At 28.7% G+C, this 123,136-nt stretch overlaps 9 protein-coding genes across 9 annotated transcripts; 3 read left to right on the top strand and 6 right to left on the bottom strand.

The window, feature by feature from the left end:
- Window positions 1-3,263: 3,263 nt before the first annotated feature.
- On the bottom strand, window positions 3,264-4,052 carry LOC132945669 (uncharacterized). Its single transcript, XM_061015434.1, has one exon. The coding sequence runs from the start codon at window positions 4,050-4,052 to the stop codon at window positions 3,264-3,266; it is 789 nt and encodes a 262-aa protein (XP_060871417.1).
- Window positions 4,053-22,220: 18,168 nt separating this feature from the next.
- LOC132945944 (uncharacterized) lies at window positions 22,221-25,867 on the top strand. The gene is made up of 4 exons (XM_061015781.1): window positions 22,221-22,226; window positions 24,494-24,667; window positions 24,875-25,229; window positions 25,319-25,867. The coding sequence occupies exons 2-4, from the start codon at window positions 24,541-24,543 to the stop codon at window positions 25,503-25,505; spliced, it is 669 nt and encodes a 222-aa protein (XP_060871764.1). The 5' UTR covers window positions 22,221-22,226; window positions 24,494-24,540; the 3' UTR covers window positions 25,506-25,867.
- Window positions 25,868-30,771: 4,904 nt separating this feature from the next.
- LOC132945821 (uncharacterized) lies at window positions 30,772-32,258 on the bottom strand. Its single transcript, XM_061015604.1, has one exon. The coding sequence runs from the start codon at window positions 32,030-32,032 to the stop codon at window positions 31,097-31,099; it is 936 nt and encodes a 311-aa protein (XP_060871587.1). The 5' UTR covers window positions 32,033-32,258; the 3' UTR covers window positions 30,772-31,096.
- A 1,352-nt stretch (window positions 32,259-33,610) lies between these two features.
- Window positions 33,611-51,019, bottom strand: LOC132945218 (uncharacterized). Its single transcript, XM_061014894.1, has 12 exons — window positions 50,634-51,019; window positions 49,083-49,248; window positions 48,251-48,388; window positions 47,902-48,157; window positions 47,096-47,251; window positions 39,824-39,951; window positions 39,635-39,750; window positions 39,186-39,558; window positions 39,046-39,102; window positions 38,776-38,968; window positions 36,352-36,522; window positions 33,611-34,942 (listed from the first exon to the last, which is right to left on the bottom strand). The coding sequence occupies exons 1-12, from the start codon at window positions 50,774-50,776 to the stop codon at window positions 34,875-34,877; spliced, it is 1,965 nt and encodes a 654-aa protein (XP_060870877.1). The 5' UTR covers window positions 50,777-51,019; the 3' UTR covers window positions 33,611-34,874.
- A 17,966-nt stretch (window positions 51,020-68,985) lies between these two features.
- On the top strand, window positions 68,986-80,655 carry LOC132945126 (uridine phosphorylase 2). Its single transcript, XM_061014777.1, has 7 exons — window positions 68,986-69,347; window positions 73,864-73,990; window positions 75,431-75,592; window positions 75,802-75,987; window positions 76,128-76,266; window positions 78,279-78,472; window positions 79,699-80,655. The coding sequence occupies exons 1-7, from the start codon at window positions 69,319-69,321 to the stop codon at window positions 79,879-79,881; spliced, it is 1,020 nt and encodes a 339-aa protein (XP_060870760.1). The 5' UTR covers window positions 68,986-69,318; the 3' UTR covers window positions 79,882-80,655.
- Window positions 80,656-84,993: 4,338 nt separating this feature from the next.
- LOC132944961 (general transcription factor IIE subunit 1-like) lies at window positions 84,994-89,144 on the top strand. Its single transcript, XM_061014534.1, has 7 exons — window positions 84,994-85,191; window positions 85,396-85,688; window positions 85,760-85,888; window positions 86,864-87,081; window positions 87,157-87,364; window positions 88,179-88,383; window positions 88,738-89,144. The coding sequence occupies exons 2-7, from the start codon at window positions 85,398-85,400 to the stop codon at window positions 88,923-88,925; spliced, it is 1,239 nt and encodes a 412-aa protein (XP_060870517.1). The 5' UTR covers window positions 84,994-85,191; window positions 85,396-85,397; the 3' UTR covers window positions 88,926-89,144.
- A 931-nt stretch (window positions 89,145-90,075) lies between these two features.
- Window positions 90,076-108,286, bottom strand: LOC132944960 (peroxidase-like). The gene is made up of 12 exons (XM_061014533.1): window positions 107,929-108,286; window positions 103,337-103,523; window positions 98,245-98,421; window positions 97,588-97,763; window positions 95,883-96,081; window positions 94,918-95,115; window positions 94,720-94,852; window positions 93,442-93,598; window positions 93,021-93,197; window positions 92,698-92,896; window positions 91,208-91,311; window positions 90,076-91,077 (listed from the first exon to the last, which is right to left on the bottom strand). The coding sequence occupies exons 1-12, from the start codon at window positions 107,998-108,000 to the stop codon at window positions 91,072-91,074; spliced, it is 1,785 nt and encodes a 594-aa protein (XP_060870516.1). The 5' UTR covers window positions 108,001-108,286; the 3' UTR covers window positions 90,076-91,071.
- On the bottom strand, window positions 98,790-102,015 carry LOC132944958 (uncharacterized). Its single transcript, XM_061014531.1, has 2 exons — window positions 99,830-102,015; window positions 98,790-99,760 (listed from the first exon to the last, which is right to left on the bottom strand). The coding sequence occupies exons 1-2, from the start codon at window positions 101,430-101,432 to the stop codon at window positions 98,922-98,924; spliced, it is 2,442 nt and encodes an 813-aa protein (XP_060870514.1). The 5' UTR covers window positions 101,433-102,015; the 3' UTR covers window positions 98,790-98,921.
- Window positions 108,287-108,661: 375 nt separating the features above from the next.
- LOC132944959 (peroxidase-like) lies at window positions 108,662-117,084 on the bottom strand. Its single transcript, XM_061014532.1, has 13 exons — window positions 116,928-117,084; window positions 116,534-116,687; window positions 114,479-114,683; window positions 112,667-112,849; window positions 112,363-112,529; window positions 111,525-111,705; window positions 111,247-111,444; window positions 110,980-111,112; window positions 110,735-110,891; window positions 110,472-110,642; window positions 110,043-110,241; window positions 109,842-109,944; window positions 108,662-109,319 (listed from the first exon to the last, which is right to left on the bottom strand). Exons 1-13 carry the CDS (start codon window positions 116,975-116,977, stop codon window positions 109,238-109,240), a joined length of 1,983 nt encoding a protein of 660 aa, XP_060870515.1. The 5' UTR covers window positions 116,978-117,084; the 3' UTR covers window positions 108,662-109,237.
- Between the last annotated feature and the right edge of the window lie 6,052 nt (window positions 117,085-123,136).

Raw genomic sequence — 123,136 nt, 5'->3', positions numbered from 1 at the left:
CGTTCACGTGCGAATCTTTTTCGACAAGGCTATAATTTTTTTTTATTACGCCTATTTAACCGCACGCACGTGACTTTTAACCGACGCACTCAAAATAAACACAACTATAATTACTATATTATACGGTTTCCGTCCGGTTCGAATGGACCATGTTTATTGTAGGACTAAGACCTTTAATAAAGGAAAACGTAGAATTTAAGTGGACTGTATGCTTTTATTTATAATATAATAATAATAATTGTGGAGCCGCTCGCTGTGCTCGGTACAAACTTCGATACGCGACTAACTCGACTAATGACAAAATAATATAAGATCAATAATGACAATCGCGACAGTGTACGATAAAGCGACTCGAGCGCTAACATATAGAATACAGAACTAAAAATATTTCATAATTCAAATGTATATAAATCACTGAAAAACAAGTCAAAATATTTTGAACATTATATAATGTATAGAAAATGATAGTTTAAACATTTGATAGACATTTTAAATACCGACGGTTAATAGTTGTTGAATAACAACAAAATAAGAAAATCGTTATACGAGAATCTTATACACATTATTGTAAAATCGAAACATTCATTGCTCCCGTAATATCTGTAAAGCTTAGGTCATAAGAATACTGTTGAACATTTTACTGCAGGCTACGTATTATTTCAGAAATGGTATTCGTCAGTTAAGATTTGTCAACTGGGAATAATATATCATAAGCAGACTGAAATGTGTGAATGTTGCAGTGTTTCGAAGACTAAGTTTCGCAGCAGATTTCGATTCGGACACGGGGTATGTATTTTCTTATTTTTCAGTAGGTTTCTTTGTATTATTGTCAATTGATCTGGGCAACTTTTCAATTATTTGTATTATAACTATACTATACTATCGATAAAGTCGTGATAAAAATTAGGAAATTGGTCAGGTATGATTTTTTTTGGTATGTATAGGTACTTCTTTTGAGTAGATAATTCGCATTTATATTTTAACAGATAATCAAGTACGATGACTTGTAGGTAACTCGAGACTGAGTGAATAGGAATTAGGAAGTGTATGATATGGTGAAGATAAGGAAAGAGGTCAACAGGATTTCAGAATGTTTGGCGTATGAAAGGGAAAGACGAAAGTGAAATGTAAGGTTAGGTTAGGTTAGCGAAGTGTGTGTAGCAGATATGAGAATGTTGAGTTGGGTGTGTAAGGGACATAATAAAGAAGATATAATAAAGAATTAAAAGTGGGTTAGTGTTGTGGAGTGGCATGTATTGTAGTGAAAATAAGAGAGATTAGATTGAGGTAGTTCGGTCACTGTATGAGAAGGGTATAGTGAGAGTGAATAAAGAAGTACATTTAGGGGGAAAGTGAGGGTTGAGGAGACTGAAGAAGAGATGGATAGTATTTTCAAAAGAGTCTAGTGGCCTTTACTTTTCCTACGTATTCTGCATTGTTTTCACTTCTTCTTCCCCCTTATCACACAATTATACTGGTTCAGCCATGAACCAGTAATGAGGGTCATTTCCTTCATCTATTCATTTTTGTTCTTCAGTCTTCTCACCTCTCATCTTCCCCCTACATTTACTTCCACTTTGCTTCTTTCACTACCTCCTATCATACAGTGACCGAACCATCTCAACTTAGTCTCTTTTGTTTATCTTTTTTTAAATTCTGAGCGGAGCAAAGAATGTATTGATTTACAATGATGTGTGTTTTTTTTTTTATTTTTATATTTTTTTTTTTTGTGTCTGTCACCTTTTAGAGCAGTAAAAATGATTCAATTTTCTTCAACAATACCTTTTCTGATAGGAAAGTTAATCTAGTTGGTACTTTGGGGGGTAAACCAAAAATTTCCTAATAGTTTTCACAAGCGACAAGATAAACAATAGAAAAATTAAGGAAAAACGGGAATTTTTACACAAAATTGATTTTTTACAAAATTGAATTTGGTTTTTGGTGTAACATTAAAACAAATGACCGTAGATACTTGACATTTTCACTGGTTGCTTATAATTGCATTTTCTATAGACTATAACATTTTCAATATATTTTTCTTTATTTTGAACTGTTTAGGGACATTTTCATTTTCCATTTTTTTTTAGTTTAAAAAAGTTAGTAGCTAAAAAAGCTTGAAAATTTAATAGAAGGCTCCTAGTATATTGTTTCAAAGGCAGATGAAAAATATTAAAAATCCTTAGTCAAAGTTTTTTTTTTCTAAGCATTCAAAGTTTATAAATTAACAAAATACGGAAAAATCACGAAAAATAGCAAATTATTTTGAGTTGAGAATTCATAAAAATTTTTCTTTTTAAATCTAAGATTTGAAAATGTAATATAAGATTACTCATAAGTTTGTCTACCTTTATCAAAAAAAAAAATGTCTATAAGAAAGTCAAATTAAATTTTTATGAGCGTTCAAATTTTTACAACATTGGATATTCACTCGTGAGAAATTGTAGCGATTTCCTTATTTTGTTGTAATTTAAAAACGAACGAATTTAGATACTTGAAAATTTCACTGAATGTTTATATTACCATTTTCTATACACCATAACATTTTGAAATTTTTTGACTCTTTTTGTACCTTTTACGGACTTTGTCATTTTTCAATTTTTTTAGTTTTTTTTTCTTTAAATATCAATAAAATTTCATTTGTTGGGTCAAAAGCGTGAAAATTTAATATAAGGCTCCTGATATATCGTTCTAATAGCAGTTGAAAAATATTAAAAATACATAAGCACATTTTTTTTTATAAGCATTCAAATTTATAATTTAATAATTATTTTGTAGTTAAAAATTTATAAAATGTTCAACTTTTATAGCTAAAGATTGTAAATTGAATACAAGGCTCTTAGGCTCCACGTTATATATAAATTACTTTATTAACAATAATATCATCAAATATACTTGGTAATATCATAGGCTGACTGACGGTTTTCGCTCAGAATCGTTTTTCTCATACAATGATATTATATCATTTATGTGACATACACTTACCCACCTTTTTTTTCTCTTTTGTTCCTTACACACTCGACTTAACATTCTCATATCTGTTTCTCTCACTCCACTTACCTACCATAACTTCTTTTTCGCCTTTCCCTTTCATATGCCAAACATTCTGAAACCCTTCTCTCACGGCTGATATATGAACGGTATTCTGCCTATCCAGTCGTATAAAGTATTCGAATACTATTTTAAATAGTTTTATTTAATGAATAAAAAAAAATACTTTTTACGATCCAGAAAAATAGTTGTAGAAGACATAAAAATTAACCTAACTACATAGCAACCGATATAACCATAGTAACCGTGATTACCATAGCAACCACCGTTTCCATAGCAACCGATGTAACCATAGCAACCGTGGTTACCATAGCAACCCTTGTTGCCATAGCAACCACCGTTTCCATAGCGACCGATGTTTCCATAGCAACCGATGTTACCATAGCAACCACCGTTTCCATAGCAACCGTGGTTACCATAGCAACCACCGTTTCCATAGCAACCACCGTTTCCATAGCAACCACCGTTTCCATAGCAACCGTGGTTACCATAGCAACCACCGTTTCCATAGCAACCGATGTTACTATAGCAACCACTGTTTCCATAGCAACCACCGTTTCCATAGCAACCGATGTTACTATAGCAACCACCGTTTCCATAGCAACCGATGTAACCATAGCAACCGTGGTTACCATAGCAACCGTGGTTACCATAGCAACCGTGGTTACCATAGCAACCACCGTTTCCATAGCAACCGATGTTACTATAGCAACCACCGTTTCCATAGCAACCACCGTTTCCATAGCAATCACTGTTACCATAGCAACCGTGGTTACCATAGCAACTACCGTTTCCATAGCAACCACTGTTTCCATAGCAACCACCGTTACCATAGCAACCGTGGTTACCATAGCAACCACTGTTTCCATAGCAACCGATGTAACCATAGCAACCATCGTTACCATAGAAACCACCGTTACCATGGCAACCACCGTTTCCATAGCAACCGATGTTACTATAGCAACCACCGTTTCCATAGCAACCACCGTCACCATAGCAACCATGGTTACCCTAGCAATCACTGTAACTATAGCAACAGATATAAAAACTTCCCACCCACGTTAACAAATACACATCAAAAGTATGCCAAAAAATAGCGAATAATAAGCAAGTAAAAGCAAGTCGGTATTCAAAATTAGCAAGTTACTTTCACATTTTATATAATAGCAAAATAAGTTTCAGGGGGCCAAGTTCACGCAGTCCCCCGCAATCAGTCTAATCTGTTCCGGACAAATTGTAAACAATGGTAAATAATTGTAAATTACAAATAATAACAAATTGTATTATCCATATTATTATATTTTAAGTCACAATTGTATGACGTTATTATGACTAGCACACTTACTACGCAGTAGTGTCCTAATATAATATAATAATGTAATATTGTAATGTATGTATATATATTTCAATATATTCTAATAAAGTGTTCTTAAATATAATTAACAGTCACATTTATTATAACATGGCGCAGTCGAGGTAGGATACAAGTGTTAAATTAAAGATTAAATAGATAAATTCAGATTAAAAAATATTGAAACTAGCAGCGATGGCATTGGAATTTAATAGACCCAATAGTCTGTGCCTCGAAGGTAACTTGTCTGAAAATTTTAAAATGTTTAAACAAAAAATCGAAATATATTTTAAAGTGACAGAAACGTATAAGTAAGACTCAGACGTACAAGTGGCTCGCTTATTAAATTTGATGGATCAGGATGGCTTAGAATTATATTATACAATCAAGAAGGTTGGAGAAGAATCAGTAGAAACAATATTAAAATCACTGGAAGAATACTGCATTCCTAAAACCAATGAAATTATAGAACATTTTAATTTCTTTAACCGAAAACAACACGATGGTGAACAGTTTGATGTATGGTACACGGATCTGAAAAAATTAATCAAAGGATGTAATTTTGGAGAAGCTGAGAACAAAATATTAAGAACGCAGATAGTGTTGGGAATATTTGATAAAGAAACCCAAACCAGATTGCTAAGAGATGATGTTGCGTTGAACAAAGTAGTGTCATATTGCCAATCAGTGGAACGTGCAGAGTCAAACAGAAGGAATGTTGATCACGGGAAATGAATCAGACAAGGCCATGCATGAAGTAGTAAACAAATATAGGACCAAGGAGCAGAATCAGAACAAATCGTGGAAAAAGGACGAGTCAAATCAAAATCAGTATAATAGCAGTCAACCAAATCAGTTAAAGGATCGTCAAATGAGTAAGAAAGGTAATAGTTTTAATAATATGATTAATTGTAATAGATGTGGGTCAAATCATGTATATAAAAACTGTCCAGCATATGGGAAATGTTGTAAAAATTGTATCATAATTTTGCTAAAATGTGTAAAAAGAAAAAACAGTGATAACAAGTATGAAATGAAAAAAAGCGCAAGAAATAAAGATTGAAAATAGAGAAGAGCATGACACGTTTATAGTAGAATCAGTTCATAAGTTGTGATCTATAAAAATGAATGGTGTAAAACATTTTAAATAAATGGTAAGAAAATTAATTTCAAGTTAGACAGAGGAGCTGAGATAAACACATTGTCAGAGGAAGATTGTAATTATTTAGGTATACAGAAGTTAATAAAAAATACAAAAGTAACATTAGAAGTGTATGGTGGATTTAAGATGAAACCAGTAGGAGAAATAAAAACTATATTGACATTAGATGATTTCAGTATAGAAACAGAGTTCATAGTGATAGATAAGGTTTACAAGAGTAGGTCGATTATAGGACTACCAATACTTGAAGAATTAAAATTAATAAAAAATGTAGATTTGATAGCAACATAACAATGAGTTGAACAAAAATAAATTTGTGGAAATGAACTTAGATGTGTTTGAAAGTGTAGGTTGTTTCCCTGATGTATGTAGTCTTAAATTGAAAGAAGGAATAGTACCAAAAGCTAGTATAGCTAGAAGAGTACCTATTAAAATTAAAGATAAATTAAAATTAAAATTAGAAGAACTTGTAAAAAAAAATATAATAACACCAATGGATGAACCAAGTGAGTGGGTAAATAATTTGGTAGTAGTACAAAAACCAGATTCATCGCTTAGAATTTGTCTAGATCCAAAAGAATTAAATAACTGCCTAGTAAGAGAACAATATCCAGTACCAACGTTAGAAGAAATTACTCCAAAATTAATAAATAAAAAATATTATAGTGTGCTTGACTTTAGAGATGGATATTATCATATCAAATTAGATGAAAAATCGAGTAAGTACTGCACATTTAGCACACCGTTTGGTATTTTAGGTTCTTAAGGTTAGCATTTGGATTGAGTGTAGCACTAGAACTGTTTATGAAACAAAATGAAAAATACTTTGGAGATATAGAGGGTGTAATTATCTAATTTGATGACATATTAATTGCCGCAGATTCAATAGAACAGCATGCACAAATAATGAATAAGGTAATAGATAGAGCGAGAAAATATAACATAAAGTTTAACATATCTAAGTTACAGTATAAGCAAATAGAAGTTAAATTTTTAGGATTAAAGTTTAATGAGAAAGGCATGAGTGAGAGAGTTGAAGTGATAAAAAAGTTAAAAAATCCCAGTAATAAAAAAGAGCTACAGCAAATTTTAGGTGTTGTAAATTATTTAAGACAATTTATACCAAATGTATCAGAAATAATTGGGCCAATGAGAAATTTGTTAAAAAAAGATTCAGTGTGGAACTGGATGGAAGGGCACAAAAAATATTAGATACAATTAAAAGTTTGATTAGTGAAAAGTCCTTACTAGTACATTTTAATGCTAATAAACCAGTTCATATACAATGTGATGCTTCTAAAAAAGCTATAGCATGTTGTTTGCTACAAGAGGGCAACCCTGTATGGTTTGCGTCGAGGTCGTTAACAGAAACTGAGCAGATGTATGCAATTATTGAAAAAGAGTTGTTAGCAATCACCTTTGCAGTAAAAAAGTTTCACTATTACATATATGGACACAATGATATGAAAATATATACTGACCACCAGCCATTAGTGTCAATAATAAAAAAAAGTATAGAAAAATTGAAAATAACAGGTTGAAAAGATTGAAATTAAAGCTGATGAATTATAACTTAATATTAGATTGTCTACCTGGAAAATATATGTATATTGCAGACCTGTTGACAAGAAATATTATTTATAAAGAAGAAAAAGATGATGAGTCGTTGAGAGATTTAATACACACAGTAAAAGTAGTAGAAATAAAATACAGTACAGAAAAACTAAGTGAGTTAAAATCAGAGACTAATAATGATACAATATTAAAAAGATTGATAGAATATTATGTGAATGGATGGCCAAATCAACTAAAAGAAGAGAATGAGATTAATCACTATTATAAAACAAAAGCGGAGTTGACAGTTGAGGATGGATTGGTATACTTTAATAATAGGGTAGTAATACCAAGAGTATTGAGAGGTGAAATTTTAAGGAGGATACATGAAAGTCATCAAGGAATCGAAAAATCAAAACAGTTAGCTAAACAGCATGTATATTGGCCTGGAATTATGCCAGATATAACTAATTTAGTGTTAACATGCCTAGTGTGTAACAAATATAATAGAAGTAATAAGAAAACAGAATTAATGAGTCATGAAATACCAAAAATACCATTTGATAAAGTAGGAGCAGATATAGCTCAATTGGGTGGAAAAGATTATTTAATTATTGTAGATTATTTTTCAAAATGGGTAGAAGTAAGCAAACTAAAATGGAAAACTGCAAAAGAGATAATAAAAAAGTGTAAAAAAATATTTGCAAGGTTTGGTATCCCTAGTATCTTAATAGCTAATAATATGCCAGTATAGTCAGAGATTGGAAAGGAAGAGAGTTAAGGAGAAATATTATATTTCATAGGAAATGGAAGACATTACGTTTAGAAATTGAGGAAATAGATGAAAAAGGTGATTGAAAAAGGGTGATGGAAAAGGTGATTGAAAAAAGGGTGATGGAAAAGATGAAAAAGGGTGATGGAAAAGGTGATTGAAAATAGGGTGATGAAAAGGTGATGAAAAATGGTGATTGGAAAAAGGGTAATGAAAAAGGGTGATGGAAAAGGTGATTGAAAAGAAGATTAAAAAAGGTGATGAAAAATGATAATTGGAAAAAGAGTGATGGAAAAGGATGATGGAAAAGGTGATTAAAAGATGATTAAAAAAGGTGATGAAAAAAGGGTGATGGAAAAAGATGATGAAAAATGATGATTGAAAAAAAGGTGATTGAAAAGATGATTCAAAAATGGTGATTGAAAAAAGGGTGATGGAAAAGATGAAAAAGGGTGATGGAAAAGGTGATTGAAAATAGGGTGATGGAAAAGGTGATGGAAAAGGTGATTGAAAATAGGGTGATGAAAAGGTGATGGAAAAGGTGATTGAAAATAGGGTGATGAAAAGGTGATGAAAAATGGTGATTGGAAAAAGGGTAATGAGAAAGGGTGATGGAAAAGATGATTGAAAAAAGGTGATGAAAATGGGTGATAGAAAAAAGGGTGATGGAAAAGATGATTGAAAAGAAGATTAAAAAAGGTGATGAAAAATGATGATTGGAAAAAGAGTGATGGAAAAGGATGATGGAGGAGGTGATTGAAAAGATGATTAAAAAAAGGTGATGAAAAAAGGTTGATGGAAAAAGATGATGAAAAATGGTGATTGAAAAAAAGGTGATTGAAAAGATGATTCAAAAATGGTGATTGAAAAAAGGGTGATGGAAAAGATGAAAAAGGGTGATGGAAAAGGTGAATAATAGCAACCTAAAATTGTCTTTCACATTTACCTTCTCCGTGAAATATTCTTTCATTAAAAAAAAAAAATCAAGAAGATCTGATAAACAAAAATTTCCATCGGAAATCTCAAAATTCCCGTTTTAGCCCCTTCCGGGGTTGATCCTCTCCCTTTTAAAATTAGCCTATCTTTTAAGTTCGGCCAAATTGTAAAAATGTCATCAATATCAGTCCAGTAGTTTCGGAGTTTATTCCGGACAAAGACGTGACCCGGGATTTTTATATATAAGATATTATTATATTTGTTCAAAGATTACAATATATTTAAATTTTAAATGTTCACTAATACTACATGTCATAATATAATAATCATGACTTCAGAATAAAACAAAATATTATAGTATTTAATTCTTAGATCTGTTACCCACTATAAATATTATGTATCTATTATTTATAGTAACATGCTAATGACCAAGTTGTCGAAGCAGAAATTTTATAGATTTCAAGACCAATAAAAAAAAAAAAAAAAAAAATATTATAGTTGCTATATTAAAAGATAGGAAGTCTCATTTTGGTTTATAAAATAGCCAAATAATTTTAATATAATTTAAAATTAATTCTTAATCTATGATACCTCTTATAAGTAACAATGGTTTATTTCTTAGTTACCTATAGATAATTATTGTAAAACGTAAAGCATCAAGAAACATAACATTTTGTTCAGTGACGTCATTTCAGTTTTCAATTGAGGTTTTGACCGGCCTGAATAGGTAAAAAAACCGGTCACTTCGCTCGCAACTACATATTATTATCTAATTACATTTTTTTAAGGTACCCTAAACTTAAGGTTACCCTTTTTAATAACTAGGTAATATCAATTTAAATATAAGGTACCAGATATTTTATAAAAACAATTATACAATACAGGTACTTATATCAATTAAAAATCTACAAACTATTATGGCAATATTTATTAACAATATTTATAGTAGCTTTATTGAGGGATATGTTCTTTTTTATTTGGGAAATATATAACTCCATCATCTATAAATCAATTTTACCTGGATTCATCACTTACATAGCCTATAAGCTAAAGGGACAAATGAGCATAGAATAAGATATTAATTAATTAAATGTAGTATAGGAGTGTCATATATATTTTAGTGAAAACAAGAGGGACTAGGTTGAGGTGCTTCGGTCACTGTATGATAAGAGGTAGTGAAAGAAGCAAAGTGGAAGTAAATGTAGGGGGAAGATGAGAGGTGAGAAGACTGAAGAACAAAAATGAATAGATGAAGGAAATGAGGGTGGCTGAACCAGTATAATTGTGTGATAAGGGGGAAGAAGAAGTGAAAACAATGCAGAATACGTAGGAAAAGTAAAGGCCACTAGACTCTTTTGAAAATACTATCCATCTCTTCTTCAGTCTCCTCAACCCTCACTTTCCCCCTAAATGTACTTCTTTATTCACTCTCACTATACCCTTCTCATACAGTGACCGAACTACCTCAATCTAATCTCTCTTATTTTCACTACAATACATGCCACTCCACAACACTAACCCACTTTTAATTCTTTATTATATCTTCTTTATTATGTCCCTTACACACCCAACTCAACATTCTCATATCTGCTACACACACTTCGCTAACCTAACCTAACCTTACATTTCACTTTCGTCTTTCCCTTTCATACGCCAAACATTCTGAAATCCTGTTGACCTCTTTCCTTATCTTCACCATATCATACACTTCCTAATTCCTATTCACTCAGTCTCGAGTTACCTACAAGTCATCGTACTTGATTATCTGTTAAAATATAAATGCGAATTATCTACTCAAAAGAAGTACCTATACATACCAAAAAAAATCATACCTGACCAATTTCCTAATTTTTATCACGACTTTATCGATAGTATAGTATAGTTATAATACAAATAATTGAAAAGTTGCCCAGATCAATTGACAATAATACAAAGAAACCTACTGAAAAATAAGAAAATACATACCCCGTGTCCGAATCGAAATCTGCTGCGAAACTTAGTCTTCGAAACACTGCAACATTCACACATTTCAGTCTGCTTATGATATATTATTCCCAGTTGACAAATCTTAACTGACGAATACCATTTCTGAAATAATACGTAGCCTGCAGTAAAATGTTCAACAGTATTCTTATGACCTAAGCTTTACAGATATTACGGGAGCAATGAATGTTTCGATTTTACAATAATGTGTATAAGATTCTCGTATAACGATTTTCTTATTTTGTTGTTATTCAACAACTATTAACCGTCGGTATTTAAAATGTCTATCAAATGTTTAAACTATCATTTTCTATACATTATATAATGTTCAAAATATTTTGACTTGTTTTTCAGTGATTTATATACATTTGAATTATGAAATATTTTTAGTTCTGTATTCTATAAATGTCAATAAAATTTTATTCATTAGGTCAAAAAGCTTAAAAATAATACAAAGTTCCTCGTAAGTTGATATAATTGCAGTTAAAAATATCAGAAATACATAGGCACATTTATTTGTATGGGCATTTAAAGTTCAAATGTCTACAAATTTCTACATTTCTGACAATTTGCAAAATATTTTGTAGTCAGATATTCATACAAAAATGTCTTTGTTTACCTATAATATGAAAATGTGGACTTCTAATTTAGTTATAATAGCAGTTGAGAAACAATTCACGATTTTTTTTATAAGTAATTAAAGTTCAATTTTTAATAAAATTTATCAAATTGATAATTTACAAATTACTATTTAGTAGTTAAAAATGTATAAATTGTTCAACTTTTATTGCTCAGGAATCTTGAAAATTTAAAACAAAATATCTCATAAATAGTTCATACTGTAACCAAAAAAATCTAAATAATCTATTAAAAACACAGTTCATTTTTACAGACATTATATAAGTTCAAATTTGGACTAAATTACTTATTAAAACAAAGAATAACGGTTTTAGTTATTTTGTTGTAATTTAAAAATAGCTATTCGTGGATTTATGATACTTTTAGAGTATAATATCATTATAATTTATGTACACGATGACACTTTCAAATGTATTTTTTTGGGCAAAAATGACTAAGCCTTTAGGTACTAATACCTAATAGTAAAATAAATTACTTTAATTACAATATTATTTATTAGTCATTACTGTCTTTGCTCAGAATCGTTTTTCGTTTATTCGTTTGTATTTTAATAATTTATACATGGGTTTATTATTATTATTTATTACTAATCATTATAGTAGGTGTGTATATTTTATTTCATTAATTTATTTAATACTATACCAATAAATTATTCTTGGTTCGAGAAAATAGAAATAAATGTGATTTTAATTAGAGTCTTGTAATGTACCGACCTATATGTAAAAAATAAATAAATATAATAATAACTGATGAATTTTTAGGCACATAATAGATAACGCATTCGTGTATGTATTACACTATTTATATAGGTACCTACACGAGTATATGAGTATATTATTCATAAGTGCGCACACGTCAGAATAGGCATTTGACCATTCCGTGAATATTACTTTTATATGTGTACATGGTTATATACGTCCCTAATCCCTATGATATAGATATTAAGTAAACAATAGAAGTTAAGTATGTTACACTAAATTAATAGTTACCTACAACTTATAAGTTTTAACGTTGTGTTTGGTTAAAAATTACCAGTTATAAATTAAAATTGTATCTATATAGGTATGCACCTATATAGATACACATGCGTATTTTATAAATTTCTAGTTCGGAACTAAAATATGCGCCTACAACACTTGGACGGCACATTTTTCGTGACATTAAATATTTATTTTAAGTCTTAAAAGTACATTTAAGCTCCAAAAGAATATGAAAACAAACTTACTTTAATTATCGACACTTTCGGCGGAATCACATTCGACGTGTGTGAACTGCGACGCCGATGAGGAAACGCTCCAGAATACAGAACTTAAAATTTTGTGATTTATGAAAAATAAAATTATACGGAACGCAGAAAGTTTTTTGCTCATATCTGCTTTGCTTATTGAAATTTATGAGTTTTTAATCGACTGTGTCTTCTGCAACGACTTTGAGATTTGCCATAGATACATATAAATAAATGATAGATATTATACTAAGTATGTCAATATGATGAATCCACGGATATAATATAATGCAACTTTTTATATCAAAGATGAGTTCCGTGTTAAGGAACATTTTGTTCATTGAAATTTGATATGACAATAAACCAAAATAGTTTATAATTTTTATAAATTTTTATAAATGCATATATTGTATTTTATGAATCATTAAATAAAAATGTGATTACTGGATTTTAGAGTTAACATAAAGGTATACAGTGAATGCATCAAACTCTAAAACAAATGACTGTAGGTACATGACATTTTGACAATTTGACTGAATGTTTATATAAGCATTTTCTATACACCATAACATTTTCCAAATATTTTGACTTATTTTGAGCTGTTTACGGACATTTTCAGTTTCCATTTTAGATTCTGAGCTAAGCGATGAATGTATTGATTTTACAATGATGTGTGTTTTTTTTTATTTTTTTAAAATTTTTTTTTTATTTTTAGATTCTGAGCGAAGTGATGAATGTATTGATTCTACAATGATGTGTGTTTTAGATTCTGAGCGAAGCGATGAATGTATTGATTCTACAATGATGTGTGTTTTTTTTTTTATTTTTGTGTCTGTCATCACCTTTTAGGACAGTAAAAGTGCTTGGATTTTCTTCAATAGTAACTTTTCTGATAGGAAAGTGAATCTAGTTGGTACTTTGGGGGGTCAAAAGTAAAAATTTCCCAGTAGTTTTCACAAGCGACGTGAAAAACAAAAGAAAAATTAAGGAAAAACGGGAATTTTTACGCAAAATCTGTTTTCGAGAAAATCGATTTTGGTTTTTGGTGTAACTCTAAAACAAATGACCGTAGGGACATGAAATTTTGACTGAATGTTTATATTAGCATTTTCTATACACCATACAATTTACAAAATATTTTGACTCTTTTTGAGCTGTTTACGGCCATTATCAGTTTTCAATTTTTTTAGTTTTTTTTTCTATAAATATCAATAAAATTTTATCTGTTGATTAAAAAAGCTTGAAAATTTAATAGAAGGCTCCTAGGTTATTGTCTCAAAGGCAGATGAAAAAAATTAAAAATCCTTAGTCACAGTTTTTAATTATAAGCATTTAAAGTTCAAATTTTGACAAAATACGGAAAAATCACGAAAAATAGCAAATTATTTTGAGTTGAGAATTCATAAAAATTTTTCTTTTTAAATCTAAGATTTGAAAATGTAATATAAGATTACTCATAAGTTTGTCTACCTTTATCAAAAAAAAAATGTCTAGAAGAAACTTAAATTAAATATTTATGAGCGTCTGAAATTTATATTTTTACAACATATGATATTTACTCGATTTCTCAATTTTCTTATTTTATTGTAATTAAAAAACGAATGACTGTAGATACTTGAAAATTTCACTGAATGTTCATATTAGCATTTTCTATACACCATAAAATGTTGAAAATATTTTGACTCTTTTTGAGCTGTTTACGAACATTGTCAGTTTTCAATTTTTTTAGTTTTTTTTTCTATAAATATCAATAAATTTTTATTTGTAGGGTAAAAAAGCGTGAAAATTTAATATAAGGCTCCTGATATATCGTTCTAATAGCAGTTGAAAAATATTAAAAATACATAGGCACAATTTTTTTTTATAAGCATTTAAAGTTCAAATTTCGACAACATTTATCTAATTTATAATTTATTAATTATTTTGTAGTTAAAAATTTATAAATTTTTAACTTTTATGGCTAAGGATTGAAAATTTAAAACAAGGCTCCACGTAAATAGGTTATACCTATATAAATTACTTTATTCACAATAATATCATCAAATATACTTGGTAAAATCATAGGCTGACTGACCGTTTTCGCTCAGAATCGTTTTTCTTATACAATGATATTATATCATTGAATTCAAATTTAACACCATCCATTACAGTGACCTACTTGTAACCTACTGTACAGCAGAGCGACATCCACTTATCCACCTTTTTATATTTGTGTCTGTCATCACCTTTTAGGACAGTAAAAGTGCTTGGATTTTCTTCAACAGTAACTTTTCTGATAGGAAAGTGAATCTAGTTGGTACTTTGGGGGGGGGTCAAAAGTAAAAATTTCCCAATAGTTTTCAAAAGCGACTTGAAAAACAAAAGAAAAATTAAGGAAAAACGGGAATTTTTACGCAAAATCTGTTTTCGAGAAAATCGATTTTGGTTTTTGGTGTAACTCTAAAACAAATAACCGTAAGGATTTCTCATGTAACAATATTCTTATTTTATTGTAATTAAAAAACAAATGACTGTAGATACTTGAAAATTTGACTGAATGTTTATATTAGCATTTAGCGATGAATGTATTGATTTTACAATTTACAATGATGTGTGTTTTTTTTTATTTTTTTTTGTGTCTGTCATCACCTTTTAGGACAGTAAAAGTGCTTGGATTTTCTTCAACAGTAACTTTTCTGATAGGAAAGTGAATAGAGTTGGTACTTTGGGGGGTCAAAAGTAAAAATTAGTTAAACAATAGTTTTCACAAGCGACAAGATAAACAAAAGAAAAATTAAGGAAAAACGGGAATTTTTACACAAAATTGATTTTTCACAAAATTGAATTTGGTTTTTGGTGTAACTTTAAAACAAATGACCGTAGATACTTGAAATTTTCAATGGTTGTTTATATAAGCATTTTCTATACACCATAAAATTTTGAAAATATTTTGACTTTTTTTGAACCTTTTGAGCGTCTGAAATTTATATTTTTACAACATTTGATATTCACTTGATTTCTCATGTAACAATTTTCTTATTTTATTGTAATTAAAAAACGAATGACTGTAGATACTTGACAATTTTACTGAATGTTTATATTAGCATTTTCTATACACCATAAAATTTTGAAAATATTTTGACTCTTTTTGAACCTTTTACGGACATTGTCAGTTTTCAATTTTTTTAGTTTTTTTTTCTATAAATATCAATAAAATTGTATTTGTTGGGTAAAAAAGCGTGAACATTTAATAAAAGGCTCCTGATATATCGTTCTAATAGCAGTTGAAAAATATTAAAAATACATAGGCACAATTTTTTTTTATAAGCATTTAAAGTTCAAATTTTGACAACATTTATCAAATTTATAATTTATTAATTATTTTGTAGTTAAAAATGTATAAAATGTTTATAATAATATCATCAAATATACTTGGTAATATCATAGGCTGACTAACCGTTTTCGCTCCGAATCGTTTTTTTTATACAATGATATTATATCATTGAATTCAAATTTAACACCATCCATTACAGTGACCCACTTGTAACCTACTGTACAGCAGAGCGACATCCACTTATCCACCTTTTTTTAAATTTTTTTTTAGGCTGCTCTAATATCAATTTATGAGAATCCTTGTATTAATTTGTTAGGATTATTTGATATGAAGGTACTTCCATATAGGTAAGTCGATCAGAAACTATTTACACTGAATATTAATAGTAATAAGCTAATACAATATCTATTATTTGTATTTATTTGTTAATAATATAATTAAGACTTAAATATTAGCAGTAATCTTGTTCCTTTCACAAAATGTTTTTATTAATTATTCTTAATTTACATTTATACGTTTGGTACTTATCCCAAAGTGATCTCTGAATAATCATTCAATGATGAATATAATAGGTACATTATTATTTATCGGTTACATTATTGGATTATAAATTAGAATAAGCTACTGTTTCCAGCTTCTACTACAACATCATTTTATATTTTATTGTTTAAAATGCAGTCTCTGCACCTTGTGCCAGTGATTTTACATCACGTAATATAATAAAATTGATACTAGTGATGGGTTCCCGATTGTTTAATTAAATTATTTAAACGGTTTCAATAAAAAAATATCTATGAAGTATAAACATCCGCATTTCTATTAAATATAAATTCTTAATTGTATGAGTTATACATATTACATATATTTTTTGAAAAAATTATTTAAAAAAACAAGAATAATTCCTATTTAATGTCACATAGGTTGATCTAGCAACTGACTGCTACGACAACTGTGCAATTTTTTTAAGCATTATCTGTTTTGAGAACGTCCAGAAAAGAGTTTGTTTTAAGACTGTTTGTCTTGATAACAACTAATTTAATTTAAAGTGTATTGTTATATTATATTATAATGAAAAATAATAACTATAGTAAAATATATAATTGCAAAACATTTAATACCTATTATATATCTAGCCATATATGATATAAACTACACCAAAAAAGGTGTAACTATGTTAATAAAATACATGAGGTGTATAATATATTTATGTATATAAAATATAAAGATTGATAACATTATATTGTTTTAAATACTTCGCGCAAACGGCAAATCTAAGGCGATACCCGGCGAATAGAATAATATGCAAAAAGGTACGTATTAAACTTGGCGTGGTGAAACGAAGACCAAACATCGCGTATTTTATACATTGCGCTTTTGGGATTAAACTTATAAATGCTTCTACGTCACCCAGTTAACAGATTGTCCGAGACAATAAATATTTAATTTAATCTAAAAAGTAAATGTAAAATATAGTAATAATCTGAAAACAAACTTACGCGTAAACATCGACTCTTCCGGTGAAACCTAGCTAGAGTGCTACCATCACTGAAGAAACAACTATCTTCATCCATCTTCATCTCACTCCGATGAGCTGAAACTTGGAAGTATCGAAACATTTTATAAAAATAACCTGATTATAACGAAATTTGCAAAACTTACATTATAATATATACTGTTTAACGAACTGTCCGTCTATATTGATGGCTGATGGCTTATTATATTTTTGTTCACTGAAATTATTAGAATTGTTAATCGTCGCCGACGAATGTCGACAATTGACGATTGCCATAGATATTATTATAAAATATATTACAATATATCATTTACTATGATAAATCCATAGAACTTATATATTATACTCAGTACCCATACGGTATATTGATAAATCGTACTATGCACTTTTACAGAAATCTTTGTGATCAGCAATTTACCTATTTTTGGTTTTCTATTTCAGTTATGCCAAATTTAACCATGCAAAACTGGTCCGCAAGTTTATAGACATTCTATTATTTGAAATTTGAATGCATTATCCCGCCAGTTCCTCTAGACACAGTGTTTGAGAAGCTATATTTTTTTAGTACCTAACTAAATTTAAATATGAATTTTTATAAGTTACCGCTATGTAGGTACTTGTCCAAAACTCAACTACCGGGATTTAAATAAAAAAAATGTAATTTAGGTAACCTATTGGCTATATTGATCTATTATAAAATAATAACACTAACCTATCAATATAATATCACTATATAAAATAATTAAATGTGATAATTTGAAGACAATTTCTTAAAACCCCTAAAATATTTTTTAAATTTAATGTTATAATCTAGTTTAGCGATCACGCAAATTCTTCAATTTTTATTTTCGGAAACATATGTGTCGCAAACAATTAAGAACTTTATGATGCAAAAATTAATTGCCGGAAATCGTTAGTTTTTATAGTATAGCCTTACAAAGTTCACGATTTTTGGTGTTTTACGCACTCGTACAACGCTTAAAGTTTACCGAGCTTAAGCATAACAAATTAAATTTTTTTTTATCCTAGGTAAATGAACGTTTTAAAAATGATGGTGCAAAAAATAATTCCGACACCCACCCATGGTGGTTTTACATAACAAGTCGAGGGATGTTTTTGATTTTAATTGTCTGTGCGAGTGACTACGCCGGGTATTAATGAAAATACCAAACATTTCAATTAGCTGTACAATAAGGTAACTTTAAAATTAGTCTGATCGCCAAATTCAGACGTCCCCGTCGTTTTCAATTAAAAACTTATAATTTCCGGCAATTCATTTTTGCAATATCGTTCTTAATTCGTCGTAACTTGAATTATACATAAGTTACTGAAAAAAAAAAAATTGAAAAATTCGCGTTAGATTTGTTCCCAATAAATTATTTTAATTTATAATTATATTGTAAGTACCTACTAATATTACGTTTGAACAGTGTTCGTGGAGGGGGGGAGGTGGTTGAACCTAAAAATTGGCTGCGGTTGTTGCGGCACTGATCGTAGTGTTATTTTATTTTTCTCATCTAGATAATGTTATTAGTTATTACTTATTACCTACTTATAATTATAAAATTGATAATTGTAGTATATTACCTACATATTAATACATAAGTTAAAAAATCATTTAAGATGTTAGTATAAACAGGAATACGATTAAATCGATTAATTTTAGTTTTAATTATTGAATTCTAAAGGTTAGTTCACACACTAAATCATTTCTTTAATGTTTTACAATTGTCTTAGATTCTGTGTGGAGTTTTAAATTTATTAGATTTACAATGTGTATTTTTTTTTTTTGTCCGCGGACTAAACGATTGTCATCACCATTTGGAGCTGTTAAAATGGTTTTCGTTTTTGACTTTAAATATTATAATACATTATTATTCCCAGATTATTAAAAATAATTGTGAAAAACAAAAAAAAATCTTGGTAAAACATGTCTTTTTTCCATGAATTCACTTTTCAAAAAATAAAAAACGTTGAAATATAGGTAAGTTAAAATTGATATATTCGTATGATAGTTAATTATACAAATGTCAGATTATTGCAGATGTCTCATTACGACCATCTTCTTTACCTTATAAGGAAATTTGTATTCAATTTTCAAACCTTAGCTATTCAAATTGAAAATTTTATATATTTTCAACAGTAAAATAATATTTAGTTTTAGTGATTTTGAAGAATTTCGTCAACAATTGAACTTCTATAATAATTTTAAAAAAAAACTGAACATAATATGTTCTGTAATTTTAAATGGCTTTAAGAACCACTTATATGGTGTATTGTATTCAATTTTCACTATTTTTCATTCATGAAACAAAAATTATACTATACATAATAAATTTTAAATTTCAAATCTCTATAAAAATGACGAACGTCTCTCCAGCACCACCCATTCAAAAATTTTACAATTTCTTTTTACAGGAAATTAGCATGTAATTAGCATGAATTTGCATGACAAAATATACAACTCTATGACAAAAAATGATGTGCGGTGCTGGAGAGACGTCTCACCAGCACCGCCCAACGTGAAAAATTAAAAATAATAACAAACTCGATATACCAAAATGTAGCACGTGATTAGCACGAATTTGCACGATATACCCCGAAATTCGCACGTGTCTGGTCCGCGAACAAACCACGTTCGAATATTTCGCGCGTCTCGCCAGCACCGCCCAAAATGGAAATTTTGCGAAAATCAAAAAACTGTTTATGCCAATATTTAGCACGTGATTAGCACGAATTTGCACGATATACCCCGAAATTCGCACGTGTCTGGTCCGCGAACAAACCACGTTCGACTATTTCGCGCGTCTCGCCAGCACCGCCCAAAATGGAAATTTTGCGAAAATCAAAAAAATGTTTATGCCAATATTTATTAAATTTTCATTTTCCATTATTTTTTAGTTTTATTTCTAGAAATGTTAATAAAATTTTATTTGTTGGTTAAAAAAGCTTGAAAATATAAAATAGAAAGCTCCTAGTATATTGTTTCAAAGGTAGATGAAAAATATTAAAAATATTTAGTCACAGTTTTTTTTTATAAGCATTTAAAGTTCAGAAATCACGAAAGTTAGCAAATTATTTTGAGTTGAGGATTCGTAAAAATGTTTCTTTTTAAATCTAAGATTTTAAAATGTAATACAAGATTCCTTATAAGATTATCTACCTTTATCAACAAAAAAAAATGTGTACGAGAAAGTCAAATTAAAGTTTTATGAGCGTTTGAAATTTAAATTTTTACAACATTTAATATTTACTCGATTTCTCATGTAGCGATTTCCTTATTTTGTTGTAATTCAAAATCGAATAAAACTGTAGATACATGAAAATTTCACTGAATGTTTATTATATTAGCATTTCCTACACACCATACAATTTTAAAAATATTTTGACTGTTGTGCCAAAAAGTGTAAAAATTGTATACAAGGCTCCTGATATATTGTTACAATAGCAGTTGTAAAATATGAAAAATACATTGGCACAGTTTTTTTTATAAGCATTTAAAGATCAAATCTTGACAAAATTTATCAAAATATCGAAAATTATCAATCATTGTAATTAATAAATTATAAAATGTTCAGTTTTTATAGCTAAGGATTCAAAATTTAAAACAAGATTCCATGTAAGTTTATTCTGTTACCAAAAAATCAAAATAATACACAAGCACAGTTTATTTTTATAGTAATTTTAAGTACAAATTTGGACAAAATTACATATTAAAAAACCTAGAATAACTATTTTAGTTATTTTGTTGTGATTGTATAATATTATTCGTGGTTACTTGAAACTTCTAAAGTGTACTATTATATATCTATGATATTATCACGGTTTGTTGTTGATGTATAACGCGTTATAAGTACCTAATGGATATTGTGATATGATTAATTTGGAATTTAGTATAGGTACCTATTATAAGTCAATTTTTTTTTTAATACCATAAATATGTATAATATGTCTTAAACCTAGACTGACATACCGTCTCCGCTCAGAATCGTTTTTCTTATACAATGATATATCATTAAATTAAAATTTAATACCATGCATTATACAGTGACCCGCTTGTAACCTTCAGTACAGCAGAGCACCTTTTTATTAATATTTTCACTGTAGATTGAATAATTGTTAAGTTGATAGAGCTAATTATTTAACAGTGGTAGACTTAAATATAATGCTCATGTTGGATCCCTTGTTTTTAATTTGGTTAGCTCGTAGGTAGTAAAATATTTGAATGTTTTGATTAAAATAGGATATATTATGTCTAAAATAGTTTAACTTGAATCATCTCTAAGGTTTAATACGATCATGTTATTGTTTGGGTGTGATTGTAATATGATTTGTACCGTGGTATGACGGGTGAGCTGGGGAATTCCAAACAGAAGTTCATCGATATCCCATCGTATTATTGTTATTGCTCATTGCCTATTGGCCAATAAAAATAAACTGCGCTACTAATATTGCTACTGTATTATCATTAACCATTTTTAGTATCCAGGATTTTTTTAATTCATTATTCCGATTTCACCGTTGTTGAAATAAACGTTGTTTCCACGCCGTTATGAGTTTGGTTATTTAGTTTGCACCTAATAGTTAGTTTATGTATAATTTTTCTCTATTAATTCATTACTACCTGAATAATGGCGGGTCGAAAAACAGTTATCCCGTCTCATCAAATTGTGGAAGCAGTTCTTAAGTTTAAAGACCGTATATAATAACTGAAGTCAATGGTGAAAAAAGTAAGTAGACCTAAATTTTTATAAAAACTTACAGTAATAATCAATTTAATACTAAATTAAATTAATTGACGTAGTAAATTATAACTTTATTGTGTGTATTCACTAATATGTAGGGCTCGGTAGTTATATAGATGTTAAAAAATTAAAAATATGCTTGAAAAAATGTGAAATATGAAAAACAAATTTAAGTATTTAATATAGAAATTTAAAATTATTCAAAATTCCAAAAATACCACTTTTTGTAATTAATTTTCACTAAAAGAAATAAAAGATTGATAAATAATTAGGTATATAATATTCAAATATTTGAATTTTTAAATTTTTTTGTGCTGAACAAATAGTTTTCATCGTCGTGGCGCGAGCTAACCTTAAGTAAAAAAAAATAAAGCGGCGGCACGACAGTGTATATTATTATCTCGAAGCAGGAGTTGCCCATTTCAACATTGTACATTTTGGTGTTTTTTTTAACCGGACCTAACTAATTATCTACTAAATCAATATATTTCTAATAAATTGGAAAAATTAGAAAAATCGTGCAGATGATCTTTTTGAATAAATCATCAAAATAGTACTGTTAGAAATTACGTTATTAAAGGAAATGTGCAAACTTTTTAATGAGAAATTATAATGAAATCTGGAATCACGGCGGCCGCATCTCGCATTGTCGTGCCGACTGATTCCCCCACTCAATTTCATGTACGCGACGCATTTCATTATTGCTCTTTCACGACTTCACGTATATTTTAACTTAGATTCTTGCCACTACCTATACGTAGCTATGGATTATTTATTTCAATTCGTTATAAACTATATAGCTTCATAGAATTACATTATAGCTTAAATTGTTTATATTTTATTTAATGTAGTTTGTTAAATTGTAATTAATACTATAGTATTACACAATTACCTAGTGTGTTATACTGTTGATAATTATTCCTATGTTCGTACCTATATTATGTTCGTACGATAATATATTGGTATTATTTAATTATAAATATGCCAAACAAAGTGTACAAAGAAAGAATAAAAAATAAAGAAAAGTACTTATTGAATAAAAAAAAGAATCTTAGTGATAAAATAAATTTCCCAAAAATACTGTTGTCTTGACAATTTTCTAAATTAATGGTTATATCACAACTCAGTGCAAAAAACGGAAGAGTAAAAAAAACAGATCTTTAAGTACTGTAACGATGTGATATCATAAATAAATTCTAAGTAAATTGAATAAAAAATATACTTATTTTGTTTCAATAATTTATTTACTCGGTGAGAAACTATATGACGTAAACTTTATACGACACAGCACACGAAATAACGTGAATAAAATAAACAAAATGCATTAGAAAATCAATGTAATTTAAAATATTATATTATAATGGACATTTCTGCTCAAAATAATTTCTCGCCAAGTAAATAAATTATTAAAACAAAATAAGTGTACTTTTTATTAAATTTACTTAGCATTGATTTATGATAGCCGATAGGTATCACATCCTTAAAGTGCTTAAAGATCTATTTTTTTTTACTTATCCGTTTTTTACACTGAGTTCGACGTAATGTATAATTTTATTGTATTCTCTTAACATTTTTTATTCAAATTACCTTTTTCCATATAGTTCGTTCTATAACCAAAAAATACAAATAATATTACCTATATAAACACAGTTATTGATTACACAAATTTTAAGTTAAATTTGGACGAAATTAGGTAAGTACATGAAAACCTAGAACACCGATTTTAGTTATTTTGTTGTAATTTAAAAATATTATTCGTTGGTAAATGGTAACTATATACTTGAAACTTTTAAAGTATATTATTATATTTCATACTGACATCAAATACAATTTTTTCAGAAAATTAATTTTAACCTACTCGTAAAATAAATTTCTGTTTGACCAATATTAATATACCATCCAATATGGTTAGTGTGATAAAATATTATGTTTCAAATTTTCAACCCTAATATTATTTTAATTTTGTATTTTGTAAATTGAGTTTTTTCCAAAGAATAATCAAATAAAATACATTATTATTAATATGAAATAAAAACAACAAGAATATTGTGATTATAATTATTGTATACAGAATTATCATTTATGCTAATTTATTCTTAAATAATAATAATACAAAATATATATTGTATATTATACTTCGTACCGTGAGTAGGCTATTATTATTGGAGGGTTGTGCAAAAATATAAGGATTTAAACAAAATTCATAATTTGACGTAACATTTTACAAATATTCTTTTCAGAAATTATTGTAGCTACTGACACTGTTTGGAGTGATATAAGCATTTATTTAAATAGTCTTATGAGTAAAAGTGCTATTCACACTTTTGTGTATAAGGGACGCCATGAGATAAAAGAAAAGCTCGGATTTTGTTCTAGTCCCAAGATTGATCCACCAGAAGCCATCTTTAATTCTTCCACAGAATATGGTCGGTATTACTTTTTACACGTATTATTCAAATATATTACTTATATAAGTACACTTTTATTTGATTATTTCATAATGATAAGGTATTATTGCACAATACATATCATCTAAATAAAGTTTTTTTTATTTAACTATATGCACTTACATCATTAAATTATCTGCGTTACAATTGACATATATTAATAACTGTTAACTTTTTTTTATACAGGTAGTTCGGATGAAAATTCCAGCAGTAATCTGGATTTTCCTAGAAGAAAATTTGTGGTAACTTTTTCTTCAGAAGAATGGAAAAAAATAAAACCTGATGATGTGCAATACAGACTGCATGATAAAAAACGACCATCACAAAGTTTTAAAACGTACTATGCATTAACCAAAAATCAATGGACACCTATTTTGGCTGAACATTTTTGGGTGCATACACAACTTCCATGCTGCTTATCATTCCGCAAAGCAAATGTTCATCCACATGGAACAAACTTTGTGACCGTATTTGGACGATGTAGTGTATGCAGCTCATGCTTTAAAGGGATTATTTCTGAAAAACCATTAGATAATGAAAAGTAATATTTTTATTAAATTTTAAGCAAATTTTTTTCCTAAATTTTGTTATTTCATACAAAGTTGTACATTTTAATTTTATTTTTTACAGGGTATTAATGCAATGCACGTATACGGGGAATTTTGACATGTTGCACGAGCCAAATAAAAAACGCCGTTTGTTGGGAACAGCAAAGGAAAAAGTAATAACAGCCATTGTTCAAAAAAATATGTCTAGCGCCACACATCGTGAAACAGAAGCTGTACGACTGATGAAAACAGGTGATTTTAGTCCGTAATAATAAGTATAAAAAAAAATCCTTTTCAGGAGGAGGGTGTTGGAGGGGGAGCGTTAAATTTGAAAAACTACAATTTTATTCACCTCAATCTTTTGTAACGTTAGGTTAGTAAAAAAAATTAAAATCGTTATTTTAGATTAGTAGTGAAGCGATTCATTTTACAATGATGTTTTTTTTACGTCTGTGAACAATTTTTAGAGCTGTTATGCTTGAGTCATCGACTTAGGACTTGTTCTGTTAGGAAAGTGAATGTTTGTTCTTTAAAAAGAACAGAAATGCATCCTAATACCCAAGGATGGGCAAGTTAACGATTTTTTTTAACTTGTTAAGTTAAGTTATTTTAAAACAATAAAGTTGAGTTAAGTTAAAAGTTACTCATATTTTTTTTTCGTTAACTCGTTAAGTTAAGAATTAACTTTGAAAAAAAAGTAACTTAACTTAGTTTAAATTTAAAATTTGCTAATTTACAAAAATAAAAAATTCCAGATACAAAATATAGATTATTAGATAGTTTTTCTTTACGCTCAAGAAAATTACTGGGGAAATTTAAAATGATACATCAAAGCAAAAACCCATTCAAAAATTTGCATTATTCTTCTGACAAAAATTAACTTAATATAGATACTTTTTTTCAAGATTAACGTGTTACCTGTTAATCTTGAAAAAAAGTAACTTATTAAGTTAAAAGTTAATTTGAAAAAAAAAGTAACGCGTTAATTAACTTAATTAAAATTCACTTAACGTTTTAACTTAATTTTAACTTTTAACTCGTTAATGCCCAGCCTTGCATTAATACCTACATATTCAAAATAATTGGGGGAAAAGTAAGGGTACAACAAACATTTTTACAAGAAAAAAAATGTTCAAACCATCAATCAAATATTTCATATTTTCAGGTTATTCTGAACCACCTATTATACCATCGGGGGGTGCATTACGTCAAATAAAATGGCGAAACTTGGCATCAAATAGAAGGCATGAAGACGTATTTACATCATTGGCAATCATGAAAAATGAAAATGAGTATAAAGACATTCTACATGATTTAAGTTGTGAACCATTTTATATTCATTACCATAGTTGCGAACAGATCCATCTCTACAGAAGTTACTGTCAAAGTACTTCTTATCCTAAGATCATAATTGATGCAACTGGATCATTAATTAAGAATTTTAAAAAATTTGGAATGAATAAAACTAAAACAATTTATCTATACGAAGCTTTGGTGTACGATGAATCAAAACTACACAGCTTTACGGTTTCAAACATGATAAGTGAGCGGCATACAACTCTTGCTATCTATAACTGGCTTGCAAACTGGTTAAATTTTAATGTGCCTTCACCTAGAGAAACTGTTTGCGACCAAGCCATGGCCTTGTTGTCCGCATGTGTGAAATGTTTTACCCAGTATTCTTCACTAAAACAGTATATCAGAGTTTGTGCTAAGTTAGCATTAGGTAAGGTATCGCCGGATCCAATTTGGTTGCCCAATTGTTTCATACGAACAGATGTTGCTCACTTTATAAGATTAGTGAGTAAATGGATTCCATTGAAGAATACTCAAGGTAGAGTTAGAGAAGTAATTCTACGCAGCATAGGAGTTATAATTAAAAACCAATCTATATCGGAAATATATTCAATTGTTTTATCCCTATTTGTCGTGTTAACAAATGAAACTGATGGAGTTGATGCAGTGAGAGGTAGAGACACTCCATGTGAGTATCATAAAAAACAATTAATTGATATAACATCCACGGGTTTTATAAATTACGAAGAATGGTATAATCAAGTGTTATCAACTATTGACTCTGAGGAAGACATTCATGATTCAATTGAGGAAGTGGATGAATCACAAAATTTTGATCTTGATAATGAAAAAAATCCATTTCAGAGTTGGGCTGAGGAAATATTTGAAAAGAGCAAAGAATATATTCAAGAGGGTAATGGCATTAATGCTATGTATTTGCCCACATTAGTGCCATTAATAATTAAATGCATGCAGTTTTTACCTTTGTGGTCAGGTTTAATGATACCTATTTTTAAATATGGAAAAATGACAGCCAGTTCTGCAGGAGTGGAATCAAGCTTTAAAAAACTAAAAGTAGTAACTTTCAAAGACATAGACCTTCCTACAAATATTGATTTGTTTTTAGAAAGACACATAATATCTCTACGAGGAAATTCTCTTTTGCGTTCTTCAAATTACACACATACCATTCAAAGTGACAACTTTAAAGAAGTTATACTGATTGATCAAACTAATGAAGATGACTTTATTGCTATTGACGAAAACAATATTAATGATATTATAATGGACACTGAAAATGAAATCACAATAAACAAATCAATAACAGTTAACTGTGATGAGAATACTGCTAAAGAAGGGTGGGATAGAAAATCTAAAAAACAACGTATAACAAATTCTTACTTAAACTCTAACACACATTTGCGTCATATAGACTTAAATAATTCACGCAGCATTACATCGTTACCTAATTTAAAAAATGGTTCAAAAGTAACTGATCTAAAAAGTAGGAATTTAAAAGGTTATGGTAAAGTTGCACTTAGTAATACTTGTGTTTTTGATGCACTGGCTTCAATATTCATGGTGTCTTATTGTACAAGTAAGCGATATTCCGAAGAAATAAATTGCCTGGAAAACCCAAATGAATTTCTTTCTTTTGTTTCGTCAATTGTTAAAAAAGGAATCAACCCAACAACTTACAAAGAAAGAGCTCAGATATTATTAACTTATCTCGAACCAGAAGCAACCAAAATTGACTATGACATTACATTAGTTTCTTGCCATGCAACAACAGCATTTGTCATACAAAACCTATTTCAAGATATACCTACGGCATTTGATTATATATTATGTTCAAACCCTAAATGTGACTACTCAACGGAAAAACAAAAACCAGTGACATACATCACATTCCACACAGAAAATAATCTAGATGGTTTACAAAATTTTTTATTAGAAAGATTATCGATAGACTATTTGACTTGTGGAAATATAAACCAATATCAAACAAACCCATGTAATGGTGATAAAACTATAAGGACCGAAGCATCTACAAAACTTTTAATTATAGAAATTCTAAAATGGGAAGGTACTTAGTACTTACAGTAAATACATTAACTAAAATATAACCTATAAACACTATATACATTTATTTATGTTATCATATTTTTTAATTGCAGGAGATATTACTAACTATAAATATCAATCAACAGAAGCTGCTCCACAGCTACAAATACCTCTAAAGGATATCCCACAAGTTCTAACACATTATAACACAGCATATGAATTGCGAGGTGTATGTGACTATCGGAAAGGGCTAAGTAGATTGCGCACATCTGTTGGTCACTATGTAGCGTACTGTAAAAGAGGGCCTAACAATTGGGAATTATTTGATGACACTACCAAAAAGTCAAAAGCAGTCAATCAAAATACAGTTGTATTGTGTGAGCTTCTCATTTATACAGTATAATAAAATAAATTATCAAAGCATTTGTATACCATAAAATGTACAAATAAAATATTTTGATTAACTGAATTCAAATTTTATAGGTACTACATTAAAATAACTTGACAATATATTGTTATCTATTAAAAAAAATTCCAACCTCTAAGTGTAACCAATTTTAAAAAATAAAATTTAATAAGATTGTTTACTAAATTTTTATTAAACGTTTGAAAAACTCTGTGTAAAGTTCTAATAAATACTTAAATATAATACTGCAGAAGTGTAATGAGTGGGGAATAAAATACTTCATACCTGTACTTATACAATAGGTGCCTATACCAATGGAGGTATTTTATGATTCAACCAGCTTCAGCTGCCTGAGAAGAGTCCGAAAACTTATTAAATTGGGATAATAAAGCAAAATTATATGTTAATTTTGATTCAACGTGGATGCGTCTGAGTAAAACTAAAGTTAAATTAATTAAAATATAAAATGGGGAACTTTATTTCAAAATTTTCTTAACCAGAAATTACGTTTCGAAAACCTTTAATTTAAAAATATAAACTTGGTGCAACTCAAATTTAACTTTGTACACAGTTTTGTATTATTACCAAAATAAAAATCTTAGATTTAAAAAGAAAAATTTTTACGAATTCTCAACTCAAAATAATTTGCTAACTTTCGTGATTTTTGAACTTTAAATGCTTATAAAAAAAACTGAGACTAAATATTTTTAATATTTTTCATCTACCTTTGAAACAATATACTAGGAGCCTTCTATTACATTTTCAAGCTTTTTTAACCAACAAATAAAATTTTATTGACATTTCTAGAAATAAAACTAAAAAATAATGGAAAATGAAAATTTAATAAATAAAAAAGTTTAGATGGTGGAATGAAGTGGTACGCGGGATTACCCCACAAAATGTTTGTCCACTACTCCGCTTGTCTATACTTATAACTAGGGCTGGGATTTCGATGCACTTAGCATTGTTTTTCAAAGCTTACTGTGCAATGCTCGTCTTGTCACAAATTTGTTTTATGTACATTTGAATAAGAATAAGAAAGTTTATTTTGCATTTTTTTGGGCATCTAACAGTAGATTATAAATTATAGAAAACTGAAAAAGTATTATAATTGAGGTAGTAACTAAAATATGAAATTTAATTTTAAAGTTAGATAAAATTGTGGAAATTGGTTAGGACAAAATTATATAGGTAGATAAAAACAAGTTAAAACATTTTATTTAAAAAAATATTTTATTATTCCGCAGAAAAAATGTTAAAATGTAAACCTTAAACATTGAATGAATTATACAGTTGTTTATCTTGGGTACCTATGTAAACTTAATAATTATTGGTATATGAATATTTAATATTATTATCTACATTTTCGTATACTTGTAAATTTGACGTTTTTTTTAAAAAAAATTAGTTATATTATTTACTGCATGGGCTTCCACGATAAAAAATTTTTTGTAAATCAAATTGTCTAAAAATATTGTTGTACTTTTATCTTCTTCTGTAATGCCGTTAGTTTTTTTTCTTCGTGTATTTCAATATTATTGTTATGATTACACGGCGTTATGGATAGGCAATTTAGCTATACCTCTGTCATGGTTCTATTTGTCCGGTACCGGTATCTCCCGTGTTAGGCCTTATTCAACAATAAAATACGACTTATAAATATAATAATCATAAAAATATAAAGTAATTAGTGTTAAAGACGAATGTACACATTAAATTATATTATTTGTTTTATTGTTATTACTTATGATTATGTACATTTTTTTTTATTTCTCACATTTTTATTTTTTATAACAATCAGAAAAAAATTTGACGGTATTCGAAGTAAAAATTTACATGTATAATTAATATTTACATATGTTATGCTTCATTGTTTATTTGATAATATGAGCAAATTAACAATCATTATAATATTAAAGTTTTTCAACAAAACGAAAATTAAACAAAATGAATTTTAATAAATTATAAACTTAAATTTTGGATTGATGACACCAGTCAACATCTCTTTTTGCATCCCTCTTGTCTTCTCAACTCGTTGTCATCTCACAGATGCAATCGAGCGCACCATATAGCGGTATCGGTGTACCTACCACACTATTTGCAACAGCAACAGCAGCATAACGTCCTCCCGAACTTGAGGAGCCGCCTCCCCACTGCCGATAAGAACGATCTACGACGACCTTGCCGGGGTTTTTCTGCTGCTGCTGACTTTGCTTGGACCGCAGTCGTCGCTGGCTCCAACCCATCGCCATCACTTTTGGCCACGGCTATAGGAACTATGGTCGTGCTTTTGGTTGCCTCGTCCGGAACAAAATCGTTAACATCAGCCAGTGCATCTAACAGCTGGATTCTAACCGGTGCCACGTAAGAATCAAGCTGTTCAGTCACCGCTGACTTTACTTGGGTCGTAGTCATCGCTGGCTCCAACCCGTCGCCATCACTTTTGGCCACGACTATAGGAACTATGGTCGTGCTTTTGGTTGCCTCGTCCGGAACAAAATCGTTAGCATCAGCCAGTGCATCTAACAGCTGGATTCTAACCGGTGCCACGTAAGAATCAAGCTGTTCAGTCACCGCTGACTTTACTTGGATCGTAGTTGTCGCTGGCTCCAACCCGTCGCCATCACTTTTGGCCACGACTATAGGAACTATGGTCGTGCTTTCGGCTGCCTCATCCGGAACAAAATCGCTATCGGCGGCCAGTGCATCTAACAGCTGGATTTTAACCGGTGTCACGTGAGAATCAAGCTCATCTTTCGTCGTGTATTTATTGTCGTCCACCATATATACGTTGTCTGTCGATGGATAATCGCACTCCTGCAAGATTCCAACAGGAGCTTCCAACAGTTCGTCATTTGGACACAGGGATAGTAGTGGTGCTAAATCTAACGTCCTCTGATCGGCCTCCACCTGCAATGTGGATGTCGTCGCCGACGGTTGTTGGTCACAGAGCTCAGTGATACAGACAATTTTCGGCCCCACGGTCAGCGTAGGGTCGTCTGCCGTATATGCTCCGTCGTCTGCCATCATGTGAGTGTTGTCTTTCGACGGATATCCGCTATGGGTGCGGAACTCGTAATTCTGCGAATTTCAAACAGCCGGGTTATTCTGCACTCGTCCTGACGTAGTGACGTTGTTTTGCAAAACTTTTTTTGATTTTTATAAGGTTGACTCCTCAGCGTTTTTTTTTTACCTCACGCAAGGTTATAGAAAAATTATTAAACAATAAGATATAAGTAATACATTCAAAAGTTGATTATTAAATTATATTTATGTTATAGAAAATAAAATAATTCGTTAAGCGGTTCGTTACGAAATATAAACTGATTCAAAATATGTAATCGGTCGTATGAATAAACATCCAAACGAATATTTCCATGACAACAAAATAATATAATATTGTTCAAAATTTAAAATATAATACACGGCCAATTTAATTCCAAAGACATTACATATGTAAATTTCAACATAATTAATATTAACATGAATACTTGTATTATACAAGTAATATAAGTGGAATACTTAAAAGCACCTTTATTGCACGTCACAATATTTTCAAAATATTTAGATTTATTTTATGCTATTCGCTACCACAAATCTATTAAAACCGTATGTTTGTATTGTATTTACTATTGACTAGGTAATAATAACATCCAGCAAGATCGTATAAAATAATATTATAATTTATAATATAGAAAATTAGTTTTTGTCAAGAGTTAGTTCAACCTGGTACTACTGATAGAAAAATAAATTACTTACAGAAATACCATATAGGTACCAATATACCTACCTATAGTAAAATATGTTTAGGCTGACAGATCGTTTTAAAACAATGATTTATATAACCCCGATGGTATAATAGGTGGTTCAGAATAACCTGAAAATATGAAATATTTGATCGCATAAACAGTTTTTTGATTTTCGCAAAATTTCCATTTTGGGCGGTGCTGGCGAGACGCGCGAAATATTCGAACGTGGTTTGTTCGCGGACCAGACACGTGCGAATTTCGGGGTATATCGTGCAAATTCGTGCTAATCACGTGCTACATTTTGGTATATCGAGTTTGTTATTATTTTTAATTTTTCACGTTGGGCGGTGCTGGTGAGACGTCTCTCCAGCACCGCACATCATTTTTTGTCATAGAGTTGTATATTTTGTCATGCAAATTCATGCTAATTACATGCTAATTTCCTGTAAAAAAAAATTGTAAAATTTTTGAATGGGTGGTGCTGGAGAGACGTTCGTATAAAAATGTATTTGTGAATTACAACAAAAAAAAAGAGTCTTCATTTCCATAGGTGTAAATAGGGAATTTCAATGGGGGGGGGGGGGGAGCTTCAGCCCTATTATTTTTTAACTAAAAATTATAAGTTGAGGCTTTGTCCCCATACCTTTAAATGATCAAAATAATCACTAAATTATTATTTTTAGTTATTATCACTAACGGCCGTAATGTTGCAAGATAAAAGTTTAATTCAATTTAAAAAATCACAATCATATAAAATAATAAATGTATACAATTTTATTTTAATTAATATTTACAAAATTAAATTAATTCTTCTTTGAGTTTTTGCAAAGTTATTTAAGACCGATTCCACATCAATATTTATATATTTTTTTTATACTAAGTAAGCCCTAACTACTAAAACGAAATTGATATCTATTGTCTACATTATCGTGCTAAACACAAACATAAAACTAAAACTATTAATATTATTCGCGATAATAGTAATAGGTTTATCGTTTATATGTAATTATGTATACACTGTATACAAAACATTTAAAATCTCTGAACAATTTTTATAAAATACGAGTATACCCTTGATTTTTTTTAAATTTATTTTTATGTATTATGCACCCACTACAGACGTAGGTCATATTTTAATTTTTTTCTTAACAAAAATTACATTAATACGATAATAAATTTGGTGGGGGGGGCTGAATTCACATGGGGGGGGGGGAGGGGGCTTATAGGAAGCTTGTAGGAAGTCTTCTTATTTAAGTTAAAAAATTGTTATCAAAATCCGACAATTCTACAAGGTCTGAGAATTATTCCGATGAAGTAATTTTTTTCTCAATATAATACACTTTATCAACCCCCCTAAATAGATACCAGGTAGTAGAATAGTGGAAAAGTATTATAATTATGGCAACTAAAACATAAAATTAAATTTTCAAATTTTATAGAATTGCAATCAATTTGAAAAACTGGAACTGGGCCTCTTAATCCAGGAATGACAACAATTTACAATAATTGAATGGGATTTTGCATAATATAAATAATATTCAAGGTGGCTTATTCAATGATGTTAATGTTAAATCAGTTGCTGGATACCAACTTTGGAATTAATTACCCTTTTGCACGTTAAGAGTGAATATAATATTTGTTAATTTAGAATTTGAGCTGTAAATAATAACCTTGGCAGCAGAGGTAAGTACTGGAAAGATAAAATATTACACATAGAATTTTTGTATTATTTGCGATTTATCAATAAGTCCAAATACATAATATTATTATCAATTATCCGGTACAGAGACATTATTTAGTTATTATTATTATATAAAATTGTACACATTTGTTAATAACATTAAATAGGGTATACTTTAATATACTATATTGTATTTCATTTTTAATTCTTAAAACGATTTGATAGGTATATTAATCAGACTTGTATAGTTTTCATTTGAAATTACATTTTGTTTTATTATTCATTTTAACATTTATTTAGTTTTTTTTTAATTCTCGGACATAACAAAAACGTAGTGACCGCAATAAAACATTCTTCATGTTACAAAAAAAGAGGAAGATGAATACATTTTCTTGTTATTATTTACTCAATTAGAGGAACACATCATTGATACAAGTTATAATCATAATAATGATGAGAACAAATTATTTTTTGTATGGCGATGAACACGTTCTAGTAGTGGTTGGAAACCTGAAATATAAAATATATATTTTATTAACTTAAACATACATTCAATAATGTTAAGAATAATAACATTTAAAACTATTAAATAACAAGAATTTTCTACAATTCATACAGGTATTAACATATATTATGTTGATTTAAAGTTACAATATTTATTAAGATACAATACTTTTCATAAGAATAATAGATTAATGATATAAATGATATAAAAAGAAAAGGTGGGTAAGTGAATGTTGCTCTGCTATACAGTAGGTTACAAGTGGGTCACTGTATAATGGATGGTATTAAATTTGAATTCAATGATATAATATTATCACTGTATACGAAAAACGATTCTGAGCGGTGACAATTTGTCAGTGTAGATATTTTATATTGTTATTACTTATTATCAATACGGTGGACGGTAAGTTGAATTAATATTATAAAATTACAAAAAATAAACTATAATCTTTATTCTTGGTTTATACTTAATTAATATATACTTATAAAAAAAAATTGTGCATATGTATTTTTAATAGTTTTCAAACTGCTATAGTAAAAATATACCAGAAGCCTTGTATTAAATTTTCACGCTTTGTGATTAAACAAATAAAATTATATTAATATTTATAGAAAAAAAAATTGAAATTTTATGGTGTATAGAAAATGAGAATATAAACATTCAATAAAATTTTCATGTATCTACAGTTATTTGTTTTTGAATTACAACAAAATAACAAAATCGCTACATGAGAAATCGAGTGATCATCCAATCTTGTAAAAATATGAACTTCAAACGCTCATAAAAATTTAATTCGATTTGCTTGTAGAATTTTTTTTTTTGATAAAGGTAGACAAACTTATGAGGAATCTTGTATAACATTTTGTTCATTTTTGTGAATTCTCAACTCAAAATAATTTGCTAATTTTTGTAATTTTTCCGTATTTTGTCAAGATTTGAACTTTAAATGCTTTTATAAAAAAAATGTCACTTAAGATTTTTAATATTTTTCAAACGCCATTGTAACAATATAGTAGGAGCCTTGTATTAAATTTTCAATCTTTTTAACCCAACAAATAAAATTTTATTGACATTCATAGAAAAAAAAACTAAAAAAATTGAAAACTGACAATGCCGTCAACAAAATTTTGCGTTATAATTCCCGTTTTTCCTTGTTTTTCCCGGCGCTTTTAAAAACTATTTGCAATTTTTAATTTTGACCTCCTAAATGCACCAATTAGATTCACTTTCCCATCAAACAAGATACTGATACTGAAGAAATTAAAAATTTATTTTAATTTAAATTTATTCTAAGGACAAAAATAAAAGTTTATGATCATGTTTGAAATGAAGTTGTATTAGTTGATAATAATTAATAGTAGAAACTATTTTTACAAAAACTACTAAAATAATAATTAGTAAATGTATATTTTACCTTCTTTAACTTTGTTGTCTAACATCTTTACAATAAGATTAAACCGATTAACTTTGGTCATGGCTGTTAAGTATTCTACAATAAGATCTAATTCGCTATTGGGATCAAACTTTTGGTTCAGGGTTTCCAAAAACTTGGACATGATTTCTTCATCCAAATTTGTACTTATAACTAAATAAAATACAGTTATTAGTTATTAATTATTTTAAAATAATAAGTATAAGTAAATAGTAATAAATACATATAAATGTCAGAGACTGGTGATCAGGGCATTATTAAAGGTCTGTATGGCAAGCACACTATCAGAGATTACTAAATGCTGGTAGACAAATATTTATGCTAATGTGTTGTATAATAGGGTTTTTTTATCAATAGGAAATTAATATAGAAAATGTGTCAACATTATAAAATACTCAATTGTAGATAAATGATAGAAGTAGATAGGTTATATTTTCTGAGTTCGCTAACACATTTTTATAAATATGTACAATGGGGTGAAATAAGTACTTAAAACAATAATAGAAATAAAAATAGAAATATATTACAAATCAATAGATTTTACACAAAATTAAATAACAAAATAATAGATTTCTTGATATACTAAAACATAATATAAAATATGTTTTAAATATATAGTGTTGTTAGAAGAAAGAACATGCAAATCTGATTAAAAGGATGCTACTTCCACTAGGAGGCTTTTATTGATATTTTAATTTTGAAGCAAGTTATGATTATTTTAAAATTTACTAAAAATTACTATTTTAAAATGTTCATAACCAGTTTTGTAATAAATTAAAATATCAATAAAAGCCTCATAAAAACCCTAAATATTAATCTTTTTTTTTTTTTTATAAGAAATATACCATCTGTACCCAGAGACACAATAAGAATATGGGCTAATTTACAAAGACGTGAATGAGTTGTTGGAAGAAGCCACCCAGTAGTGACACTTCCTATTGACTTATTTTTTAGTTAAGGAGATCTCTGCACCATTTTCTTTTTAGTCGTCTATGAGGATTACCAGGAATTTCGTTTGACGCTAATTCACGGATTAATGGATTTGTGTGGGATATGAGACGATCATGAAAACGCTTATAGAAGTGTTTTGCTTCTTCTTGGACAGTTTTTAGACGGAGATCAACGTGGAGGGTGAGATTTGATATGTAAGAGGGGGAGTTAGTAATTTTTCTAAGTGTAATATTTTGAAAAGTTTGAATGTTTTTAAGATTTGAGATTTTGGCATTGCCCCAAAGTTGTATGCCGTAGGTCCATATAGGTTTGAGAAGGGATTTGTACAATAGTAGCTTAGTGTTTAAGTTTGTGTATTTATTGTTAATGAGGAGTGTTTTAAGCATGCGTAGCCTGGAATTCAGCTGTGACCGTTTAGTTTTAATATGGTGTGCCCAAGTGAGACGGCGATCAAGTGTTAGTCCGAGATATTTAACCGTAGGGGTTGAGGGAATTTGGATGTCATAGAGAGTTACAGCCGGACATTGGGCTTGTTTAAGGGTGAAAGTTGTATGAACAGATTTTGTTTGATTGATTTTAAACCGCCATTTCCTGTACCAGTCCTCCATTTGGGAGAGATTATTTTGAAGATAAGTGGAAGATAAAACAGGGTCTGCGCTAGTTGATATTATAGCTTTGTCATCTGCGTAGTCCGCCACTAAGGTATTGGGCATAGTAGGTTGGTCTGAGATATAAATATTGAACAAAACTGGGGATAGAATTCCTCCTTGCGGAACTGATACCTGCTACACTAGAAAATGCAGATCCAAGACGAATTTGAAAGTAACGATCTTCAAGATAAGATTTAATGAGAATGTAATATGTTGGGGGTATACATTTCTTAAGTTTGGATAGCAGCCTTTCAAATATTAATCTTACATTTAAATTTTATAATAAATTAATTCACTCTAACTTTAAAAATAACTGAGTAAAATAGATTATTGTTAACGTAAAATTTAATATGTTATAACTTAAGTTTGTAAGATACAAACAATACAAGTGGGTATGAAATCCTCTTAACAATTTTAAGTGTTCAAGGAAATTATAATATTACTTATCTACAATACTTTTTATGTTTGCATTTAACAATTTGGTCAAATTTGTAACAATCATCTAAGGATTTCATATTCTAACATATAACATAGTCATTACTACACTTTTTCACCAAAACCGCACATATTTCTCGAGAGGTAACAAAAAATATTTGTTTAAATTTTAAATTTTAAAAATTGAGTTTATAAAATGTATATCTTCTAAATAGTGGGAGGATGGCACGGCTTCTTTCCCCCCCCCCCCCCCCCTCTATCCTACTGACGGCCTTGTAATTCACTATGATTTGCACGCTTGCCATCTTTATTCAGATTAGTACGACATTATGTGTCAATATGTCAAGATAACCATCATCATAGTACTTACCCCTAGGTAAATCTTGTGGTTTAATACTCCGCAATAGTTTATGATATAATTCATAATTATTTTTTTGACTGGCTATTTTCCAAGTTTGTAAAAATTCTTTAACATTAGACACTGGTTTCATACTTATTTCGTCGTTGTCACAATTTTTACAGGGAGATTTATCAATTCCATTGATTACATTACCATTCATTTTCTGAAATTCACATTATAATTATAACAATAAAGTAAACTTAAGTAATTATAAACTTAAATCAAAGAAATAAATTTTACCGTTGAATTATAATGGCCATTCATTTTAGCCGAGTTAATTTCATTATTGCAAATTTTCTGTAATGTACAAAAATATGAATATAATTACTATAATAAAGTGAATAAAATTATGACATAATGTCTAAAAACCAAATAAGAACCGTTGAATTATGATGACCATTTATTTTAGCAGAATTGATTTCAGTAACGTTCATTCTTTTTGGTTTTTGAATTTCCGGGGCTAAAGATTTAGACATCAATACAGGCACAATATCAGGTGTTAAAAATTGCCAACGTTTCCTGGTTCCTTCATTTTTAAACATTTTAGGACGACCCCATTTTTTTTTACGTTGTTGCCACTCGTGCCAAGGACACAATTGACAAACACATTCTGTTAAACAACCAAAAGAATCCGCTTCATACACATACTCAACATTGTCTTTGCTTAACTCTGAAAGTTCCATATAAGATACGTGGAATGGGTCTTCTATGTCCCATACAGTTTCATCATAGTGCCTAGTTATTTCCCGAACTCTAGAAAAAGAGAAAATTATATAATAAAAATAAAAAAATGATTTAATACATTTTGTTATTTGAATATAAATATTACCTAATTAATTTTTTTGGATGCATGTTTGTTATTATATTTTTTAATTCTTTTACAAAATTGAGGGCATTTGCATTGTTACAATCATATTTTAATGTGGATTCAAATGATCTTAATGCCTGTCATAAAAAAATACAATACTAAATATCTATAACTGATAAACAGTTTAATAAGATATTTCAGAATACTTACTAAGCAATACATAGATATAGCTTTAAAACATGACCCTCTTCGAAAATGTGCCTTTACATTTCTTGGGTCACTTTCAATCACTTCTCTTAAATCGTCCAATGCTTTTCCGTATGTTTTCAATTTTATGACTAAAATTGATAAATAAGAATTAACAAAAAAATCATAAATTAAATACAAATAAATAATAATAAAAATAAACATTTTTTTAAGCACAACACTATACTGGGTTATCTAATGTACTGAATTAGAAGGATCACTCTATATATATCTACAGTTGTAATATATAATACTATAGTCAACTAATTTAAGAAACTATTAATATAGTACCAATATTTAAATATGACAAAATATGCAATTTAATGTAAGCAATTTAATCATCAGTTAATAACTACCAACTATGTAGGTCATACCTTAAATAATTTTCATGTATTATAACATTTTTTTGGCCATAGACCAGTTAAGCTCCTCATTTACAGTCAGTATACCAAATGCGCTCAATATAATTTAATGGTGTTGACCGATTTTTTTTTACCTATAAGTTTTACCTTTTGGTATGAAAAATATATTTCTGTGCAATTCAAATGTTATCAAATTGTATCATCATACACTATATAAAAATATCATTTATGAAACGTCACTTTAACCAACATACACAAGTATGAACTTAAGTGATAACTATACACAGGGCCAGATTGGACAAATTCGGCCGACCGAGTTTTCCGTACTTTACCAGCCCACTTAAAAACTGGCAGCCCTTGGGAACGTTCTAAATCTGTGCATAGTTTTTTTTTATTTTATAATCTCCATTACTTCTTCAACTTTAAACACTTAACATATTTTCAGTCGGCGCGGCCTCTCATGAATTAAACGGCCCAAAATTGCCGCGGCCTACAAAGTTTAACTCGGTAACTCGCAGGGCCAATCCGGCCCTGACTATACAGTATACACAAAAAACCAATCAAGTTTTCATTTTTACCAGCTATTTATTGGCCTAAATGGTTTGTTGCATTGTACTTCATAATTATTATGGGGTAACGCAATGATAATAGTATTAGATATTTTTATATGTACAATTATTGTAATTTAATTTAATTATATTTATAATACCTACCTAATTTTATTTTGCATACTTTTGCAAATTTTGTTGTAATTGCATATTTGAGCATATTAGAAAAAATAAGAAAATACCTTGCCTGTTTTCGGTTTAATAAAGTCAGTTTGGACAAATAAGAAAATATTTAAAAAAATTGTTATCATAAAATGTTGGTCATTGACAAAGTAAGTGCATATTGTGTATTCATTTGGAAAATTGAATATTTAAAAATAGTACTATAGATACACTAATCGCTGCATATCGGTTGATTATCCAACCGATAACTCTGTAACAGGTAGTGCTAATTGGTAAATATTCAAGTTTTTATTAAGTAAATAATTAAACTATCTTTTTATATATTTGTTTTCATATTGTAAATTTTAAGGAACAAAAGACATATTATACATTTTTTTAGAGCATATTTTCAGTGCATATTTGTTGTCTGTTTAGTGCATAAGTGCATACATATTTTCAGGTTTATAAGTACTAGAAGTCCTCAGCCCTAATAATAAACATTAATATTACATAATATTTTTAATTTAAATAACTCATGATTATTATGTAGCGCAATTGGTATAACCTTATAAATAACAGATGCTCTTTTGGTGTATCAACCCTAAAATAATAGAGTACAAGGTAATTTTAAGTGCAATTGATAAACCAATAAAAAAAACCAGGGAAGTCCCTCTGCAGTATAGTAGGTGCCTAATGTACATTAGTTGTCAAGTATTATCCATAATATAAGCATTATGTACTGCAAGTCTTTAATAAAAAAAGTGAGTAAGTGGACGTACCTCTGTTGTACAGTAGATCACAAGTGGGTCACCGTAATGGATGTGTTAAATTTTAATTCAATAATATAAAATCATTGCATACGAAAAATGTTTATAGTAAAATAATAAAAATTGTTATTCTTTGTTTAAATATCTAATTTCAACAAAATTTGAATTTAAAATATCTAAAAAAAAACTGTTTTTTATGTATTTTCTATAAATATTTTGGTTACAGTATGAACTACTTATGAAAAACATTGTTTTAAATTTTCAATCCTTTAAAAGATATAAACATTGAACATTTTATAATTTTTAACTATAAAATAATTTTGAAGATTTTGTTGAAATTTGTCAAAATTTGAACTTTAAATGATTATAAAATAAAACTCTGATTATGTATTTTTAATATTTTTATACAACTATTGTATGAGAAACTTTGTATTAGGTTTTCAAGATTTTTGATTCAATGAAAAATTATGATGAAATAGAAAATCAAAGATTTTTTACTATCCCAAAAGACGACACACACACAAAACATACCATTGTAAAATATATACATTCATTGCTCCACTAAAAATCTAAAATATTTTATAATAATGTACTGTTAAATTGTGTAATAAATAATAGAACCCCCACACTATAATAAAATATTTTAAAAATTTCAAACCTAGAATCTCTAAAAATATGCAGAAACATTACATATATCAACTTTCTTTTTAAGTTAATAAATAACGAGATTGATGATTCATTTCTACTCAACCAGATAAATTTTAAAATGAATAAGCATAACTTTCGTATTAGTAATTTAATCCATATTCCACATTACTATCAAAGTTACATGTTAAATTTATTGAAATTTTTAATAACTTATTCATATAATCTTTGTATTAATATAGGTACCCAATTTGTTATTTTACCTTTTAGATTCTGAGCGAAGCGATGAATGTATTGATTCTACAATGATGTGTGTTTTTTTTTTTTATTTTTGTGTCTGTCATCATCTTTTAGGACAGTAAAAGTGCTTGGATTTTCTTCAATAGTAACTTTTCTGATAGGAAAGTGAATCTAATTGGTACTTTGGGGGGTCAAAAGTAAAAATTTCCCAGTAGTTTTCACAAGCGACGTGAAAAACAAAAGAAAAATTAAGGAAAAACGGGAATTTTTACGCAAAATCTGTTTTCGAGAAAATCGATTTTGGTTTTTGGTGTAACTCTAAAACAAATTACCGTAGGGACATGAAATGTTGACTGAATGTTTATATTAGCATTTTCTATACACCATAAAATTTACAAAATATTTTTACTCTTTTTGAGCTGTTTACGGCCATTGTCAGTTTTCAATTTTTTTAGTTTTTTTTTCTATAAATATCAATAAAATTTTATCTGTTGAGTAAAAAAGCTTGAAAATTTAATAGAAGGCTCCCAGGTGATTGTTTCAAAGGCAGATGAAAAAAATTAAGAATCCTTAGTCACAGTTTTTAATTATAAGCATTTAAAGTTCAAATTTTGACAAAATACGGAAAAATCACGAAAAATAGCAAATTATTTTGATGAGAATTCATAAAAATTTTTCTTTTTAAATCTAAGATTTGAAAATGTAATATAAGATTACTCATAAGTTTGTCTACCTTTATCAAAAAAAAAATGTCTAGAAGAAACTTAAATTAAATTTTTATGAGCGTCTGAAATTTATATTTTTACAACATTTGATATTTACTCGATTTCTCATGTAACAATTTTCTTATTTTATTGTAATTAAAAAACGAATGACTGTAGATACTTGAAAATTTCACTGAATGTTTATATTAGCATTTTCTATACACCATAAAATGTTGAAAATATTTTGACTCTTTTTGAGCTGTTTACGGACATTGTCAGTTTTCAATTTTTTTAGTTTTTTTTCTATAAATATCAATAAATTTTTATTTGTTGGGTAAAAAAGCGTGAAAATTTAATATAAGGCTCCTGATATATCGTTCTAATAGCAGTTGAAAAATATTAAAAATACATAGGCACAATTTTTTTTTATAAGCATTTAAAGCTCAAATTTTGACAACATTTATCAAATTTATAATTTATTTATTATTTTGTAGTTAAAAATTTATACATTTTTAACTTTTATGGCTAAGGATTGAAAATTTAAAACAAGGCTCCACGTAAATAGGTTATACCTATATAAATTACTTTATTCACAATAATATCATCAAATATACTTGGTAAAATCATAGGCTGACTGACCGTTTTCGCTCAGAATCGTTTTTCTTATACAATGATATTATATCATTGAATTCAAATTTAACACCATCCATTACAGTGACCCACTTGTAACCTACCGTACAGCAGAGCGACATCCACTTATCCACCTTTTTTTTATTATTATTTTGTATTTTATAATTTTTTATTTTACTCCTAGTTTTAGGTACATATCTATGTAATTAATAATTTATACTGTTGTTTTATTAAGTTAGTAGATATAATTAGAAAAATGTATTAATTATTAAGTATTGTTATATTATTACTGTTATCTTTATTACTAAATTGTAAATTAGACATTGTCTGTATGAATTATAAATAAATAAATACATTTTAACCTAGGTTTTGCATAATTGAATCTATATGGTTAAATAATATGATGTTAAAAGAAAATGGTTGTCTTAAACTATTTTTGTTAATACACAATTACCACAGAATAACTGTTATTCTGTGCAATTACCAAGCCATTCATTTAACACTCATTATTTAAAGCACTATTAACGTTATTGAAAATAATTTTTCTTACATAATTATATTTTACAATTTTAGATTCTGAGCGATAGATGAATATATTAAATTTACAATTATGTGTTTTTTTTTTTGCATCTGTCACCAGCAGTAAAAATGCTTCAATATCAATTTTAAAAATATTTAAATTAAATTTAAGCTATTCAACAAACCTATTCACGCTATCTACAAGAATACTGGTGTCTGGTGGTATTGACTTTAGACTTATAAGTTAGTAACAACTAGTAATATTACATGAAATAATATAATAATAATTACTATTTATTATATTATGCAATTTGGTTTTGGCAAAAGTTAATTCAACCTAGGTATGAATAATATAACAAAATATCTTAAGAAATAAAGAATTGACAGACCATCTCCGCTCAGGATCGTTTTTTAATTATATACAGTGATTTATCATTGAATTCAAATTTAACACATGCATTATGGTTACCTACTCAATGATAAAGGACATTTACTTTACTAGAGCGAGATTCCCAGGTTTTCATCTTTAATATCTAACCTTGAATTGTTTTAAATGACTACACGCATTTTTAATTTTATACTCCAAAGCAGAATATTATTTGGAGTATTTTGATGAATAAATATCAAATTTTAGTTAAATGTTAATTAGGTATAAGTAGGTATTTAAAGTATAAATGAGTGGAGTATGGCGGACCAACATTTTTTGGTGTGGAGGGGGGTACCCTCGTGACACTTTACTCTGCTTATCTAGAGTTATAACTAGAGACCGGATTCTCATGCAATTGCAACTTTTTTTCCTTTGCTTTAAAACATATAAAAACAAATTATAAATCCGAATCATGAGAAGTAGATTAATTTAGACGTAGTTTTATTTTGCACGAATTGCACGTTTTGCACTTTTTATTCTAAATTGCACGATTTTGATTTTCATTGCATGAAATTGCATATTCTGCATTTTTAAAATTAAACTAGATAGTATTTCAGTTTTCAACTATACAAAAGGAAAAAGTGAACTCAAGTTGATAATATATTCTTAGAATAACATCAATTTATTAGTGTTTCGTGGTAAAAATAAATGACAGCAAATACTAGTTAGATAATAATTTGGAATCCCCGGCCATTAGCACTTTAGTTCTGTCTGACTTAGTGTTTGATTGAGTGTTTCTTGAATCGGTTAGTGTAATTCACGTCGGTGTCGTGATTGTTTCATTACGAATAGTTTACGTAAAGAAGTATAAACAAATTTTTAAAATGCCAAAAATTGGGTCAAGTCTGTCATCAAAAATTAAAACCTGGATATCAAATTACCCAGAGTTGAAATTTGATGGGAAATCTGTCTTCTGCGCTTCTTGTGAAAAATCAGTCGGATGCGAAAGGAAATCTCAAATTGATGCTCATTGTAACACAGGTAAGAAACAATATTTTTATTTAACCTGTCAGTAGGCGCGTGTATATTTGTAACACAATTAAGCGCACTGCTTATTGCACATTAGTGACAATTTATGAGCGCAGTGCTCAGTCACTATAACACAAAATAATATTTTATTTATATTTATTTTAATTGAACCAGTGGTTGCTAAAATACAAATCGAGTGAGTGCCGCGCTCATACGCGCCTGCTGATGGGTTAAGAATTAGGCATCAATTTTTTATTATTATTTTTTCAATAGCTATTCACGAGAATCAATTAAAACTAAAAAAAAAACAAACCGATACAACAGCAAATTACAGATTCTTTTGAAACATCAAACAGCCAAAACCAATTTCATATTGATTTGTGCCAGGCTTTAGTAGGAGCAAATATACCATTTTTCAAACTGCAGTCCTTACCGTTTAGATCCTTTTTACAAAAATATACCAATAAAAGTATACCTGATGAGAGCACACTCAGAAAAAAGTATCTGCAAGTTTGTTTCGACTCGACTATGGTTAAAATTCGCCAAAAAATCAGAGAACATTATATATACATCATGGTCGATGAGACCACTGATGCTAGAAGACTTTATATATGTAACCTTTTGGTTGGAATTCTTCACCAAGAAATTGATCCCACACCATTTTTAATTGCCTGTGAGGTTCTCCCTAAAACAAATTATGACACTGTCTCTCGATTTATTAACGACAATCGGATGATTTTTTTTTTACAAAATTCAGAGTATCAGTATAAAGTGCTTTTCCTTGTAACAGATGCCGCACCTTATATGATAAAAACTGGACAAGCTTTGAAAACATTCTACCCAAACATGATCCAGTGTAACCCACGGGTTAGAGTATTAGAAAAAGTCCACGAAAAATTTTTCTCTAGTTATAACTAATAATTATTTAAAAATGTATAAACATGAACTAATCATCAATGTGTTTCCTATTTATAAAAGAACCTACTCCAAAAATATTCTGTTTATTTCTAATAAGGAATTACAAATGAATATTGCATTGAAAAAGTAAAAACTTAAAAAATGATAACTATTAAAATATAATTTTTTCAAAAACTTTAATAGTTTTTGAATAAGTTTCTTCAATAAAAGAATCAACCGGTATTGTTAATGCATAATAATTATAAAAAATAAACTTCAAATTCAAAACAAAAAAAGTACAGACATATTCAATATAAAATGAAAGAAAATACTTAAAAATACTCTATAATTCAATATTATACTTACATGACATAGCACGATTGTTTCTAGCTTCCGGCGTTGAATGGATGCTAATACTAGTATTGTAATGACAAATTGCCTCTTCGTAATCGTTTGATTTAAAACATTCATTTCCCAATTCCTTTTCCCTCATAGCCAAGTCTTGAGGTTTAAATGTACCACCTAAAACAATTTGGATGGTTATTTTTACAAAATAATTTAAATTTTTAAGAAAGCTGAATGGTTGCCAGATATTTATTTTAAATTATTTATCTAGCATGTTTAAATTTAAATTTAAATTAAATTAAATTTTTCATCTTCAAAAAGTGCCTCAAATCGAGCGCGCAAGATTTGATCACAGACAGACGTGAAACCAAACTTAAGAAAAGTGTTAAAAAAATCACTGGTCTCATAACTTGATTGCTAACACAAGTGTGTTTAATAAATAGTATACAGTTTATATCTATTTTTTATTTTGTTATAACTTATAAGACTTAAAGAATACAATTTCTTTGGCAAAATTAATGAGCAAAAAGTGAGTGGTGAACCCTGAATAATACGTATTTGACTTTAACAATAAAGTTAAGCCAAAATGCTAACATATTAATACAAATAATGAGATACATAAGGCAATAATTGTTTGTAAATATAATTATCTTATATGGAAAAAAAATAATATAGTTATAAACATTGAAAAATTCTTTGAATACAAATATGAAACTAATTTATTGGTAGTTTGATACTTTGATATACATTTTGTCCAGTGACTCTCAAAAATATGTTTTATGTTGTCAGAATGACATGAATGATAACAATTTGGGGTGTTCACTTACATTTAGACATAATGTCTACATAACTCTTCATAGATTTAACTCTATCATGATAACTTGCTGTATCATTCAATCCAACTGACAAACTTTTTGAATTCGTATTTTTTTTCTTATGCGCTTGTAACTTGTCAACCTTCTCTTTGATATCTAACTTCATTATCTCAACTTCAGGATCATATTTATTCCATTTAGAATATGAGGCTTCCAATGGTTCGTTTTGCACACTAGATATTTTGCGCATTGATAATTCCTGTTCAGGCTAAAAGAATACATTTTTTAATATTTTAAGTAGAAGATAAGTCAAAGGAATCAATAATTATTGTTCTCAATTAATTTTAACTTAAAATAATACCTTTTCACTATTAAACATCGATGTCAAATCAATGGATTTCCGAACTGGTGGTTCACTGTGACCATTCATGAGGCTTTTTGAGTATTGCCTTACAGATGATAAATCTTTTTCTTGTTGATTTGACTTTTTTATCCATTTCTAAACAATGGAATATTTAAATATCATAAATGTTTACATTAATTTTGAAATTAAAATATTAGATTGAATCGTTTAAATGTAGTGTAGTGTAATATGTTAATGACATTATACACTTAACTTAAATTAAAATTACCAACATTTTCAATAAGAAAAATTTGATACTTATTGACTTGTATCAATGACCGATACGTATCATAAATAAAAATGGCACTTTTCGGTTATCATGACTACCAACCATAGTACGTACTTATAGATCCAGACGCATCACTTGCTCACTGCGCTTGCTCAAACAATTCAATTCAAATACATCCATCGACTCAATATGAAAAACCACTTTTAGGTCTAAGAGTAACCTAACTTAACCTAACCTTACCTCAAGAACTACCCAAGGGGGTTTTACATAGTAAGTCTAGAGATGTTTTTAACTTAAATTATCCGAGAGAGAGCAGAAAATTATAAGTACAATACATTAAATATTAAACTCATTAAGTTTAAGAGCAATAGTTCTTCAATTTAGAAAATTTAAAATTAGTTATATCACTTATTTTAATAGAATTAATATTTCAAAGAAAACATAGTGTACCTATGCCAAATTAATTATTTTATATTGTTATCCAATTATATTGATGAAGTTTAATTTAAAAGTTTTTTTTGCTCAACAATTTGTATCTCATTATTAAGTTTATATACTTACAGCTATATCATTAAGTTCATCACCATAATCTTCATTTGCTGGTATTTCAGAAGACTTTTGTGCAAAGCAGAGCTTTCTATTCAATATTGAAGCATCGGGTTTAATTTCGCGTAAACGAGTTTCAGTTGCTATCAACAGAGCGGGATAAAGTCCTTCTTCTCCAGATCTGAAATAATACATATTTGTTATCGAGCACACTAATTGAATTTTTATTAATATTTTCTATGGTTTTAGTTTAGTCTAACAAATCTAATTGATTGTAACTTATTTATATTATAATATTGAGATAGCTATATAATATCACAATCTAATTGAAATGTTATAGGATATATTCATCTAATATCTAAATCATTTAAATACAGAATATATTTAAGATGTGTGTATTTATAGAGTTTGGAAATACAGTGTAAACTCTCTATAACAAATCTGAAGGGATCAAGAGATTTCTTTCATTAAAGAGTTTTCAAAGCTGGGTAGTAACTAGTTAAAAAGTTAAAAGTTACTTTTTTTGATAACTTTTAACTTAACTAATTTAAAAAAAAAAAATAGAATGTAGAAAATAACTTAGTCAGTAACTAAGTTATTTCTTTTTATAAATAATTGTAACTTAACTTAGTTATTTTGTTAAAATTAAGTTATTTACAAACATTTTCCTATTATGAATTATGAACTGTATATTATTTGCATTGACATTTCTGAGAACCGCCGGACAGAAGTATATCTAAGATTAAGATGTATTTTACATTGTTACTATACTCTGTCCCACGAGAGAACATGCCGGTTCTGCGCATCCCCCTGCTGTCGAAACTGGTTCCCCTGTGACAGGTATGAAGCGCGGGGGGACTAGTTTTGGTCGGTGCGCGGCATGATCTCTCGTGGGACAGAGTATAGTGTACTGTGCACATTGATAGGTAATAATACAATTTCCAGAACGGACATAATTAGTAATTTCTGATACGGTGATACTTATGCTGTGTTTTCTACAAACTACACTCTACATTCCTATAATATTATATTTGTATATACATAAAATAATATATAAGAATTAATTGTTGTCAATTTATAAGTCTCTATATTATATAATATCAGCTTATGTAGTAGTGTGTCAACTGGTGTGAGTGTGTGACTATGAGGGTTCCAAGTTCCAACAGTGAATTTAGTTATTCGTCAATGTAATCATTTGAGTGTTTGTTTTACTTTATACCAAAACTAGTTATTTTCCTACAATGAGATAAAAAAAAAACGTTTATGAGTAAGTTGAAGGTATTTAAAAAAAAAAAAGTAACTTAACTTTTAACTTAACTTAGTTATTATTTTCATGAAAATTTGTAACTTAACTTAGTTACTCAAATTCAGTAACTTTAACTTAGCTTAGTTATTTTTATTTTAGGATAACATAACTTTAACTAGTTAAAAAAAAATTGGTTAACTTGCCCAGCTTTGCATTTAAGGCATACGCTTCGGTACATAGTTACATAAATGTATCGTCTATAAGTGTACCTACATACATAATAATGGGGTGAATTAACCTAACAAAATTATTGAACTCACTCCAATATTTTAATGATGCGTTTCAATATTTTCGGGTCTTCGCACGTCTTCACATAGTCGAAGTCAACGTCATTCAAAGGGATGCCATACTTTTCTAACAGCGACCGGTTCGGTTTGACGGCCATTTGGTTCATCACGTTCATGTTTGGTAGTCGGAAACTCACGGTCGGACGGTCATTGTTCAGCGGCAAATAACGAGTCGTACCTAAAAACGAATATTGAAAACCGATGAATTACGGGAGGGAAATGTAAATGAGCCGCGACGAGTGGAAACGATTTTTTTATAATAACACTAAACACTTAAGTTATAAAAAAATATAAATGTTATTTTTGGTTTTGGAAACAAATTTAAAGAAAAACGTGAAGCGAGAGAAAGACATCAGAAAACATATGATTATCAACAAGGAAAAAAATCAAATTGATAAGACGCGCGAATTCGTGGATAAGAGAATAACGAACATGTAACGCCATCTCGATGACCTGAAAAACAGTTCTCGGACCGGGTTGGTGCATGTTATTATTCCGTGATGCTACCATACACCTTTAATAAGTAGAAAAGTCACATCATAATATCACAGAATAGATTAAATATTATTACACGGGACGGTGTCGGGTATTGACTATCTGACCATCTCTTTCTAGTTTCTAACAATCTAACAATGTTGGCACTAGGCAACCTCTAACGGGTAATTGGTGTGGGGGACTCGCAGTCCATGTATTAATATCATGCATATTATGTAGCTATGGTTGCTACAACATGCTACAACATAGTTGATAGTTTCATACGTCACCGTCGTTTTCGTGTTGTTGGTTTCCTTTCAAGGTTCAGTGGACCTAAAATTGTGTACGAGAAACATGTGTGGTGAGTGCGGGGATTCTTGATGGAAGCTATTCGAGTGTATCTCGATCGTACAATCAAAAATCAAATTTATTTTTGAAAAATTAACATTTAAAAAAATTAGTTTAGCACCAAACTAATCCATTTAAAAAACTTTTACTAGATGGGAATGGGAAATAATCTAAATATGCTTCTGCTTCGATCCGAAGGTTTAATAAGCATAGGATCAATATTGAAAGATTTAGGATTTTCGATCAATTTTTTGAAATTAAAACTATCAAACTAGAGTTTTTGCACTAAAATTGATAAAAATAAACGATGGAATTTTGAACGTTAAAAATAATGCAAATGTAGTACTGTGTACCACATTTTTATGTATGCAATCGTTTGCAAGGAAAATAGGCAATCGCGATAATATTTAATTTGCAGTAGGAGTGTAGGATTGCCTATACAAAACACCTAATTGAAATGTTTCTAGTTCTTAACATCACACGATTGAATATAGACTACAGTGCAACATCATGAAATACATTACTTAATACTTGTTCACTATTTAAAGTCTACTCACACTTCACAGTACAAAAAAACTATTAGTGTTGTTACTAGTTTGTTCCTAAAGATACGAAAAATAACAACAAAAGAACGACTTAGCTGCATTAAGTTTTTTAGTTACTGGTCGATCTTATGGTGGTAGGTATTAAATTCAGTACATGTAAGTACTGGCGTATTGCTACAAAAACTTTAGGTTATGTTATACAAGACTTAATTATTTATGAAGTATAAAATACTAAAAAAAAAAATTACCTTTAATTATTAAAAAACATGTTTTTAAAAGTCAACTTTATTTAATAATAATCTTTTTATTACACGATTCACTGTTAAATAATAATAAATACGGGGGACGGAGTGGCCGATCGGACTAAGGCGTCGGTTGCGACACGCATCGACGCCGGTTCAAAACCTCTGTAGCGGGCGGCATTTTTCTTCGGGCAAGTCACGGTGTCCGGAGAGAAGTGCCGCCATCCCCCTCCCGGACATGACAGATACATACGGGTGGGCGTCACCGTTTTCGGCCAAAACATACTGTTCCTTTTACAATCATAACAACTTAACAATTTTTATATTTAATTAAATATGATTGAATTCAAAGATGTGATTTTTTGATAAACATTCTTACCTATAATTGAGTGAAAAAATAATAAAATAAAACAATTGGCAATAAAATGGTTTAACATATTATTAACTGAGTCAAATAAACTAACAACTAATTTTTGTTTAAAAAATGTTTCTATTTTTATTACCTTTACTACTCAATGTAAGTTTAATTTCGAACATCGTTGGTTATATTTTACTATCATAATTATTATTATGCACCTATTCTTATTACCTATGTGTGTTAAATGATTATATTAATTTTTATTCGATTAATGTAAGTAATTGCATTGATTATAAATATATAATATTGTAATAATAATATGTTATAACAGTTAATTGCCAATTGTTTTATTTTTTATTATTTTCAATTTGTTTACAGTTGTAGGTAATAATGTTAAAACATCACTTTTTTGGATACAATCGTATTTAATTAAATATAAAAATTGCTAAGTTCAGTTGTTATAATAATTGTAAATTTTAAAGAAAACTGTAGGTGTTGGCCGAAAAGAAAAAGGTAAGTTTTGGCCGAAAAGTGACACTGGCCGAAAAGGGAAACGTACATTTTGGCCGAAAACTAAAAAAATCTGCCAATTTCCAAACTGTGTAAACATGTTTAACCAACAGTACCCTCCCACACAGTAATAAATAATTATTTTAAATAATCTGTTTCAAAATTGAATACTAATGAAAATAACATTATTTTTTAATTAGGTAAGTAATAGGTATATTGTTAACTTTTAAATCACATATTAAAAATATTTAGTAATAAAATAATAATTATATCTTTAGTTATCGGGCATTAGTGTTACACTATATCGTAGTAAACATAATTGACTTCAAATTAACTATAAAAATAATAGTACCTAAAAGTTATGTAATTATTTATTACTAACTTATTTTGTAACAGAAAAATTTAGATGGGCGGAGTGGAGTGGTATGGGGTTACCCCGCAAAATATTTATCCAATTCTCCGCTTGTCTAAACCTAACTACTATACCTACTTATAACTCATAAACTACTAGTCCTAAATTCGATTTTTATGTATCAAAATATTTAGAAAAATATTCTGCTTTGGAAAATGAAATTAAAACTCTATGTTGTCATTCAAAAAAGTAAAAAACTTAAAAAAATATAAGGATAAAATATATTTAAAAATATTATTTTTTAATAAAAACGTTGTTTTTTTAACAACTTGTAACTATGTAAAAAATATTTTCAAAAACATTAATTCTTTTTGAGATAATGAGTGTTTTACGCTTAATGAATCACCCTGTATACCTACAGCATCTGAGAATATATTATGAGATTCCGAGAAGAGGAGTTTTCTGTTCTAAATTCGTATATTAATAATTGAACATTCAGGCTATATATATCAATGGTCAGTAACTTTATTGAACTCGTTATAATTTATTTTTACTTATATTAGGTAACCTAATATGTTTCAAAATAAAACAATTTAGGGGTGGACTGGAGGAGCATAAAAACTTGCCTCGGTGCAGGAAAAACTCTCACGTCTCGTAAAGTAGTCAGATTTTGATAATTTTTTGTTATTATTTAAAAGCTGACGATTTTATACAGGTCAAATTATAGACTCCGATTTTAAAATTTTTATAATTTTTTATCATTCAATAGTCAATACAGCATCGAGAAAGTAATTAGCTCCTCAGTAAATGTAAAACACTGATAAATTAAATCAACTTTGTCTAACCAGATGTTTTGAACGTTATGATTCTGTTATTAAATTTATAATGAAACAAATGTTGTTGGCTAGTATATAGTTGCAGCTTTAGAATAAATACAGATATGAGTCATGACTGGTGGAGTTGTAAAGAGTCTAATGCGTTTTAAGTTTTTAGTTAGCACTGTTAAGTGGGATTCGACAAAAGTTTGATGATTTCAGTATTGTATTCAGAAAAGCTGTTCAGTTATACTTTACCAATCAGTACAATTTTTCAATCGAGTGATTTGAATATTTCAGAGGCTTTAAATAACGTCAATGGTGTAATATCTGTCCATCGTAAGATTTAAACTAATGTTGAAAATTAATTTAAAATTATTTTCAACGAAGCGAATGAAATTGTTACTGCTTTAAAAATAAAAATTACTACCTATGCCTATAGACTAACCAAAAATTAAACCAAATGATGTAGTGTACCAGTAGAAAATGAAGATGAATATTATAGACGTGTGGCGTGCTATTTTTATTCCATGGCTAAATTATTTTGTTAATATTGGTCCACTTTTCAATTCTTTTTAATATACAGACGCCTGTAAAATTAAAAGCCCATAATAACAAAAGTACCTACTATATAACATACGCGTAGGTACCTACTTAATTGTGTGAATTTTGATTTTCGGGATAATTTCAAACGTCCTAAAGGTAAAATTTATAAAAACGAGTAAATTACACAATTCCATCGAATACCATTTTGTGTTTAAAAATAACATAATAATTATGTTGTTTTTAAATTTTTGCACATTGATACTATAATATAGTACATATCCATGTGAAAAGATTTTTCTCTAAATCGTGTAGATGAATTATTTATTTATTAATTCAAAACCAATTAAAAGAGAACTTTTCAACCAAAATTTGCCTTTATTCTCTTAATTAATATGATAAACTTACGTGACTAAAAGTGTACGCATAATTAATAACGTGGAAAAGTGTACAATGTTTGAATATTATACACGCTACATATTAACATATTTTAAATATTAAAAATGTCTACTCAAATTCCCGGTAAAACAATATAATAATATTTTAACTTTTAAACATTTTTATTCAAATAAAAGAGTTTCTTTACTTCAAAACTAGTTGCATATGATATCTATAGTATAGTGTATTCGCCTGTACAGAGTTCACCGAGTATTTGAGTGTACCTACCTCGTCATTGATGAGTAAGTTACTATAATGTACCTACGTGTTAAATTTAAAGTCAATGATAAATCATTGCATACGAAAAACGAAAAGTTTCAAGTACCCTCGAATAATGTTTTTCAACTACTTACAATAAAATAACTAAAATCGTTATTCTTCGATTAAATATCTAATTTCGTCCAAATTTAAACTTAAAATGTCTATAAAAAAATTGTGTTTATATATTTTTTGTTACAGCTAGTATTAAGTAATATTAACTATATTATACTTATGAAGAACCCTGCAGCATTCGATTTTCAATTTTCAATTATCAATCTGTCACACCTTTTTTGCTTGACCGATTGGGAATAAAAACTGATATTATTCATAAAGACAAACCTGACGTCCAGAAAATGCTAACCACGTTAACGAAAGGTGGTACAATTGATCATGTGACGGTCATGTAATTTAATATTTGGTGTGGCTATATTATAATAAATATGGTTCATGTCGACGTATAGACAATTAAATATTAATACTCTTCGGCAGCTTCGGTCCTGATACTTTTATTTCCCATAGTTATTACTTATTTCATTTTTATATGGCAAATAATTCTAAAGTTAAACGTGCCACCGATTGAAATATAACATAATTATATATCAAATTATTGAGTTGTCGTATAATTTAATAAATAAATAATAATATAATATAACAATTATAACCCATAAAAACGAATCAATATATTATACATACGGTACCTATGTGGTCATATTATAAATAAAACCATAAAAAAAATATATTGATCTTTCAACCGGCTTTTGGATTTATTTGTATTTTTAGTATTATATAGTGTCCAATTAGTTGAATAAATTACGTTTTTTTCTCAATTTAATGAGCTTCTACTGTCTACACTCTGCGTATTATAAAGTTCCTTTTTTTTAGTAAATGTTCATTAATTAGAGCATTATCGTGGACAGAAATTGCCTACACGAAACTCCTTAAATATACGATGCAGATGTAGCAACTATATTGTTTGTAAATGTAAACACAACGATTTCTCTGATGATCATAATATTATACTTACTTCCATACTGATATTTTATACCAATTATTTCAAAATTTAAAACTATATAAATTTGTTCAAGTCATCTTATGTACTGCGTGGCGTGGTCGTCATTTGTCTGGTATCATAATAATTTCTGTGACTATTTATAATATAACAACAAGAATTTTCAATTTTTAGAAAATAAAAATTGAAATTAGCAAACACTACCGTTATGTTATTTTGTTCTCCACTGCAAGATAAAGTGGGATCAGAAGTGCATCCCCTGAACAACAAAAATATAAATAAAAGTACATAAAATATAATATTATGTAAAATTATTCAGTGATTCACTAGATTACATTTTATACCACCCCAGAATCCCGGATTCCTGTCGGAAAAGCCCGTTCTATTAAGGCACAGTGAACAAGATGATGATGGTTATTAGATTTTTATGTCACGAATATTAAACTATACTGTTTTGTCTGTTTAAGACCATCAAGCCAAGTTTCTTTGTTTTTAGAACACATTAATTAGATTTTTACTATCCAACACTTTGATAAAATGTTTAATGTATAAAATATAGCCTAACCTATACTGAAAAACAGGGAGAATATAATATTATAATAGGAGTGTCCTGTGGGTTGTGGTGATAGAAACTTATTTTTTTTCAATTGAAAACCACCACTTTTACTGGACATTGTTAAGCAGATGATTATTGATAACTTTGTGTACCTACTATAAGTATAAAAATAGTTTATGTCTGATAGGTTTAGACTCTAGGATATAATATAATTATATAATATAATGGGGGATTTTGATGATAAATAATTAATATTAATCTATTATTAATAACATTATATAATTTGTATAGGAATAAACTATTACACATACTATCTATTTTATATTCTATGTAAAACCATTGATAAATCCTTATAAAGTTACGTATTTAATATTATAATAACTCAAAAATAACCGTTCAAATTTCGTTTTAGATACATCAATATGTTAAAAAAAAGGGTGATACTCAAATGAAAAAAAAAGAAGTTTGTATAGAGCCACAATATGAGTACACGGCACTCTTTAAATAAAACGAAAGAGCCAAGTACATATTTGAAAATATGGCTCTTAAATATACCTGTTTAAAAATTCCAAAAATCAGATATCGAATAAATGCATTACTAGAGGATACAGAGGGCAGTGAGCCAGTGAATGACACTGTACAATTAACTATTTTAAATGATAATACGAACGCTCTTCGGGAGAATTTCGGAATTATATTATAGTTTATAGTAAACTATATAAACGTCTTCCAAATACAAGCGGGACGTAGCTCGGTTGTATTGTACATCGTAGAATATGCAGTTATATTATATAGATAGGCGTACCTATATATAAAGAGAATCCTGTCATCTGCGCGGGGATGAAATTGAAATTATGTACACTAACTACTAACTACCTCGTTTAATGATATAATAATATATATTCTATTCTATATTACTGGCGACTAGGCAAAGGTTTGTATTACTGTTATAATATAGCATAAGCGAATACGCGATGGTAGGTACTATATAGTATGATGGTAATCGGAAAAAAAATCCCCGGAAAATAAATCCCCCGATGAACAACCCCGGAAACAAAATCCCCGACCCTAGGAAAAAAATCCTCAGACTACAATATTACTCACAACCACAGTCCACATGCAACATGAACAAATTTTTTATAAACGTTTTTTAGTAGGTATCTATAATAACCATTTACCTCATTATTAATATATAATTACAAATACGTATATTATATCATAATATAATAATATATTATGTGTAATATGCCTCGTGCCTACATTTAATAAATTATTGTTTCATAATTATTATTATTATTACCTATATTTTGTATAATATTTTTGTATACTATGTTTTTAACTTTATTATTTGACGTATAGATCATTCGAAATATTTTTATATGCTATATTTGTGAAGTTGTTAAATTAATTAAGTTTAATTACACATAATATTCAAAACAAAATATTATTTATAATGTATACTTTTTTTAATAATATAATATAATATAATATACGTATTTGTAATTGAATATTAATAATGTGGTAAATAATAATTATAGATGCTAATTAACGTTTAAAAAATATTTGTTCATGTTGCATGTGGTTGTGAGTAATATTGTAGTCTGGGAATTTTTTTCCCTAGGGTCGGGGATTTTTTTTTCCGGGGATGTTCATCGGGGAATTTTTTTTCCAGGGATTTTTTTTTCCTGGGGATTTTTTTCCGGGATTCAGTATGATATATATGTTTATAACGCGGACACTGTGTATAACTGTATAAGTGCGTATAACTTGTATGTCGTATATTAAGTACGAATTCCGCTTGGGTATATTATACAGACTGCACTCGACGACAGGTCGGGCGACTGACCCTACTCGTTGAATCAATGCACGCGCGGACGAAATTCCAATTACCACGCCACGTAAACGCGTTTCACACACCCACGCACGAGATAACGTAATATATATTATTATGTGTGCACACAAGTACACGACATCAAAATTTTATACCCCGAGCGAATTGCTGACACACACACATACTCTCTCTCTCTCTCAGTCTTTTTCTCTCCCTCTCACTGTCCCTCTCACACACTTTCGCGCGCACCATTCAGCGAAACTATTTCGACACACCCGCCCGATTACCACCCTCGTGAGGTTTCGTCGTCATGCCTTCCGACCGTTTTTCTTGAGTGGATATATGTTATTATTATTTTACGTCGTTTTATTTTTACGTATAAACTACATTTATTGACGTCGCACGATTATCGTCGGCAGTCAAAAACCAAGTTAGGCAGCAAAACTGCAGCAATTTGTTATTATATTTTTTTCTGCAACACAACTAATATAAAATGGAACGCAATTTAAAGACATAGTAGACACTATGATGTTTTAACAAAGACTATGATATGGAAAATACAATAAATGAGACATGACTTTTAGAATTTAGTATAATATAGTGGCGCATCATATTGATATTGCATCAGCTAAATGTTTGCGGTCTTGGAGTGATAAATTAACATTTAACAAAACAAGATCCTTTATAAGTTGTTCTTATAGACATTTAAAAATATTAAAAATAAATCAGATGAATTTTTTCTTATGAGCGTTTAAAGTTCAAATTTTGAAAAAAAAAAACTTGCAAAATGATTAGTATCAATATAATATGATTTGTTTTTGAAAAAATTAGTCCAACCTACTAATTATAATAATACTTAATAATATAGTAAACTATCTAAATAAATTATCCTTATTCCTTAGAAATAGATGCTCAGACGCTCAGCACTGACTCACCGCTGTTTTTCAGAATCGTTTTCATTTTGTAATGATTTATCATTTAACACAATATCTACCTTACAGTGACCAGTCTCGATGACTAGGTACATTATATAAACCTGCTATAGGTGAAGATCGACTACCTCGGTTTTGAATTATATCAATTCGTATTGTAGTTTATAGTTTATACTTAATATCGAATTACTTTTTTTTGTCACCTTTATGATAAAGACCAAGGGTAGTCCACTATACCTACGGCATACCCTAATGTTTTTCCAAGGCGCCGTGCGTTTTAAACATCTGTCTGACTGTCTATAACATTCACTGCATTAAATTACATATTTTTTTTCCTTTAAAAGATGGTTATGAACTCCCTTGCAAGTTGTAATGACTTACTTATACTGACTTCAGCAGGAAATTTATCAAAACATCCTTGAAGTCTGATTTTTATCTTATTTCTTTAAAGTAACTTTTATATTATTATATATTATAATATATTTTATTAGGTATGTAATCAAACAGTGGCATGCCATGGAATATTCATTGGTTGGGGGGTGTTCCGGTGTTATAAGACAAGTATACTCATAAATCATAATCATACTTTTTACTAAATTGTGGGGGTAAAACTATAGACACAACTTTAGAGCTAAAGCCCCAAAACATGGTTAATAGCTTAGATCGTGTACTATGGATGTAGCTAGAGATGTAAGCTTGAAAATTTTCTAATGAATTTTTCGAAATGAAACATTTTTTTTTCATCGAAATTTTCTGAAAATTTTAAAAATTTTAGTTTTTCTTAACTTAATTAATTTTTGAGGTATACTGAAGTAAAAATACAAAATTTTTAATAAAAGATACAAATGCACATTTATTACCGAGATAAATATTATAATATATTGATATAGGTATAATGTATATATATTTAATGATTTTTATTTCGTATTTAATATATTATTATATTATGTTCAATAGAATAATACCAAAATAATATTAAAATGGGTAAATGTCAAATGGTAATAAAAGTACATAGTTTTAAATGTAATTATTAAGGTTAAATATACTATAACTATATAATATCAAAAGATTTAATTGATAAGACACTAATATGATAAATTATAAAATTTTCAAAATTTACATCATTTATAGATGTAGCCATTGAGCTAATTCTCGATGTCATAATGAATACATGATTTATAAATAAACCTAGAACTCTGATTGTGAGCATGCACGTAATTTAGATTGGGTTATCAGTCATTTTGCAGTGGTGGTCAAATGATTTTGTCATGGGGCGAGGCCATGAGGGGGGAGGATAACATACACTATTAAATTATTAAGAATATAATTTATGGTTATTAGATCTTAAACATTGAAAAAAAGGTCAAGTGGGGATCTATCCCCCTCGTTACCGCCCGTTTGACCGCCACTGCGCAGTCATTCGTGTATGCACAGCAATAACCAAAGCTCTAGCTTTTCAGTGATTTTGGCACCAAATCTAATATGCAGGCATATAAGGATATGGCTACATCCATAGTACATGATCTAAGGTTAATAGCTTATAATCATGAGACATGGACTAAGATATAATTATATCTTTCTAACTTATAATTTTAATAAAACAACTGATAAAAAATCATTTAATGGAAAACGTCATTGCCAAATTGAAATTTAATTTTTTAATCTATTTGTTGAAGACTGAATTATGTACATAGTACATATATGGCGTGAAGCTTAGTTTTTGGTTTTTTTAATGTACCTATAAGTTGGATCTATCCATTAAATTATAATGAAGATCGTAGTGTTCACAATATAAAACAATTTCCAGGTCAAACATATCCAATAGAAATTGAATGTTCCAAGTTACTTGAGAATCATGAATGTAGGTATGTACCGTATGTACTAAAAATAACTGATTTTTTGAACAGAAATGTAGGGAAATATTGACAATATACAGCATGAATGTCAAAGTATATAAAAAATGAAGATTTAGATGAAATTTTTCATAACTCGTAAATAATACTTAGAATGTATATAATGTATATTATGTATACAACCGTAGTGCTGTAACAAATTGTACTGGTGATGGTTATTTTTCAGTATTATAAAAATGATAAAAATCTATATGAAATCTACAATGAAAGAGAACCGTTCAAATACAATACCTACCGGCTACCTTAATTTAATATTAAAGCAGAACTTTTGAAACGAAAATTAGAACTAAAATATTTCTATAGTTGTTTAAGCTACTATAACAGTTATATAGTAGCGTATAGTTAATATTTTCACATATTATTTAAGTATTTAATACATTTTGTCGATTAATTATGGTTCTAAATAAATGCGAGTAAAAGATAATATATATATTTTGGCGTATGGGAACGCACCATTAAGTTGTGTAAACAATATATATATGAGAAATTGCACACGCACGTCTTGGAAATCTTGTCTAGAAAATATTTTGTGTTAATCTGGGCCTGTGTGTAGATCCAAGATAGTTATATAGTTCTATTAATTTGTAAACGTCGACCATGTTCCTGCTCAAGGACCACGCCGCAGGAAACACGTACCACAATTTAACACAGACGCAGATAACTGAATTCAGTGGTGCAAGTAATTTTTTTTACGGGAGCAAACCTAGAAATTAAGGTCCACCACCCACCCACCATCATTAGTAATTTACAACTCCGAACATGTCTATTTACTGCTTTATACAATATTACATATTATTATACAATACAATTATATAATAGTATTAAGAATATAACCTCTACCCACTACTATGAATTAGGATCCACTATATATTATACACACATACGACACACGACATAAAATGTAGCTGTATAGTTAATACTTAGTGTATATTTTATAATGTATATTGTACCTATAGTTGAAATAAATTAACTAATCAAAAATTTAAAAAATGCGATTTGTTATAGTAAGTAATATAAAATATATAACACTTATAAATTATTAAATAATATATCAATGATATGACGTTTTTGTGAAGTAATAAAAAATATAAATACTTCATTACTTTATTGTATCATAAAACTATACGATTTGTTTTTGGTAATTTTCTACAAAAACTCATCATTATACAGCCCGCTGAAAAAATATCTAAGATGTTTTTTTTAACTACCTATCTATATTGAGTATTATGATTTATGACATTGGGTTTCAGAATATTAGTTTAATAAAAGAAATAATTATAATATTTTTTTCATAATATATTATAGATATGTATATTATTTTATCAACCCCTCACATAGCTACAATCCAAAATTAATCAAATGCTATCCTAAGTATTTTTATTTAATGGAAAAGTGAATAGGTAAAAAGAAAAGAATATGATTATGATGGAAATAGATTTAATAAAAATAATAAACGAATTCCGTGCCGAACAAAGTTTAGATATTAATATATTTTTTATAAATATATTTAATTTAAAGAGGAATTTTTTTAATGGTTTTTTATATTTTATCGAGGAAGATTAATATTTTCATACTAAGTACAGTGTATTTGAAATAAAATTAATATGATACGCTATATACACAAAAAATAAAAAATAATAACTGTATTGTTTACATTGTAAAGTTTTCGACGAAAGAAGTTTTCGACGAAGGGAGTTCTTTAGAATTTGATCAACATGGTCTGGCGTCTAACATAATATCATATTATATAATATATTATCTATACGGAGAATATTATTCTCATGTTCTCATTAGGAAGTTTCACCGAATTCATAAAATATTATAATATTGTGATTTGCATAATCTAAAATAACCCGTCATAATTATTAGTACACTGAGACCCTGAGTATGTATACATTATTCCGCATCACATATATCGTTTTGTATAAATTTATTATAAATATGCGCGTTAGTAAAATATTATTTTTCACTACCTAAATAGAAAATCGTATTTGACGAAAGATTCTAAACGTTTTTTTCGACAAGAAAGATTGTACAAATTATCTAATTTCTAATAAAATATTTCGTTTAGTTAAGTCAATACACATAATATATATAATAATACAGGTAGGTAGGTATTGAAAGATAATAAATTAAATTAAGTAAAAATGCTTTAATTGTTTAAAAACTTTTCAAGTTGGAATTTGGTAACAAAAATAAGCACCTATCTAATTATTACCTACGTATCTTGATTATAGTTATGAATTATTCAGTTAATATTATATAGAAAATCGATACACACGTAAGAAAATGTTATCAGTAAAACTTAAATATTTTAATGACTAATAAGTACAATAATCGTTGCGAGAGGTGTCATCCTAACATTTGTTTTTCCTGTCTATTTAATACATAGATTTTTCACTATCTGGTTAGTATAGTTTCATTGTTACATAATATAATGGGTATCTAAGTAATAAATAAGGTACACAAATTGTTTAGAAAATGTAACCTGGAACCGCCCACAATTCTATATAATTTCAATGCAATTTAAGGAACTTATAATTTAAGGGTGCATCTGGAGAATCTTAAAATTGTGCACTGAAGTCTGAAATTATATTTAACTTTTAAGTAGGTAGGTATGTCAATTCTTCCAAAATCCAGATACTGCACTAGTATACAATACTGTATGGTATTTAAATTTTGATTGTAGCTGTCTATATACAGCTTTGCGAATTCCGATTAATTTTAAGTGCATATTGTTGATACTTTAACTTCAAACTATAGATATGGACATTCAACACGAAATCAAACTCAGAACCTACGGAAACTAGTGACTACGTACCCAACGTAGATATGTTACATCGTCGTTCTAATGCTGCTGCAGAGTAATGCAATTATTATAATAATGATAGGTTAGGTACTTTTTCCACGACTAATTCAGTCTAATTAAGTACATATGATAATATATACAGTCACGAAACGAGAGATTCAAATTGTGGTTTTTGTATTTGCTATGTGATACATTGTTACAGTCGCAGAGAGTATGAAAGTATGAAACTACCGAGTGTAAAGTCGCAGAGATAAGAAATGTCATATATTTAGCTATTTATGCACGCAGCGCGCTGACATCCCTTTAAAACCATATAATAAATGTTCACTAAATGTTCATTATATAGGTACTTAATATGTTTATAATAAACCGCGTATAATATGGCTCCATAAAATATAAACAACTATTCTATAGTTAAACACTTAAACGAATAATGTAATATTGTGCAATTCTCTTACTGCGTTAATTTTGTGGAAAAAAAATGTCATGCGCACATTATTAAGAAGGTAAAAATCATTAGGTAATAATAATAATAATATGCCATATAATATAATATAATATAATGATGTAATGTGCGCCTTTATAATGTATAGGGTACCTCTTAGTGTAATTTATCAATGGAGTAAAAGAAAAATTGACTTGTAAAAAACCGCGTGATAAATATATATATTATTCGCCAAGTACAATATAAAAGAACGTCTTGACAGCTTATTCAATTATAAGTAGCTATTTATAAAAAAAAAAACGTCACAAGCGTATCATTAGAAATATGCCTTACGTTTATCGCGAGGGGAAAAAAATCAAGATTGTCCAAATTGATGACTTTTTATTACTTTAATAGGTACATTTTTCGTGTTTTACTAAGTATTATGTACATTACAGCCTGCATGCAGGCAAGAGATTTAAATAAATTATAATATATATTATGTACAGCGACTGAACAGTGTACAATATTGAAATATAAGTATGTACAAATTAAAAATATATCAATATTGATTTAAGAAAAAAAGTTCTAAATAATATACCAAAATATTATCACTATTCTCTATATTATATATAAAATGGTTGAATTTCTTTTTAATTTCGATTATTCGTGATCAGTGTACCGTAATTTCTGACTCTGTCATAAAAACATCTTCTACTATATAAGGCATTCACCATTCACTACACAATGGCCTGCAGTGCAGGGTGACAAACAATTTATTAGGTACGTTGTGTTCATTTTCTTATACAATATATTTGTATATAATAAAAGATGCGGAGACGCTGTTCATTTTCATTAGCAGCAGCCGTCTGCAGCAGCTGCCTATATATAGTAATATATAGTATACATTATAACATTTTACATTTTTTTTCAATTTTCAACGTTAACGAGAGATTGATTGTGAGAGAGATAAAAGAATATAGAACTATAGAAGTGAACACTGAACGAGAGGTTGAAGAGGAACGGATGCGCAGTATAATTTATATAGTCATACATTATTATTATTATTAAAACTAATTATTATGTGTTGGGGCCTCGATATTTAGAAACAAAAAAGTATAAATGAACCATTTTAGAACTGCGGCATGCAGAGGTCATCAAGATAACCTGGCTTGAATTTTACGCGTAAAACATATAGTATAATAAATAATAATCTATTACTTATACAAAATATTCTATACATAATGAGTTTTTCAAAATATTGAGACTGCCTGATGTTTAGTTGTTTAAAATTTAAAATAAATTCGATATTTTCGAATAATTTTAGTGTTTCTTTATATTTTAATGTTGATGAAAAACATATGTTTATATGATAAAAAATTCGAAGGTGTAACACAAATTTTCTCATGAGTCGTTCTTACAGGATAGTAGATCTGGATGGATATCGTCTGTGGACTAGGGAGTGGCATGCAGAGACGACTGTTTTTCATAAATCTATAACAAGACCGCGTGCATTTAACGCGTTTTTTCTTACAATCTAGTAAGATTCAATCTCTATAATATAGAGAAATGTGCTGCGTTAAACTTTATGGCCACCCCTAAATGTATAAGCGAAATACATAGTAAAATCTAAATGTATCTGCTCTGCTGCAGAACCCCACAAAACGTCCTCGGAAACGAATTCCACCGTCCCTATGACACTATAATACAGATAACTATAATACATGTAAACGGTGAACAATCACTATACCTATGAAAGTCTGTATTACCTTAATTACTGTGCAATAGTAACCAGAGCGTTTAATTAATATTACCGCGTCACCTCCCCGCCATTATACTATATTCGCCACCCACATTAATGAAATGACCACGCGTGTGCTTTGTGTATAAAGTATATAAACACTTGTTTGGGGAACTGCACTTATTATACTTACTATACTTGATGTAAACCGGTACACTATCAAGCAAGTACAGGGCGTATATAATGTACAGGGTGTGCTTGTATATACTATATGATACTAATACGAAGGGGTGTAGTGCTTATCTTATTATAATCGATAGAGTCGGTCATATATTTTTTCGACACGGCTCTGTAAAGTATAATAAAGTAGCGAACAAATGTTGAGATTCATAAATAATTGTAGTACTCGTTAACATAATTCGTTTACATAATTATCACCACACTCTTCAACGGCGTGTTGCAGTAGTCGTTCTAATGCATACACAGCGTGCGTGCGTATAGACATACAGTACGTCGGTTATAAGACGGCCGACACGCGTGAGTCTGCGACTAATAAATGTATGACTCGCGAGAATGAATTCAGAGGGAATAAATATATTTTCTCATTATAATATATTACTATTGTCATCGTCAACACAAGGGCGAAGGGAGAAAGAGCGAGAGAGAAAGATGGAGGCAAACAAACAGCGGCATTATGATATATACAGAGTGATTCACCAGGCTTGCTCACCCATATTTCCTTTAATAGTAATGATTAATTAATTAATTTTAATTCTTATTTTTGAAATTTTTTAATTTTTAAATATACTTAGTACTTACGATCACATTTTATACTATCAACTTAGATTTTTTAATATAATTTAAGGACTGTCCTTTCACCTTTGGCGATAGAAACTTCTTTCTTTTTTTAAATTAACACCAATCTATTTTTCTGTACCTAATACCTATACAACCTACTATTTTTATTATAAATTGTTTGATTTTTTTTTTTATTATGGTAAACATAAATCGAAATACAAATGAGTGGTTTCTGAATTATTTATAGCTTTATGTACTAAGGATATTTCCCATGATAATAGGTTTAAATATCATAATATATTATGTGGGCTATGATGTTTTAAAAATATTATATGTTATAATCAGGACTTATAATTTCTAGCATTTGCATATTTTTTTAAGAGGTCCTAAAGATGTTTTGAACCTTGTTTTAGAACACCAAGAAGTTAAATACGAAATTTTATAGTGCTTATTTTTGCATATTTCAAAATTTAAATGCTATTTTGCTTTTTGTGAATATATCAGTACTGTAGCCTTCTAAACATTTGATTACGAAGCAATAAATAATTCTGACGTAATATTATATATTTTTTTTAACATTCAAAAGTTTCAACAATTTTTTTTTGCATATTTTAGTATTTTTCGTGCATATTTAAGCGCTTATATGAATGTTTTTAAGAGCATATTATTGTGTTATGACAACTTTTTTTAAAGCTTTAAGTAATGAGCCCTGGGTAGTAATTCATTATTAGCATTTTAAATTTTATAAAAATTGTCTGAGAATTAAGTAGGTACCTACTAAATAGTTAAATATTACATATTATTATATTTTATATTTGATGTGTAAAACTATTATTATAATTTATAAGGATTATTTATAAAGTACATACAATTTAATAATTCAGAAACTGAGAAACTATACTATCTGTAATACCTATCGTTGGAAATTTAAATTGGGCGAATCAACATTTGGTTACAGTTTAGTGTTTACGGAAAAAACGGACACAAGGAACAACTTAAATGTTAAAAAAATCTGAGTATATGCTATAATGGTCTCTATATGAGTAAGCGTACGAAAAAATTCGAAAAACCATAATTCGAATGAAATATTTGTTGTTAAAAGATAAAAAGGGGTGAACACGGTTGGTGAATCACCCTGTATGTGTATATACCATATATATGTTGCATATAATATTATTATGTATATGTATATAGTACTGCGATCGCATCGATCGGCGGCGGCGTTTTACGTTGACGACGTCGGCCGCCGAGCTGGCGAACGGCGATGGGCATGCGCCTCGGTCGAATCGTACACACACACACACGCACATACACATACACACACGCACACACACGCACACCCATACACACACACGCACACACACACGCACACACACACGCACACACACACGCGCGCTCGCACACACACCGCCTTAACGCCGCACGTCCAGTGTTCGTTGGAATAGTGGGTACCGCAAGCGCGTGCAACTGTTGATATATATATACTGTTAAGTGTTACGGTTCGGGCGAATTTTTTTCCGTTCCACCGCCGCGTACGGTGTTCTTCGAGTCCTTTCAGTATTCGCGTCCACTCGTCCCCCGAAGGAATATTAGCGTAATATTGGTGGCGTCACACAGTATTATACGATTATCGTCGGCGAGAAGAAAACCTCAGCTGCGCTATTTACGCAAAACGATATAATAATCCATTTATTTATAATACTATATCAAAGTATATATTAAATTAAATTTTCGTGGGCCGGATCGAAAACTGCTCGCTATGTCTTTCTTTCAGGAGGAGAACGACGAGTAAGTGTGACCGTACAATATTATACACATAAGATATTAAATATTTTAACAAAATTTGAACGACGTGCCACGTATTTATACAACAACATAAATCATAATATATTATGCATCATCTCTTATAGCAACGCGAATAATAATAATACGTATCCGAACGTGTTCGTGATCGTATAATCGCATTGTTTATGTTACATGCATAAATTTAATATACCTTTAATACAGTTGTTTACGTTTCTGACGAGTTATATATCTCGCACTTGACATAGTAATAAATAATAATATTATCATAAAACGATTCGTCCAAAAATAATATGACGTATGTATTCGTAACTGTTTTGAGTGACCAGTCATTGTATGTCTGAATTAATTTTTAATGACAAAATGAAAGCAAAACAATTAATATAGACAAGCACGATACGATTACATTATTGTACCTATTTGTATTTCTAAATATTCACATTTTTAATTTTTTTTTTTTAAACTAAATAATAGACTATTGACTAATGTTGGATATTATTATATTAAAATAGGTACACATGAACATGGGTAATATTTTAATTATATTATAATATGTAAATAGGCACCTATACACGCACTTAAGAATTTAAGATATTACATTATAGTTTGAACGATTCTCGGAAGTATCAAAATGTTAACAGCAGGTATCTAAATTATAATAATGTAATACTCGTTATGTGTGGTTTATTGTTTAAAAACTAATATAATATAATGAAAAAAAACGTTTATTATAATATTATATTTGGCATGTGATAATTGAAATGTAATATAAATATTAAATTATTTTAAAAATTGTTAATTACATTATAGAGCTGTATACTTTATAAGGAATATTGTTGTAAAAAGTTCATTCAATGTAAATGTTGGAATTTCCAGTATCAATATAATAAAAAAAATTATTTTAAAAATCGTTAAAGATTTTTTTTCTTGAACCTTGAAAAAAACTTGAATAAGAAAAAAAAAGTTGACGATGAATTTACTTGTTTTTTTAACTTCTTAAGTGACTCTTATTAAAATTTGGTTTAATTTACACAACAAATGTAAGATGTTCTTAACCTTTGATGTCTGCAAACAACATAGAAACGAATAACAAAATAATACAACAACGGAGAGTAAAAAATCAATAGTGTGAAAGTTTCCGCGGTCTTGACTAAAAATAATGCATCAAATTTTCCCTCAAGTACCTATAGGCATTTACTATCAAAGTCCTAAAATAATTAATCACTATAATATTATTTTAAAGTTTCAAATTGAATTTTAGAGGAGTTGATAAATACAAGTAGGTAACATTGTTAAACGTTTAAAATTAGAGTACATTTTTTTTATCAACATAAAATGATTAACTATAGTCAACATTTTATTTATGTTATTTTAAACGAATCATAATTGAATAAACCTTTTACGTAAAGATTGTGTGACGAGCAAATAATAAGCCATACATATGTTTATTGTAAACATTGTAGGTATTAGAAAACTTTTATCATACAGTAGGTACCTATATAAAGTATAACAATTTACTATAATTTAAGCATATTAACTTAGTTACTACGTAACTATGATTTAATTTAAAAAAACATTATGTGCCAGATTAAGTGTATATGCTTTGCGAAAGTTTATTTGTATCTATTAAATTTTATTATGAAATTGACCCTAAGCTTTTGGGTGATTTTAATTAGGTAGTCCTATACTCCTATGTGGTTTTCATATAATATAATATTTTATCAAACACCCAGACTTACCAGATTATTCAATGAAAGAAAATCATAATAATATCCTAAAAATTAATGCGTGAGATGTCAGGCTATCAATTAGCTTTTAGTATAATCTACACAGTATAATACGTTTTTTAATACATAGCGTTATTATCTGAATGTGGTTAAGATTTAAAAACCATTAATGTATGCGTAATATATAAATAGGTAACAGAAAGGTCGTAACCCGTGGTCCGTAAATATATACTATGTATGACATATGCATGATAATGTACCTAATTATAATAGATATATTTTCTTTCAAAAAATACAATTGTCTATCGTTATTAATTATGTATATTTTATCTAAATATTATTATAAATTCTGATGAGTAAAGGCGCGAGGCCGCTATTAGTTTTTTTTTGTTTGCGAAAATTTTCGGAGTGTTGAATTGCTCCGATTTATATATAATTATATAAAGGTATGGATTATAGACGATAGTTTCTAAACATTGGAATTATTTGGATGCAGTTGGTATGGAGAATGGGTTGTTTTAAATTTCAAATATTCATATATATTCATATTATATATTATTAATACCTATATATTTCTACTAATTGGAAAATATTGATACCGACAGCTAATACTTGCCGTCAAATCGTTATTATTTTAACGAAAATAATTGAATACATATAAGTTACGTAAATATATAATATGAATATTAAAATTTTATATTTTATAAACATTACTAAGTATTATGTTTACACGAATACGCCATAGTATAATTAATATCACTACTTATATTAGAAACACGGCTATACATAATATAATATACAGACCTTTCTCAAGTATACTTTCCACTTGGCCACTTACCTATGGCATGTTTTAGTATCAAATTGATGATTTAAAAAATCTACAAACAATACTCAGTATATTTATAACTTTTTTCATATACCTACCAGAAAAATATATTGAAATGATTCTAACAGATCCTATTTGAATGTTTCCGAGTTCTCGAGTTGTATACGCGAATATATAAGAGAAAACTACATTATTATTGCTTTGCTTTAGTCAACCTTCGAAAATAATTATTCAAAAGAAGTAGAAATCATTTTATTTCTTATTTCCGTTGTATATATTGCAGCTTATTATATTTTATATTAAAAACTACACACCATTCCAACTGTGAAATATACTAGTTTTATAAGGAACGGAACTACAATATATAGTATATATACGCTGCAAGTAACAACTGTTATTTTCTCGAAATCTCAAAACTCCTACAACATTATAATTTAGAGTTACATAAAATAAACTTCATACTGTTAGTTCTTATTAAAAAGTAAAACACGTTGACTGGATATTATTGAAATGTACTTCTACGACTTCAGTTATAATATGAACTCGTCAACTGTTCTTTCGTCAACAGTCCTATTTTTAATCATCGTTTGGTAGTATTTTATTTTATTTTTTTACCAACATACCTACTATAACATTATATATTTTTAATTATAATTTAACAAGTATTAAAGGAGAAAACATGAGCCAATAACCTTGCACGTGTTTAATATAATATAATATAATATAATATTATGTTTCTTTCTTTCTTTCTTCTTTATGTACACTGCGTATATACGTATTAGTATTACTGTATAGTTGCAATACAATATTCATCATGACCAATAAATTTCAGACAATATAACTAGTATAGCTAGGCCTACCTATATAAATTGGTTAGAATTAAAGCACACGTGAACGCGTATACAGTATGGTCGAAAATCATATACCAATATTATGATAGTTGGTATAGTAGGTATCTATGAACGATCTAATGAAGAATAATTACGGTGGATATTTTTCAATATATCATTGAAGTATTTTAAGAAGGATGAAAGTTTCAAGTTTGAAATATTTCAAAGTGAAAATTTAATGTGAAATATTTCATACTCATAACCCTAAATTAATAAGAATAATCGATGTTTTCGTATACTATTATTGAACAACATTTTTTGATTATGGCAACGGTCAGTGAGACGTCCTTTAATACACAACAGCATATAGACACGGGCCACGGGCGTCATCCTTTAAACATAATATATAAGCTACACATACTACTAATAAAGCTATACAGTGTAATGGTAGCAAATCGCGATAATAAATTCCTGTTTTGACTCTGTGAAAATGAACAACACGCTCGTATATTCTTGTAAATTGAAATTAAATGCATAATAATGTGAGTATAAGAGCTTATATGATTATTATTATGTATACTATACGTCTATATACTTACATAAACAACATTGCACATTTTTCGATCGAAGAAAATTATTGCGTTAAAGAAACAAAAAATGTATTTTGCTATTTCAGCGAAAGCTGAACTACAACGCTTAAATATATTACGGTTATAAACATAAATTAGTTGTAGTGCGTGTATATAGTAGGTACGCGTATATACAGCAAAGACAGTTTTTATAGTAAAGTTATACCTGTATTGACTTTCACATTTTCAAGCTTTCTTTCTTATTCAATCAAACTCAAATTAAAATAGAATGCGATAGGAGATAGCCATAGGTAATTAATATAATATAATATAATACTAGCCACTAACCTATAATCCTTGATCCCCTATTTAATAATATATAATATATATAAATTAAAAAATATATAATTTATAAATGCATAGAACACAATGAAGTTTGAATGTAATTTTTTTTTTTTGAGCTTACATATTTAAATATTATTAATTACCTAGTATTGAGCAATGAAAAAATAATAATGTAAAGTTTTTTTGATTTTGTTATGATTACAGGTATGAGGATGTGAGCACTGTTATGGTTCGAAACTCGCATCTAGATCTTATGGATCAAGATATATTGTATCATTTAGCTCTAGGGAGTGGTTCACATGACCTAAGAGCCATGTTCGGTGATGTTAAGGTACTTATATCTTGTATTACCTATATACATAATCAAGTTAAATATGAGTATTTTAATTGTTATAAAATTCTTAAATATTTTACAGGTTGATTTATTACAGAACATTAACAGATGTTTATTCTTTTCTTTTTTTTTTAAATGTTTAAATATTATATACGAATGGATATACGTTTTACAATAGGTACCTAATGATAATTTAATAAAATAAATTTATTTTTATTTATCGTGAAATGAAAAAATACTAAAATAATAGGTGTAGATAGTATTTTTCTTGGGTCCTGTAAGGTGTCGCCATTAGTTTTAGTGAATCACTGTAACCTAACTTTATGCGTGCATTAACTTGAACTATATAAATATAATATTATAATGATATCTATACCGGTGAACACACTGTCCACCGATCAGTGGTTTACTTCGGTAAACTAATATAAGGTTACCTATTAAAACTTTCTATCTCTACCTAGTAAAATTACAACATTAACAATGGATGTATGAATCCTTGTATGATATTATAAAATATAGATTGTAGATAAATTAATTAAAGACAAATAATAATTGTCTTTACTTTTAACTACCTAGGTAGTGAACGATTACAGTAGCTTAAATATTTCTGAAATATCCAAAATTGTATACCTGATAGATATTTAACTGAACAAAACTATACAAATAATAACTCTCAGGTCTACCTCAGTTACACTTTTCAAACCATTAAATATTTAAATCAGCTAATCCCATGACCTCGGGTGAAATTACATTTTTAATTAAAAATTGACTTAAGGTAACGCTACTAATTATGATCTCAAACAAACACCACGCATTGTATGAAGCAATTTTATTAACATAAGATTGTCACAGTTGAACAGCTCTCATTGCTCTGGAAATAAGCTGTTAAATATTAAATACTTGCATCAATAACAGGTATTTTGAAACACCCGAGTCTTATTATCGCCAATTGGCAAATTCATCCTTCCAGTTTTGACAGTAATTGCCTCATTTAGAGTAATAATAATACAAACGCAGCCAGTCAACATTTCAAAATCATCTAACCTACGTAATCGAAACCCCCTAAAGGCTATTTATAAAGAAAATATGAATAGAAAATAAAAATTAATGAAAATAAATTTGGGAAAGTCATATTTATACAAAAATAAAGAAGTTCTTAAAATCGTATAAATCGTTAATAAATTAAAAATATTGTACATAAAAAGTAAAGCATATTTATATAATAATACAAATAATTAATAAGTTAATAATCAATAAACTAATACCTGACTAATAAGTCATTTTTTTTTTTTTTAATTGATTTTATTTTTTCAGCATATCTCAATTAATTAATGGTTTATTGATATTTATTTTCTATAATTCTATGCATGTTGTAAAATGTTGCGAAATCTTTGATTGTTTACATCGGAATAAAGAGGTTGTACTTTTTTTTTATAGTTTGTGTGTATGGGCGGGACACCAAAACGTATGGAACAATTCGCTTATAGATTGATGGAAGAAATATCGTACAAAATACCTACAGGTACCACATTGCAGGACATCAGTCGATATTCGTACAGATACTCTATGTACAAAGTTGGCCCTGTTTTGTGTATAAGCGTAAGTACAATATTATTAAAGTAAATCGTTAATTGTTATATAAAAACTATGTTTACTTATTACTATGCATCTATACTCTACATAGTCTATAAGCATAATATTATAATATTATTAATGTTTGTCTCGTTATTCCCATCGTCAGAAACCAAACAATTTCAACGTTTTGTGGTGAAAAATTGTTTTTTGTTTTATACGGTTTTTATTTTTAGCATGGTATGGGCATGCCTTCGGTGGGAATCCTTTTACACGAGACCATCAAGCTGATGTTCCATGCTAAAGTCGTAGATCCTGTCTTCTTTAGGATAGGTACAAGTGGTGGTATCGGACTGGAAGGCGGGACTGTGATTATTTCCGACGAGGCCGTGGACGGAACCCTCCAACCACACCTGGAATTAGTACGTGTGTTATACCTCGTAGTCTTACATAATATAATAATACAACGATTTATAATATTCGTTAAAATCGTATATCGAGTATTTCTCGCACGATGGTCTGGGTATTGTAATAATTAATTTGTTTAATGTTACCCGTGCAGCAAATTCTGGGCAAGACTGTGAAAAGGAGTTCGGTCCTTGATAAGAAACTACAATGGGAGTTAAAATCGCTAGCGGAACCAGATGACCCGTATCCTACAGTGATCGGCAAGACTGTATGCACCAGCGACTTTTATGAAGGTATAAACTATAAAATGATATAATAAAATATTATTTATTCTTATCGTATACCACAGCAGCTAGAGTCTGTGTCCTCCGGATGTAAAGGCTTAATTATTGCCATCGCGTTAATCGTTTATCTGGAAAGAAATTTTTCTAGACGCCCAGTGTATGGAACCCTCTGTATGAAAAGCTATTGATTATTGATGATATCGCCATAACAATATTATATGACAAAACTGATTAGGTAATAATATTATCAGTTTTTAGAAAAAAAGAATTAGAAAAAATTATATATTATACAATATACATATATTTATAATATAAATTGTTATAAATATTGAAAAAGAAGTCTTTGGTGGGATCTATCTCCCTCATCCCCACACTTTGACCACCACTGATAAACTATTAATATATCTAATTATAAAATATTTCCTCTTGTTTAATTTGTAGGTTAATTTTCTTTTACGATAAATTGTTAAATTTATATCTTTAAAGTGTAAAAACAGGTAGTTTATTATATATTGTGATTAATGATTATACATTTATCAGGGAAGCTAATATTTAATAGGTAATATTATAAAATGTATCAAATATCAATAAAATTAAATTTAAATACTGCGTAGTGCGAATTAAACTTAAATAATTGAAGCAAGGCTATAATAGTTTTGGCTACTTTTAATTACTTATATTATATAATATTATTGTTACCTACTATATAAAAAAAAATTATAGTAAATATTAAACAAATAACTTAAACAATCATTAATTTCTATAAAACAATCCTCCGAAATTATAGATTTGTTAAATCAAATTAGTCTAATTAGCTTGAAAGTAAAATTAGTTTTTAGTTTTTACAATATCTAACATTGAACACGACTAGTAACTTAAACGGTATGAAATCGACAGAAATCGAAGTACTGGTTGGCGTAGGGAGTATGGTGGTCATATGCCCCCCCCCCCCCCCCCGGAGACCAACTTTTGTACACAATACAACATGTACATAATAATATGAATATAAATAATATGTGTATACTGAATATATATTAAAAGTTGTATATCCCCCCACATTAAAAAAAATCATAGATATACGTTATTGATGTAGGCCGTAGGGTTATCACATTTTATTTTACTTAAGCCAAGACAAACATGTTTAATTATATTTTTATGGGAAAAATCTTACCACTTCTCAACGTTCAATCATCTTTTTTAACATGCTATTTTTCCGTAACTGAAATATCACACACAATATTATACTATGGCCAGCACTCCGCGTTTATAAAGTAAAAACTTTAGTTTTATAGCTATAGCCCAATGCTATAAATTGGAATGTGTAACTGACAAAAATATCGATTAACAAAATATTAACATATTAATTAATAATAATTATACCTATATAATATTCATCTGGTTTAGCTTTCTATATACTGTACGAAAAAGTGTTTCTTTAAAACTAAAAAGTCCAAATGATAAAAAAACAATATCGAATACGTCTTATACGTCATTATAGCTATGTCGTTCAAATGATAATCTAGAAAATTAAGCATGAAAAAAAAATGGATACGAGCATTTTAATTTTAAAATTAAAATTGAATAATAATTTAATTTTTATATATATATAGATAATTCATAAATGTATAGTATTAATTTTTCCTTTAAACATTAAAAATTAAAAATTGAAGAGAAGAATTTCCTTTATATTGGTTAGTGGTTTTTATTTAATAATCTCGATGGGTTTTTAACTCATCTTAACTTCTCGATAGGTAGTGTTATGAACATTTTAAGGGTCAAAATGTAATAAAAACATTTAAAAGATAACGATATAGTGGTAATTTAATAATACTATAATAGTAATTTAATTGTTTGTAAAATGTACAATGTACATATACAGTATACGCCTACGTTTAATGTATATACATAAAACACAAGGAGTCAACTGAAATGTTTTATAAAAGAAGTATTGATTGTATGTATAATAATTATGTTTCTCGGTGAAATCGGTAAGTAGATTAATATTAATTACATTTTCGTAGGTCAAGGACGTATGGACGGAGCATTTTGTGACTTCACAGAAGAAGAAAGAATGGAATACTTAGAAAAATTAAAATTTAATGGTGTGAGGAATATCGAGATGGAATCTTTAGCTTTCGCAGCACTAACGCACCATGCGGGGATTAAAGCAGCCGTGGTTTGTGTCACTCTGTTGGACCGGCTAAAAGGAGATCAGGTAAAATCTTATTAAAATGTTGATAGTTTCTATTTAAACTTTTGGTACTTACAGGATAATGGCTAGAAATGTTCAGCTAGAGGTTCCAGCTCCAGAATTATTAAATAATAATAATGGGTTAATGACACTTAATAAGTATTTTTTCAATCTTCGATTGAATACGATTGAATATAATATATGATGCTAATTATAAATTATTATACCCGCTATGTTTTCTACCTTAATATATATTCATATACATGTGAACAGAAATAACTAAAAGTTTATGGATAGTTAATTATTGATTGATTTATTATTTATACATATTTTAAAATAAATAAAAATAAATATTCGACTTTTCAATGTTTTTAAAAATAGTAGGAATAGGGAATCGCAGTACACGTTTTTTTCATACGTTTTAGACAAATAAGCGGTAGTAAATTACATGTACTTAGGAATGTCCGATTCAAATTTTTTTTACATGTAAGAATTCTTTGAAAAAATATCTAGGCTTTTTAGGAAATCTTTCTTAAAGGACCTTAAAATATTAAGATTGTTTTTCAAAACCCCATGAAATAATTGCATTATATTTGTATTTATTTTGAGCACATCTGATTTTAAATCAAAAATGTGATTCCTAAAGAGTATATAAAAGCTTAAAAATTCAACCATTTTTTTTCGAAATTACAATCGAACTTCAGGAAGTATGTTTAATTTACTACCGATTTTAGTAGTTTTTATAGATGGGCATAGAAGAATATATTTCATTTTTTGCAAAGTATTGAATTGTGTGCGAGAGTTGCATCGGGCGGTAGTTGCCCGACGCGATAAAGACATAGCCTAAATGTACATGCACGTGAATTGCCTAAATATTACTCCTTAAAACATGATACGCTGGAGCCCCCTTAGATCGAATAATTGTTTATCTTAATTACATTTTCTATTTTAAACTGCACCTACCTATAGATAATTGATTAACATATTTTAGTGAGTAATAATATTTATAACCACATTCAAAGCAGATGAATAGGTAAAGATATACAAATTAGAACGGTTATAATATTATTATCATGACGTATACACTCCCCAAAATCTTGTGACTTCACTTACCTTAATATTATCACTCTTTCTCTGCCAACAAAGATACTTAAATTTAAAAATTCCTTTTCATCCCTTATAATGCTATATTTTTAACTATCATATGATATTATTGTTACAAGTGTCGAATTACGCGTTTGTACTTACAGATCCACTACCCCAAAGAGGTGTTGGACGAATGGCAGCAGAGACCCCAGAAACTAGTGTGCCGTTACATAAAGAAATACCTGTCGAAGCGGGGCTTGATATTGAACAACCATTGCGGTTCAGTGAACGTGAAAAGCCCGAGGAGGTTCAAGCTCGTCCAACAAGAATCTGAAAGTTATGACTAAATCAAACAATTCAATACAATACGCTTCCGGACGTGCGCCTCAACACGATACGCCTATATAATATAATATTAAACTATAACCGTTGACGATAAAATACTACCTATCTATATATGATAATATTTATATAATTTAAGCGGGTTCGTGTTTAAAAACGCTACCCACCTATTTTATTCCAATAATTTCTTCTTTTTAAAGACTTTTTTCATACTTAATATTATATTATATCTTTATATCATACACCCATATAATATAATACATACCTAACCTACCATTAAATATTATATTCTACGATATATATATCTTCCCCACTCTTAACATATTTTTGAACATTTTTTGTATTTTAACTATATATGTATTAATAAGTATAGCTTCTTTGTAATAAAAACTTAGTGTACTAGCAATATTTTAACTGGTAGAAAACTAAAAAAAAAACCACTTATATTCGATTTACATATTATTTTATATTACCTGGTTTTACTTAAGTATATAAAACCTACTTCTTTGACATTTATATATATACCCATAAAATAAAATAGTTGGTTATAGCCGTACAATTGTACTTGAACATCACGTCTTCGAAAAATATTCCATCTTTTATTTATAAAATAATTTACGTGTTTTATATTATAAAAATGGTATTTCAAACAACATTTATCGTTTATGAAGCCTTTGACTACATTATTATTGCTCAAAATTTGTTTGCACGTAATTCCAAACACCAATAAGTAGGCAACTAATAATGATACAAATAAAACAAACACCTTGTACTATGCACATGGTAAACTCGTAATAAATTTACTCAATTTAGACTATAAACAATAATATTATTATATTAATACATTTTAGAAAATGTAGATACGTACATTCAAAAACTAATTTTAGTATGCTAACCAAGGCACTGTTAAATGTACCGATTATTGTTATACAATTATAGTTTAGGTAAAATAAATATTTTTTAATTACCAATTTTGCAGATCATAATATCTTATTGGACTTTTTTTCAATATATATTATTTATCATAATACAAATTGACCTTCTTGTATTAATCTTTATTTAGAGGTGATTGTTAATTGTATTTTAAAGTTCAGTATAGCCTCATATATATGATCATGTTAATTATTTATCCTGTACATTTTATGTAATTACAAAAACCAAGAGAACTGTACATTATATAAAACGCACAGTACATTTTTGACTCAATGTAAAATTATTTTTAACATAATACTATTATGTAACTATTTATGTAAGTGTAACATATTCAACCATTTAAAATAATAATTATTAGATTGTAATCGTCAATTTTATATGTTATTTAGTTAGAGCATTTATATAAATCAACAATTTATAGAATAGATTAGTTTAATTACCATACCTATATATATATATTTAAAAAAAATGTAAATTAACAACCATTACAAATAATATCATACCTATTGTATACATTTTATAATTAAATATATACAAGTTTGATAAAAAAAAAGTATAAGGCGGTTTCTATTATCATAATATCAGAACGCGCGTTCATCATCTTTCTGTCTCCGGATGTCCCCGAAAATCCCTAGTTCACTGATATGAGTGATATCATCAATCATCGCAAATATTAAAGATAACCAGTTGGATAACGTAAGAATTTCATTATTTATTAGTTTACGTACCTATGTGATTATTTTATCAAAGAACTCTCATATTTCAAGAAGTTTCAAAAAAATTGTATTTTTAATTTTGAATTATAAAAATTGAATTTTGGACAAAGAATTATACCTATACTATTATAACTTATAATCAGTAGTACTGCGTAGAATTCAGTTGAAAAAGGTGGTTCAATTCTAAGTTCTAGCTAAAGCCCACCCAATTCATCAAACTCATTTAAAAGTTACAACACAAAACCACACAAAGCAGCTCGCTTTGCTCGCAAACAACACAACTTTCTGAAAAATTTATTGAAAAAATGTATTTAAATTTTTTTACATGTAGATACCAATTTATTTTAATAATAGTCACTAATCAGTGTTCACAAACATTTTGATTGCATTTGTACAATATGAAAAAGTGGACATGTCGCAAGTGTGCCACCGGGGGTGTCGTGTAGGTCACTATATTATAATATGTTATATGTGTTAAGTTTGAATCCAATGATAAAATTATTATTGTATTTGTTATTGTGTTCCTACCTAATACCTATGAAAAACAATTCTGAGTGAGAGTTTTATTTTCAAATGAACTTTTGAATAAAGGTAGAAAAGCTACTGGTTGTCGATATAGTAAAGTAATTAAAGAATTTTGCAATAACGGCAATAACGCTAAATTATTACTCACAAAAAGTGCTCAAGAACTGTAGGTAATTTACTGTTTTGTAAAAATTATGATATTAAAATGCATGTTACCATCTATTATAATTTTAAATCATTTCATTATTTTTTCTGCCTGCATGTAGTATATAGGTAACCACCTTTTATTTAATTTTATGATTATTATTTCAAATGTATTTTATGTAATAAATATAGAATATTTTTACTTAAATACCTATATATTATAATATTATGTTTATTATACTTGATTTATAATTTTTAGATCAATCTTGAAACTGCCTAGCTCTAAGTCAATAAGTAATTGGACATCAAGCATTAATTGCCATGATTTTTTAAGGAAGTATTCGATGCAATTAAGACTGCATTCTGATGATAAATATTGCTGCCTTATGCTAGATGCAATGTCCATTAGAAAACTCATTTTATGGGATGTGGGCCTTGGACAATTTATTGGAAATACGGATTATGGTAATACTTTGGAGGTTGAGGGTACTGATACACTGTCACACCGGTCTCTGAAGCTTTAGTCTTCATGTTAGTATTAGTTTAAATGGTCGCTGGAAATTACCTGTTACCTGTTGGATATGTTTTCATTAATAAACTAACAGGTGTAACACAAGCAGATTGCAAAACTTATAAAGTTAGCATTAACTCAATATTACAATGCCGGATTAACTGTACACATACAGTGTAACATATGATGGTGCATGTACTAATTTTAATACATTTTAATTACTTGGCTGTTAGGAATAATTATGATGACATTAAAATATGCTGGTTTTACCATCCAATAACTAAATGTAAAGTACTCTTCATACCCGATGCTTGTCATATGCTCAAATTAGCACGTAATATTTTGACCAACAATCGTGTAGTTAGTGACGTAGCCAGGATTATGAAATGGGGGTATTTAAGTATAGATTAAAACCAAATTTTTACAGTTTTCGTTTATAAATAAATTTAGGGTTCGGGACTTGACTTGTTGCACAAAAATTATCGAAATATGCAGTCAAAATTGTCAAAATATGCTTAAATATATGCAGCTACATTTTTATGTTATTTTTGAAAAATGCATAAAACATATTACAATTTTGGTAATGAAAAACAAAATTATAAATTTTACGTACCATATGCGAAAATAGGGCCAACTGTAGCCATGCTCCACCAACAACTTTAACAACCCTCCCAAACATTCACTAAATTTTTTTAAGCTTATTCAATTTTATAATAGTATGGTTTTAGGCTTCGCCCCCCCCCCCCAAATCTCAAAATTAGCGTCTATTGTACCTAACCAAACATAATATTTTTTAAGATATTTTTCAATGTTACCCAATTATGATTTTTCCCGACAATTATAATATGTACATTTAAATTTAAAAAATGCAAAATATGCACAAATATGATAAAAATCGCTGAAATGTGCACTTTTCCTAAAATATGACAAAATATGCGAATTCAAACTTAGTATTTAATTTTGCCATTTCATAAGACAAATTTATAACTTATTTAAAATAACCTTCAACCACTACAATAAAACATGCAAGCAGTCCTGAACCCTATAAACAATATATTTATTAGGGGGGGAAATGTCAATGGGAGGGGGGAGGGTTAAACACCATCTAGTTAGTTACCCCTGGATAAATTCATATTCCCCTTCTCAAGAAAATCCTAAAAACGCCTCAGAGTATGTTAACATTTTGTGCTGTAGTTTTAGCAGGCATCAGTGGCGTATTTACGGCGGGGGGTCCATGGGGTCTAGACCCCCATTGACCCAATAAATACCTAACTAAATATCTCATATATTTATTAATATATTATATTAATAACAGAACCTCCACTTAAATGTGTTTGGAAAATAAGCTCGACCCCCTCCATGAAAAATTCCTAAATACGCCACTGAATATTAGGAGTGTGAACTCCAGCTTTGTTGAACTAACTCTATTTTTGGTAAATCGAAAATGATCGCAATGATCCAAATAGAAAAAATATTGAAAATATGTTTAAAATTAAAGTTTAATTTAATACCTAAGTTTCAACTTTTATAATGTATATTCATACAGATTTAATAAAATGAAATCATATTATTACAAATATATTTTATACATGGAGAAACTTACTTTCTTCTACATCCTCATCTGAATTCCCGCTATTATGCTCACTATCCGATGTAGGATCCTACGTAATATTTTATTAGTTTGGCTATTATAGTAATAAAATTGTAAATAAATAGCCCAAAATCATTTACATCTAAAACGGGATTCATTTTTGGGCATTCTACAACAAAACAATTAATGATTATAAAATTTTTTTTATGAACTTCAATATTAAATATAACTATAGTAGTATGAAGAACACTTACTACGCAATGCTATTTGTTTAACGAACGACGAATGCATTAGTGGCTAGTGCATTACGACTGTCGAAATGATCAATTTATAAATATAATTTATATAATATTTTATTCTTCACGTTGGGTATTACCACGAACTAAGATATACCTTAGTATAATATAACCTATTATATATCTTAGTTCGTGATATAGTGTAGGTATCATACAAGGTTTAGGGTTCATACCTTGGGTATCATAGACATATAAATATATTAATTAATTAATTATATTATGTCCATGGTAAGTATGGATATTTTGCATTTTTTACTCTGTGATATTTTAAATTTACAATTATCATTTGAATCAGCCATTATATTTAATTTTCTTATGTGTGGCCATACTGCCTTGTAGTCAACATCTTATCAATTATTATTTACTATCAACAATATTGTATTTATCAACAAAATACAAATTAAATTTTCAAAATACAAAAACTGTTTGTATCCTTTTTCCTTTGTTTTGGTTCCTTGTTGTATAATGATTTTAAAACATCGTTAAAAAATCATGAAAGTGATGAAGCCTTTAACTCAATTAAAATTACAGTTTATTACTTAATAATTTTATTTAATATACCTAATTTTATTTTACCCAAGTACAACAAACATCCACCAGTAAGCTAATCACTCAAATATAAAAAAAAAAATTAGTTTTACAATATTATACACTATACAGTATTAACTATATAATATAAGAATTAAATAAGGGGAATATTTGTAATTAAATTCCCAAATTCCGATTAATAATTTGATGTTAACGTTTTAATAACAATGTAAAATAAACTTATCTAATTCATTAAGACCTGCTATTTGTTTTAGAAATGTCTGCTGGAGAAGTGGTCATGGAAGTGCCAACGAGCTTAAAACGTCTTGCACGTTTGGTTGTAAGAGGTTTCTATACTATAGAAGATGCACTCATAATTGACATACTGGTTAGGAATCCTTGTATGAAAGAGGATGACATGTGTGAATTATTAAAATTTGAAAGAAAAATGCTTAGACAACGCATATCTATACTAAGAAGTGAAAAATTTTTACAAACTAGGTTGAGAATGGAAACTGGTGCTGATAGTAAGGCACAGAAGGTCAACTATTATTTTATAAATTATAAGGTAGGTAACTAATATGTTATTAGAATTGAATAATTTTAAATATACTAATGTTATATAATATACAATTTTAGTCTTTTGTGAACATGGTCAAGTATAAACTTGATTGTATGCGAAAGAAAATGGAGACACAGGAACGTAATGCAACAAGTCGAGCCAGTTTTAAATGTGTTCAATGTTTTAAAACTTTTACCGATTTAGAAGTATGCATACAATAATTATTCTTAACATTAATTTTAGCTTAAATATAATATAGTTAGATAAATATATACTCTTATGAGTAGTAGACATTTCATGATTTTAAATATCATAAATATTTAAATTTAATATTTTATATTAGTGGGAATAAAAGAAGTTAAATTCCAGTTTAAATAAATTTAAATAATAATCATTGGTACTCGTTAAATATGCTATGCTACCAACATTATTGTTTGTTATTGTTATAGTTAATAGTTAATACAGAACCATTGAATAAATAATTTATTTATAGCACATTTAATTAAACTTATTGAATTCTGGAGCAAGTATAAATAAATATCATGGTGATGCATTATGTTAGTTGGGGTAACAATATTGGTCGGTATAAGCTACTTGTAAATCCAGATATATTCACACGCTTACAGCACCAACATGGCAACATAGGTACTTATAATTACTTATTAATTATTATCTTGAGATTGTTAAGTAAGTATTGAATTGTGAATTTATAAATATTCGCTTAATTTTAATTTTTAATGTAAATCTTGGGACAGAGGTCTTAAATTTCACTAACAAAAAAAAACACAAAATTCATACATTTACATAATATTATAATATACATTAAACTTAATATAATAAACCAATTCTGCTAGAAAAATATCACAGCTGATGGACTACTTTTAAGTTTTAACTGCTTACCATGTCTTGCAGTTTTTATTCAAATATGCTTATTGTAAATTGTTCATTTTTTTACGAATATATTCCATATATACTTAATAAATGTTATAAAAAAAAAAAAGGTTATCTTATAAATTATATATTATACCTTTATATTATTTTTTGTGAAACACTTGTGTGTAATTCTTAAATAAAAGAGGTTAGGTTAGGACTACTTAAGTCAAATATAATTATACTTTTTGTATAGGCATTTATGTAAGTTGATTTAGAGAGTTTGCTAAATCAACACCCAAAAATTATAGGCTGATATGTTATTTGATTTCCAAACCAACGAATTCCATTGTACTTTTTGTGGGGAGTTGGTTGAAGAAGACACTTCGGTTCTACCACAACAAGATTCTCGTGTAATGTTGGCTAATTTCAATGAAGTTGTAGAACCTTTTTATTCAATACTTCGTGAACTAGATGGTATCCGCCTTGCACCAGAACTTCTCGAACCTGAACCTACCCGTATTCTAGGGTACATGCACATTTTAATTAAGATATTTGATTTAAAAATTAACTATTACAATTTTCAATTATTTTGTTTTGTTAGACTGGAATCAGCAACATCACAGTCTTCTGGCGGTAAACAAATGAATGGTATGGAACGATGGGGACCTGATAAAATGCGAAATCTGGACTCAAATAGTTCTAAAATGGAAGTTACTATTGGCGAAGACCTCCAAGACAATCGTCCAGTTATCAAAGAACGACCTATTTGGTTAACAGAAAGTACAGTTGTAGAAAATACTTCTACTCGAGTAAGAACATTTTCCATATTTTTACTTTTTTAAATTAATTAACTAATAAAATAATACAAAAGAATACATTGTACTTGTTTTTGTAATTTACTATATTTTTTCTTATGATGTGATTTGTTTGTATATTGGTAAGTTTTATTTCAAAGAGTTTAGACCTATTAAAGTCAATTTTAGAGTTTTAATTGTTGGAATGTATCAATTTTTTTTGGTGTAATATGATGTTTTAAAATAATTAATTGTGTATAGACATATAATATAAAGTATTTATTGTATACAGACCTTAAAGTTATCAAATAGATTCTCATTAGGATACATTATGTTAAATTTATCTAAGGTTATTTTTTTTTATACTTTTCTGGGCTGTAAATAGATTATTGTTTGTGACAATATCTAAACTACCCCAAGCATCATATTATACTTTAGAGTCAGTCATTACAAAATAAATCATACCCAGGATATGTTAATGCGGGACTTTTCTTGCATTTATATAAAAAAAAAGTTAGTTTTTAGAGAATGTATTATATGAGTGTCCTAATTTAGGCAGTGGTCAATAATAATTCCTTGATATAAATGTTTTGATGCATGTTAGAATTATTTTACATTTTTAATTATAAATTATATTTTATTTCGCCTAGGCTCGAGTTTAATTATCTCTGAATGCTATAAAAATTGGTAAATGTTATATTATATTTAGTTCTATGTTATTGTTTATTGTTCTGAAGTTGTGTTTTAATAACTATAGGGTCTACTATCCGTATAAATGTTTGGAATATTTATGTATTAATACATTAATTGTGTTTAAATACTTTTTAAGGATTCAATTGAAATGGAGACTAAAGATCATACTGAAGGAGCTCCACTTGAATTCACTCCTGATGTAGATATAATGACTGTCTTATTGCAACATGAAAAACGTGCGGATCAAACTGATGGGCCTGGTAAGAAAAGTGGGCAGGACGCGGATTCAAGTGATGAAGATTTTTCGAAAACCATAAAGAATGAACCTTCTATTGGTTCAGGTAATTAAATGTTACTAATTAGTAATTATTCAAGAATGTTAAATATTCTGTTTAGGAAATATCGAAAATATGTACAAAGAATATTGAACTGCAAAATGTTTCCAAAATTAAATGAATAATTCTCTTATTTTCAAAAAACTCAAATATCAAAGCCAAAACTTAACAGATAGATATATTAAGTATATGTACATGTTATGGCACAAAGTCCTAATAAATAAATAAAAATCCATTGTTTGTTGGTTTTTATAAGCAAATTCATTAAAAAATCAATTTAGTATTTGTGTTTAAATGTTAAATAAGAATGGTTCAAAAAATGTTTTACTTTGGTTTTAAATGTATAAATAATTATTTTAGGTGTTGAAGAGCTAACATCAGAAGAGGAAGAAGATGACGAAGACGTACCTTTGGTAAGTGTGGCTGGTCGTCGTGTACCAATAACAGAAGTAGTGAATATGACAGACGCCATTAGTCAAATGACACCAAACGAAAAAGAACACTACATACAAGTTTATCAAGACTATTTCTCTGCATTGGGTGATTAAATGTTCTATAATGACAACTAGGTTATGATATTAAATATTATAATAATGATGGTACAAAATAAATGTATGTTTTGTTCTAAGTTCTTATGTAATCCACATATGTGCAACATAGAAAATATTAACTACTTTATTAAATGGATAATATTATATTTTTGTATCAATAGTCTTAAATTATGTTTTGTTTGCTTAGTATTATAAGTAACCTAATAATAGACTGTATTTTTTCTCTTTTTTTATTTTGATAAATTGACAAACTGTTACATAAATATACAATAAGAAAATCTAAGTAGTTGTGCACTGATGCATGGGTGAAAAAGGTATCCCAGTTCAGGTATTTTTTTCTTATAATTAACATATCAATCAATATTTTTTATTCTTTAAAATCACAAATGTGTTACCAAACTTTTACTATCCATGAAATGTAAGTTTTTACACTCAATAATTCTCCTCACAAATTGTTTATATTCTTAAATATTTATTATAGAAGAGTAGCAAATATTGTATGTCGTGGCGTCATGCAAAATATTATATTGAAATAATTTTGATTTCCGTAGGTATGAATGAACAGTATACTATTATGCAGTTAAACAGTTTTGAGCCTGGATAACAAAATATATACCTATAATAGGAAGGATAAAGATAATTTTCTTAAAAATATGTATGGGTATCTAGATACAGTTAATATAAAATTTAAATAGGACCTGAATGTCAACTAATATAAAATTAATTTCTTTAATCGTTTGATTAATTGGCGTTTTAAATAAATAATTTATGGAAATACTTAGGAATTCATGCACCGCCATTCTCTGTGCATTTATGTAGTGATTATAAAATAATCTTTTACCTCACCTTACACTCTCAAGTCCCAGCTATAAAGGGTTGGATACCCCCTTGTCCCACACAACAGTAGAGCTGTAGCCTGTTACTTTTGTACACTCACATCAGCTATTTTCAAGTCTCTCTCTATTCTATCTATTCTTTCGTCTTCTTATCCACAGTTCTAAGACTTTTTCTATTATATTTTGAAAAACTGTATATTGAGGAATATTTTTATTTTTATTTATTCTTCAAGAAGATAATGGGCCCCACTGAGCATGTTCGTGTGGAGGCCCATAAATAAAATAAGTAGGTATAGGTGTAGGTACTTCGCTATTATGTTCCCAGCAATAACATAATATTATGAATTAATCTTAAGCTTATATTTTATTGTTGTATAGAACCGGTCACAGATACGTAGTTATTACTTATTTGTGTAACAATATAATCAGAAAATAACATTATATTATTCATTGACGAAACAACTTTGAACGGGATAACGACATTTATCTTTATCTTTAGCAGGATGAAAGACTGCTTATGAATGTGAGCGTGTTTACATTGTTTTCTTGTATATAATTTTTTTTTTATTGACTTAAGTCCGGCAACTATAGCCATTAGTTGTTTTTTTGTTGTAGGGGGGGGGGGGGGTGGTTGGTTAAAACACGTGTGTTTTTGGTTTGGCAGAATTTCAATTGGGCACCCTTAAGTTTCTGCCATGCCCGGTCGGGGGATGGCGACCTCACTCTCTAGGCAGTTGCCTGCCCAGAGAGAGGAGCCGTCCGTGGTCGAGATTTGAACCGGTGACGGTACACGTCGGAACCGACGAAGTAGTCCACTAGGCCACTCCGTCCTCATGTATAGCGTTCCTCGATAAATGAACTATCCAACTGTCTTCGCTCAAAATCGATTTTCGTATACAATGATTTTATATCATTGAATTATTTGGTGTCACACTGTCACCATCATGTTTTTGGGCTCAGGGGCAGGGTACAGATAATAATAATAATGTAAAAATAAATAATAATAATATATAATATGTAAATATCTAATTTTAACTAAGTACTTGATATCAAACTTTCAATGGTGTTAATTACTTAATTTAATCTGTAGTTAGGTATATTAATAACATATACTGAAATCCAGTAATAATGAAGAATCGCCGAGTCAGCTACTAATATTAAAAAATAAATTGATATTTTAATGTAATATTTAATTATAACTAAATTAAACAAACGATAACTTATGATTATCTTAATCACTTTAATTAGACGTATCCTCCCACGCCTTCAGATTTAGTGTAAAAGTGTGACAATCGATTTGTATTGTATTAGTTCTGTAAAATATATCAAATCATTAATCGGATTGGTAATATTTTTATATTTTCGTTTCAATGTAATTCTCAACAAGAAAATACGTCATGCTGTCATAATACAATATTCAAGACAATATTATATGTCGCTTACCTTCTGTCGAATGGCATAAATATGTTTTTTCGGTAAATACCGTAGTTTAGACGTCGCGCATATTACATTGCCGAAATTCACGTTTTTCAATGTATGTAATTGTTCTGAAAACAAAACAATTAGCATAATATATGTGTTTTAAACGTATATAAACAACGCGTTCCTTTTAAATATAAATATATCATTAATCATTATCCCTAGTTCAAGTTAATTGTGTACAATCTAATAAATGCGGGACATGAAAATTTCAGTTAACTATACGGTTTAGTAAAAACAGAGATTGAAAAACGCAGGCAGTTTATTAATAGTATATTTTAAGCTTCATTGAATAGGTGGTAATGGATATTTGCATTTGAATTTTGAAAGCAATGGAAATAATTGCATTCTATAAAACGTTTCTAACCAGTGCTTCGATAAAATCTATAGATAAGTCATAACTACCTATATGTCTATATACATATATTCAGTGTGTAAGTACCTATATAGATGGCTACATATGTTTAATATAACATAATTAGAGCAAATTATATAGGAATAAATATGATTTAGTGTGTAAAAATCTTGAATTATAATAGATTTTAGATAGGTATTTAGAAAATGTCAGTAACTTCAGTGTTTGTTACCTAAATATATTTTAATTAATGTATCAATACAAATTATTATGTGTTCATATTATTAATAGGTAGATGACTACAGTCTACAATAGATAGTGATCAGTGGAAGAGGAAAATAGTGAGTAGAGCTGGTAATATTGTAACAATATTCTCTTTGGGAACCTAACGGCTAACTTAATCTAACAGAGTATTGTTTATTATCATTGTTCTATTACTTCGAAAAGATAATGGGCCCCACTGAACGTACAAATGGGTACGTGTTCTATAACCTGTAATTTTACATGAACGTACAAAGTATAAGTTATGCTTTTTTAACATTTAACCATTAGGTATAATATAAGTAGGTTAAGTATTACACAATGTCACCTCTTTTTAAATTATCTAATAAAGGTATGTAACTCGAGCCAAATCATAAAGCTATCACTATCTTTGAAATATTATCTAAGAGAGACTAACTTCAGTCTCAATAGTCCCTTCTTTTTGTACCCAATCCTGGTTAAGGACGATTTTCGTACGTATCAATTCATTGGCGCAACTAGGGGGGGTCTAGGGGAGGCTTAGCCCCCCTTACTAAGGTTTAGCCCCCCCCACAAATATCCCTTATTGATTTAAATATAAGCCCCCTATGGGTTATTTTAGATAAATAGTTTTGTTAGCCCCCCAACTGCCCCAAGAATTTTAACCCTAGCTACGCCTATGCGTATCATATACAAATTATCAATATTCAGTGTTAAAAAAACTATAACTAATCGATCAATAAAGTTGATAGAGATTATATTATTTATAATTTAAAATTGATAAATTTCAATAAATTATTATTATAAACATTTATCAACGATCAATCTTAGAGCTTTTTTATCCCAACACAATACATACCCGGAGTAAAGCTTCCAGGTTGTCCTAGTATGTCGTAAAAGAAACGGTCACCAATCTTTTGTCGGTAGAAATTGTCAGCTAATACGCATTGGGTCGTGGGGCCGACCTTTGAACCTTCGGCGGGCATCTCCAATAGCGCACCCACGAGAAAATCGATGTCGTCAACACAAGAATAGAGGTTTTTCAATTTCCGGATATCCTATACGTCGGATAATAACAATACAATAATAGTAAATTTTTCGTTACAAGACGACGGTGATGATTGTGCGAGCACAGATCTTATAGATACAAAAAAAACCATTTAAAAAAAAAGGAGCATCAACCTTGTAAGAGATTAAATCGATTAAATCGTCAAACTCTTTAGCTTCCGGAATTCCACAAACCGATCTCATCTTGTTATAAGGGGGCATCCCGGTATCTCGACCTCTTTGTATATCCGTCGAGAGCAAATCACTTCCGCTGAATTTCGGTGTAGTTTGTTGGAATAAGCAATTTGATATCTGTAATGGGTAATTATATAGGGAGCAAAACATATTTCATAAACTTAAATTATATCATAATTCATAATATAGGGCATAGGCTATAGTGGTAAATTCGGGTTGGAAATAATATGTACAACATATAATAATATGTCGACTAAAATATCATACTATAGTCGGCAACGATTAATAGGTATTATCGTATTAACGAGCATTTTAAGCAACTTTATATTTCATAGTATGTAATTATGTATAATATATATACCCAAACGTTGTAAGACGGCTGTTCTTCACGAGTAGGCATTTCTTGAAATCCACGTAGCAGACTATCAAAGTTATTCGGCAATGGTAAAAGATCGGGCTTGTTCATCCAGTCGGTGAGCAAAACGGGATGTATATTGAAGTGGTATTTACCTATAAAACTGACGGAAACAATGCGTTTATCAAGAGATAATAATATAATTTTTGAATGGTCATTAGCAGGGTTGGGATTTTATAGTACTTAAAATTGCATAAATATGCGCTATAATATTACCTTAAATATCGCTAAATATGCGCTAAAATTATTCAAAAAAAGGAAATATATTAATTAATAATTTTTTAATCACTTACAAATTATTATAGGTAGTTACTTAAGATTTGAAATAATTTAGTCACTCTGATCAGAATCCAAATGAATTGACTATACAACGCATTCAACGCTCGTTCGTTGATAATTGGCGATTAATAATCGCAGTAGAAATCGACGAAAAAAACCCAACAAAATCAGCAGATAACAAAAATTAGAAAAAAATACCTAATACGAAATTATCATAATAATTCGATTGACAAAAATCTAAAAACACGTTAACTAAAATTTAATTTCATAAAATATGGCCGATTTTGATTCATAAAACAGGTAAAAATGCAAAAAAGTCTCAAAGAGTCCAAAAAAACACTAAAAACTAAAAAATCGCAAAATATGCAAAAAAAGCAAAATAAAATTTTTAATTTGAGTTCTCTGTTTTATGAAACACGTTTTTAGCTTAATCTGCTATTTTTTAAGCATCTCATAAGAAATATGCAAATGCTATAAAATCCCAACGGTCATTTGTTTTAGAGTTACACTAAAAACCAAAATCGATTTTCTCAAAAAATTCCTTAATTTTTCTTTTGTTTTTTACGTCGCTTTTGAAAACTACTGGGAATTTTTACTTTTGACCCCCCAAAGTACCAACTATATTCACTTTCCTATCAGAAAAGTTACTGTTGAAGAAAATCCAAGCAGTAAGCACTTTTACTGTTCTAAATGGTGATGCCAGAAACAAAAATTAAAAATTAAAAATAAAAAAAAAATAAAAAACAAAAAAAAAACACACATCATTGTAAAATCAATACATTCATCGCTTCGCTCAGAATCTAAAATAACCATTTAACCCCTAAAAATTTGTTGTTAAGATTAACCTACTTAAATGTATATTTAAAATTGTTCACACTATACGTAATTATTTCATGTGATGTGTATACACTATACCTACATATTATATAGATATAATATAGTTACTTTAAGATGGAAGGGATTTCCTTATGGAGTATCCGGAACGCGCCTGTCGAATGCTCTTGGGTCGTGCCCGGATTTACATTTTCGTCGTATACCGTTTGTTCGAAAAATCCGTATGAATGCATAAAATGTTCTCCTAAAACATTTGAATTGCACTCAAACAATGCAGACCTCGTAAATATTACGATTTTTAGTGCCTACCCAACAAAATCGGCAGATAATGGGTGTACGTAATGTGCTGAATGACGGCGATTACAATCCTACGCGTTTCTTGGTAAATTTCTTCGTCACGCCAAAACGGATTGAAACGTTTCAAGTCATATGCAACAATATTGTGGAACCTCAAAAACACGTTTTGGAAAAGAGCGATTCCTAGGTTTTGATTTACCCGACTGTCACCTAACACGAAAAACAAAAATATTATCGTAAACGAAACTTTTAAATTTGATTTATTCGATATTATAAGTAGGGTACTAAATTTGAAGTATTTCACTTGCAATTTTCAATGAAAATATGAAAAATATTTTTTCTTCTTTCAAACGTGTTCGGTTATAGATGATTAGAAACAATAAATTGATTACACACTTAGAATTAAAAAAAAACATATTATTTTTGATTTATTATTTCATATTTGTATATTCTATATTATATAGTGCTGAAAAATATTCCTGGCATTATTTTGAGAATAAAAACATTTTTTTTACATGAGTTTTAAAATATTGTTGTATATCAGCGATCCAAAAGATAATGGTTTGTTATAAAGTTGAAGTCAATTCCAACAATGAATGAAATAATAGTGTATTTTCAGTAATTATAAAGTGTACAAATGTCGTATAATATGTGTGTATGATATGTAGCTGAGTGATGTGAAGGTGCTCTGGGCTCATTATTTAATACTTAGATCATATAGTTTGTTATGACTATTATAGATTTGTTAAACAACTTATAAATTATATGTATATATGTTACATATTTTTTTTGTTTCATACAATAAACCAACTTTTAAAAAGATTCACTTAGAAGTTGACGACTATACATTTTTAGGTATAATAAACATTTCATTTTTATTTCTCATCAAAATGAAATATTTCATGAAAAATGCATGAAATATTTCAAGGAAATAAATTTCATGAAATTTTTAAACCCTAATTTATAAGTATTCGTACCCGCGGCAAAGCAAACTGACGAATTTGACGATGTGTCACATTGCTTCGACGTCCGATTCCTCTGCGGACAAAATTCCTGTTGACCTACGTAAAAGTCCGATTTTAATCGTCCGTCCTTGAACGACCGCAAATCTGCAGCGACTTTCTCATCGGAACCGTATATTTGGGATCCGTCGATGAAATGCGTAGCGTCGACCATCTGAAAATGATTTATGATTGTATGATATAGAATATTATAATATAGTACTTATAGGTACGTGCTTTCCTAACTTTAGGGATACTTGGCTGGTGGCTCAAGTTATTCATCCAATTTTACTTGTGAACTTTTTTTATCATATAATAATAATAATAATAATATACTCTAATATTTTGATAGTCAAACTCTTCGAATTGACCATACTGACATAATCTTTTTTGTATGGTTTCATTAATAATTAGTAATTAGTAGTTTGGAAATTGTAATTGCCAAAGCTATAAACATTTATTATTTTTAATTTATTTACAATTTTAAAATATTACAATTTTTATCATAATATATTATGTAAGATATCAAATATTTAAGTTTAAGTATTTTAATTTTAAGACGATAATGATGTCTGTTTTCTTAAATTAATTTCGAAATATATTCAATGAAATGCACGAAAAAAATATAGGTAGTACACGATTCATAGCAATCAAAAAATGCCTTTTGATGTCTTGTCTGACTCCCTGTACAATTAAACAAACATATCAATATCATTATAACATGGATATAATTAATAATGTTATATGTTGTGCCAGAATAATATCTTATATACAGCTTGTAGGAAATAAAAATAAAATTTCCACTCGTTTCAATAAATTTTGTCTGTTATAATTTTTACGTTGTCGTAATAATATATTATAATTTATAATAGTTGAAAGATAAAATCATGTATTATATTATAATATAACTGGACTTTTCAAGAAAAAAAATCATTTACCTAAAGGCTAAAAGTATTTAATCAAGATTTGTCAACAATTATGAACGGATATAGTTATAAGGTAAATATAATATTAATTCTCAATATGTGTACAATGTTGGTCCCAAAAGTTGAGAAATACTAAACGTAAGATGCCAGATGATATAATATTAACTATATGGTCTAAAAATGTCATATTATATAACTCTTCTTCTATCTATTCTATCTTCTATCTTCTCTAACTGTATATAAACGTGAAACTACTTATATACTTAGATACGGCTAATATCAGAAACTACGCGATCGAATCTTTTTTTCTCGTGTTCTTAATTGTCAGTTTTGGATGAAAGTACATTTTAGAAGAACCCACCGAAAAAGTAGGAAATCTGGAAGGCAAAAATACAACAGTGGCGCCGTCTGTTATAATATATTTTTGTTTATTGTAAGGTTGTTATTCGTTATATGATTGAATATAATTTTAGACCTGTATTATTATATATTTTGGTCAAAACCATATAACTTAATAAAAATGGTATTCCTATCGCTAACTTTTCGGTCGTTGTCCCGGTGTTACCTACAATTTTCACGGTACCTATTATATTATATTAATCTTATAGTTCTTAGATATTTTAGGGAATGGGATATGTATGGTGATACACAAATGTTTTACACTCTGACAAAGCCAGGTAATTAAGCTAGTTATAGTATATTATTGTAATTTGTAGTATCAGACAAATTTAAAATATTGTTATTGCAGCACTCACAAATGTCGTATGTTTTAATCGACAGCCGTAGGAAATAGACGTCCGTGCACGGTTGAAATTGAGGCACGTCTGTCCACGTTTTAAATAAATTGGATCGTTTTTTGGCACTTCAATGACCGCTTGACATTGGGGAGGCACCGATTTAGCTTTTTGTAAATCGCAACAATTGCCACCGACTGAAAACGACCGGTGTTACGTAAATACGTATACATTCAATGGAATTATTTACTACTCATTTCACTTTTGTAGTAAAATGTGAGTTCAGGTTTAAATATAAATTATAAGCACATAATATTTCATACAGATTATATCAAGTGGTTTTCGAAAAAAAATGTATACATTTTCTACAATCATTTTTTGCATGAATAATGTTAAACATTAAACATAGGTATTCATAAAATTATATATTATTATGTAGCATCTAAAATACAAATAGGTTCGTAACTCAAAGTAGACAACTTTAAAAATTAAACATTTTAATACACTTAACGAAAAATACCTATAGTGTAGTACCTTATACCTACCATAGTGTAGTGATGGGTTAATATTTAATATTTTGCTTTCATCACTGATGCCCCTCCATTTTCCTACAGTCCTACTTATAACTTTTGTGGACTTATGTGGAGTGTTATAAGCTTATATTTTGTTGATGATTACCTGAAACGTCGGGTGGTAAACGAGTTGTATCGTGTGCAACAAATTGACCCCATTCCATAAAAAGAACGTTATGGTCGTTCGGGTACGGAAACTGTTCGTAAAGAAACATTTTCTGTTGAATGTATCTGGCGTTAGGCAATGGATTGCCGTTTGCTTGCTTACGGAACTGGTATTCCCCTGATAAAGATGGTTTTCATTTGTTAATCGATTTAAGTTATTTCCGCATAGGATACGTAACACAAAATGTATTATTGTCAGAATTCAATATCTATAATTTTAAGTATTACATATGAAAATTTGCAATTAAGAAGATGTAAGCGCACTGTTTGTTTTTTACCTATACGCGCAACATACAGGCGCGGATCCAGCCTACCTTAACGGGGGGGGGCGGATTATAAATAAGTATACATATTTAGATACCTACTGCTAAATACGAGTATATTATATTATTATTATATATATATATATAAATAGTTATAAATGCAATAGTACAGAATGCAATTCCTGATTATTTATAAATTTATAATGAATACATAAACTGCATTAAATTTCTTTATTTCTTTATTTAATTATTTAAATTACATTTTTAAATCTATCTTTTTCTTTTAAAATACCTTTTAAAATTCATAATAAAATATAATATAACAATTTTGAAGTTAAAACATTTTAATTATGAATCAAATTACAAAGTCCAATCTTCTGTTAGATTGAGCAAATATATCTATAACTTCATCGTGGTTTATAATGACATCTCGATGAGCGTGTAATAATGCCAGTCCATTTAATCGTTCCTCTGATATTCTCGACCTCATCCATGTTTTGACTCGTCGTAGTGATGAAAAATTACGTTCAGCTGTTGCACCTGTAGCCGGTAACGTGATAAGTATTTTTAACAATACATTTATTCCAGAAAAAAGGTCCGGGTCACATTGTTTGATAGCTTCTAAAGGTGACGAAGGTAATTGTTCCTCTTGCAACCAATAATTGTGCCAAAGTTCAAATTCACCAATTATTGAAGATTCAAAAATATCTCTAGGTATATTTATTTCATGAGCTACTAAGTCACCAAATTGATTAATCACGTTTTTTATTTTATTTTCTAATTTAAATTTGTCATCAAAAATGGATTTTGTTTTAACTATGTTGGGCAACACTACGTCTAGATCAAAAACTGACATTAAATCTTCATCGAATCTAGATTCTAAATCATATAGTAAATTATCGAGAAAGGGAATAAAAAGAGTTATTCTAAAATATTCTTCAACAGATTGAGTTTGAGGATTTTCTCTGTTTTTCATTACTTCAGATAATCTTGGCTTGTTAATTCCGATTGAAATCCCCAAGTTGGCCATCTGATTTTCAGCGGTTTTAAATATTTTGTTAAAACAGTTGGAACTATTTTCTCGTTTTTTTTTCAAAATAGAAATTACATTTTTAATTATAGTAGTAGCTGAAAATTTGTCCTGGCTTTTGGACTGCAATAATTTACTTACTGGAGATGTTAAAGTAAAAATTTCTGAAACAGTTGTTAATGTCAAAATAAATTCTCCAGTCGATGCTGATTTAGATAAGTAAGATGCTTTACTTGCGGTATTTATATCATCCCAATCTGATATTTTGTCTAATGCCTCGATTATGGAACTTAGGCCAGTGAAAAATTGTAAAATACAGTCATGTTTTTCCACCCATCTTGTCTCACATAATGAATGTAATGATGATTTTAAAGTATTTTTCAAAATATAGTTTTTTTTTGCTGATGAATTAAAAAAATTAATTATTTCTTTCATTATTCCGAAAGCATTTCTTACAAATTTAATTTTGCACCCTTTCATAATAGACAAATTTAAGGCATGACTAAAACAAGTGCATTTGATTGCATTTTTCATTTTTTCTTTAAGTGTTTTAACTGCTCCACATTTTTCGGATAGCATAACACTACATCCATCTGTTGTAATTCCGACGCAATTTTCAAATGGTAAATCAAGTTTTTTTAAAATGCTCAAAACTGAATTTCCTATAATTTCACCAGTCATTTTAGGTTCTACTTCCCCTCCAGTATTTTTATAATTGTCTTTATGACAGTCTAAGAATCCGATAAAATCTTCATACACTTCATTTTTATGGACATATCGAATAACAGTGACTAACTGGGAAATATTTGATACATCGGTGGTTTCATCAAAAATAACACTATAAAATTTTGATTGTTTTACTCTTTCCAACACATTTTTTAGTATCAAATTTCCTATAATACAAATAAGTTCGTTCTGTGTCGTTTTACTAATGTAAGTGGCTCTAGACTCGGAACTTAATAAATGATTTTTTAAAATCTCATCACCAGATGAAATTCTGAAATTTAATAATTCCCTGAAATTTCCATTATTTTCTGTAGGCTTTTGAGAATCGTCAAATATACTGCCATCATCGCGATGTCCTCGAATAGCAATATTTTGTTTACCAAGAAATATTAACGAGTCAATTATTGGTTTCAACCGAGATCTGTTTTCTTTAACTTGTTCATAATGAGCTGTATTTAGTTTATTGGTAATTTTATTTTGTGGATTATTATAAATATGTAAAAATGATTTTCCATCCTGAACGGCGTTTTTATGGTAAATATTTCTACTATGAGTTTCTAGGTAACCATCCTTTCCAAGAAGTTTAGCAAATTTGGTTAAAGGTTCGGTTACTAGACACTTAAGAGGCATTGTATTTTTTGATCCTGTGCCAGTATTAGAGTGATTAAAAACTGAACAATAAACACAGAATAAACCATTCATAGATTTTGATATCACTAGCCAAAAATATTTTTCCAAATGCTCTAATTTTACGTATCTTTTTTCTATACTACCACATTTTTTGTGAGTAGAAAAGGGAAAATTATTTTTATTTAGGGGTCTCCAATGATCTTCAAGAAGTTGTTTTTTAAAAATATTATTAATGTGTAAATTTGAATTTAAAAAATCTCCAATATCTAGTTTTTTATTTAAATTAATTTCAGTGTTTAGTGGTTGACAAATATTTAATTCAATTTTTTCTTTGGATGATAAAGACGACTCACTTGAATCCACTGCAATTCGATTTTTATTTTCCTCAGTTGTTCGATCATCATTTTCCACAGTACTTGCACTAGTTGCACTTTTCTTTTTAAAAAAATGTGTAATATCGACATTTTTCCTCTTAGACATTATGTTTTTGTTCAATAAACGAATAAAATGAAATAATTACAGTATAACAACTTACAACTATAATACAAACGTCACCAATTAAATTAAAAGAATAAATCGCGGTCACTTTTAACGGCGTATTACGAGAAATATAATTTCGATTATTAAGGAAATTATACGTAATACGAGTACGCGTGTATATCTGCGGTTGTCAAACTAAAGACTAAAGAGTGTCTAATCTAATGTCAACAGTCAACACAACAATTATTACTATTATAGGTACTGCTAGAAATAAATTGATATCTGTATTATAAATATGTATATTTCAGGCAGTCGAGAATAAGGAAGATTTAATATCTGTAAACAAAATAAACATGTAATCTCATACTATTTTTAGGACAAAACTCTACGATTCGGCTGGGCTGGCCGGCTGGTGGTTGTCGTCGCTCATACGGTCGCAATAATATTGTTGTCATATGTTTATGTTATAAAAATAAAAGACAAACATTTGTGACAATAACAATTAACAATACGTTAGAATGGTATAACACAAAATAATGTAATTTAATAGTACAACAAATTCGATACAACACATTTTGATACGGCTGACGGGGGGGGCGGCCGCCCCTACCGCCCCCCACTGGATCCGCGCCTGGCAACATATAGACAAAACGCATTATATGTTTTTGAGTTATCTTAAAGGATCATCTACTACAACAATTATATAGAGAATAATATATTCGAGGGTACTAAATATCGATTTTTTAATTTAAATATGCAACATTTTTTAAAAATTTTTTTTAATTCAAATATAAAGTTAAATAATAATAAAATATAAAACTGACATGTCAAACCCTCAAAAACATTATCATCCATAATTTTTTTAATAGGCGATTTTCCTCTAAGATTACGCAAAAAACCATAATTATAAAACGATTTTAGATAAATGCGTTTTATTCTATGTGGTGCTAAGAAAAAAGGTCTAATATAAGATAAAAAACAAATATTATTTATTTATTATTACATTGTAAAGCACGGACATTAAGTCCAATAAAATTATATAAAGAATATATGCCAGTTTACGTACAGTATACATATAATAAAAAGAGAGAGAAAAAAATAGAACAATATTTTTTTTATTTTTTTTTCATTGGTCCTTAAGCCCGGCATCTAGGACCATTAGTTGTTTGTAGGGTTGTATTGTGGTGGTGGTAGGGTTTGGAACGGTGAGTTTTTACACGTGAGTGTTTGTGTTTGGCAGAATTTTTAAGTGGGCACCCGTAGGTATCTGCCATACCCGGGTGGGTGATGGCGGCCTTTCTCTCCGTCACCGTGATTGTCCGAATAAAAATGCCACCCGTAGCCGGGATCGAAACGGCGTCAGTGCGCGTCGCAACCGACTCCTTAGTCTGCTCGGCCACTCCGTCCCCCAGAACAATATTATAATTGCGCTTACATCCTCTTAAATGAACAGCTGGGATCAGATGCTATACGCCGACATTCGTGTATAACGTATGTAGTATTATACTATATTATCTATATATTAGTAATAATATGATCATTATTTTCTGCAACGCTAAATATACAGAATGAGATTGCTTCATCACAGTGCATTTTAGACTAAAATTAAATTTTTTACTATAAATATTTCAATATTTGTAAATATAAATTATTACAATATCTGCTGTGATTTATTTAACTATTTTTTCAAGTCATTTTATCCTTGGTTATTCTGTGTTGAAAATACGAAACAAACATTTTTTCTACAACATTTTGTTTATAGTTGCAAAACCTCAATGTCCATGTAGTGCTTTCTTAATTCATTTTGTAACACGGTTATTCTACCTAACTAGGTTTTCTTTAAAAATATTTTAACATCGATCATATTGCATTTATTTTATTAAGTAATTAAATGCAGCACTTACCATCATCGTAGTAAGCATCGAGTATTCGTAAATGTGGGGTTATAGAAGCACCAAGCCACGGAGTTCTCAAATTGTTGCACGATCCATTGATACTCCGGTATTTGGCATTTGCGTCACAAGAAATGGTCGGAGCACATAACTCGGCATAATCGTTATACGTCAAAGTATAATTCGGCGCCAATTTAAACTGAGGTATAATAATTTATATAGGTATATTTATTTTATGTTACACTTCTTTTATATTCATCAATCAAGTTAAAATTAAATATTTGGAACGCATTACCGGTTTGAATTTGATTCGTATTATTTTTTTACAGCACAGGACATTATTAAATTCATTTTTAAAATTTTATTCGCATGCGTAAGCGTAACAAAACCATTTTATCTAATTTCACACTCAATTTTGGAGTTTAAATTACAATTTTTTTTAAACTACCTACTTTGATTTTTACAATTTTTTTCATCTTAAACTTTCACTGATTGAAACTTGAAAGTGGGTATAAGTTTCAACAAATCATTAAAAAAAATTGTAAAACCATTGCTGGTAGATTGATAAATATGTCTATCAATCGATCTTGTTATTAAGATAGAAAAAAATATTCAAAAAATGTTGTAACTCACTTTATTGAAATAAAACAGTAAAATTAAAAATCAATATTCCGTTTTAAATACAGATATACGGTTTAATAAAATGTATCGTTCTTCGTATATGAGTTAAGAAATATAATATATACCATTGATTTTATAATATATAATATTATAGTATTATAATGTATTATTTTACAGTATTAGGTATGTGTATCAGTATAATAATAGTATATTATAACATCAAAGCGTATTGCTTACACCGAAATCTTGTTAATAGCTGCGTATATTGTTATAGATTTGCAAAACGGACTACCTAAATACATAATAATATAGGAACAATTAAATTCCATTTTTCTGTCATTAATAATTTGGAATCCGTCATAATATTGTGAAGACACATCGGAGCCATGGGATGAAAAAGTTCGAATACCTCTGCTATATAGGTACAATTGATTAGAATATAATAATAGTAAACGATAAAGGAACTCTAACTTCTGAATAAACAATGTGATTTGTTAAAAATGTTTGAGTGAAAACGAATCAGATTTAAAATTATGGTAATTAAATTATCTAGTTAACATTTTAATATTAGATTTTTATGTCTTTACTATTACATTATGAGAAAATGCCAAATAACTCAATAAAAATTATTTATGTAGTACCTACCTATAATAATATTATGTACAATGTACCTATATCTAAAGTACATTTTAAAGCATATATATCGTTCTATTTTTCTTTATTACGATCCAGTTTCGAATATGCTGTTTTTATCTGGTACAACAATATTCCGTCTCTCAAAATCATGACTTAAAGACATAATGGCTATACCTCAAAATAATTTTCTTCGTTATTTATCTTGAAAATCTATGTAATTCTCAAAAACTTGCACATTCAAGTTATGATAACATTGTATGTATAACTACATCAAATGCATACGTCGAAACATAAATAATTTAGATAATATTTGTATCTAATCTTATTAATCATAGGTAATTTAGATTGTAGGTTGTTGGTAACCAATTGGATCTATAGATCTAAGTTGAATCTAAGTACCTGATCTAAGAACTTTTCTATAGATGGTACTTTTAAAAATTCTCTGTACTTATTTTTATAACTAGGATGAAATTCGTAAAAATCGCATATTATTTTGTAGGCATAATTTTATTAATATATTATTGTTTTCTTAAATTCTTTGCTCTAAATAGTTTTTCTAAATACTATGTATTGAATTCAAATTTAACACATACATATATTAGACTATTACAACAGTAATTACTAATTTTTATAAATTACAATTTACAAATAACTAGAAATGAATAAATGATAGACTATATGAATTTGTTGGGTAGGCTCGGTTTTTCAATCATCCAGTTATTCGTCAAATCAATATTTTACGCACACATTAGTAGTGATACTAAATATAAGCTAAGAAAATGGTCAAGGGGGAGATATATCTCCCTAATATCCCCCCGTAAATACCAGTGTTGTTAAATTCCTTTTATATAGGAATCCGTTCAATTCCTCGTTCCTTTAGTATAAATAGGGATTCGTTCAGTTCCTCGTTCATTTAATGTCAAAAGAAACTCGTTCAATTCCTAGTTCCTATGAAAAAGGAACTCATTCTGTTCCTCGTTCCTAGTGGTTCATGAGTTATTAGTAATTATCATAATCACTAATCAGAACACATAAGTCATATGTGAATAAAAAATTGGTAGTAGTTAATAATAATAAATAATAATTAAATCTACCTATTGAATTTCATTTGCATTTGTTTATACGGAAGATTTGACCACGCAGTGATTTTTGCGATTAATAATATAGGTATGCAAATTGAATTATTGATAATATTATTATGATCGTAATTTGCGCTATTTGAATCGTAAAAGTTACTGAAGACGTCACTGAACGGTTTGCGTTGACGTGCATGACGATGGTAACATTGTGGAACGACAGCAAAGGATGTACCAGAAATCAGAATCAGTGACGACAACCATAATGCAGCAAAATGTAACAGGAATGTATGGTTTGATCGAGACGGTCGTTGAACGGATAGGCAATAGGTACAACAGATGTGTTTATTATATAAGTACTGGCGCCGCTGCCACCGAAACTAAAGAAAAGTAGCGACTGTCTATGCGACCCTGGTACACCGAACCTATACTCCGATCGTATAACATGACCATCGTTATTACTGTCCCTATCTATTATTGTTCAATTTGATATGAGCATACCGCATTACCGCATTACCGCGTCGTTGTTGTTCCGTAGACGTACCTATCTAACTTTTTAATAATAATAAGTAGTAACAATCGATCGATTATTATGATTAATAAGAATAAAGAAGTAATACATTTTAATGTATGATAACAGTATAGTTAAGTGTAAACCATATTGTGTAATATTATAAATTATAATGGTGTATATGATTCAAAGCGTATTGGTTTTGTCATAATTTTAAGTTCAAATGATTAAAAAAAAAAAACGTGGAAATATATATTTAATATTTTTAAATAAATATAATAAATACGTATGTAGAACCTTATATTAAATTTCAAGCTTATTGTTGATCCAACACAAATTTTTGATCGATATTAATAGAAAAAATGATTTAAAAAAAGTGGGAAAGTGGGTAACGCTCTGCTGAACATTAGGTGTTTAAAGATGTCACTGCAATGGATGTGTTAAATCTGAATTCCATGATATAAAGTCATTATATACGAAAAACAATATTATAAGCGAGACGGCCAATTTATATAATATTACGAAGTATATTTTAAGATATTATTGTGGTTAAACTATTAAAGTAATTTATTTTACTATTAGGTATTAGTATTAATGTAGGTTACATTAATTTTTGGCGAAAAAATTGCATTTTAAAATGTCATTGTGTATATAAAATATAATAACATATTTTAAAAGTTTCAAGCACCTACCCAGGAATGAAATGTTTGATTACAACAGAACAACTAAAATTGATATTCATTCTTTAAATATCTAATTTCATCAAAATTTGAACTTAACATATCTCTATATGTTGGTTATAATATGCTTATGTGGAAACTTGTTTTAAATTTTCAATCCTTAGCTATAAAAATTGAACGTTTTATACATTTTTAACTACAAAATAATTTGTAAATTTTCAATTTGATAAATTTTGTCAACATTAAAACTTTATATGCTTAATGTATTTTTAATATTTTTAAATTGCTACTGTAACAATGTTTTGACTCAACAAATACAATTTTATTTTCACTCATAGAAAAAAAACTGAAAATTGAAAACGTATTTAAACAGCTCAAAACTAGTCAAAATATAGATAATAATATCAAGTACCTATAGAAAATGATAAAATAAACATTTGGTGTAAATTTCAAGTATACACGATTATATATTCGTTTTTGAATTACAACAAAATAAGAAAATCGTTCCATGAATAATCAAGTGAATATCCAATCTTGTAAAAATTTTAGCTTCAAATGCTCATACATTTTCAATTTGACTTCTCAGTAGACATTTTTTTCCGTTAAAGTTAGAAAAACTTATGAGGAATTTAGGTTTATGTTTTAAAATTTTATATATAAAAAGAAACATTTTTATGAATTCCTAACTCAAAATTATTTGCAAATTTTCATGATTTCGATGAACTTTGTGAAAATAACTCCCCACAGTTATAAAAAATTACTGTAGATTTACGTTTAACTTTTTTCTAAATTTCCATTAACAAAAACTCATGAGGAACCTAGTATTAAATTGTCGAGCTTTTGACCAAGCGAACATTTTTTCTTTGAAGATAATTTAAAAAAAAATAATAAAAATCGAAATAGTCTTATGCCCATAAATAGCTCAAAATAATTCAAAATATTTTTTAAATTGTGTGGTTATTTATATAAAATGCTAATTTAAACATTCAGTGAAAAAATTAGGATTACTGAATAGGTAATTGATTTTATTTACTTAGTATGTACATTTATTATTATTCGTGTCAACAAAATAAAACTTACCAATACAACAGACGAAATAGTGGATATAGTAATATAGATTACTATCATACAAATTGTCTTCAAATTGGCCATGATTATCGCGTTTGTATTGTGTCTCAATCGAGGGCATCTACGAGAATGACAATGCCGACGAATATATACAATATATTGTATTGTCACCAGTATATTATATTATACTGTTGTTCTTAGCTAACTTATCTGGAATATGAATCATGCATAGCTATATTTTAAACATAAAAAAGTTTCAAGGAAAGATAAATTACTGAATGGCAAATAGCAACTGTAACGGACACGTATGTATAATATGTATACCGTATAATACGTATGTCATGAATGTTATATTACGAATTCGTTGAAATACTATAAGAATTGGATAATAACATTTCTCTAGGCTTTATAGTTTTAACATCACATTTGTATGTACCGTCATTAAAATAAAAATACATTATTTTGTATACAAAAGCGATCCGTAGTTGTGGATTGTAACTATACGTCTATGTTTATGGTTCATTGGTTCCACGCGTTGTAACTATAAATAATTAGACAGAAATGTGCTAAATAAGTCATTAACATTAAATTATAATCACACAATTCTGTGTGATAAATAAAATTTCTTCAGAGAAAAATATTTTCTTTCAACACAATTAAATCGTTTTTTATTTATTTTCAAAAAAATATTACGTTCAACTATTCATATTTTATTTACTACAAATTCAATTTCTTGATATTTTATGTTCTTATTGTTTCGTACTAAGAATTACATTCCTTAAATTTACTGTTATATAACAGTTGTGTATATTATTAAGATATATATTGTGTACCTATTTAGGTACCAATTACCAGATATCTACGTGATTATTAGATACTTATAATAGTAGGTATATAGGGGTATATAACCCGTATTATACAAAATGATGATAAAACCGAGAATAAAAAAAAAAAAAAACTTGTAAAAACTAAAAAGAATTTATCGTGCTTGTTAACAGGATATACTGAAATGTTGTTAACTGGAAAATAAAAATAATATTACTAAGATATTAAAACGAAGGAATAAGCAATATGAAAACTACAGGAAATAAATTATGACTAGGTATAATAATACTAAATTATGAATAGATTTTTAATTAAATTATACATTGCAATGTTTGTATAAATCAAGAATACATATTTTCAAATATTGTAGTAACTATATACTGAGTTTAGAATTAGAAGATATACGAAATAAGAGACACAAATTACATGACGAAATTATGATTGATTTCAGCGTAACTTTAATCATACAGTTCTTGTTCATATTCAGTTTCAGTTCTTATTCATTTCTTATTACTTTCCATGGTTTAAAATCTATCATATATTTTTGACTACAACTCCACTTCATTGAAGAATACCATCTAAAATATATTGTTTTAATAGCAATAAATAGGTACTATAAATACTTTTATATTCAATAATAAAACATTAAGAATTAAAATAAAGAAGTCTTAACACCTATGTATGGCCTTTGCCATGGATTAAAATATACACAAGGTTATTGCACATAGCCTATATAGGGCACATTTTATACTCTATTTGTAATCAAACAAAATAAAATGGCAGCGTAAGGGTTATTATATGTTCATGGGTTATATGGTCCATGGCTTGAATATAAGTCGCGCACCCTTACGCTGCCATTTTAATTCCTTAATGTAATACAATTATATAGTGGGGGAATGATTGCAATAATTTAGTATAATATTCCATGGTGCTTGCCGTGTGTTAAATATTTTCACTAAAATATAAAGTTAAAACTAAATTAAAAATATTGCAAGTAATTAATGTTTTAGATAATTTTATGCTGAGGTAACTGCTGTATAAGTACATAATATAGTAAAGTTATTAATTATTATGAATAACATAATAAAATATATTCTCACCCATTGTCAACTTTCGTGAAAATATCTTTTTGTAAGTTATCAACAGACGAAGTAGCGCATATAATGTGATCCAGATTAATAGATTTGAGTACTTCAAGTTGATCTGAAAAATAAATACAAAAATGAATTGAAAACATTTACCAAGCATATAAAAAAATATAAATTTGTCATGGATACTCAAATATAAAATAAATTGGTTACATTTGGAAAATTGACCAGACTGCCCTTCGGTATCGTAGAAAAATCGATCACCAACTCGTGATCTATAGAAAAAATCACCAATAATACATCGTGAGGTATTTCCAACTAAAGCATCGTTCTCTGGTGTTTCTAACAAAGCCCCGACAATGAAGTCTATGTCGTCCACAGTGGAGTAAAGTGTCTCCAAATCATAAATGTCCTGGAACAAATAAAACCATTAAGTGTTTGAACTTTAAACGACACAGCATAATACACCAGATAATTAGCAATTTACTGTACAAAACGGCTATGTTAAGGCGCCTATCTATTAAAGCGTAGATAATATGTATAGTAGTAATGTTTCTACCATAACTGCACCATAACAGTAAATCACCCGATGTCGTATTAAAAAAAATATATTATAATATTTTAATAGCTTTTTTCACTCACATCTATTGGTATAGTATCAACCAAATCGCTAAATGACTTAGCAACAGGCAATCCACATAATTGTCTCATTTTATTGTACGGAGGGAGACCGGTATCGCGCCCTCTTTGGATATCGTACGATAGGAGATCCACGCCAATCGAATTATTTGAATGAAACATTAAGTTTGAAATCTATTCGAAAATAGAAGCTATATTACCAGGTAAACAAGTTAACATTGAAATAGTATTCTTTAATTATTATTTATTTAATAAGAAAACATTACCAAAGAATTGTATGAAGGTTGACTCAGGCGTCCTTCTGTACTTAATAAACCTCGAAGTAGATGATCATAGTTTGAACCTTGTTGTAAGAGATACGGGCAGTTCATCCAGTCTGTAACATTGACTACTTGCACAGTTGTGGAATTCGAATCAATAAATCTACAAAAAATGTTGTGAGTAAATATTATAAAAATAAATATAATTAACACATGACATTTTTATGAAAATATGTGTATTTTATTTGCACCTATGTTGAGCTGGTATAATATTGTGGAGTACACGAAATGCGCCGGTTGAAAACTCTTGCGAAGTTGATGGGTTCACAGTAGGATCATATTTATTGTTACCCCCAAGCACTTCGTCCTCCGTATAGTTTTTGCCTATATAAGGTCATATAGCATTATTGCATTATGCTTTAAATGTTTAAGTTCTAAACAATGTTGGGTAAAATATTATTTATTTATACTATAGGTATGTGATTTGTTACTTTAAAGTACCTAGTACAAACATATACCTAAGATTATTGGTAAAAATTGTGTGTATGTAATATGTTGGATAATTGCACCAACAAATCTGCGAGATTCTTGGTATAACTTTTCATCTGACCACCAAGTATTCTCAGTTTTTAGTTTAAACGCTACAAAATTGTGGAATCTCAAAAACATATTGTGAAAAAGTGCTATACCAAGGTTCAAATTTGCACGTGAGTCTCCTGTAACAGAGTTTAACTATATATATTACATCACATGTCACATGTTCGGGGTTTAGTGTCAACGTGTGGATCAGTCTTACCGGACTGGTACAAATATTTGTTTGTATCAGAAGACTCAAAGGACGAATGTGGACAAAACTCCTGGTTGTTATCAAGAACAGAAATTAACTTCCCCTCAGTAAATGATCTCAGTGTCGATACAACGTAATCATTAGAACCATAAATTTGAGATCCGTCAATAAAATGTGAAGCATCGTCTATCTATAAATACAAATTGACTATTATTTACTTTTTGGATTAAAATTGGGTGATAACTTATAAAAAAAAAAATTAATTAAAAGTACATAATATTATGATATCAATAAGTAATGTATTCAAAATATAACAAACGGATTAGGAAAAATAAATATGAATGAACTTCAATTACTAATTTATCGGAAAATTTTCAACTTGTTAATTATGTAAAATTGGTTACGTAAAATCTTAACAATTTAAATTGAGGCGGGACCTACACCGGTTTTATTGGCCATCAATATTTAATTAAACATGTGCTGTATAATATTGTATATTGTATTCTACTTAGTAGAGATTTTTTAATTAATAAAGAATAAAAATAAAAACTTTGGTATTTTGGTGATATAATATGCAAGGAGTTAGGAGTTAGTACTATATACTATATTATTATTAAAAAGTGTAAAATAATATTATCTATAACGGAAATTTTAACAACACTATTAAATGGTTTAGTGAACAGTTAAATTTATAAAAGACAAAATAAGAAATACTGAGACTTGATGACATAGCAGTATTCATATATACCTAGTATTTTATTTTATACGGTTAGGTTAGCAATATTGTGTAGCAATTACATCACAACATTTTCTAGAATGAATGATAAATAATATAATTATAACTTACAAATGTCAATGGTTGTAAGGGACAGCTATAGTTGTTTGATGTCATTGCTCGAGTAAATCTCATGCACGTCATGTTGTACTTTGAGTATATAGGATCGTCTATTGGTATTGTGATAGTAGCTTGGCACGCTCTTGAAACCCAATGTTGATTTTTATATGCACAACAATCTAAATTAAATTATTTTTACCGTACATAAAAATATGAGAGTAGGTATAAGTGCAATTCAATTACAAATTTCATTGGATAGATACGCATAATCATATAATATTAAATATAAAATTAAATAATTTTATTATATTATTACCTTCCCCATTTGTATCAATTGCTAAATTAGAAACATCGTGAGCGACAAACTGGCCCCATTGCATTAATAGCTGGTTATTTTTATCAGGGATTCTTATTTGTTTATTTAAAAACAGCTTTACTTGAATTTCTCTAGCACTCGGCAATGGTTTCCCATCAGATGATGCGCGTAATTTGGAGATCCCTTAAAAAAAAAAAAAAAATACAACATTACAAATTACAATGCTGGAGGTAAGAGTGTAAGACAAAGATGAATAATTAATATTCTTTAAAATATTATTAGAAAAAAACTTATCTTAATATATTATTAAACAGAGTCCCTTTTTCTGTCTGTATGCATGCTTTTACAGACCTTTATATAGATCTTTAAAACTACGCAATGGATTTTGATGTGGTTTTTTTAATTGATAGAGTGATTCAAGAGGAATGTTTATATGTATATAACATACATAATATAGTAGAGAAACACTGCTCTTTTTTTTATGTACGAGCATATCTTGAAAAGAACTCTACTTATTTTAATACGGTTTTCACTAATAAATCGGTCGAGTCACGGGGAATGTTTTAATGTATAATAATTTTCTTTGGTGAAATTAATTGGGTGGCCGAAAATAATAGCAATCAATGTATATATATATATAAAAATACATGTTTGTCTGTATGTCATTGAACTCCTTCTAATAGCCACTGGACATTTTTTGTGTGTTTTTGAGTGAGTCCCTAAATGGTTTAGATTCACAATTAGACCCAGTTGGTTCAACATGGAGAGGAGCTCAAACAGGTATTTTGAGATTTACAATAGACATTTTTGTTTATAAATGGTTGCTATTGGTTACAGGAGAAACAATTAGTAAAAATTAGTATTTTAAATGTTTGCCATTAGTTACTCTGACAGATGGGGTAAAAGCATCCATCAAATCATCGCACGCTTATGGTTTTAATAAAGAAATTTTATCTTAAAACAAATATGAGAGTTGAATGTATATTTGTAGGTAGCTATTATATGACCGATCTTATGAAAATTTCGAATTGTTCTTGGAGATATCAGCAATGTTTAAAGAGTTTTTTGAACCACGTTCGATTTATACCAAGCACGTGCTATACACAATCCACTACAAATAAATTGTTCACCTTGGTCGATTTAGTTCGCAAAGCTACCCAAATTTATCTGTGAACTGAGTTACCTAGGTATATAGATACACTAAACCCAAGATACACTTATATAATCTAATTTTTTTGGTGGGCGGAATCGGGTTATAGGTACAACTAAAATTGTTGGTTTATCCGAAATTAATAGCCTCGAAAAATGACTGGACCGTTTTCAATAAAAGTTATGTTATTAGATTATTACTTGAAAATTGGAGGTTGTATACAGCTTGATTTTTCAACTCGTATAGGCTGTAGATAGGTAAAGGGTAGCTCACACATGATTTACCTATAACTTTATAATGTAAATATTATGTTGGCTAATAAACCTTATTGTAATTGATGCTAGTATATAGTGGCTGTATGATAATATAGAAATAAGACATTATTTATTAGTATATATTATTCTTATAGACACGTGTTTTGGTGTTAGAACTGTAGAACGTAGTAATATAATGCAGTGGTTACAATAGCAATGCTCCAGTCTATATTAATTACATGCTAAGATATCTTATTTTAAACAATAAACATATTATAGTAATAATTTATATTAAAACCTTCATCAATACCCACCCTGATCTATATACCGTGTGAGTATAATATGTCATCTATATAATATAATACCACATTGATATGAACAATTGTTTAAACAATAATTATTAATTACCATCGCTGTAGTGTGCGTCGACAAGTCTGATGAATGGGGTGTTCGATGAACCCCAAATTGGATTGTTTGGATTGTTACACGTCCCATTGCTGGTTCTGTATTTGTCACTATAGTCACACGAGACAATAGGTGCACATTGGTCGAAATACTCTCTGTTTTTCATATTGAAGACGTGATCTTTACTTTTAATGATTGCGTGCAGTGACTATTTTGAAACGATAAAGGTATTAGGTAAATTATAATGAAGCATAATAGTATTATAAATTATTGAAAACAATTTGGTTATTTGCAATAGTTAAAATAATAAAGTGTGCTTATCAAAGTATTAATAATGCTTTGTTATTTTTTTCTACACATTTTTTAATCTTCAAAGTTTTTTAAATATTTTTTGAACGAATAACTTTTTTTTCTATAGAATACACGTGATAATAATTTAGCTATATATTTTTATTTGATTCAACCCGCGATTAATATCCTATATAAATAAACTATTTTATCGGAGAAATGTTAACAATTTAACATCTTTTTATTTAATATCCTACGTATAGGTACATATTTTCTTTAGTGCAATATACAAATATACAAATGTACAATTTTATTGTTTAAAAAATATATAGTTTTCCAATTTACCGTTAAAGTTGTTGTCTACAAAAAAATATAGGGTATTAATTTGTTTGTACTAAATATTAACTATATGATCCATACACATTTACAAACTATATTAATTGTGTAGTACATAACTTTATGAATTTGTTTTACTGTTTTTAAGAGCTTTTCTGAAATAAGTATCACGTGGAGATAATATAATAATTGTAATTTAGCTTCTCTAATATTAGTAGCTAGTAGGACCTTTAAAGAAACATATTCTATCATATATTTGTGATTAATTTATTATTTTTTATACGTTTCATCAAAAGTTTATATTCATTAATATATATATATATAGTATATACGTTTTATTTGTCTACAAATTATAATTATATTAATAAATCATAGTCTAATCTATAGAAATAGAATTATAATATTTTAAATTTACTTATGTACACAAGTATTCAATATTGTTGTTCTTTATAATACCTATATAAATTGACCTTTAAAGAAACTAATTTATTAGCCCACTCTATCAATTTAAACATTTATAGGTTATAATGATTTGATAAGAGTTTGTTTAACGGTCAACGGTTAACACTTAACGTCAATGTATTATCTCTGACAATCGTACATTTGTACGTTACATAATTAATTAATTTACCTACCTAACGGCTAACAGAGGTTAGGACCAACACCGATTTTAGGTGAATATTAAATCTAATAATTTGATCTACAATATTATTAAATTGAAATACGAGAATATTACATAAGAAATAGTAAGTAGTAACGTTATGGTTTTACAAATTTTAATTATTTCACGGGGTATAATATTTTATACATAAAAACATACATATTATCCCATAACGTATTATAAGTATACAGTTGATGAATTTATATATTGAAAAAACTCAACGTTAAGTTTTGGACAGTATTTTAATTTGTACCTACATTTTATAATTTTGAATCTAATATTGGTCAAAAATCAAAATTTATGTACCTTTACATAAATAAAATATTTTATTTTGTAGGTTTTAATTTGTCTAGCCTATCAGTTCTATCTTTAATTGAAAGCGCATATTTAAATATTTTAGAGTTTAAAAGAATACATTAAAGATTCTTAAGCCGCCCAATCACAATAACAAAACCATACAAATAGTTTAAAACTGTTTTGCATTCACATACCTAAGTATAACTTAAACATGGTTGCGTACTTGCGTATTTTGATATGTTACTGTAGTCTGTAACACAAACTACTTAAATGTTTGCAAATGTCTCTGTTTTTGTAAAGAGTTGTCGACTCTTTGCCCCTTTCTATGAACCCTTGGGGAACAGATTTATTGATAAACAAGGGGTCTAAATGTTACCAATATACTCAATTAAAGTTCAACTTGATACAAATATAATATACACATGGACATGGTTCAATGGCTGTATTTAATATGTGATTAATGTGTTTTATTTTACCTGGACGTATTGGTCATTGTCTGACCAAAAATCTACAACTGATATCGAGAACGTGATCATTAGAACCGAAAATATTACGAAAATAACAAAAAGTTGACTTCTATAGTCATGCAGCGGTTTCGTGTCCTCATCGTTTCTATGGAGAAGCAGACCTCTAAAAAAAAAAACAAAAAATTAGATAAATATATGTGATGGATAAACTTAACTCAATAGGCATGCATTGGTAATTAATAATAGCTTATAGGAAAGCATTAATCATTTATATTTAGACACTATATATTGTTGTCTTATTTCAAACGGATACGGTAATTAATTTAATGTAATTAGGTACTGAATTTATGCAGTGTTATATTAAAAAACATATTATATTATAGACTACATAGTGTATATTTACGTTGTTTCTCCATTCTTTGTCCACGTCTCTAATGCAATATCGTTTACCATTTTGAATTAGATCTATTTATTTACAATCCAAAAAAGGGCTATTGCGTGCACCATTGGCACGTCATCCAGAATCTATAGCCAGACCAACCATAACTACTGACACCTAAACACAGAGCACTATACCCATTAATACAAACGGCTGATAACGTTTTTCATACAACACAATCATATCGATTATTGTTGCTTCCTTTATAATCGATAATTATTTCGTATAACAACTTTTTGTTTACACCTGTTTGATTATAATTGTTAGTACTATATTATGTAATAAGTTATAACTAATATATAATATATGTATATATTAAATAATATTTATCAATATAATACTTAATTTTATCAAGAGTATGTCGGCGCACTATCTGTTTTTTCTGTCAGACGCACGTGCAACATAGATAAAACAGTTTCGCCTTTTTTTTATGATTTTTGAGTAAAATAACCCATTACAACAATTATAGAGGATACTGTTTTTGAGGGCTTGACATATCGGTTTTATATTTTATTATTATTTGACTTTGTATTCAACTATAAAATAAATAATTTTTTACTTCCCTTATTCATAATAAGGGACAAAAGACAAAAACAATTTTATATTACAATTAATATTTAATGATCAATATATGTTTAATGTTTATAAATAAGGTAGGTACTTAGTAAAAAGTAATACTATGAAATGGGAAAAAAATTATTTACTATTACTGTACAATATATTTTATAAGCTGAACAGTATAAAATATAAATCTTAATGAATTTTATTCTGAAAGGATACCTTCATTATTGTTACTATATGTACACCAAAGTCTTTTTTCCCAATGGTATCAACAACGCTGCCTCTTACACATTACTTATACAACATCAAAGTCTAATAATACATAAGTTCCCCATTATTATTTATTCATTATTATATAAAGTTGGGTATATCTGTATAGTCAGATACAACCATGATGATAAAAATATAATTAGGTATGAAAATTAAATAATGATAACGTATACTCCGTAGTATTTAATATTTATATATGTTTGAGCACACTGAACGAATAAAATGTACATATTATTTCTGTATAACGTATATAATAATGTTTGCTTTCCGTTGAGTCCTATACTTACACAGGTATATTATAGGTTTGTATGTGGCGCGTCATAACGTCTTGTCCGGAAAATGTCTATTCGGACAACGACCGCGCGCGCCCATCCTCCCAGCTCGAACAGGGCTCATATACACCGGGCGAAGAAGTGTTTATTCCAAACACACCATCAATCTCCTTCAGCAATGACCCGAAACAATTATTTAATTTTTGTTTTAATTGGTTGGCTCCCGGGCTGCGGTTATATATCCGCGAGAGGAAAACGGAATAATATCCCGAGTGTGTGTGTGCGCGTATATACGAACGCCAAAGGGATACCCTGCAGGTTCTGTGCTGGGTGTTTCAGGTTGACAGCGCGCTTGATCGATGACCATAACTCCACGTCCTACACACAAAACACCCCCCCCCTCCCCACACCATCCATATTATATGCTTTCCCTCTTACTCTGTATCGTCACATAACGCCCACGGACCATCCCCGCTCGTGCGCATGCACTATCCACGTTGTAAACTTCTCCCTTGCACGACTCACACGCGCGCGCGACCGCTCCTTCACCCCCTTGCCACAAAATTACTATCAGCCTCTGGACGGTGAACAAACCACTTCACCCCAACCTGGTGTATAGTAATAATAATCACAGATGCTGGTGATCGGGAGTGCGTGCGTGTGTGTATGCGTTTGTGTGTGTGTGTGTGTAAGCATAGGCCCCCGAAAAAATATTCCAAAACTCAGCAGGGCAGTGGTTTTTGACGGTCTTTATTTACGAATGTTTATGAATAATAATATAATTACAACATAATAATATTATTATCGTAATATTACATACGTCTATGTAACTCAGATAAATTTTCTCGTCAAAATCACAACGTGGATCTCAGCTCAGGTTTAAAATAAAACAACTTTATGATACCAGTGACAGAACATTTTTAGGAGGACCCATAAATTGCCGTTATTCTATAACATAAAAATAATATCGAAATAGAAATTATTTTTTATTACCTATATATAATCAACACGCCGTGTCTAATCACGAGTTGGCTGTTTTTAATTAGTATAATATGCATTAAAAATATATTTATGATAAATATGAATTCATATGATGCAAAGTAATAAATAAAATTTTTTCCGTTTTCCACTAAAGTGACCCTCACCTTTTATCACCATGTTCATGTTCCGTCACAGTAAAATAATATATTATTTAAGACATTTTTTGAATTATTATTATTTAATCGTGGCAGGAACCCGTTATTAGCCGTGTTACAGCGGACGCTGACGAAAGCTTCAGTCTCTCGAGTCTCGATACCGCCACAACATTAGGAAAAATTAATTATTGATTATTTAATTATTTAACTGTACTGATTGCGTTTATTTGTATAATTACAAAATATTAGGTATATAATTTGAGCTATAAATGATGACAGTAAACTAAACATTTTTTCAGTTTTAGTGATATCAATATCACACACTACCATTGCACTATTCAAAAAAAATAATATATAAATAAATGTATAGAGACACCGCACCGATATAATAATATTCAATGGAACGAGAACCAAAAGAATGTCGATCACACCCACTCGTCGTAATGTATACGGTTAATAATATAATATCGCTTAAGCCTCGGGGACGGCATGTCAAAATAACAGGACGCATTAAAGAGTTTTGCGAGTATCGTCACAGAGGTGACCTTTTTCTTCTTCTCTTCTCGTGTAATATTATTACGATGTGTGCGAGGAGGAAACCGGTGAGCACTGTGTGTGTGTTTGCGTAAAAACAAGACTCTCTCAGGACGTCCCGCGGTGGGAGGGCTTGCGTGCGCTATCGTGAGACGCGTCTCGGATGTCAGGTCCCCGTCCGTGGCCTAATAGACGTTTAAAAATACAGATATCTTCGTACACGCACGCTGGGCTAACGGGCGTACCTATATATGTGTGTACACTGTCCGTGTGTTATTATACCAGAACGAGCGCTGTCAAGTCACCTGGTATATAGTAATATAATAACGTGTGCCAAGAGACACATTATATTATATATTTTATAATATTATTATTATCATTGTAATCGCGGTTTTTACTCTTCTAATGGCCTCGCCATGTGTATAAGTAGGTACGTGTATTATGATAAAGGTAAATCGAAATCGTTGTATTATATACAGTTTATATTATATGACACGTTATTGACGGCTTCTTTATTCTCACGTCCTCCTACTCGTCAGAGGTCTTCACGAGAAAAAAGTCGTGGCAAATACGTTTGACGTCCCACCTTGCTGTAGGATTGCACAATGTAATATCTGTTATTGCGGACACCGGAAATTACGATTGGTTCGATTTTTTTTTTTTTTTTTGTTGTTTTTTTCACATATTATAGGTATTTAATATTTATCATAAAGCATTATTACAGTTAAAACGACAGTTATTTACCATTTATTAAGAAAAAAAAAAATATGCTTTTCGACCGGTATCAGTTCGGTTATTATAGTTCTATTCCTATTCAGAATGCTTGTTATATAAATAATATATTATACATTATAGAACGCCTGCAGTTACAATGTACACAATATAATGATAATGAACTACAAAAAAAATCTTATTAAATTAATAGATAATAAAATAGTTTAACTATAATAATATAATATAAATTATATTGAATATGTATGATGTATATTTAATAGGTGCTTATTAAATATATTATATTTGTAGATATTATATAGGTAAATAACTAAAATAAGTCTATAAGAGATGCAACAAAAATAATTAAACTCTGACGTAATATTTCCCCTTTGTCTGTTGACTGTTTATGATTTTGGTAAACATTTACTTTTGGTGCAGCTGCCGTTGAGTCAACTTTAACGTAATTTAAGACACATATTTTATGTTTATAGATAAGTTAATGGCTTGAGAGCTATAGTACCTGGTGTCCTGGTAACTTATAGTATCTATACCTACGATAAAAATAATATTTTTCATTTATTTTCTCCAGTATATTATATGTTATACATTTATACCTATTATAAGTATATTATTGTTACAAACAAATGAGTGCAGAAAGTGTTGATTCTTCGAATAAGTGCAATCGATTATTGTTTTAGGAATAGCATGAAAAAAACCATTTCGAGTTGTTCACTCTAAAATAACTAGGTAGCTATACTCTTATTCGGCAAAATATAAAATCGTAAAAAAAAGATGATCACATCTCGCAGGAATTTCAAATATATACAGTATCTTTGGGTTTGGGCCTATTTTAAAATACAAATACAAAACACTTGTATTATACTTAACACAATCGGTACAAATCTCAGTATCCAAAACCATGAATAGATGATCATGAGCTAAAAAAATGTTTAAAAAGGTACATATTCGTCCCTTGGGTGCACATCTCACATCAGTTAAACTACCCTCCACAAAACGCCCAAACTCCTGGACAGGACCGTATCGAATTGCATACTTATTTGTATTGTCGAGTTATGTGGGGTAAATCCCTTGGGTGGAACATACAAAATGTGGTGGTCATGCTCTATGGCACGACCGATTATATACCCCTGAAGCAAAAATAATGTTTATACATAAAAATAACAGTTTTTATGTATTATATGTATGTATAATTGTATAAATGATAAATCTATAAATATAATATATATAATAGGTACATATGTGAGAATATAATAGTAACATAATATAATAGTTGGTCAAGCTTAGTTTATTATAGTATTGCATAAATGTTTAACTTAATTATGCACATTTATATATTATTTATGTAAGTTCATTAAAATGTATAGATACAATTATTTTTTAGGAACAGGTACTTGGTATTTATTTTTACTATAATTAATTATTAAGTTGTATAATATTATATTTTGTAAAATATTGCCGCTGCGCTCTGTGTGTATTATAATTATAACTATAATTATTTGTTTAGTAGTACCTATTCTTGATGCTGACGCAGAAGTATGGTGTGCCGCCGTTAAGCCGTATGATTGAGTGAACTTTTTGTTGTTAAGTATAACATTGATTATTAATTGACAATTGTTGACTGTCATTGTAACCTCTGCGTGGCTCTGTTTTTTTATGACTAAACTCTAAGTATATTATTATTATATTAAATTGTAACACTGCAATATTATTTATTATTTTTAATACCTATATATGTATAGTAATATTTTATGCTAACATCCTAGCATCAATAGTATCTTGTGGTATCGAAGACGCTGCCGGAACTTCTTGTGAATTACTTCAGCAACGCCACCATCGTTTATTAATTAATCACAATTAATAATATATAACCTACCTATAACTACAAACTATACCATATTATCAACTAAAAACAAACTTATTAGGTACAATATTACATAAAACCCCATCAATACAGAGAAAACCTAATAAATGTATTTTATGATGATAATCAAGTTTAACGAATGATGACAGATAAGACGTGTCTTCTTTATTATTTATTTTTCATTTTTATATTAAAATAGTAATATAATATTATAATTATTTTGTATTTTTTAATCGTGATATGAATTATTATTTATTCATATCTTATACCTATTATTGTACAAAAACATAGTTAAGTGAAGTTCATATTTATAAACTTTTTGTTGCTGAGTTTGCGTATATAGAATACAAATGTATAATAATATTTATACCTACTTTATATTTATGTTTACTTTAACAGATTACTTTCACGGTTTGAAATTAATACCAGGTTCGTAATAAAACTATTTTAGGTTAATCACTTGTATTTTCAATTTTCATGTCATTTTACAGATCCACGTTTATAGCCAAATTTATGTAGACTCATTATATTTCACTTTATATGACAATATTTATTAATTATATTGTGTATGAATAACACGACGTGTTCGTATATGGGTGCGTGGTTGTGTATATAATATTACACGTTTAAATAAATGCTGATTAATGGTTATAAATGGTAGAAACTAGAAGACATTTTAAACCGTGTATAGAGAGGAAAATATCGACACCATCGATGACGCGATAAACTTTCAAATAATATATAGGTACCTATAATCTATGGACTATGGTGTATAATAATATATGTACTATGTAGTATATAATA

The sequence above is a fragment of the Metopolophium dirhodum genome, chromosome 5 (assembly GCF_019925205.1).
Source record: "Metopolophium dirhodum isolate CAU chromosome 5, ASM1992520v1, whole genome shotgun sequence".
Taxonomy (NCBI): domain Eukaryota; kingdom Metazoa; phylum Arthropoda; class Insecta; order Hemiptera; family Aphididae; genus Metopolophium; species Metopolophium dirhodum.
This window is presented reverse-complemented; position numbering and strand designations above follow the sequence as displayed.

Bases quoted from the DNA above. Each gene is read 5' to 3' on its own strand.
- LOC132945669 (XM_061015434.1), bottom strand. From the start codon at position 4,052: ATGGTTGCTATGGTGACGGTGGTTGCTATGGAAACGGTGGTTGCTATA.
- LOC132945944 (XM_061015781.1), top strand. From the start codon at position 24,541: ATGAGTAAAAGTGCTATTCACACTTTTGTGTATAAGGGACGCCATGAG. The intron at 24,668-24,874 runs GTCGGTATTACT...TTTTTTATACAG, and splicing joins TAATTCTTCCACAGAATATG to GTAGTTCGGATGAAAATTCC. The intron at 25,230-25,318 runs GTAATATTTTTA...TATTTTTTACAG, and splicing joins AAACCATTAGATAATGAAAA to GGTATTAATGCAATGCACGT.
- LOC132945821 (XM_061015604.1), bottom strand. From the start codon at position 32,032: ATGATGGCAGACGACGGAGCATATACGGCAGACGACCCTACGCTGACC.
- LOC132945218 (XM_061014894.1), bottom strand. From the start codon at position 50,776: ATGAACGTGATGAACCAAATGGCCGTCAAACCGAACCGGTCGCTGTTA. The intron at 47,252-47,901 runs GTAAGTGAACAC...AAATTGTTTTAG, and splicing joins TGTAGACATTATGTCTAAAT to GTGGTACATTTAAACCTCAA. The intron at 34,943-36,351 runs GTAAAATATACA...TTTATATTTCAG, and splicing joins AGACAACAAAGTTAAAGAAG to GTTTCCAACCACTACTAGAA.
- LOC132945126 (XM_061014777.1), top strand. From the start codon at position 69,319: ATGTCTTTCTTTCAGGAGGAGAACGACGA. The intron at 73,991-75,430 runs GTACTTATATCT...TTTTTTTTATAG, and splicing joins CCATGTTCGGTGATGTTAAG to TTTGTGTGTATGGGCGGGAC. The intron at 75,988-76,127 runs GTACGTGTGTTA...TTACCCGTGCAG, and splicing joins TCCAACCACACCTGGAATTA to CAAATTCTGGGCAAGACTGT.
- LOC132944961 (XM_061014534.1), top strand. From the start codon at position 85,398: ATGTCTGCTGGAGAAGTGGTCATGGAAGTGCCAACGAGCTTAAAACGT. The intron at 87,365-88,178 runs GTAAGAACATTT...ATACTTTTTAAG, and splicing joins TAGAAAATACTTCTACTCGA to GATTCAATTGAAATGGAGAC. The intron at 88,384-88,737 runs GTAATTAAATGT...TAATTATTTTAG, and splicing joins TGAACCTTCTATTGGTTCAG to GTGTTGAAGAGCTAACATCA.
- LOC132944958 (XM_061014531.1), bottom strand. From the start codon at position 101,432: ATGTCTAAGAGGAAAAATGTCGATATTACACATTTTTTTAAAAAGAAA. The intron at 99,761-99,829 runs GTAAAGCATCTT...CAACTGTTTCAG, and splicing joins GGATGATATAAATACCGCAA to AAATTTTTACTTTAACATCT.
- LOC132944960 (XM_061014533.1), bottom strand. From the start codon at position 108,000: ATGGCCAATTTGAAGACAATTTGTATGATAGTAATCTATATTACTATA. The intron at 103,524-107,928 runs GTAAGTTTTATT...ATTATACCTCAG, and splicing joins CTATTTCGTCTGTTGTATTG to TTTAAATTGGCGCCGAATTA. The intron at 93,599-94,719 runs GTAACTATATTA...TGTTTCCGTCAG, and splicing joins GAAATCCCTTCCATCTTAAA to TTTTATAGGTAAATACCACT.
- LOC132944959 (XM_061014532.1), bottom strand. From the start codon at position 116,977: ATGGTAAACGATATTGCATTAGAGACGTGGACAAAGAATGGAGAAACA. The intron at 111,113-111,246 runs GTATATGTTTGT...GACCTTATATAG, and splicing joins ATTTTTACCAATAATCTTAG to GCAAAAACTATACGGAGGAC. The intron at 109,320-109,841 runs GTGAGAATATAT...AATATATTTTAG, and splicing joins TTCACGAAAGTTGACAATGG to ATGGTATTCTTCAATGAAGT.